The sequence below is a fragment of the Neofelis nebulosa genome, chromosome 7 (assembly GCF_028018385.1).
Source record: "Neofelis nebulosa isolate mNeoNeb1 chromosome 7, mNeoNeb1.pri, whole genome shotgun sequence".
Lineage (NCBI taxonomy): Eukaryota > Metazoa > Chordata > Mammalia > Carnivora > Felidae > Neofelis > Neofelis nebulosa.
Window position 1 is genome coordinate 81,044,362 of NC_080788.1, and position 144,179 is coordinate 81,188,540.

Here is a 144,179-nt window from a genome sequence, read left to right on the forward strand (position 1 = left end):
CCCTCCCCCACTCACATGCACATGCTCTCTCTCTCTCTCTCTCTCTCTCTCTCTCTCAAAAAATAAATAATTAATTAAAAATTCTAAAAATTGCAAAGGTGAAACTAAATTCTTAACATTTAGCATATCAAATTATATTCTCTGGGTATTTGTTTTCAGACATTTCATATTCATTAGATGCATTAAAGACTTGGTTTCAAAGTATAAGGATGCCTTGAGAAACAAGTACTCTGTGGGATATTATACAAATGAAAGATGTTAGTACATAAAGCTTTGGGTACTTAAGAAAAGTTAGATAACTTACCCACACGGCCATGATGGATGGATTACAGAGTCAAAATAGTTTGAGTGCTGTACTTGTACTCTTTGGTTTCCCAAGGAATCAATTTTTTTTTCTCAAGAGGGTTTGGATGTGGCTATCAACTTAACATTAAGAGCACATTTCATACGTAGATATATAATATTTGGATAATATATTTATATACATTTTCTTTTCACCCTAAATGAAGTGACAATTAATTGAATATTAGCATAGTAAGCTGCCACATGAAATACACAGAGCTGGTCCCTATTAATCCAGGTAAGAAATTAAGATAGGAAATACTCTCTTTTCTTGCAAGAGGGAAAGGCAGGATCAGCAGGTGCAAAGATTTAAGTAATTCAGTGGCAACAAGTTGCTCAAGAACTAGAATTAAGTTCCTAAGCAAAATGAATTGCTAAGGAGAAAGGAGAAATTAAATATAAGAAGCTATAATTATCATTACTTGTGTCCTCTAAGTAGAAGTTAGGGATCAAATCCCATAGCATCTTGGCATCTCCTTAAGAAAAGCCATTCCTTAAATCTTCTTGTTATTCTGTATACAAGTTCTGCATCTCCCTACAGTGAGGCTCCAATAAGGATAGAGCAAGATTTTGCCAAGCATATACCTTCAGCATAAATTGTGACTTTGTAGGTCTTCCTGAACTGAAAACTACATCTCTGAGGCTGCCTTGCAGCTAGGATTCCGGATACAAATTAAGTCTCTCCAATTAAATCACTTAGATGAGATCTGAAAGGTGGCAAGCATGGGGTTTCTCAGCTTTATGTCCAGTACCAGTTCCCAGCTTCCTGGATATCAAGAAGCAGCAGCATCAATGGTAGGAACAGTAATATTCTGAATATTCTGTGTTCCCTGTCCAATTAGCAGCTTCCTGTGTGTTGAGAGGGGGTGGTGGTGGCTTCCAGATCCCAGCTTTCTGATCCCTGGGTTACAACTACAGCAGTGTGTTCTGGAACTACAGAATTTCATTTGCAGCTTCCTGATTCCTTCCATTTCCAGTTGCAGGAGCATTAAGTGGAGGCTCAATTCCGTAGTGTTCTGCGAGTCATTGCTGGAAGTTTGTCCTCCAGTCCTCCAGCAATTCTGTAAGCACCTAATTCCCTGTTATCATATCCCTTTATGCTAAAAATAGCTAAAGCAGGCTCTGTTTTATGAACTAACCAGTGATGATGAAGGTTTTGACTCAGATGCCTACTTCAATTAGTTGGTAATAGCTGCCTAGAGCAATGTATTTAGAAGAATTTTGAGACTGAGGCCCAAGCTCCATGAAAAATATGTTTTATACCTAGAATGGGAGCATTACAGGTTTTTCCACCTTAATATACACTTACTTAACAAATTGCTGAGTGTGTGGGTGTGGGGGGAGGAGTGTAGGAGGGAGGTTGTGTCTACATGAATAAACATAAAATTTGAAAAGATAGGTAATATTACAAAATTTCATTTGTATTCAAATAGAGATATAGTGAAAATGAACTAGGCATACCAAATTAAACACAGATTACATAGAGGGAAATGTTGGATTTGTTCACAGGAACTCTAATTGTACCATACACAAGTTACAATTTATTATACTCGAAACAGCAAAAGTTACCTCAATACAATCCCTCTACTCTAAATCCAATCTTCAAGGACACAAAGGTCTGGCCATTTTGTTCTCTCAACTTGCTGAATTGCTCACTGCTGGAAATGATTTTAAAGGATTAATTTTAAAGAAACTTCAAATGGAAAATCAACGTATTAGAAAAGAACGTTAACAACAACAACAACAACCCCTCTGTTCTCGGGACTTCATAACTGTTTACCTTGGAAGATAGGTTAGTGAGGGGTTTTTCCCCCATTCTGAAAGGCAATCATTTTTTTTCCTGAGAGTGTTAATACTTCAGTCATTTAAGCTTCCTAATTTGATGCTTTTTGGTTAAGAAGGAAACCTTAAGTGAGGAAAGGAAATGCTGAGAGGAAATTACTTGAACAGAACTTAATAGTTTTGTGATATGAAGCTGTGATCACATTTTTTTCACAGTATGAGTCAGTCATATAAATGTTTGGTTTGCTTAGTTTCTTAATTTGATATGAGACTAAACTAGGCAAAACTTGACAGTAAAATGTTATTTTTCATGAGTTAAACTATATTCATTTCATTATTAATATACTATCTCATATTTGTAAGTGAAACTGGTATAAGTGGGTTTTGGTCAGCATAAAGCTCACTTTTAAAAGTATGTTTTTAAATGAATTACTGGCCTGTGCTATAATTTCAGTAACGCTGCCTCACACATAGGGATTCGAAGATCATGGTTATACTTACTATTAGTGTCAACACAATGTAAGTAGGGTTCATTAAGAAACTCTCTGGGGATTCCTAAAGTGATTACATTCTCTTTGTAATCTACAAAAAGGAAATCTTCAAAGGATAACAATTCGGTGAGATGAGATGAGAACCATCTGGTTCAATTGTAAATCCTATCCTTATTTTTTGTGGTATGTCATTGCTGTTCTGTCCTATTAGCACCAGAGAATGAAATTCAGAAAGGTTGGTTTTTATCATTTTTTTCCTTATAAAAATGGAAAAGGGATTGGACATCAGCTATTAGAGTAGCTCCCTGCCTAATCTCTGACAAAGGCCCCCATCAAACCCAATTCCCCAAACCACCTTTCTTCATACAATCATGTATGTTCCCTAATGGTTTCATGTTATGAACAAATATCCAGTACAATTTTTTAAAATTTTATACCAATCTTTTTTCATTTTTCTATTATCCACATACTATTCTCCTCAAGCATACTAATAGGTGATAACCAACTGGCACCTAGAAGACTCTCATGTGCTAAATATCTCTGACTCAAGTGCTATAGTAATAAAAAGTCTACTATTACCAAAACAAACTAATTTAGCTCATGATGACAAATGCCAACCTATATTGCCCTCATCAGCTTCTTTTCAATTCAAAAAACTAAGAAATTCAGTGGTTCTATGAATGCCTTTGGGTAATACCATCCTCTTTTTACATGCAAAATTCTTGGGAGGGGTAGCACACTGAGTCCCTACAATTTAGAAGGAAGTGGTTTAGTAAATCTCTTTCCAAGTGGGTAGAGGACAACATAGGATATGGGATTTCTAAGGTTCCTGAGGCCCTAGGAAAGAAGGTGGTGCTCCATCTAAGTCACAGACTTGAATTTCTGCCCCTAAACTAACTTTTCCCTCAGAGAGGTGAATTTATTCTTTTTCTCAAATGCAAATCTCTTTCTTCTTCTAAGGGAGCATTTCCAATGGAATTCAATTCCAATTCTCTGTCCAACCTCTTGTGAGAATTCTTCACGCTTCTATTCCACCTCCCACCTCACCATATCCTAAACCCAATCCCATCCAGCAGCACGCTATTTTACAGCTTGAGATGACATAGCATGGGCTTTGGAGACAGACTTAAGCTAGAGTCTTAACTCTGTCAGATACTGTATGATCTACAGCAAGTTATTTCACTTCTCTGAGACTCAGTTTCCTCATCTCTGTATTGGGGTTAATAATACCTACTGTATACTAGGTCTCCTGGGTGGCTCAGTCGGTTGACCACCCGACTTTGGCTCAGCTCATGATCTCACAGTTCATGAGTTTGAGCCCCACATCGATCGGGCTCTGTGCTGACAGCCTGGAGCCTAGAGCCTGGAGCCTGCTTGGAATTCTGTGTCTCCCTCTCTCTCTGCCCCTCCCCTGCATTCTCACACATTCTCTCTCTCTCTCTCTCTCTCTCTCTCTCAAATGAATAAAAATTAAAAAAAAAATTAAATAATATGTACTGTATAGAGGTTATGGTAGACCAAATAAGGGCACCAAAGAAGTCCACATGCTAAACCCCAGAATCTGTGAATGTTACTGTACAGGCAAAAGAGACTTCAGAGACACAACCCTGCTGACACCTTGATTTTAGCTCACTGAGAACTGTGTCAGACTTCCGACCTTTACAACTGTAAGATTAAAAATGTGTACTGTTTTAAGCTACTAAGTTTGTGGTAATTTGTTTCAGGGACAATAAGAAACCAATACAGAAGTGTTGTAAGAAAGTATATGCAGAAGGTTTACCTTAGTGCCTGGCACAGATTAAGCCCTAAACGAGTATTAGTTTCCTCCAACAATTTACCTAGGAAATTCTAACTCTTTTTTTTTATTTTTTCTTTTTTTAAGTTTATTTACTTTTGCAGAGAGAGAGAGATAAACAGAGCATGAGTTGGGGAGGGGCAGAGAGAGAGGGAGACACAGAATCTGAAACAGGCTCCAGGCTCTGAGCTGTCAGCACAGAGCCCAATGCAGGGCTCAAACTCACGGCCAGCGAGATCATGAACTGAGCCGAAGTTGGACACTAAACCGACTGAGCCACCCAGGAGCCCCCTGGGAATTCTAATTCTTTTATACACACATACACACACACACACACACACACACACACACGCACGCGCACACGCGCACTCAATACCACATTCTATGTGCCAGACACCATTCCAGAAACTCATGGAATTTACACCCTAATCAAAAAAACAAAATTGTTTTATATGCTGGGGTAATTTTTCACTTTCTACACACACCAGCCTTAATTAGACATTTGTTTTTCTCAACTATTATGCCACAGGCTCCCACATTCACACTCATACATTTCACCAAGACCCAAAAGAGGAAGCACTACAGAAGAGTCTGTTTAGACCAGCAGAACTGCCTGGCCTGGCCTTCCCCACTCCACCCTTCCTAGAGTACTTCCAAATTTATACAATAAATCCAGTGCCCAGAACCACAGTGGAGGTGACACAACTCTCTGACCAGTTCTTGGGACAAAATGCTTTTGAATGCAAGGGACTAAGAAGTCCTTCATTATCTTGCCCATGCTGGATGCTGTAGCTTCTGTCCCAGAATGACTCCTCCTGGTAAGACTAAGGCGATTCTGCTTCTAGAAGTCAAACTTAAAGTTCTCTTTCCAGAGGTAAGAATTCCACCCCATACATGAACAGCTGAGAGCTAGTACCCCCTGAAGAGCACTCAGAGAAACACATTCTCACTTTGTGATGACCTTTATAGCTTTACTCTGCTTCCAAGTATCCCTTTCTGCTCTATTTGAATCCCAGTGAATACAGGGAGACCTACTAGAGAGGTGCAGACTTTTATTAGAGCACGGTCCCTGGTTAGATAGGTTAGCATTTTCAGCAGGGGATTTGCCAGCCTCACAAAGTGATGTTTGCCCCATAATTGCAGCATCCCACTGTCCAGGAAAATCAAGTCTCACTGTCAGATAAGGAATCCAATCACTTCACTCTGGAATGATTCTGGGAGTCTGTTAGATTGGTGGAACTCTCCTGGTTATTTCTCTTTCTTCTCTGTGTGTAAATGTCTGTGTGATTTTTTTTTTAATGTTTTTATTGATGTCAAGAAGTTGGTACAAAAACAAGACTAACAGTGTACGATTCAGGCTCCTGATTTCCCACATCTCCCCATCTCCATGAGCAGATGGCATAGCTGGAGGACTGTTTACTCTATGGCTTATTTCCCCCTTATCTTTGATGTCCCAGGATGTCAAAGGTTGTAAATTTAATATTGATTTTATAAAGTAGTTTTACTCTAACATGTCAGTTATGATTAGCTTCAACCTGGAAGAAGCTCTAGCCACTGATCTGGATTTGCACGCAATGTGGCTCCCTGGCTTTCAGACTCTCTGAGTGAATGCTTTATTTATTAGAGTGGTAATCGTTTGTAAAGGCCAGGACAGCCTGCAGCCCCCAGCTCTCTCTGTGCTCTGAGCCTCCAGCACCTGGGCCCTTTCATTAAGCTTGAAAATCTAAGGAGATCAGAGAGCCATATCATTTGCTGGCATGTCAACAGACAGAAGCGTTTATAGATCACATTATACCCCAGTGACTATAACCAGAGAGAAAGGAATGAGAAGTCTTACTTGGATTTTCATCCCTCCCTTTCTTCAGTCCCCCAGTGCCCTCATGTTCCACCACCAGAGTGGGGGCTAGTGCTATAATAATAGTGATAAAAGCTGACATTTATTGAATATTTTTATGTGGTAATCACCTAATAAGCATCAGGCACTGTACTAAGGGTTTTCCATGCATCATCTCATTTAATCCTCACATCAGGCCTATGAAGTATTTATTATTACCATTATTGTTATTTAATACTATTATTACTTCCATTTTATAGATAAAAAAATCAAGGAACACCAAGGTTATCCACTGCTACAACTCTTGAGGCTGGAACTCAATCCCAGGCAGTCTGACCCCACTCTTCCAGCCCCACTAGAACCCACACGTTCAACTCCAATGCTATAAAAAGCACTTTATCAGAAAATAGGGAAGTGACATTTTTGTACCAACCATACTAACACATTTCGCTTAACATTCTCTGTTCTCATATTTTGATACAAACTGATCTTGAAGCAAAATAGTAGAATTCATCCCCAAACTCCATTTTCTTTCTTAAGAAGAGGTAGGCAGGTGCCTGCATGGCTCTGTCAGTTAAGCATCCAACTTCGGCTCAGGTCATGATGTCACAGTCCAAGAGTTCGAGCCCCGAATCAGGCTGTCTGCTGTCAGCAAAGAGCCCACTTTGGATCCCCTGTCCCTCTCTCTCTCTGCCCTTCCTCCACTTGTCCTCTCTCTCTCTCTCTCTCTCTCTCCCTCTCTCTTTCAAAAATGAACATTAAAAAAAATACATTCAAAAAAATAAGAAGAAGAGGAAGAGGTAGGCAACTGGTGTGTGTGTCCTGCTCTACTGATCCTCTCTCTCTCTCACCTTGGAACAATTCCTCTTTGGAAGATGAAGCCCAGGATGTTCATCGCTCTATGGTGGAAAGCTCTTCCTGAAGCTGTATGTCCATGTTCCTAGTCACTAGGTGCCACAAAGGGGCCACATGGCCTTCTAAGTTGAGGAAACAGACCACAGCCTTTGTACCTTGAGGAATCTCAATTCATTGTATCTAGCATTGCTGAGACTAATTTACCAGGAGGCTGACAGAGGACACTTGGGTACTTTATCTCCCAAGTTAAATATGCATCTGGAGCTCACCTGTGTGCTAAAGGCCTCCATTCCTCTCTCCAGGCTGAGACAGACCAGGTGAAGAATCTCTCTGGAACTCCTTTCCCTGATAATTTCCTTCTTCCCTCTTCCTAGATCTTGACAAGGGGGGAGGAGGGGGAGATGTATTAAGGCAAAATAAAGATCAGGCCAAATTCTTTGACATGCCTTCCATTAAGAGGCAAGATGTCTATCCCATCCCCTTGATTCTAGGTGGGCTCTGTGACTGCTCTGACCAACAGAATACAGTGGAAATAATGCTGAGCCCATTTGTGGGCCAAGTCCTTAAGCAACTGATAGCATCCAGCTCATAGAAGAAGTCCCAACTACTCTCATGGAGAAATCATATGGTGATACCCTGAGACCACAGGGAGAGGCACCCAGCTGAGTCAGCCAAGGGACCCAAACGTGTTAGTAAATCTGTCTTGAACCCTCCAGGTCATCCCAGAGACCAGCTGAATGTCACCAATGATGCCAATCAAAGCACAGGGAAAAGAAGTACCTGAATTCCTGATCCACAAAATTATGAGATATAATAATATAGTAGCTGTTTTGCAGTGGTGGTTTACACAGCAGAAGAGAACATATATAGGCATGTAGGTGCCTGAGATGGACCACTTCAGTTTTTAAGGCTCCTGGACTTTTGGCATGCACTCACAGATGGAAAGCTGTTCTATCTAGCCCAATTCAATGCATTCAAGCATAGGGAAGAACATGCTGCTTTCCCCAAATAGCTCTTAATTTGTGACTTGATACCATTTCTGTAAGACAAACACTGGTGTGCTGTCCTGTGGAGCAAGTCTTCTCAACTGATTACACACTGTTAACAAAGTATTAATCTTTTAGTATATTAGCATCTCATAATTCATGGGCCACTTGGAACCCAGGTGTAAGCCAAACACACTGAGCCTACGCTTTGTTTTTCCCTTTAATTTCCTGAGCTGCCACATTATTTTCAACAGTCAGAAGGTAAATCTCTTCACTTCGGAAGAAAACCCTGCTCCCAGGTAGATAAGGAAACACATTCTTTGTTGTAAGGCCTAAGAATTATGGCGAAAGACATAAAGGTAGGCACTTTTAGTTAATGGCTTCCAAATATAATTTCATTCTTCTATTTAATTATATGTATCTCAAAGTATACTCTAAATGACTGTGAGAAAGAAGACAGCATATTCTGGAAACATAATGCACTTTTTTGAGTATCCACAGTTTGTCAAACCATAATATACTTTCATGGAAATGAAATCAATAAGAAAAACAACCCAAGAGAGAGAAATAAGGGAGACTTGACAAGTAGTCAGTTTGGTTTTATGCACAAACTACACTTGGTCAAAGTATTTTTTGAAGTGAAGTAATTTACTATGGATGTGCTTATTTTCTATACTAAAGTTTTTGTTGTTGGTTTGTTTGGTTTATTGTTCAATTGACACAAAAACAAAAGCTGAAGAGAAAACTTCCTTCAAGAGAATCCCATCCCAGAATTCTATACAAAGATGTGCTAATCCTTGACCTTCCACACGCAGGTTAATATCTCTAGAAGCTTAAAGAAGAGACATTTATGAACCTTTTATTTCAGACTTACCCTGACAATCACAGAACACAGAACTCTTTGCTGGCATGGAGAGATCAGTCTCTTAATCTGTAAATTGAGATTGATAATATCCAACCCACAGGTCTTGTTTTGGGAATTATATTTTGGAAGAAGAGGAATTAGCCAAAACACAAGGAAGGGTGGGGAAGAATAACCAAAAGGCAATGTCATATAGAAGTTAAGGGAGAGGATAACAATCTTTTATCTGGGTGGTGGGATTTGGGTTGCTTTTTGTATTCTTTGTAATTTTATATGGCTTAATTTTTTTTTTGTCATTAACATGTGTCATATATTTTAAAAAATAACAAGCCAACTAGAAAATCAGGAAAAGAAAATATTTCAAGGAAGTGTAGTCAAGAGGTTTTAAAGAGGCTCAGAGATCCAAGAAGACAATGGCTTTTCAAAATACAAGTACCCCTTCATCCATCCTAAACTTTTTGGTGGTACCTTGCTAGGTGGAGGGGAATCCTACCAGGAACCAAATCAAAGAATGACTGGAAATACTGGTTTGTAAAAGTCCCTGTTTAATGATTAATTGCTGTACCTTATACCCATGGGGCTTCCCAATTTCTCCCATTTTATGTCCCATATCTCTGTATGGGGGAAGCTTGGCCATTGTTGTAATATTCTGGATTCAAAACAACCAAAGTAGTTTAGGATATGATGCTGATTCCTTTACAGGTAGCTGTAAAGTTTTCAAGATTTTCAAGACAAATTGGATAAAATCTACAAATAAAAACTTTATGGTCTGTGAATGCTATTCCATAACTAGTTAAAGCTCTTTTTATTATAACAGAACACAAACATGACCTAAGTATATTAAATGCAGCCTATCTTCATCTTATTTCAATTTTATGAAATGTTTAGTATTTTCCTATTAAATAATAAGCTTTCCAAAAATTTAGGATGAACAATTTTGCATGGCCTGCTTTAAAATGTGCAAGAAGTTCTGGGGTGCCTGTGTGGTTCAGTCAGTTAAGCATCCTCTCTTGATTCCAGCTCATGACCTCATAGTTCCTCAAATGGAGCTCCACCTCAGGCTCTGCACTGATAGCGTGGAGCCTGTTTGGGATTCTCTCCCTCTCTTGGGCTCTCTCTCTCAAAAAATAAATAAATAAATAAATAAATAAATAAATAAATAAACTTTTAAAGAATAAAAAAATAATAGGCTAAAAACATGAGGAAGCTAATAAAGAGGGTATTGGTGAAAAAATAAAAAATGAATAAATAAAAAGTGCAAGAAGTTTTACAAAATTCTTAGGCTATACTGGCTTAACAGAAGACGTCCAACAGGTTTTGGAGGTTAAAGTCCTGGGTTTCAATGCCGGATTTGCCACACCATGGGTGTGTAACTTAGCGAGCAAGTTACTTCAACAGCATTCTCTTCAAGTACAGACTGAATTTTCTTTAAGCAGCAGGCATTGTGCTAACAACTGAGAATACAAAGAGAACAGGGTACAAATGGTTCTCCCTCATAATTTCTCTGGGCCTCCCCTATGTAAAATACTTACCTGATATGACTGTTACAAGGACAGGAGTGTACTGTATAGGGTTCTGACACAAAGTTGTATAACAAGCCATATTACTATCATTGTGACTCTAAGGGCAAAGGGTAAGAGATCGTACCCTGCGTAAAGACCATCGACCCCCACGATGGGGAAAGCCAGAGGAAAGCAGGTGTGGCCTTCTGCCCCGGAATCCTCACCTCCTCTCAGACCACTTTCCACTAGAGCCATCGCTGTGGTGAGCAGCCAGCGCTGGAGGAGCAGGACCACGCCTGCGGCCCACGCTGGTTTCCCATCTGCCCTCTGGGCTCTACACCCGCGCATGCGCAGCCTGTGAAGGTCCGGCTGTTGGCCCTGAGGGGCGATTCCTGAGTCCCAGGGAGATGGGTTGGAGCTTAAACGCCCGGAGTTCTACGGCTCTGTCGGTAAGACCCCTCAGACGGAGAGAACCCACAGGCCCACAGTGGGCGCAAACTCAGCGAAGCACATTTGTATGGACTTTCCCGCCTTCTCTGTTTGTCTCCGGTCTCAGTCCTGACATCCGCCATCACTTCCCTAATGAATGACAGGCATGCAACCCCTTGTCTCAGGCTTTGCCTTAGAGGGAAAACCAGGGTAAAATACTATCTATAGAAGGAAAATATTAACAGAATTTTGTTATTGGAGGAATGTGTGAAAATTACTATACAGTGGGGTGCCTCAGTGGCTCATTCGGTTAAGCGTCGGACTCTTGATGTTAGCACAGGTCCTGATTTCACTGTTCGCTCGAGTTGCAGCCGGCCTCCGGCTGTGGGGAAATGGCACCCAGCCAACTTGGGATTCTCTCTCCTTCTCTCTGCCCTTCCCCTGCTTCAGTGCTCTCTCTCTTAAAATAAATAAACTAAAAAAAAAAAAAAGACAAGGGGAGCCTGGGTGTCTCCGTCGGTGAAGCGGCCGACTTTCGCTCAGGTTATGATCTCAAGGTTTGTGAGTTTGCGCCCCCTCCAATCCCCTCTTAGCCCCCTCCCTCAGTAGGGAGGGTTTGGGGGCGTTCGGAGGGCTCCGTGCTGATGACTCAGAGCCTGGAGCCTGCTTTGGATTCTGTGTCTCCCTCTTTCTCTGACACTCCCCTGCTCACGATCTCTCTCTCTCTCTTTCTTTCAAAAATAACCATTAAAAAAATGACTATACAATGAAATAATACATGGCCATTGAAAAGAGCGAGGTAAACCAATCCAGTTAATGTTAGAAACTTCTAAAACATACTGTTAAGAAAAGGAAGATGCAGATCAGTTTATGTAATATCTTATTTTGTAAAAAAACAAAAAAACCTCAAAAATTTCTATATCTGTTATGTAAATATACTTATTTATAAATGTATAAAAATGTAAACATTTATTTTTATTGTATTATATTAATATATTATGAATATATATATAAACTTTTAAAAGGATATGTGCTAGTTTGTTAAATGTGTTTGGGGGTTGGAAGTAGAGGAGAGGAGGCTTGTTAAACAAAAAGAGGTCTTTATTTAAAAACCGTATATGTGACATATTATTCCATTCAGGTAAAATCATACAAATATGAGTATGTGCTTATGACAGATGAAAGAGGGATAGTCACCAGTATGCTAATGATCATCATCTCTGGAATGTGGGATTTCAGGTAGACTTTTACTTTCTTCCTCACACTTTTCTTGTTTTAAGTTTTTCAATAATTGTAGATTTAAAACAAAATATAAAGAGGCAGTGTGGCATAGTGGTGAAGAGTACAGCATCTGGAGCCTGATAACTACATTCAAATCTTAGTTCTGTCACTTAGGGTTGTGTGATCTTGGACAGGTTATTTCATTTCTTTGGGCTTCAGTTTCCCCAACTGTAAAATGAAGATAATATAGTACCTACTTCATTAGGCTGTTAAAAAAATTAAAAGGGAAATAGAGGTAAAGCTTTCAGAATGGTGCCTGGAACATAGTAAATGCTACATACAGGTTAGCTAGTATTATTTCTTGATATTCATTGAAAAGAAAAATAGCTGATGGACTTAGATGCACCTCTGGTTATGCAGTGAGAAAAGATAGCCTTCACTGTCATCATGGCCTGGGGAGCCATTTACACACAGCCACTCTGCTCCTGTAGGTCAGCAGCTTCTGCTTCCAGAAAGAAGGGAAAACAAAAGGGAGAGGAAGAAAGAAAGGAGAGAGAGACAGAAAGGGAGGAGAGAAAAGAAGGAGAAAGAAAAAGAAGGAGGAGGACAGGGACAAGGAACGGAAGAAAGGAAAGAAACAGAATAGTTCCAAATGTTCCACTTGGATGTTGGTGGGACAAGGCAAACGTCCCCCTCCTCCCAGGTTTCTGGACTGGCTCTGAAGGATTCTCTTCCCAGGTTCCTGGTAATCCCAGTTCTTCAAGAAGTGTGCAAATTCATGTTGGTGGCCTATTTTCTTAATTGAGATGTAACTGTTAGTATTGTCCATATTGCTGACATTCTTATCATATTTCTAGATATTAGATAAAAAAGTTTTAATCAGTTATAAATGAGAATGTACATGCAATAATTCTAAAACTGTGTCTTCATCAAAGTTTGCTTGCAACTATGATACATGTGGCTTTAGTGCCAATTCTTATTAAGTGTGCAGTGCAATGTGCTGACACCCATGACACATTTCCCCTTATTCAGTCACAAAAATACTTCTAATTAGCCATAAATGAGAATGTACACACAACATTTCCAATAGCTACTCTGCTCCTATCAAAGTTCACATCAGAGAAAATTTAAACTGTTGCCACTGAGCTGCCTTGCCCCAATTCCAACAACTCTTATTTCAAAAATGCTTAGAAAATTGAATCTTTAGATCTCGCTGGGTAAACAGATCTGAGGTAGATTTATTTCAACCCAAGTCCTTTATTTGAGATATGTGTGCTCCTGAACCCAACTAAAATGCATACCATAGCCATTTCAAAGGCAGTGATAAAATTACTTGGTTAAATATTTTGGCTAGATTTCCTGTTTCCAGAGACCTGGGCTTTGTATTCTGTGGCTTCTGCATTGCCATGTGGTGATGTGGGTGGTATTAAATGGCACCACATCTGCCAACCTCCATAAGCACTATGCCCCACAGGGAAAGCCCTAGGCACCCATTACCACTGCGAGCCACAAGGACAAGACAACGCCAAATCCCAATAACCACCTTTAAATTCTCAGACCTTTGGCTTTCTTCAGGAATCCAGGCTGTAAGCTTCTTAGGATGACTACAGACCACAAAATACCGCCTCATTTCAGTGTGGAGTCTATAAAATCACTTTAGTTATAATTCAGATATTCTCCAAACTTGAGGCTGCGAAGCGTTCCGATCTGCTCTTAGATTTCTGTATAATCTCTCCTTCGTTTTATAACGTTCTTTGTCTTCTGTTGCTCTGTGCAAATACCAGTGCTTTACAAGTCATCAGGCCATGATTTGTGCATGGCCTGATACATGGAGGTGAAAGGGGAGCTTTATGTGAGGCAGGGAAACGGTTCTGTTAAACTTTGCTTGCTTTCACTACCTTTAAAACTCATTAAATACGATTCTGCCTTTTACTTTGCCAAAGTGTTTAAAACCCATTTTAATGAAAAATTCTAATCCTATATAATCACACCATAAGCACTTTCTTTCTGTTCAAAGAGGAAACAGTGTTAAATTTTAATGCATACCTCTGGCAGGCTATATTAAAAGTGTTTAGTCAGTTTTAAATCCGATTAGTGTAACTGTTACAGATTAGAGAAAAATCCCAAGTGATTGGAGCAAGTCCCCAGCTCAAGGGAACTAATTTAGGGCCCAGGCCTGATCACGCCAGAATTAAAAGGAACCTCAAGACTCTTGCATTCAAGTTGTCCAAATTTTGTTCATAAGCTAATAAAATAAGGTCCTGTGCTAGGTATTGCAGCAATATAAAGACAAGTTTTCAAGTAGGAAGCAGATGAGACATAAAGCAACGCTAAACAAAGTTGAATGAGGGCAAGAGCAGAAGTGAGAAGCCCCTAAGAGAATTCAGAAAGGACAAAAATTGCATCCCAGGGAGAGAAACACTGACACTTCTTAGAGGATGTAACTTCTAAAAGAGGCTTTCAAGGAGAGACAGATTCCATAGATGGGGAGACACTGCTAATATTGGAAAAGGTAGAAAGTTTTCCAAAAAATAGAAAAAGTCTGTTGACAACTTGAAGGGAAGGGGGATGCCTCTTTGTTGAGCAAAGTGTTGAGAAGACACTATACGAGTCATCTACATCTATTTTCTCATTTACCCGCCCCCACAACATTCCAAGGAGATGGTTATTATTATCCCTATTTTATAGATGAGAAAAATGAGCCTCAGAGAGATTGTCTAAGGTTAAACTTGCCTAAGGTTAAATAGCTAGCATGTAGTAGCACTCAGGAGAAAAATATGTTTGAGCTTTTCTCAGTATTTAGTCTCAGGAACTCCCTGCATCACACCTTCCTCTTAGCCATTATTAAGGCCCAATTTGTTGTAAAAGACTTTCCTGACCACATGAGTTAGAAATGAGATTTCCAGTCCCTGAATTCACAGCACTCTTATTGTCTTGTTACCCAAGTGGCATTTACTCTACCCTGGCTTCTATTTTTTTTTTCTTTCCTCATGCAAATGTTGACCTCAGTGCTTCTTAATTGGTTGGGTCAGTTGAGCAGGAATACCAAAAACATCTGAGAAAATATGCATATATATATTTAAATATTTATATTTTTGAGACTGCCCTCCCACCCACGTCACTTTGCTTTCCTCAGTAGTCTGTTCTAGAGGAGAGGGTAGTTATCCAGACCCTAAGAATGCATGCCAGCACTTGTGAAGGCACCAGCCATCAGCGTCTTTTAATATTCCCTTAGTAGTCCTCATTCCCACCCCATCCCAGGTAAGAATAATTAATTAAGCTAGCTGGACTGAAAATCAGGTGATTTGACTCCAGGCACCTGGGTGGCTCAGTCAATTGAGCAACTCTTTGTGTGTGTGTGTGTGTGTGTGTGTGTGTGTGTGTTTATTTTTTTGAGAGAGAGAGAACCGGAGAAGGGAGAGAGAGAATCCCAACCAGGCCCTGTCCTTGAACTCAGGAACTGTGAGATCATGACCCGAGCCAAAATCAAGACTTGGATGCTCAAGGCATCAGGATGGCTTAGTCAGTTAAGCATCCAACTCTTGATTTCAGCCCAGGTTATGATCCCAGGGTTGTGGAACCAAGCCCTGCATCGGGCTCTGTGCTGAGCATGGAATCTGCTTAAGATTCTCTCTCTCTACCCCTGTCCTCAACTCATGCTGTCTCGTTCTCTTTCTCTCAAAAAAAAAAAAAATCAGGTCTCAACTCTGCCACTTAGTAGTTGTGTGATCCTTTGAGACCCACTCTTATCATCTATAAGTTGAAAATCTATGTATCTGCTTTACCTACATTTTAGAATTAATGTAAGAATCAAATGACTAAGTCTGTAAAGTATTATGTAATGATATGGTATTAAACGTGTCTGGATCAGAAACACCTTGAAAGCAGGACCATGAATCTTGATTTTATATATATATATACTATATATAGTGTATATATAGTGTGTGTATATATATATATATATATATATATATATATATACACTAAGTGATTGCACATAGTGGATATTTAATAGTGGTTATTGACTTGCACATGTATGTCTTAGAACCTTACAGAAACAAAGCATATTCAACTAAAATGTCAGGAAAAGTACTGAAATGTCCTCCACCTGGAATACCATTTACCTCCCAACCGCCTCTCCCACCTGGATACATTTTAAAGACAATGCCTGTTTAAAAGTCACGGATGTCTCTGAACAGGCTCCAGATTGTCATTATCTATCATCTTTCTTTTTTCTCAGTCCTCATTCGGTGCCTCCAAACCAAGATGCTCACCTATATCTCAGACAAGATGGAACTCTGCCTTAATAAATTAATGATTACTCCAGAATAGAGGACATGTTTTACCTTTCAAAAAAAAATCTTCTAGTGAATGGTAAGAAAAAAAATTAATTTCCTCATTAAAAAAAAAAGGGCCAGGAAGGGGAAATGAAAGCCAAATACAAACCCCCTACAGTAAGAGAAAGGACGGCAAAAAAATAAAAACAAGGATTCATGAATGCAGGAAGAAATTAAAACAAACCTGCAGGCCCTCATAAATACAGCAATCAGGCAGCTCCATGCATGCATCCCATATTTGAATTTTTATTTTACATGAAGTATTTTTGTATCTGCTTTGCCTAAATTTGGCCTCTTACCAAAGCCTAATGACTCTACTTTATGTTAAGCTTTTCGAAGGATCTAAACTTAAAACTAGGGGGAGAAAAACCTGTTAATTTATCTTGCAGGAAAAGGTGTTATAATTTGAATGAAAAACAGCAAGCAGACAGATAAAAAGGAGCTGGCACAGAGCTCAGGCAATCAGTAACATTTTTTGTACCTGCAGGCTGAGAAATTGTCTCCAGTGTTGTATGATGTTATTACCATTGCCTATTTTCACTTGTACGTTAGGTTCAAGCATAATTGTGTGAAGATTTGAATGTTCTCCACAGATTTACTATTTTAATAAGCTCATAATGTTAAAACACTATATGTGTTGACAGTGGTACTTACACTGTATTAAGGAAACAAATCAAATCATTTCCTTTAAAATGCTAAACAGCCTAATTTGACCTTTCTACAGGCCCTGGTCATATCAGAAATAGTTCAGATAATAGTCTTCTTTCTGACTTTTCTGTCTTTTATCCCATCCATCAGCAAAGGTACTGTCCTCATAGACCATATGACCTTATCGCTCCAGAAACTGTCTTTGTCCTATTGAAGTTTATGGGGCAGAGTGGGGCCACTATGAGCCATATTCCTGAATATTCATAGTAACAAAAATAAGCTCAGGTACCAAAAAGCAAGTGTGTCATCTCGTTCATAAATCTAGTTTATGAAGTGAAATTTAGGACACGGTAGGACATGGATGTATTAAAATAGCAGGAAACATTAAATCCATGCAGCAAGCAGAAGGGAAAATCATCAGCATAAGTAAATTCAAGATCAGAGACAGCTGGATATTGACATTGAGTTCAGTATTGAAACAGAGTCCTGTCCCCATTATGAGCAGATGCTTTTGGTCTCTTCTTTAGTTGAAGAAATAATTTCATAATATTTGTTAAAATACAGATCTGTTTTTTAAAAAATTCAAAAATATACACAAGCATGGAGGAAAAAAAAAATCAATGATTCTATCTCTCAGAAATGATCCTTGTTACTGATGTTAGATCTTATTATTCCACGCTTCTTCTGTACATGTTTGAATCTAAAACAAACTGATTTTTAAGTTGGTATTTCTCTTTCCACTTAATGTTTTAACATTTTTCCATGTGATTAAATACTCTCCAACTACAGTAACACATTAATAGCCATATAGTATTCCATTAAGGAACACTGTGTTGCCTATTCTTGGATATTTAGGTTGCCTGGAGAACCCAATTAAGATGGTACTGAACTTATAGCAAGTTCTTTTTGAATACCAAAGCCTGTCCATCTGCACTCCTCGTGTGACATTTTGTAGCTCTTAAAGCCTCTGGCTTTTGTGAGTTTAGTGACTTGAACTTTTCTATTGACTTCCATTTAGTTTTAAAGATATATTACACAAAACATCGCTTTTGTCTCCAGACTTGTCAAAATAATTGTATCTGCTTCAATTAACATTTTACTTCTACAATTCAGTATTGTGTACTTTGTATATAGTTGTTTCTGCAACATCATCCTTAGAATAAGCGTATGAAATAATATGCACACTTAAGAAGCACTGCACCAATTACTTCCACCTAATCCAAAGACAACTCTCATCTATTTATTGATTCATTCACCAAGTACTTATTGAGCACCTACTGTATAACTTCTATGCCATGAGCCATGGAAGAAATATTTAAGCATCTACACTGGGTATGTCTTTACTTCAAAGTCAAAGCCACTAGGAAATGTTTGTTTTTCCTATATTTTCCTCAAATATCAGAAGCAATACTTAATTTATGTTATAAAAAGATGTCACCCTACTTTTGAGTAGCATGTAGACCTTTTTCAGCTTGTTGACCAGTTAATCATAAATTCTAACACATCTCTCTTGACAGAAATGTAATCTATACCAATTTTAGCCAAATCACCAGGATTTTCAGCAGTTCTATACTTCTGTGGCCCTTAGATAACGGCCAATAGATATGTTATGCAAGAGACTCATCTTGGTAAGTGTGATGGGCAGTTATAGTAACAAATTTTAAGGGTCCCATCACCTCCACATTAAGTTTTAGAACCTACCCATCAAGATCATCCAATATCTCTCTTGGCTATCCTCAAGCTAAACTATGTTCCTTTATCCCATCATTTCACTTTTTAAAATGTCTACCTTTATCTTATTATTTCTTCAGTGATTCAGCTCTAAACCTAAGACTTCACCTATTCTATCTCCCAGCCTTCGAACACCCTCCCAAACTCCCAACAAACTAAACAATGGCCCTTTTCTAGTGAATACTTCAAAGAACACTCAAAGCTGGCCTCTTTCTCAAAATCTTTCCTGACTGATTGGAAGATAAAGCAGCTTTCCAAAGAGTTCCATCTCAACAGCATGCCATTCCCCATGGAATGTGTATTTGGATATAGATAGCGTTGTTACATATGTATGAGAATATGTTTTACTTATTCACCTGCCTTTTTTCAGCCTGATTGCAAGCCCCTGAAGACTAAGAACATGTTTTCTCTCTATTCTGTAATGATCCCACCCCCACAGAGTTATACTGCTAAATGTTGGTGCCACCTTTCTTCAAAGCATTTATCAATAATCAAAACATTTTAACTAGCTAGATCTTAGAATACAGATTTTTAGAAGTAGGAGACAATGTTAGAGGTTACCAAGTCCATCACCTTCTTTTTCTTTTTAAAGCTCACATTTATTTAGGATCTATTACATGCCAGATACTATGCTAATCTCTTTATGCGAATTATCTCAGTCTTCACAAAAACTGATACGGTAGAAACGCTAAATATTTCCGTTTTTGTGTGCATACCAAAACCCTCCTTACACCTTTTCACAATAAAGTACACATAAATGAAGGAATAGTAATAGCTTAACATAGGCTGAGAACTAGAATAAGATAGGAGAGGCACCAGGGAAGCAAAATTTAAGGAGGCTTGCTCTTTCAGAGTTGTAAAGCACCTCCTTAAATTTGAACCTCTAGATACCTCTCTTGCCTCACCCTAGTCTCAGCCCTAGCCAAACCTTATTGTATGTCAGGTACTGCTCTAAGCATATTTATGTAGTTAATGTAACAGTCTTATGAGATAAGTAGTAGTATTCTCATTTACAAATGAGGAAATGGAGATGAAGTAATAATATGCCTAAGGTCTCACGGCTAGTAAGTAATAGGGATGGAATTCAAATCCAAGCATCCTGGTTGGAGATAGATAATTAAATGAATACTTGAAAGAAGGAATGGATGAATATTTTTTAATTTTTTTTTAATGTTTATATTTATTTTTGAGACAGAGAGAGCACGCGTGCATGAGCGGGGGAGGGGCAGAGAGAGAGGGAGAGAGAATCCGAAGCAGGCTGTCAGCACAGAGCCCCACGCTGGACTCGAACTCGTCAACCATGAGATCATACGTGAGCCAAAGTCAGACGTTCAACCGACTGAGCCACCCAGGCACCCCAGGAATGGATGACTATTAAGGCCACACTGAAAGTTTTAGGCAGAACTGAACACAGAATCCTGATTTTCTGACTCTCAATCTAGTACAGTTCCCCCATACCTCTAAATATTAAACTTTCTTTGATGGCTTATCAAATTAAATGTGAGCAATTGTTGATTTTTCTCCAATTGAACAATTTTTTTAAAGCAGGTGATAAAGATATTTGAATCAAGCACATGTAAAAGGTACCTGTCTATAATTTCTAACATTAATAGACATTTTTTTCTCCAAATTATTTAATCTCCATAGGTGGGTCAAAGTCAAATTTCCAAACTATTAGAAAAATTATGAACTATAACTATATGCTACCAGACTGCTCATTTTCTGCCAAAAATTATAGATTTGAGTATCTTCTCAGATGCTTCCCTGGACCACTTTCTAGGTTGTTTCTCTGGTTCTGGTAATACTTTAGTGGATTCCATAACCCAGAACAATGGAGATTATCTTCATAAAAAGATCTAATACTTCACAGAATATTAAGTTGTTGCTTTATCTTCCATAGAATATTTTTTCTCTGTCTTAAAGCTTTCTTCTCTTAGTAAGACCATCCCTTCCTTGATTTTATGTTACCTTGGTAACTCTCACATTGCAGGAAGTTCCCTGATGATGAAGTTTATAATACTTGCTTCTCAACAAAAATCAGTGAGTCAGGTAAATACTACCATTTTGGTTACCATTGATATTAGCTTAGTTTTTTAATTTCTTAATCTTCAACTCTTCTAAATGAATCTGATTGGCCCAGATCATCTTTCTAGGCGGGCCCAAATCACCTATGTCTAGCTGCCTATGGACTAATTCCCCTTAAATTAAAGATCCGTCTATAATCTAATCAGGCTACAGAGGTAAGGATCCATAGTAGGGGCAGAGACCCATAGAAGAGATATTGGCAGTTTAGGGAAGCTTCATATAAATGGAACAGATTGGAAAGTGAAATAAATAAGCAGAACAAGGAATTTTTTTTATACTTTGATATGTATTTCAGAAACAATTTGGAATAGGGTAGTCTCTGTGAATTAATTAGAAATAAATTGGTTTTTAAAAACTACTCAGTGAGTGTTATCCTCTAAATAAAGAGCTAGAACAGTGGGAAAACTTGGAAAAATCAGGAAAATGTCATTAGGAAAATGTTGAAGAAGACTTCAGTAGCAGCAACTGTCATGAATGAGTTAGAACATGTGACCTGCCAGTCACTATTAACACCTAGATATGAACATATAAGACTGACTTCAGTCCCTAAAAGTACATCCAAGAAGTTCTGGGCACACTTGATAATATTTCACAGTTGGAATGTCAACCATTTTATTTGAATGCATTTATGTCGGTTTCATGTCCTTTTAGAATAAAAGTTTCTGAAGACACTGCTTTGCTATTTAAGATTTGCCTATGCAGCATCTAACCCCACACATCAATCCAGGCAATAAATAAATAGAACACTATAAAATGTTGGGAAATAGAAATATTTTTATTTTTCATATTTATTTTTAAATTCATTTCTCCATTTCAGGGAAAAAATGATATAAGCCTGCATAGTAAAATGGAACCGGGTGCCTGGGTGGCTCAGTTGGTTAAGCATCCAACTTTGGCTGAGGTCATGATCTCCTGGTTTGTGAGTTTGAGCCCCACATCAGGTCCACACTGAAAATGCCTGAGATTCTCTCTCTCCCTCTCTCTGCCCTGCTTGTATGCACTCATTCTCTCTGTCTCAAAATAAATAAACTTAAAAAAAGAAATGGAACTGCTATAGATTTTGGAGCTAGACAGGACTGGGGTTTTTTTAATGTATTTTTGAGAGAGAGAGAAAGAGTGAGAGAGATAGAGTTCATGGGCAGGTTTGGGGCGGGGGGGGAGGGACAGAGAAAGGGGGACAGAGGATCCAAATTGGGCTCTGCACTAACAGCAGCAAGCCCGATGTGGGACTCAAACTCACTAACTGTGAGATCATGACCTGAGCCGAGGTTGGATGCTCAACCAACTGAGCCACCCAGGTGCCCCTAGACAGGACTGATTGTGAACAGTGCTTTAACCTGAATGATCTCATCTTATAAATTTTTATGAGGATTAACCATAGACTATGTAAAGAAAGTACAATGCCAGCACTTGTTAATACGTGTAAAGTAACTTTTAGTATTTCATCATGTATATTTATGGAGGAGAATCACAGTATAGAAACAACAACAGACTGATATATCTAAATGCAAATGTGGCCAACATAGACGAATCAAATATTGAGGAATTCTGTATCAATCAGGGTAAGCTAAATTAATGAATGAAAAACCTGGCAGTGTCTCAGCTTCATTTACTCAGGGACTAGGGCTGACAAAGATACTACCTTCTAACAGCTACCCCTTCTGCAACATGCAGACTCCTCAGTCACTAGCAGGGTAGGAAGGCACTAGAGGGTATCAACTGCTAAGCATATATCAGTATTAGAAATGATATGTATTAGTTTTACCCACAACCAATTGCAAAAGGTAGTCAACATGGCCCCATCTAATTGCAAGGTCTTAGAGCAATGTAATCCTTTCATATGCTTGGAAGAAAAGGAGAATCAGACATGGTGAACACTAGAAGACCCTACCAAAAGCATTTCCTTAGTTCAGAAGACTATCAAAAAGGAACCATATAATTGAGTTTATAATAAGGTTTTGTTTTTTAAGAAATGCATTTTATCTTCATGGTGACTTAGCATGCTATTTTGTCATTTTGGGTGTGGGGAAAAACCTTACAAATAATCATTGCTGGAGTTTCCCTGAGTATACCAAAATAAAAGAAGTTGCCACCCAGAAAGGAATTTTGTACAACAAAGTGTTAAATGAAATACTACCAGACAAAAAAGGTAATACTCTTTTGCTGTCTAGCACCACACAAGATGCTAACTAAAAGAGTAAATAAAAACATTCAACATGCATTTAGCTTTCATAATTTACCTTCTGCAAGGTTGATTTAGAGTATGCAGAATATGCCACATTATTTAAGCTGTAAAAAGGAGCTGCTTTACACTACCTGCCATGTACAATTATAATAATCTGTCAGACAAATATAATTACAGAGTGTGATGTCTGTTTGAGTGTGAAGGCTTTGATTGTGTGGTATTGTCTGCTCTACACTGTGGCACAGCATAAACAATTGTACTCTATGGTAACTCTCAGCCAGGACTGATGCTCGCATCAGGAACGCCCCATCAAACAGCACAGATGGTTGGGTTTGGGCTGGATGTTTGTTTGTTTTTTCCCCAAACACTTTTCCAAGGCAAACTTGACCACAGTAAGCCTTCTGCAGTACAATGTGATAGGTCTCCAAGAAATTGGTAATAAAAGTGAGCAGGAATTGGAGACCAAGGCAGGATATGGTCAATTAACAAGTACCAAACATTTTAATGATAAAAAGTAGGTTGTGAAAGGAATGCAAGGGTCACTTTAATAATTAAAAAACATAGGTGACACTCCATGGGTTTAAAAGATTAAGTTGATATTTTATAGAATAAATTGTTATTGTAATTTATTACTAGACTCTCACACCAGCTGACAAAATAGAAAAGTGTCTTTAATAATAGTATTAAAGAAATTGGAAGGGGGCGCCTGGGTGGCTCAGTCGGTTGAGCATCCGACTTTGGCTCAGGTCATGATCTCACAGGTTGGTGAGTTCCAGCTCCACATTGGGCTCTGTGCTGACAGCTTGGAGCCTGGAGCCTGCTTCAGATTCTGTGTCTCCCTCTCTCTGCCCCTTGAACTCTCTCTCTCTTTCTTTCTCTCTCTCTCTCTCTCTCTCTCTCTCTCTCTCTCTGTGAAAAGTAAATAAACATTAAAAAAAGAAGAAGAAGAAATTGGAGGTATGTTAGGCTTTAAATTAATTGTTTTCTTGCCATACCATGTATGCAGGTTGGATCAGGCTATTTTTTTCTTCCAAATTTTTATTTAAATTTTAATTGGTTATATAGTATAATTTTGATCTCAGTAGAATTTAGTGATTCATCACTTACATATAACAGCCAATGCTCATCATAACAAGTGGGATCAGGGTATTTTTAATTTATTTTTCAGTTGATGATCTCATCACTGTGTCTGTGACTTTCAAACCAGAGATTCTGCTGTGGGACTTCTCTCTCGACAAGGTATACCTTTTGCTCTTTAAAATGAGACTTGCCTGGAAGGGATTTAAGAGGTATTCACTTAGCAAATTCTGCTCTGTTATAATTCGTGTGGTAAAGAAATATTATATTATAATCCAAAACACTACACCTGAATAAATGGTCGGCCCAAAGTAATAATCTCGATTTGGCACCTTGTTTTCTTTTAAATTAAAAATATATAGTGTTCTGATTATATCTGAACCAGCTCAGAAAGATCAAACAGCTTTTCATTAACAACACAACTTTCTCTTATCTCTGAAAGAACACTGATATTCTGTCTCTTCCAACCATATCTCTCCCAACTAATCCAGAGAGTAGTTCTTATACAGCTGATACCTTTATGCTAGAGGTGTGAGTTTTCTGGATGAATTCACCATTGAGAAGAAATAGTATTTTTATGATGTTTCAATGTTTGCGTCTTCCATTGTAGGTCCCAAGGACAATAGCAAATCTATCATAATATAACCACGGAATCATGAAATCTTTGCATTGGAAAGACCTCTACCTAATAGAAATTATTACTTCATTCTTTGGACTTTAATGTAACCCGTGTAGCTTTCTTTTATGGTTATTGAAAGGATAATATGCCTACTTATATTGGTCTACAGATTCCTTAAGACCAGAAATTATTCTTTACTCCTCTTTGTCTCCCTAATGCTTAAAATAGGGCCTAGGGTAGCACGAATAGCTGAATTGATAGATGGATAGAAAAAAGAAAAAAATACTATATTGCAATAATGGATATTTGTTGGACCATCTCCAGTATCTACTCCCTCCCTTCCTTTCCATCAGTCCCAATTTCTGTTTGAAGATTCAAGTCATTTCAGAGAGGCTCTTATTATCTCCAACTCCAGGAGTAGAATATGTAATCTAGGTTAAACCAATTAGCACATTCCATCCATCTAACAAGTTTTTGGCTCTGCCTTGAGCACATGACCTAACTAAAGATTTTCATTCAGAGTGAATCTCAGAATTATTTCTGGGAAGGAAGAGACAAAGATGCCTTTTGCTGGATGCAAATGTGGAGGCATGCAGCCCTGGAGCTGATGGCAGCCACCTCAGGAGCATGAGGGCAAGTCTTAGAATAGAACCAACATTAAGAAAGGTATATGGAAGAGACAGAAAGAAACTGGAAGCCTCATTTGAACCTAATCTTATCTCTGGACTTTTCAGCTACAAAAAAAGAAACAAAGAGGAAAGAAAATTCCCTTATTTTTCATGTTAGCTTAGGTCAGATTTTCTGTTTCTTACAACACAAAGCATCCTGATTCAATTGTAAATAATGCCATTGAACAGATGTGAGCTGAACAAGCACTATGTACTTCAGAAATATTGGCAAGCCCTAATGCAAACCATTCCACAAACAAACCACAAACCAAAAGTGATGAACACTCCTAATTTCCATTTCCCACTGAAAGAAATCAAGACTTCCTGAAGAAATGGTTAATTCCAGGTCTTGTGTAGGAAAGGTACAAGTTGAGACTGGGATATCTAGTTATGTCAAAAGGCAAGAAAGTTCTCAGAAGCTACTATGCTAAGCCAATTTGAAAAGGTTCCTATTAGCCAAAAGTGGGACAGCTTGAGCATCAAATAATAATAATCAGTATTACCATTATTATCATATATAAAATGAAATATAATATATTAACAGTACAATAATTTATAGCTATTATATTATTATAGTTAATTATTATTAATTATTGTTGTAGATTGAAACTGATCACATATGTTAAAATCAATGCATTCATAGTGGTACTAAAGGAAATAAACCTCAATGATCAGAGAGAGTATTAGGAGACCACCTAAATAAAGAGAAACAAATATTTAATTTGACTTTCTTGTAAGAACTATGCCTCAGGGAAAAATAATAGTTGTTAAAGAAAAGTTTCTCACTATAGATATTTTCTAGCAAAGAAATGAAGAAAACTCCATGTTGCAAACCCTTAATGCAATAATAGATCTAGGCAATAAGCATCAGTTGATGCTTACATCCCAAAAAATAAAAACCACACATTATGTGTTTCTTGATGGAAATACACTATACCACTTATGAAGTATTCTTGTCAAATAATCAAACCTGAATCATATCAAGCCTCTTAGTCTAACTACTATTCCACAGGAAATAAAAAAGAGATGCAATCAACAAAATCCAAAATGTGGGAAGCTCTACAGAAAAAATGACCCAATTTTTATAAATAAATTGCAAGGAAAAATAGAGGTATAACTTACAGATTAAAAGATTCTTGGCACACCTGGGTGGCTCAGTCAGTTGATATCTGATTCTTGATTTCAGCTCAGGTCATGATCTCAGTCTGTGGGTTCGAGCCCTGCATCAGACTCTGCACTGACAGTGTGGAGCTTGCTTGGGATTCTCTCTCCCTCTATCTCTGTCTCTCCCTAACTTGCACACACACACTCTCTCTCAAAAATAAATAAAAAATTGTTTAAATAAAAAAATAAAAGATTCTTAAGAGACATAACAATCATTTGGTAATGTGCAGATCTTGCTGACATTCTGGTTTGAACAAACCAATCATAAAAAATAGGAGACAGATTATTTGTTTTTCAGGTGTGGAGTTTGGTGAATTCTTTATAGATTTTGGATATTAGCCCTTTGTCTGATATGTCATTTGCAAATATCTTTTCCCATTCAGTCGGTTGCCTTTTAGTTTTGTTGATTGTTTCCTTTGCAGTGCAGAAGCTTTTTATCTTCATGAGGCCCCAATAGTTCATTTTTGCTTTTAATTCCCTTGCCTTTGGAGATGTGTCAAATAAGAAATTGCTGTGGCTGAGGTCAGAGAGGTTTTTTCCTGCCTTCTCCTCTAGCGTTTTGATGGTTTCCTGTCAAATAATCCAGTGAAGAAATGGGCACATGACATGAATGAACACTTCTTTAAAGAAGATATCCAGATGGCCAACAGGCACATGAAAAGATGCTCAACGTCACTCCTCATCAGGGAAGTACAAATCAAAACCACACTGAGATATCACCTCACACCAGTCAGAGTGTCTAAAACGAACAAATCAGGAGACTATAGATGCTGGAGAGGATGTGGAGAAACGGGAACCCTCTTGCACTATTGGTGGGAATGCAAACTGGTGCAGCCACTCTGGAAAACAGTGTGGAGGTTCTTCAAAAAATTAAAAATAGATCTACCCTATGACCCAGCAATAGCACTGCTAGGAATTTACCCAAGGGATACAGGAGTGCTGATGCATAGGGGTCCTTGTACCCCAATGTTTATAGCAGCACTTTCAACAATAGCCAGATTATGGAAAGAGCCTAAATGTCCATCAACTGATGAATGGATAAAGAAGTTGTGGTTTATATACACAATGGAATACTACTTGGCAAGGAGAAAGAATGAAATATGGCCATTTGTAGCAACATGGGTGGAACTGGAAGGTATTATGCTAAGTGAAATAAGTCATACAGAGAAAGACAGATACCATATGTTTTCACTCTTATGTGGATCCTGAGAAACTTAACAGAAGACCATGGTGGAGGGGAAGGGGGGGAAAAAGTTAAAGAGAGGGAAGGAGGCAAACCGTAAGAGACTTTTAAAAACTGAGAATAAACTGAGGGTTGATGGGGCGTGGGAGGGAGGGGAAAGTGGGTGATGGGTATTGAGGAGGGCACCTGTTGGGATGAGCACTGGGTGTTGTATGGAAATCAATTTGACAATAAATTTCATATTAAAAAAAAATAGGAGACAGAGACATTGGGATGCGGACTGGATATTTGATGATAGTAAGAAATTATTATTTTTATTGGGATGATAATGTTATCATTTTTGTGATTTTTTTAAAATTTCTTATCTTTTATTCATACAGAAATAGTTATGGATGCAAAGACATGGTATCTTTAATACAACAGTAATAGGGGCGCCTGGGTGGCGCAGTCGGTTAAGCGTCCGACTTCAGCCAGGTCACGATCTCGCGGTCCGTGAGTTTGAGCCCCGCGTCAGGCTCTGGGCTGATGGCTCGGAGCCTGGAGCCTGTTTCCGATTCTGTGTCTCCCTCTCTCTCTGCCCCTCCCCCGTTCATGCTCTGTCTCTCTCTGTCCCAAAAATAAATAAAAAACGTTGGAAAAAAAAAAATTAAAAAAAAATACAACAGTAATAGAGGAGAGGGGAAGTAAAGGTAAAACAAGATTGACCATGAGTTCATTGTTGAAGTTGAGCAATAGGTATATGAGGGTTCATTATACTATTCCTTCTAATCTTGGGTAATATTTAAGATTTTCCACAATAAACTTTTAAAGTATATCATTCCATTATTATTCAAAATCATATACACATGCCATCCTTTCTTGCTTTCACATAAACAGACTGTCATTCTTCAATCATGTTTTAATTTCTCTACATCGTAATTTACCCACATACCTACCATAGTCTGTGATATCTGCATACCTTCTTCCCAGACAGTGGGCATTATCCCATACATGCACACTCATCCCCATGGAGGAATTATAAGAAACCCATCACTCTCCAAGCTCATGTACAAAGACTTCATTTTTATAGACATGATTTTCTTCCATTCATTTCCTTATACCTCTATTCTACTTTAATGGCACTGTTCATTCCAATTCCCATACCCCCCTTTAAAAATGAACCATACTCCCTAACTCATCCAGAAAGACCTATAGCCAGCACTAGGTTGAAAATTTCCAACATCTACATTTCTGTGGGCCTCTATACATAATCTGGCTCAGTGTAAACCTCTTAAGTGAAATGCTCTCCTGGAAATAAAACCTGCTCTCTATGTTCTTCTATTTTATTTCAAACTCAATACAAAGCAATGGTCCCCAAAGAAAAGTTATGCTGGAGTTAGGTTCACACTATTTCCCTGAAATGTAATATGAGATTTAAACACAGATGATATGACTGGTTAATAAATGTCACCATTGAGTGGCTTTGTTCACCTAATAATATCATTCAGATCATTATAAACAAATTGAAGGGGTTCTTATGTGAAACAAACACGGCAGGACTTATTACTGCGAAACACAAGACCAAGGCAGGGCAGCCAATCCTAATGGCCTTCAAGAAGGGGCAAAGCTGGCGTGCAGCTTTGTGGTATCCCGGGAGGATTTTATTTCCAAATATAAAATTCATGCCATGCTCACAGGCAGAACCTTAGAATAGTCATAATGATCTAATGGCAGCATTACTATGGAAGGCTGCTACTAATACTTTGAACCACTGCCGTTCTATACAGATCCAGGGATATGATTTCAAAGCTCATGTGGAATGAAGACTGCCCCAGCTGAAAGCAATCCACCTGAGTAAAAAAGAGAAGAAAGAAAAGAACAGGGCAGAATGCAACTGAAGCCCACAATTTGGGATTTCTAGGATGGGGAGGTCGGAGTTGGTTCTTTGATTATGGGGTTTCTTTTATTATTGTTGTAGTTTGAAGAAGGAGTGGCAAAGAAAGAGAAAATGTCTCTAAATTGGAAGGCATTGCCTGACTCTGACTTTCTGAATTACCTCTAACTTAAAGATTATAATGTGTTTATTTCCTCATCTAAGAAGAGAAGGATAGTAATTGCCTCCCTCACCCTCATGCTCTTTTCCCTCTGCTGTTGAGGGAATAAGAGCTTATTGATGACAACTCCCTTGTGCTCAATCTTGCTTCACCACTGACAGCAAAAATAAAAGAAATAGCATATTAACTGCAAAAGAATTGGGAACCCCTATAAGTCCGACCTAATAAACATCCAAGAACTGTTGGGTCTGTCGCTTGACTTTTGGACAAAAATAGCTGTTGTTGTATTTCTAGAAATCAAGGGAAACATCAGATCCTTTGCAAACAAGAAAACTGCAAAACAGTCAAGTGCCTGTATTTATAGGTGACATTCACTGTTTCAAAGCTAACCCTGAAATTCTCATGGAAAGAGGTTCTGACAGAGCTAACAAGCCTGGAAAAAAAAAATTATATATATATATATATATATATATATATATATATATATATATATATATAATGCTGCTAAAACTTCCTTTCATTCCTTCAATAATTTACAGTTAGAATTCATAATTTTAGCAGTATTTCTCACATATAATGCCAAATTTGGAAACACCTGTTTAAAGTATATTGTAGCGTGTTTAAGACACATTGAGTCTTTGGAGAAAGGTGCTGTAGAAATCCAATAAATGAAAGCTCATTTTTGAAACTTTATAAAAATACACGCATTTGAATTCATTTTTAGCTAGACAATCTCCTTGGCAGGTAATATGTAGAGATCCCATATGCCTCAGATTTTAAGGCTGTGGAGTATGGGAAGAAAAAGGTCATGGCCTAAAGAAGTTCATTCTGAGTGGAATAGTTCTCAACAAAAATCCAAGAGGAATGCCAATTTTGGCCTTGAAAATGCATTCACTTATGCTATTTGGAATGTGAAAGAAATTTCAAATATATAAAAAGTAGAGTTATAAAGGGCAGCTGGATTCAACCACATGGCCAAATTTGAATCAGCAAACTGACATTCTCTGAGATAACACACATTATGTCCTTTAAAATTAAAAAAGGAAAACAAGAGCCAAGTATCATTACTCATTTGTTATTTTGTGAGCTGGTTCAACTCAAGAATACATAATTTTCTGGTTATAATGCAAACTAAGGAAGGATGAGAGCCAGATATAAACAATCTCCTCCTTCTGGAGTAAAATATACAGCTATCCAGGGATTCGACATGATTATGAAGACAGACGCTTTGATTCTTGGATGCTCTAGGACCTGGCCTGGCAACCTATAAGTTTATAATCAGAGAGGTAAAGATGAGTCTAAGAGATATAAAAAATGTAAATAAAATGCTTTGTCGTGAGCTAAAGTGGGGTTGAGTTTATCATAACCAAAGTAGGGTGATGCAGAAGGTGCAGAAAAAGGTTTCACCAGAAAACCAGTGTAGTATCATCTTAGCTAAAATACGACATTTGAACTTTTACACAGAAGCATGAGTTTCTAGTGCATTAAGCTTTGGGATTATATATTGGACAAGTTCTTACCCTTATTTTTAATTTTTCTTTGATGATTTTGTTGACTATTATGTATTACCAATATATATATAGCATGTGATTAATATGTGTATTTTGCAGAGATGTTTTATTTAAGCCAACTAAATAATGTCATTCATACATAACTTCCAAATTTAGGACAAATATAGAAATATTTTTTATGCTACTGTCATTTATTATATTGAAATTGCCCTGATCATTTAATTTCCCTGTTTGCTAGAGTTGGAAACAGTTTACATACCACACCATAAATGACTTGGTCTTCCAGTATCTTATTTTCTTATTCTAAAAGTGTAATATGAGATTGAGGGCAAAGTTGGGAAAATGACAGTAAGAGGACCCTAAGCTCACCTTGTCCCATGGATACAACTAGATAACACATCAGCATAAATAACCCAGAAAATGACCCAAAGACTGGCAGAACAAACTCCACAACTAAAAATAGAGTGGGTAAGAAGGGCAGAGACTTGGGGCGGGGAGTGGGAGATCCAGGGGCATGGAGAAGGGAGAGAAATAGATTATAAAACTGGAGAATCCACATGGGGAAGATGAACCCCCTATAACATTTTGCTTTGAAAGTGAGAGGGGCTGAATTTCTTGAGTTCTTACAACCAACAGGACTTAAAGCCTGAGATTTTAGAAGTCAGTGGACTCAGATCTGGAAGAGCCCAGAGGGTGAGAGGAAGCAGAGTCCCCACCCTTAAAGAGACAACACAACAGTTTGAGGAGATAAAGCCTAGAAGCAGCAGTTTGAAAAATACCTGGGACATACGGAAGGGAGAGGAGTTGACTCATTTTGGAGCACATCATGGAGTGGCAGGAACTGCTGAGGAACTTATCCAGGAACAAAGGAACTTGCTGGCACCATCTCCCTTCCCCATCTCCTAGCATAAACACATGGCCAACTTGCAGGAGCCACCTCTACGCCAGCATTCACTATCTAACTTTCTACATCAAGCCTCACCCCCTCACACTTTGGTGGATCCACTCTTTCCAGTCACTTTTGCCTCAGTCCCAGTGCTGTGGGCCTCCTCCCCCAGAAGACCTGTGCAAACCTTGCCAACACCTTGTCTCCTGACCTGCATGCTTTGTGAAGCCTCAGTCCTCATGGTGGTGGGGGGGCAGCTGACACTGCTGAAGCCTGAGTCACACCTTGTTAAAATCGCATGCTCCACCCCATCTGGAGACCTAACACTTTGCCACAACAGGCAAAGAGAGCCTCTGCATGCAGCTGGACTGAACGAAAATTTGATCAGGACGATGACCTATGCATGCAACACACATAGGAGACACCCCTTGAATTACCAGCTTCTGAGGAACATGGTATACCACACTGCAGGGCACTACAGGACCTCTTCTTCATAAGGCCATTGCTTTTAAGAGCCGGAGACATAGCTGACTTTCTTAACACAGAGAAACAGACACAGAGAGACAAAATGAAAAGACAAAGGAATATGTCCCAAATGAAAGAACAGGACAAAACCACAGCAAGAGACTCAGCAAAAAGGATATAGTAATATGCCTAATGGAGAATTTAAAGTAATGATTATAAAACTACTCCCTGGACTTGAGAAAAGAGTGGAGGACATCAGTGAAATCCTTAACAAAAAGATAAAAAAGAACCAATCACAGATGAAGAACACAATAAATGAAATTTAAAAAATATACTATATGGAATATAGTGACCCCAAGACCAGTAATGGAAAGTAATCAAGCTGGGCAGGTGAAAAAAAATTATACAAGATATGAATAGACTTAGGGAAGTCAGTGACCATCAGCATTATAGGGATCCCAGAAGAAGAAGACAAGTAAAAGGAGGCAGAAGAAGAAATAATAGCTGAAAATTTCCCTAGTCTGCAGAAGGAAACAGATATCCAGATCTAGGAAGAATAGAGATCCCTAAACAAAATCAAGCCAACAAGATCCACACCAATACACATATTAATTGAAATGGCAAAAAGTAGTAATAAAGAATTTTAAAGCAGCATGAGAAAAGAAGACAGTTACATACAAGGGAAACCCCATAAGTCTATTAACAGATTTTCAGCAGAAACTTTGTAGGCCAAAAGGGACTGGAATGATCTATTCACAGTATAAAGAAAAATATCTACAGGTAATAATATTCTATTTAGCAAGGCTATCATTCAGAATAGAAGGAGAGATAAAAAGTTTCTCAGACAAATAAAAGCTAAAGGAGTTCATGACCACTAAACCAGCCTTCCAAGAAATGTTAAAGGGAACTCTGAGTGGAAATAAAAGACCATAAATACGAGTAAGCAAAGCAGTAAAAATAAATATATCTATAAAAATCAGTCAAGGGATTCACAAAGTAAAAGGATACAAAATATGACACAATATACCCTAAATATGGGGTTGAGGTGAGAGGAATAAAGAATGGGTTCAAACTTAAATGACTATCAATTTACTATAGACTGCTATGTGCATAAGATGTTATATCCAAACCTAATGGTAACCACAAATCAAAAACCAGTAATAGATATGCAAAAAATAAAGAAAAAGGAACCCAATATATCACTAAATAAAGCCAGCAAACTATGAGAGAGTAAAAGCATAAAGGCTCAGAGAAGAACTACAAAAATAACCACAATATGAGTAACAAAATGTCAATAAATACATACCTATCAGTAATTACTTTGAATGTAAATAGATTAGACATTTCAATCAAAAGACATAGGGCAACAGAATAGATTAAAAAACAAGACCCATCTGTATACTGCCTACAAAAGACTAATTTCAGACCTAGGAACGCAGGTAGATTGAAAGTAAGGGGATGGAGAAACATTTATAATGCAAATGGATGTTTAAAGAAAGCTGGGTAGCAATACTTATATTGGACAAAATAGACTTTAAAACAAAGACCATAACAAGAGACAAAGAAGGACACTATATAAAGGGGACAATCCAACAAGAAGATCTAACAATTGTAAATATTTATGCACCCAAGCTAAAAGTACCCAAATACATAAACCAGTTAATAACAAACATAAAGAAGCCAATTGATGGTAATGCAATAATAGTAGGGGCTTCAACACCCTACTTACATCAATGGACAGATCATCCAAACAGAAAATCAATAAGAAAACAGTGGTTTTTGAATGACACACTGGACAAGATGGATTCAACAGATATATTCAGAACATTCCATTCTAAAACAGTGAAATACACATTCTTTTCAAGTACACACAGAACATGCTTCAGAAAGTATCACATTATTAGACCACGAAAGAAGTCTCAACAAATTCAAAAGGATCAAAATCATATCATGCATCCTTTCTGACCACAACATTATGAAACTACAAATCAATGACAAGAAAAAATCTGGAAGAGCACAAATACATGGAGGCTAAATAATATGCTACTAAACAATGAATGCATCAACAAGAAATCAGAGAAGAAATCAAAAATTGCATGGAAACAAATGAAAATAAAAACACAATGGTCCAAAAATCTTTGGGATGCAGCAAAAGCAGTTCTAAGAGAGAAGTTTACAGCAATACAGGCTTACTTCAAGAAACAAGAAAAATCTCAAAAAAACTGACCTTTTTAATCTAAGAAGGCTAGAAAATAGGAATGAACAAAACCTAAAACCAGCAGAAGGAAGGAAATAATAATAAACATTAGAGCATAAATAAATGATATAGAAACTGAAAAACAATAGAACAGATCAATAAAACCAGAAGCTGGTTCTTTCAAAAGATAAACAAAATTGATAAAGCTCTAGCCAGGCTCATCAAAAAAAGAGAGAGAGAGGACTCAAAATCAGAAATGAAAGAGAAGAAATAGCAACTGTCACAACAGAAATACAAATGATAGTAAGAGAAAATTATGAAAAATTATATGCCAACAAATTGGACAAAGTCCTAGAAACATATACCCTACAAAAACTGAAACTGGTAGAAATAGAAAATTTGAACAAATTACCAGTAATGAAATTGAATCAGTAATCAAAAAACTCCCAATAAACCAAGATCCAGGACCAGACAGCATCACAGGGAAACTCTACCAAACATTTAAAGAAGGATTAATACTTATTCTTCTCAAACTTTTCCAAAAAATAGAAGAGGAAAGAAAACTTCCAAATTCATTCTATGAGGCCAGCATTACCCTGATACCAAAACCAGATAAAGACACCACAAAAAAAGAACTACAGGCCAATATCTCTGATGAACATAGATGCAAAAATCCTCAAAAAAATATTGGCAAACCAAATCCAACAATACATTGAAAAAATCATTCACTATCAAGTAGTATTTATTTCTGGGTTGCAAGGGTGATTCAGTACTTGCAAATCAACCAACATAATACAACACATCATTCAGAGAAAGAATAAAAACTATGTGATCATTTGCCAAAGCATTTGACAAAGCACAACATCCATTCATGATTAAAAAAAAAACAAAACACCTCAACAAAGTAGACTTAGAAGGAATATACCTCAACATAATAAAGGCCTTATATGAAAACCTACAGCTAATATCATAATAAATGAGGAAAAACTAAGAACTTTTCCCCTAAAGCCAGGAACAAGACAAGGATGTCCACTCTCATCACTGTTATTCAACATAGTACTGGAAGTCCTAGCCACAATAATTAGACAACAAAAAAGATTTAAAAGGCATCCATATTGGTAAGAAAGAAGTAAAGCTTTCACTATTTACAGATGTCATGATACTATAAACAGAAAATTTGAAAAACTCCACCAAAAAACTACTAGAACTGATAAATGAATTCAGTAAAGTCACAGAATACAAAATCAATGTACAGAAATCCATTGAATTTCTATACATTAATAATGAAGCAGCAGAAAGAGAAATGAAGAAAACAGTCCTGTTTACAGTTGTACCAAAAATAATAAAATACCCCAGAAAGTAAATCTCCCAGAAAATAAAATGACAAAGAAATGTGTAATAGGAAATAAATGAAAAAAAATTAGAGGCCTGATCCAAGAGGTCTGTATCTAAGTTCAAAAAGAAAGAACAGGGATGCCTGGGTGGCTCAGTTGGGTAAGCTTCTGACTTCGGCTTGGGTCATGATCTCACAGCTCGTGGGTTTGAGCCCTGTGTAGGGCTCTTGCTGACACCTCAAAGCCTGCCTACTTTGGATTCTGTGTGTCTCTCTCTCTGCCCCTCTCCCGCTTACACACTGTCTCTGTCTCTCAAAAATACATAAAACATTTTAAAAATTAAAAAAAAGAACAGAGAAAATAGTAGAGTAGAATTGCAAAAAACAAGAAATTTTTCCAAATTGAAGTAAGTCTAAAGGTGGAAAACAGCAAAATGAATAACAACAAAAAAACTCACATGAAAGCACATTATCCTGAAATTTCAGAACAATGTGAATATTAATGCTACAGAAAACAATAACTTTATTAGAAAAGAAACACAATCATGATTTTCTAGTTGACTAATTATGGCATCTGACTGGAAGAGACAACATAGATCTGCCAGAAAGTTTGCTTTGCATCAGCTCAGGGGTTAATACTGCCACAGGTGTCTATACATTGCAACTTCCTGTCCTCTCTTACTAGCTGGTAGTCAACTGTCCTGATTAACTAGACAACATAGTGAGTCAGCTGATGTTTGATATTCAGCATTTTAGGAGTATCAATGTATGATGTATGAAAGCATGAGTCATATGCTAGATGACTGTTGTATGGAAGTTGAAGATGGTCTGTAATAATAACACTAACATTTATTGAATTCTTACTATGTTCCAAGTGTTTTCCTTGCTTTATCACTGAAGGTGAACCTTATCTATCATCAACTCCACTTTACAGATAAAGAAATTGAACTTTAAAGAGACCAGGCAACTTTCCCAGGTTGCTAGGCCTCGGATTAGAATGCAGGCAGTGTAGTTTCAAAGTCTGTGCTCTTGACTGCTGTTCTCTTCTACCTAAATACATACTTAGAGAAATACTGAAAGGGATAGAAATTTGGGAGATCAGGGTGGAAAGAAATCTCCTCTGGTGGAGGTTGTAGTAGAATGAAGTGAACTAATGCCAGACTGCAGGAGTCAGGAGGGATAGGAGGCAGATTTGTCAAAATTGAGAACTGGTGTGATTTTGTTAATGATGCATTTAACTTATGGAGAGGTGCTGATAAGCTTCTTTACTGAAGAAGGCAAGAACACTGGCATCAAAATGGATCTTCTGAGACTCTGCCTTCATCCCTTCCGTGTCTTTTTACTACCATTTCTTTCACTTCTCATTCACTTTAATCATCAGGCTTCCCATTACAAGCAGAGAAATCCAAGCCTGGCTTCTCTTCTTTGAACTTTTCTTCGTTTCCATTTGCCCACAGCAGTCTTGGCAACTAGGCACAGTGATGGCAACCTGAAGGCAACGAGGACCTGGTTCCCCCTCCCACCCCCGGCCTCATTAAATATGGTGCAGTTCCTACCAAGAGGGCTGGGGGTGGAGGCTGTGTGGGCAAAAGACACAGCTTCCAAATGTTCCTGTAAATATTCATAAAAACATGTCAGTGTTGCTAAACCCACAGCAAATGATAATCATCCGTCCCCCTACACCCTGAATCCTTTTGCTGTTAATCCTTTTGTCTGCCTTGAAATCTTACCCACAATTGTTTCTTCCTCTATCTTTGTACATTTGAATTGCTGCTAGCGACCCCAGCCTTTGCAACCCTTGATGAAAGTCTGTGGTACCCTTTTAAAAACAGTAGTCCTCTGTTGCCAGCAAGAGATGTAAATGACATACGCCATCCTAGGGATGTTGCTTCGTCTCATCTCAATTCCTTGCTCTTGGGGAACACAGCAATTATTCTGCCCAGGAACTGATGGGGATTTCTGAACAACCTGGCACATCTAAAACATTTTTCTGACTCATTGAGCTGGCATATACTGCTAGATCAGCACTGGCCCTGCTCCACACAGCCTGTCACCAACAGTGGGTGTTGTTGTAAGCACTAGTTTTGATTGTGGCAAGATGGGCTCTGTGACTCTCCTCTTGTTCTGTTGAGTTCAGAAAAGGCATCTGGACTCCATTCACATTACATTTGACAAGAGTCCAAAACCTAAATGAATGTTGCTAATAAAGAACTGTAAGGAAAAAACATGTTGAGAACTACTGAGTGTATTCAACACATATCAAGCTTAGAGCAGGGGGATAGGGAGGAGAATAAATGCACTGGGTTAGGATCACCAACTGGAGGGCAAGCGCTCTGGGCTCTGTTCCTGGCTCCATCCAAGAATTGTGCCTCAGATTGCCTTCTTTAAATTGAGAGTGCTCAAAAGTGCTTTATGATGCCGAAGAGACTACATGTAACCTTGCATATGTTTAACTCTGCTGTTGGTCTACTAAGTTTCAAATGAGCTAGTATTAATTGAACAACCACTCTGTGCCTAAGTCAATGGCTGCCAAGGGGTGGCTTTAGCCTCTGCGTAATCTTTACTGGCTCCTTCTCTCCAAATTCTTTGATCTGGATAACTGGCATGTCCTCTGTCTTTTATATAGTACATTTAAACTTGGCCTATGCCCAGATCCCTTTTATCTTTCACTGGCATATTTCTTGTGTTTCAAACTCTATCTTGGTCCCAGAAGACTTAACCAGCACAGAAGAATTTATTTCTAAATTGGTCAGAGTAGGCTGAAAAATTTTAATACATGTAAACTTAAACTGTATGTCAATAAACCCCCCATTGAACAATGATTATTTTCTGTCTAAATATGAATTATCTGCAAACTATACATAACCAGAGTAAATGAGGAAACTTTTGAAAGAATATCTTAAGTTTTATGAGGGTTGCCTAGATGACTCAGTTGGTTGAGCATCGGACTCTTGTTTTCAGCTCAGTTCATGACCCAGGGTCTTGGGGTCAAGCCCGGTGGGATTCTCTCTCTCCTCTACCGCTCTGCCCTGCTCATGCCTGTGTGTGTGCGCTCGCTCTCTCTCTCTCTCTCTCTCAAAAAAAAAAAAAAAAGAATATCTTAAGTTTTAGGATAATTATTAAATTCCTCTTTCAGATAACATTTAGCTAAAATAAAATAAAATGATGGATTCTAGATAACCTTAGATAATCCTGATAAAAATTATATGATCTATATATGAAACATTGCTTGTCTTTATGTTATCTAATATAGAGGCAATATGCCTGGCTCATTAAAAAGTGCTTTCACATTCACTGTTATTCAACATAGTATTGGAAATCCTAGCCTCAGAAATCAGACAACATAAAGAAATAAAAGGCATCCAAATAAAGAAGAAGTCAAACTTTCACTTTCACAGATGACATGATACTCTATGCACAGACGACATGATACTCTACATGGAAAATCCAAAAGACTCCACCAAAAACCTGCTAGAACTGATCCATGAATTCAGCAAAGTTTCAGGATATAAAATCAATGCACAGAAATCTGTTGCATTTCTATACACCAATAATAAAGCAGCATAAAGAGAAATCAAGGAATTGATCCCATTTACAACTGCACCAAAACCCATAAAATACCTAAGAATAAACCTAACCAAAGAGGTGAAAAATCTATACACTGAAAACTATAGAAGGCTTATGAAAGAAATTGAAGAAGACACCAAAAAATGGAAAAACATTCCATGCTCATAGATTCAAAGAACAGTGTTAAAATGTCTATACTACCCAAAGCAATCTACATATTCAATGCAATCCCTATCAAAGTAACACAAGCATTCTTCACAGAACTAGAACAAATAATTCTAAAAATTGTATGGTACCAAAAAAACCCTGAATAGCCAAAGCAATCCTGAAAAAGAAAACCAAACCTGGAGGCATCACAATTCTGGACTTCAAGCTATATTACAAAGCTGTAATCATCAAGACAGTATGGTACTGGCACAAAAACAGACACTCAGATCAATGGAACAGAATAGAGAACCCAGAAATGGAACCACAAACATATGGCCAACTAACCTTTGACAAAGCAGGAAAGAATATGCAATGGAATAAAGACAATCTCTTCAGCAAATGGTGTTGGGAAAACTGGACAAATGACATGCTGAAGGATGAACCTGGACCACTTTCTTACACCATACACAAAAATAAACTCACATTGGATGAAAGACCTAAACATAAGACAGGAAACCATCAAAATCCTAGAGGAGAAAATAGGCAACAACCTCTTTAACCTCAGCCACAGAACTTCTTACTCAACATGTCTCCAGAGGCAAGAGAAACAAAAGCAAAAATAAACTTACCAAGATAAAAAGACCTCATCAAGATAAAAAGCTTCTGCACAGTGAAGGAAACAATCGGCAAAACTAAAAGGCAACTGGCAGAATGGGAGAAGATATTTGCAAATGGCATATCATATAAAGGGTTAGTATCCAAAATCTGTAAAGAACTCACCAAACTCCACACCCAAAAAACAAATAATCCAGTGAAGAAATGGGCAAAAGACATGAATAGACACTCTTCCAAAGAAGACATCCAGATGGCTAACAGACACATGAAAAAATGGTCAACATCACTCATCGTCAGGGAAATATAAATCAAAACCACAATGAGATATCACCTCACACCTGTCAAAATGGCTAACATTAACAACTCAGGCAACAACAGATTGTGGCAAGGATACAAAGAAAGAGGAACCCTTTTGCACTGCTGGTGGGAATGCAAACTGGTGCAGCCACTCTGGAAAACAGTATGGAGGTTCCTCAAAAACTTAAAAATAGAACTACCTACAACCCAGCAATTGTACTATTAGATATTTATCCAAAGGATACAAAAATGCTGATTCGAAGAGACACATGCACCCCAATGTTTATAGTAGCACTATCAACAATAGCCAAAGTATGGAAAGAGCCCAAAGGTCCATCGACAGATGAATGGATAAAGATGTGGTATATACAGATATACAATGGAATATTACTCGGAAATCAAAAAGAATGAAATCTTGCTATTTGCAACAATGTGGATGGAACTAGAGGATATTATGCTAAGTGAAATTAGTAAGAGAAAGACAAGTATCATATGGCTTCACTCATGTGTGGAATTTAACATTCAACACAGATGAACATAAGGGAAGGGAAGCAAAAATAATATAAAAACAGGGAGGGAGAAAAGACATAAGAGACTCTTAAAGAGAATAAACTGAGGGTTGCTGGAGGGGTTTTGGGTAAGGGGATGGGATAAATGGGCAAGGGGCATTAAAGAGGAGACTTGTTGGGATGAGCACTGGGTGTTATATGTAACTGATGAATCATTAAAATCTATTGCTGAAATCATTATTACACTATATGTTAACTAACTTGGATGTAAATTTTAAAAAACAATAATAATAAAAGTGGCATCACATGAATAAGAAGCAAATATTCCCAATGAATATTTTAACTGCTTTGTTCAGAGAAATTTTCTCTATCTAAATTTTTGCAGAAATATTATGATGCAGGCAAGGTATCTATATGTTAAGACTGTTTAGTTTTAGCCCATGACTCTAAGACTTTAACCAGTTCAGTTTAAAGACTAGGAAAAGTAAATAAAAGCTATAAATTATCTAATGTTGCTGTTGGTGGATTATTTCATAGTAGATAACCATGTCAACAGCTTGTCTACTCCACAGGTGAAACACTGGGCCAGGAATTTAGAGTTGTAATTTGTCAAGCAAACATCTAGTATACAGTGTTGATGGAACATTATTAATAATGCCCATATTATTTTGGGGTAGTAGAAGACTGCCCTTTTTGAGGATGGAATGTCTATACTTGGATCTAGCCATGTATAAGCACATCTGAACAAGTAAGGATTGGAACACAGCATTCATAGCATAACAACGTTCAAATATCTCTATAGGTAAAAAGTCTTCGTAAAATTGGAAAAATACATTGGCTGACTTAAAGGGGGGAATAGTAATGAGTACAGTTGCATATGTGGTAAGTTCCAGGCACTGGTGAAGCAGTCAAGCATCAAGGACCCTGAAGTAGCTAGAAAGGTAAAATTATAGGGTTGAGGGATAGATTTGGGATTCAGCTGCTGAAACCATATGAGTTGAGCTCCTAGAGAAGGAGCATACACAGGAGAGAACAGGGGTCCAAGGCCTGAAGCTTGTGGGACTCTTGTGACTACAAGTCAGGAAGGGAAGTTGACAGAAATGTGGAGACAAGTCAGAGAAGATGATAATTGAAGAATGAATCTCATATTTGGGTTAAAGCAAATCACTCATTTAGATAATCAGCTATTAAACCAATATTTAGAGTGCTTATTTGTACCTGCACCTGTGCCAGGAGCTGGAGATATAAAGATAGAAGTATGCATGTCTTGCTTTTTAGTGTTGGAATAGAAAACTAAGCAATATTATATAAGATGATAATTGTTTCTATTATGAGATACTCACAAATTACATGGAACTTTTCAGGGATGTCTTCTTCAACCCTCAATTCCCTCCCATTTAACCAAATTTCCTCTCTCCATCACAGCCAAATTTTGACATTTGCTGTTTCCATTTCTTTACTTCTTATTCCTCAACTCATTCTAGGGTAGCTCTTGCAGCCACCACTCCCCCAAAGTTGCTTTCAAGTGTCCCTGCTAAATTCCAAGGTAATCTTCAGTCCTTATATGCTAGACCTCTTGTCAGAATTTGATATCCTTAATCATTCTTTCTTTTTAAAATACTTTCTTTCTTTGGCTTTGCAAGGCAACACATTCTCTCTCACCTTATTGGCCAGTTCTTTGAAGAACTTCCTCTACACCATAAATATCAGGGATCCCTAGAGCTCTATCTTATTTTTTTTTTAAGTTTAGTTATTTATTTTTTAGGGAGGCGGGGAGGGGCAGAGAGACAGAAAGAGAGAGAATCCCAAGCAGGCTCTGTCATTGCAGAGCCCAGTGTGGGGCTCAAACCCACAAACCACAAGATCATGACCTAAGCAGAAATCAAAAGTCAGATGCTTAACCTACGGAGCCACCCAGGCGCCCCTCTCTTCTTATTATGTGTACCCAAATTAGTTCCTCACCATACTCATCATACTTCATGTTATTTCATTGTCTTTCCTACCACTGTAAACTTTGTGAGGCCAGGATTATGTCCCTGCTCTATTTCCAATATTAGCCCCATGTATGACATGAAGTTTGTGCTTAATAAATATTGACTAAATGAATAGTGACTAACTCTGAGAATCCTTTAAAAGTCATATTTGAATTGAGACTTAAAATAGTAGGAATATCAAGAAAGTAGATGGTAAATGATTAGAGACATTTGTGGAGTTTTGAACAGATGAGTGATATACCAAGATTTGAAAGTTGGATCACTCCAGTGGCAGTGTGGGAATAGATGGGAGAAGAGGATTCAGGACAACTGATATTGCAGTAGTTATAGTAAAGAGGCCAATGGCTATAGAGATAAAGGAAAGGGGAAATGAATGGTTCAAAACATAATTAGAAGGTTGAACCAATAAGCCTTAAAGATGAATTGGCTACAGGAAGTGACAGAGAGGAATCTTGGATGCCTTGGATTCCTTCACTAGCATAGGACACATAGGAGAAAAGAAATTGGGGAGAAAAGATTAGGAGCCAGTGAGATCTAGGTTTTTAAGTGTTCCATTATGGGTGCAGAAGTTAGAATACATTATAAAGTCTAGGAGTTCAAGAACCATGTCAGTTTAATCACATAGTTCATCCTAATGTTGGTGCTTGATAAATTCCTTTGATGGTATTGATGGAATACCACATTGCCAATACTGCATTGCAGTTCCATCTAGGGGATCCCCCTTATACAAAGACGTGTGTTTATTTACTCATCCCAGTGGGGCTTTATGACTAGGTTGCCCTTTAGATGAACATTATCTATTTTTGCAGATGCTGTTTCAAAATTGATTAGTTCTCCAACCCGCCCACTGAAATCATCCAACCTATTGAAGAAGCAGAATGGGATGTGGATTATAGGGTTTCAGATAACACCAAGTCCCTTGTGAAAGGTATGTTATTTCATTGCTTTGTTCTGCTTTTGGAAGAGTGTAGCTGTGTTTTCTTTTCTCCAACTGTATAGGTCACAGCAATTTTTTTTTCCACCGGGAATTACAAGCTATAAGGAAGATTTCCAGAGTAGAATCACAGTCTCACACAAATGCTAAATACAACTAATCAGGGCCTGGAAGGTACACAGAGGGTAATTAGTAGGTTATATTTGGGTCAGTACTAAGGTCATTTATGAGATACTACAAGAAAAAGACTCTTTGCCTTTCTGTAGAGAAAAATGGAAATACATTCATTTTGTGCACTGTAATATATGCATTAAAATGGGTTAAAGGCATTTTTGGTAATTTCACATGTATATGTATCTCCGTATGTAAGATGATTTTAAAGCACAAACTGAAACGTTGTACTCTATTCATAATGAGAGTATTAAAATTGGTAACAAGGAATTGCATAAGTTTGTCCACTATGCTATAACTAGTGTCAGAATTGACAAAAGGGGATGTTCATTCTTAACATAGTAGGCTTCTGCTACTAAAGAGATAGATACTTATTTGGTAGTCTTAAAGCCTTCACTGTACAACTATCACTAATGAATTCATAATAATAAACCATGTCATGTTTATAGTAGATCTTAGTTCCATGGCCTGTGTGGGCTTTTCAGGGCTTCCCTAACTACTGTGAACACTAAATGAGAGAAAATAATGTTAACTCAAAGTGCAAATGTAGGATACACATTTAGGAATCACTGAAGACAGTGTAGGATTATCAAATTGGTGAACTACAGGAATGAACTAAAAACAAAGACATAAAATCTCTTCTTCACATACTCATACAAGTTGATCTCATTTTCACCCATTGCTTTAACCACCACTCTCATGGAACACATTTCTCCTCACTTTCTCTCTCTGGGTCAGACCATCCCTCTTAAAGTACAGATCCACAGATCCAACTGCCTTCTATATCTACATCAATTTCTGTCTAAATCCACAACTTTATCAATATCTTTTTATTCCAGTGTTCAAAGTTAAGCTCATTATCTTCTCCCATAAACCTCTCCTTCCTGCTGAGGTTTCAAATAACCCAAATGTTTAGACCTGGGTATCACCCTCCTTTCCTCTCTCTCCTTCACTGCTTGAGTATAAACAGGCACTTCTTAGAATAACTTGGCCTAGGGGCGCCTGGGTGGCTCAGTTGGTTAAGCGGCCGACTTCAGCTCAGGTCATGATCTCGCTGTCCGTGAGCTTGAGCCCCGTGTTGGGCTCTGTGCTGACAGCTCAGAGCCTGGAGCCTGTTTCAGATTCTGTGTCTCCCTCTCTCTGACCCTCCCCTGTTCATGCTCTGTCTCTCCCTGTCTCAAAAATAAATAAAACGTTAAAAAAAATTTTTTTAATAAAAAAAAGAATAACTTGGCCTATAAATATCTATGGAGACCATTCCTTTTATTCCCTTTTGTCAGTCTTAATTCAGGTCTTCATGATTTTTCCCCCAAATGATTCTAATAATCTCTTAATGGATCTCTCAGCTTCAGTGTTTTCTGATCTTCTCTCTTTAATTCATTCTTTGAATGTCTACCAGAGTGTTTTAAAATACAAATCTGGCCATGTAACTCCCCTCCTTAAATCCTTGATCTGTCTCTCTTGCCCTCAAAAAAATGACCCTTAACTTCTACTTCTCACATAAAATAAAAGGCATCAACCATGAACACTCTTTTTTTTATGTTTATTTAGTTTTTTGAAAGACAGTGTGAGTAGGGGAGAGGCAGAGGGAGAGGGAGGCAGAGGATCTGAAGCAGACCCCATGCTGACAGCAGGGAGCCCGACACTGGGATCCAATGGGAGATCATGACCTTAGCCAAAGTCAGATGCTTAACTGACTGAGCCAACCAGGTGCCCCAAGCATGAACACTCTTAACTTTATTCACCTCTTCCTGTGTGCGTATGTATTTTCACTATTCCTATCTGGCAAAAGCAAAGTTCTGGGCCTGTGATCTGTGTCTCTTTTCTCCCTCCCCAGGGCTCTCAGACCATTATTTGTAGCCATTCTCCTCATTCTCTACTTCTCTGCTGCCTCATTCCTCTTAACATACAGACATGTCCAAGTTTCCTTGATCTTAAACAAATGAAAGTCATCCCTCAGATGAAACAAGGCCAAAACAGAACTCACCATTTCCCCATAGCACCTGTAGTTAACTGTTTTTTTGTCCTTCAAAACAGAGCTCAAGCTGTACTCCCCACTCCAGCTCTGTGCTATTATATCATCTTCAATATTTACCTATCAAACACTTCATATATCAGAGTTAACTATTTATTTGCTTGTCTTGCTTATTAGACTGTGAGCTTCTTAAGTGTGAAAACAGGTATTATATCATTATTATCAGAAATTAATTAAGTAATGAGTATATATGTCAAAACATAATCTCAGGTCTGGACACTATTATTTTTATAAAGTTTCTATTTTTAGCTCTCATTTTGTGAGAAACTAAAGTTAATCAATCAGGTTTTTTACCCATTCCCCTACTCCCTAAAGAGTTGTGTATAGATTCCAGGCAGGTTATAAAGTACTGATGCTGGTGGAGGTAGGGCATGGGACATGTCTGGTCCCAAGTTGCCCAGGCTGCATCTCTGTGATTCCCCATTCCTGCCTGGTCTCCATTTAGTGTACATTCAAATGTCTGCACCTTCCTGATCCAGACAACAAACCGACCTGATTTCTCTCAACTACTTTCTTCTCTCAGGAGACATGAGAGAAATTCTCAGGAATTTCTCTTGTTCCTTTTCCATCCTGAAATTAGGACAGGGGTTGAGCACTGAGTAGGACCTCATCCCAGGAAATACCAATTTCTTAGCTTTTTCTTTCTTTCTCTCTCTCTCTCTCTCTCTCTCTCTCTCTCTCTCTCTCTCTCTCAATCTGCCTCCCAGAAACAGCTGTTATCAAGCGGGCTTTGACCGTTGCTTCTAAATCTGTTAGCATAAACTTTATGCCCTGAGTATTTCAGGGGTTAGGTCTTTGAAACTCCAAATCCTAGTGTATTAGTCCTGATGCTTTCGACTGGAAAAGAAAAAGAAAGAAGGAAAGAAGGAAAGGAAGGAAGGAAGGAAGGAAGGAAGGAAGGAAGGAAGGAAGGAAGGAAGAAAGAAAGAAAGAAAGAAAGAAAGAAAGAAAGAAAGAAAGAAAGAAAGAAAGAAAGAAAGAAAGAAAACCCGAAACATAGCCTCCATAATGAAAAGCTTTAATGATCTCATATAAGAGGAGATTCGGGGGTAGGGGGCAATTCTTGGTTTGGTTCACAGACCAGCATTGTCAATGATTTTTCAGGTTTTTTCCTTCTCTGTTACTCCATCCTCTGTATGTTGGCTTTTTTCTCAAACTTGTTTGAGACCTCATGGTCTCAAGATGATTGTCTTTCTTATCATTAGGGAGGAATATTTATCATACTTTTTTTATTTAATTTTTTTAATTTAATTTTAATTCCAGTGTAGTTAACATACAGTGTTATATGTTAGCTTCAGGTGTACAATATAGTGATTCAACAGTTCCATATATTACTCAGTGCTCATCAAGATAAGTGTACTTTAATCCCATTCACCCATTTTACCATTCCGCTACCCAGGTCTCCTCTGCTAACCATCTGCTTGTTCTCTATAGTTAACAGTCTGGGTTTTTTTTATTTGTCTCTCTCTCTCTCTCTCTCTTTGTTGTTCTTCATTTGTTTTGTTTCTTAAATTCCACATATGGGTGGAATCATATGGCATTTGTCTTTCTCTGGCTGGCTTATTTCACATATCATTATACACTCCAGATCCATCCATGTTATTGCAAATGGCAAGATTTCATTCTTTTTATGGCTGAATAATATTCCATTGTATGTATAAATAGATATAGATGATACAGATATAGATATATAGATATAGATGATGTAGATACCACATATTCTTTATCCATTCATCAGTTGATGGACACTTGGTCTGCTTTCATGTGTTGGCTATTATAAATAATGCTGCTATAAACATAGGGGTACATGCATCCCTTTGAATTAGTGTTTTTGTATTCTTTAGGTAAATACCTACTACTGCAATTACTGGATCATAGGGTGGTTCTATTTTTAACTTTTTGAGGAACCTCCATGCTGTTTTCCAGAGTGGCTGTGCCAATTTGCATTCCAGCAGTAGTGCATGAGTGTTCCTTCTTTTCCACATCCTCACCAATACCTGTGTTGTTGATTTTAGCAATTCTGGCAGATGTGAGATGATATCTCATTGTAGTTTTGATTTGCATTTTCCTGATGGTAAGGGATGATGAGCATCTTTTCATGTGTCTGTTAGCCATCTGTACGTCTTCTTTGGAGAAATGTCTGTTTATGTACAGAAATCTGTTGCATTTCTATACACCAATAATGAAGCAGCAGAAAGAGAAACCAAGGAATTAATCCCATTTATATTTGCACCAAAACCATAAAAATACCTAGGAATAAACCTAACCAAAGAAGTGAAAGACCTGTACTTTGAAACTATAAAACACTGATGAAAGAAAATGAAGAGGACACAAAGAAATGGAAAGACATTCCATGCTCATGGATTAGAACAACAAATATTGTTAAAATGTCTATACTACTCAAAGCAATCTACACATTTAATGCAATCCCTATTAAACTACGAATAGCATTTTTTATAGAGCTAGAAGAAACAATCCTAAAATTTGTACAAAACCACAAAAGACCCTGAATAGCCAAAGCAACCTTGAAAAAGAAAAGCAAAGCTGGCGGCATCACAATTCTGGACTTCAAGTTATACCACAAAGCTGTAATGATGGTACTGGCACAAAAATAGGCACAGAGGCCTATGGAACAGAATAGAAAATCCAGAAATAAACCCACAACTATATGATGAGTTAATCTTTGACACAGCAGGAAATAATATCCAATGAGAAAAGGACAGTCTCTTCAAGTGTTGAGAAAACTGGACAGCAACATGTCTAGAGATATTTTAGAGTGAAACAATAAAAAGCTAACTCAGAGTGATTATTCAGAAATCCAGACTTTTCTTGAGGAGACCCCCAAATATCAATATTCATAGATCTTTTCTTAGGAACTGGTCTCTTATCTTCTGCCAGGCATATATACACCTGGCAGCCAATATTACTGGAGCTTAGCAACAGAAGAGGCTGAGTAGGTCTTCTCCCTTTCTATTATAAAAACTTTTATCCAGACTCTGTGCTTTCAGTGAGTATCTCACCCCAGCATTCCACTGTGCTTAGTGTGCCAAAGTCCAAACGCTCTCTGATTCAATTTCTCTAATAAATAAATAATGTAATATCATATATATATACAAATAACATACAGGTGGCGTTATACTATCCACATTACTCTGTCTTACTCCTTTGCTTTAAAGACTTGTCACAAATACTATTCTGTGTCAGTACACATAGCTCTAACCTCCACTAAGGGTATCTGTTGCCCAAAGGCATCATCCTTAAAATGAAAATTGAGTATGAAAATCAGGTTACCTCTTTAAGCAAAACTTCCCAATCAAGTGAAAACTCATTTGCCTAAAATTGGTATGTGATGTTCAATAGACCAGTCACATCTGACATTATCTTAAACAAACAATAAAATCAAGATGTGTCATAATTTATGTTATTTATGTTCTCATTAATATCATTTACATTTAAGTTCATCCATCCCTACCACCTCTCCACTACTCCTAAAATCACTGCACTTTGAGAACCCAAAATCTTTTCATGAAAAATCCAGTGAATACCCGACCCACATGCCTCTATTTTAATCCAAATATAGATTTCTATGTTAAGTAACAATGAAAAAAAATTAAGTAGGGGGAGGTACAGACTATATAAATGTCTTTAAGCCTGTTGATTAAATGTTTAGCTAAGTAAAGACTCCCTCTCTTCCCCCTCCCCCTCCCAAAAAAAAAGATTCCCTCTCTCCCTAAAACAAAAGAGTAAAAGCAAATTCCAATGTTTCTAAAAAAAAAAAAAAAAAGATGTCTCATTTTTGCAATTTTTTTTTTCTGAGGGGTTTTAATGGGGGTGTTTGGCTGCAGTTATTAGAATCCACTCTCACTATGTTAAGCCAGTAATTAATATATTAAAAGACATTAGGTTACTTACCAGGATAGACTAGAAAAACAGACTTGAGGCTAAATGGTCTAAAGTTAAAAAGATTGCCCTTGCACCATCACCCTGCCACTTCTTTGTCAGGAGTTTACCCTGACAACCACTGATGTCCCCTAAAGCAGGAAACCTTTGACACAAGCGAACAAAATGGAAGCTATTCTATTTTGTTGCTCGTTTCTAAATTAAAGTGCCTGAGGATTTTTTTTAATAATAAGAATGGTAAGCATGTGTATTAAATGCTTTTTAAGTTTGGCTGTTCCCAGTGCTTTACAAGTATGAAATCATGAATGCAAACATCATCTCAGCTCTCATCTTTAACAAAAAGTTGAATTATTCTTCTTTTAAAATTTCTTTATTTTTTCCTTTGGTTTTTGTAATTTTTTCAGCTTTAGTAAGTTGTAAATCGATAGTGCAGTAAACTGCATATAGTAGAGGTATATAATTTGATACATTTTGACATATGTATACACCTATAAAACCATTACCATAAAAAGATCATGAACGTATCTCTAGCCCCTAAAACTTTCTCTATACCCTGTGTAATTCATTCCGCCTCCCTCATATTTCCCTGTGCCAGGCAATCATGAATCTATTTTCTTTTGCTTTAGTTTTCATTTTCCAGAATTTTATACCAATGGAATTATAGTTATTCTTTTTTATCTGGATTCTTTCACTCAATATAGTAATTTTGAGATTGATCCATGGGATTTTATGTATCAATAGTTCATTCCTTTTTATTTCTCAATAGTATTCCATTGTATGGATATAGCATATTACATTTATCCAGTCATTGTTGTTGTATATTTGGGTTGTTTCCAATTTGGGCCTTTACAAATAAAGCTCCTATGGATATTCATGTGCAAGTCATTGTGCAGATGTACGCTTTCATTTCTTGTGGGTAAATACATAGAAGTAGAATGTCTGGGTAAGTAATATATGTATATCCTACTTTTTAATAAGTTGCCAAATTGTTTTCCATAATCACTACACAAGTTTACATTAGCATAAGCAGTCTATAAGAGTTCCAGTAACTCCAGATTCTCATTAACAGCTGACATGGTCAGTATTATTAATTTAAGCCATTTAACTGGGTGCTTATTATAGTTTTAATTTACATTTCCAAATTGATTAGTGATGTTGAGCATATATTTGTGTGTTTAACTGCCATTTCTATATCTTCTTTGATGAAGTGTCTGTTCAAATATTTTGCCATTTTTAATTGAGCTATTTGTCTTAATATAATTAAGTTGTAACTTTTCTTTGTATATTCTTAGTATAAGTTCTTCGGCAGATAAATGTTTTGCAAATATTTTCTCCCATTCTGTGGCTTGGATTTTCATTTTCCTAGCATAGTCATTCAAAGAGTAAAAGTTCTAGTTTTTCTTTTGTAGTTTATGGTTTTTGTGTAGTGTTTATGAAATCTTTGCCAAATCCAAGTTAACTAACATTTTTTCCAATGTTTTCATCTAGGAATTTTATAATTTTGGCTCTTATATCTTAGATCTATGACCCATTTTGAGTTAATTTGTGTATATAGAATGAGATCATGGTAGAGGTTCACTGTTTTGCATAAGCTATCCTGTTCTAGCACCATTTGTTGAGAATATCATCCTTTCTCCAGTGAATTTTCTTAGTATATTTGTCAAAAATTATTTGACCAAACCTATTTAGGTCTATCTATGAAATCTCTATTCTATTCCATTGAATTATATGTATATCTTTGTACCTATACCATCCTGTCTTGATTATTGTAGCTTTATAATAACAAATCTTGAAATCAGATGATGTTAGTAGTCAAACTTTCTTTTTCATGGTGTGTGTGCATGTGTGTGTATTTGTGATTAATTTAGGTTCTTTGCATTTCTATAAAATTTTAGAATCAGCTTGTCAAAAGAATGCTGGGATTTTAATTCTGATTCCGTTGAATATATGGATCAACTTGGGAATAGATGACATCTTAATAATGTTGAGCCTTATGATCCATGAATACAGTAAACCTATCTATTGATTTAGGCTTTCTTTAGTTTCTCTCAACAGTGTTTTGTAGTTTTCACTGTACATGTCTTATACAAATTTTGGCAAATTTATCCCTAAGCATTTAATATCTTTGATGCTATGATGAATGTTTTGGGGTTTTTTTAATGTTTTATTTTTTGAGAGTGACACTAGGACAGAGTGAGAGCAGGAGAGGGGCAGAGAGAGAGGGAGACACGGAAGCTGAAGCAGGCTCCAGGCTCCAAGCTGTCAGTACAGAGCCCAACTGGGGGCTCGAACTCACGAGCTGCAAGATCACGACTTGAGCCAAAGTTGGACACTTAACTGACTGAGGCATCCAGGCACCCTAATGGTACTATTTTAATTTCAATTTCAATTTAATTTAAATTATTTTAATTTAATTGTTTACTACTAGTATATAGAAATACAATTGGTTTTTGTATATTGACCTTGTATTCTGCAACTGTTCTAAACTTACTTATTAGTTCTAGTAACTTTTTTGTCAATTCCATAGTATTTTCAACATAGATCGTCAAGTCATCTGTGAATACAGATAGTTTTACTCTTCCTTTTCCAGTTTACATACCTTTTTTTTTCCTTGCCTGACTAGAATTTCTGGTTCAGGGTTAAAGGAAATTGGCAAGGGACCTAGGAATTCTAATTTAGGTGGGCAGAACTTATAAGTTAAGAATTTTCCCAAATACGAAATAAACTACCTAAAAGGAGATGGAGAATCATAAATATGACAATCACTTCAAGAGAGGAGAGATGGGCAGCGAACAATAAAAGGAGAGTCAAAGAAATAAATCAAAACAAACAAAAATAAAAAAATACCTTTGCCAGGGCACCTGGGTGGCTCAGTCAGTTGAGCATTTCACTTTTGCTTAGGTCATGATCTCCTGGTTCATGGGTTTGAGCCCAGTGTTGGGCTCTGTGCTGACAGCTCAGAGCCTGAAGCCTGCTTCAGGGATTCTGTCTCCTTCTCTCTCCACCCCTCCCCCACTTGTGCACGTGCTCTCTCCCTCTCTTTCTCTCTCAAAAATAAATAAACATAGGGACACCTGGGTGGCGCAATCAGTTAGGCTTCCAACTTCAGCTCAGGTCATGATCTCATGGTCCCTGAGTTCAAGTCCCACATCACGTGCTGTGCTGCCAACTCAGAGTCTGGAGCCTACTTCGGATTCTGTGTTTCCCTCTCTCTCTGCCCCTTCCCCGCTCATGCTCTCTCAAAAAAGAATAAATGTTAAAAAAAATTTAATAAATAAATAAACAAACAAACATTTAAAAAATGTTTAAAAATACCTTTCCCCTCCAACTTTTTTTTCCAGCTTGAGTCTTTCTACAATAGATTAAGAAAATGGGCCCAACTAGGAGGTTAAAAATACAATGCTAAAGGTGAAGTAAACTGAACGACACAGTAAAATTTATTTTTACAGGAACATTGAATTAATTTCTCTCATAAGCATCTATGACACTCAACAACTGTTAATTCACTTTACTGCTAATTACACTACAATGAACAGTTTTGATTTTGTGCATTGTTAGGCTGTTTAACATGTTTGAGAGTCTCTGGTTGAAGAGTGCCCCCTCAAAATTCGTGTCCATCCAGAATCTCAGAACATGATCTTATTTGGAAATAGTCTTTACAGATGTAATTAGTTAAAATGATCATACTAGATTAGGGTGGGTCCTAAATCCAAAGACTAGTGTCCTTATAAGAAGGCCATGTGAAGACACATAAGGAAGAAAGCCATATAATGACTAAAGCAGAGATTGAGTGATGTAGCTATAAGCAAGGAATGCCAGAGGTTGCCAGGGAACACCAAAAGCTAAGGAAGAGGCAAGGAAGGATTTCCTTCAGAGGGAGCACAGCCCTGCTGATACCTCGATTTTGGACGTCTAGCCTCCATTACTGTGACAGAATAAATTTCTGTTGTTTTAAGCTAGCCAGTTTATAGTACTTTGTTGCAGAACCCTCAGAAGCTAATGCACACATGGTACTAAGGAAGTGGGCGCTCCTATAATAAATACCTAAAAATGTAGAAGTGGCTTTGGGACTGGGTAATGGATAGAGGCTAGAAGAATTTTGAGATGCATGATAGAAAAAGCTTAGATCGCTGTGGGGAGAAATGGTTAGTAGAAAGATCGACATTGAAGGTGATTTGATGAAGTCATTAGAGGAAATGAGGAATATGTTTTTGGACACTTGAGAACTGACAACCCATGTTATAAAGTGTCGAAAACTTGGCTGATTTTTGTTCTAGTGTTGGGTAGAAAGTAGTACTTAAAAGCAACGAATTTGGATATTTAGCTAAGATTTCCAAGCAAAGTGTGAAAACTTCAGGCTAATTTCTCCTTACTGCTTGTTGTGAAATGCAAGAGGGAAAAGATATATTGAAGAAGGAAATTTTAAGCATAAGTTACCAGCACTTGATGATTTGGAATATTCTCAAACTACCCATAGAGCAAAAGATGAGAAAGGGTCTTCTGGAGAGAACACCAATGGTGTGGCTAAACAAACTTTTGGTAAAGAGATTAGACATACGACTAACTCATGGATCTAAGCAACCATCTCAACAGAAGTCCAGAATGAAGATGGGTTATCCAAGAAAGATTTGTAGAAGACCCTCTTGTGTGATATCTTGGATCCCTATGAAGTACACAAAAGACCAACAAGGTTTTTGAGAATGTTATATCAGCAGAAACACTACCAACTTGGATTAAACAGACATCACTGGAAGGAAATGAAGGAAGAATTAATCCAAGGGTAAAGCCATGGATTCAGGAGGCATCCTTGAACCCAGATGTGGAACATGAAGCTATAGATGAGTATTTTCAGGACTTAAAACCTAATGTAATTTGCTTTGCTATTGTTAAGCACTGGACCCTAGTGGCAGTTTTCCATGATGTATTCCTTACTAAATGTATTTTGTACATGTTTGTGATATATGGGCATTCTCAAGTATAGGCTCCAACATTGGTCTTTTTTGCAAGTGTTGAAGTCTAGTGTTCTTAAGTAAGTATTCAGGAAAGGCAAAATGGCAGTAATTTATATTATCTTATATCACATCATATATTTATGTTATATCATATCATATTATATCATATATACACATATATTATACACACACACACATATACATATATAACTGGGCTCATTCTTCATTGGGTTTATCCTTAACTCAATTAGCCAGTGTCCAAATTCAGTATATTAATTTTTATTAGAGGTCTCTATTTTGATCTATTTATAAAATTAAATGCTAAATTTTTACCTTTTTAATATGTTGATAACTAAGCAATTTTACATGGTTTTTGTGGAAGTCAGATGAGACATTTGATTTATTCTGATTTTGTGTGCATGTTTATCAGATAATACATAAGTTATGGCTATTAGTTACATGCTGTGTCTTTAAAAAAGTATTTTATTGGTTGAGCTAATTGATAAACACTATGTCAGCACATTTATTTAAGTTACTGATTAGAGTTAGATGAATGAATGATAAGGTCAGAACTAATACATGTGATAACATGAAAAAATGAAAAGGGAGGAAATCAGCATCTCTTTTATCTAATTTATTCCAAAACAATATTTTCAAAACGATGCCTGATTAAATAGAACTAAAACTTAGAAAGATGCATTCAAAGGGAGTTTGGAATCCAGGTTCCTGACACAAACAGGCCAAACCATTTGAGAAAATTAGTGTTTCTCCAAAGAGATAAGCCATGACAGGTTGATCGTGACTGAACTTCTCAATGCACCAAATGCACATACAATGTTTCAATGAATTTTAACATTCTGAATTGGAATCTGTGTTGTTAATGGCTTTGCTGCATAATATTCACAGAGAAGCCTCGATAGTGAGCAAATGATCAAAATTAACATCAATGTGCAAAATAATTTAAGTCAAAATACACATGACCCAAGCCTTTTAGCAAGTAATGAGTTATTTTAATCATTTCAAATTATACTTTAAAAAGTTATTCAAAATTCTAAGTGAATAAAATACCTTTTTTCTTTTAAAATCTTTTTTTCATATTAGCTTGTCAAGGCCAAAATGATATATCGTTACACACCTCAAATATGACTGCTTTTCAAACACAAAATGTCTACAATAAAAATCAGATTTACCTGATTAAATTAATACTAGGGCTTGTGAAGAACATTTTTTCAATAAAAGACATATTTTGAAATATACTCACTGCTTCATACCAGTTACTTTATATAAAATCAACACATTTCAAATAAAAGTATTCCAATAATATGTTCTTAAACTCAGCTGAAATGAATTTGAATGTTTTATCTTATAGTTGTTCTCCCAAATTATAGGGCATGAACATTTGACCAGTTTGAAGGGCGGCTCTAGACAAAACAAGCATTATAGTCACAGTAGTTCTAAAAATAGGAAAGCAGGAGCAGCTGGGTGGCTCAGTCACTAAAGCACAACCAACTCTTGATTTCAGCTCAGGTCATGATCTCTCGGTTCGTGAGATTGAGCCCTGCTCTGTGCTGACAGTGCAGAGCCTGCTTGGGATTCTCTCTCTCCCTCTTTCTCTGCCCTGCTCTTGCTCACACATGCTCTCTTTCTCAAAACAAATAAATAAACATTTTAAATAAATAATAGATAGATAGATAAAGGAAAGCAGTGGCCCACCAACATCGAATCTTTCTCTACCTCTAAAATAACCATGGACATTCTGAGAACTGTATTTCCCCAACTGTGGAGTTGACGAGGAAGTGACCTGCCTTTCTCCTACTTGACCTTGACCAAATCAAAGCTGTTAGTTCCGTGCTGCTATGACAGTACCGTGCTTTATGCAGTCATAGCTATTCATAAAGCAGACAGTCCTTGAGATTTTTTTGTTGTAAAAAGTTTACTTAATAAATACATAAATCATGTACGAAAAAGCAGAACAATATAGAAAATCAGAAAAGAGTAAGTTATGGGGAGGGAGAGAGATTAATTACTGAAGAATGTTATAACAAGTAATTTAGAAAAATATAAGCATATGCCTCTTAACACAAATTTTACATTTTAAATTGTTTTAACATGATAACTTGTGTAAGAAAACATAGTATGTAAACTGCATGCCTTTTGTTTCCAAACTCCTTCTGTGGGCAGTGGGTGTTCACCCCAGGGCGAGGAGTTTCATAAACTAGCAGATACAAAGAAAATAATAAACACCCACAATCCTCCAACTAGAGATAATATTTGTGCTGGTTAATTTCTGTTTGGACCTCTAGATCCACTCTCCATAATTTTCTGCCCTGCTCTGCTTCAGAAGGCTGATCTCTAAGGACAGCATTACCAGGTTTCACATATTCTGTGCCTAGTGGGATATCAGATCACAGGATAGGAAAAGGGGGAGGTTAGGATCTTCCCCAGCTTCAGCTCTGGTTACTGTTCCCTGCTTTTGCCTGCCTGGGACTAAGGCTGGTCACACCACCCTCTGTTGCTAAGTCCCTGGATGGTTTCTTAACCCTCCCACACCTCTATAAATCATCCCTTTAAACTTTCTTCAGCTAAACCCTATTGGGTGTGCCATCTGTGTCCTCCTGGGACTGTTACTTATGAATCACAGTTAATATTTTGTTTTATTTCCATTTAGTCTTTTAAGTGTATGCTTTTATTTTGCTTAATGTATTATAATAATTTTCCCATGTTATTGAAAACATTTTGCAAAAATCATGTGTGACCTAATTTACTTAACTTTTTGTTGGACTATCCAGATTTTCAGTAACATAAACAATGTTACAAAGAACATCTTTGGATATAAATCATTGGATTTCTGATTCTTTCCATGGGATGAATTCACAGGATATGATTACTGCATCAAGAGTAAGAACACATTTAAAAAAAAAATTTTTTTTAAGTTTATTTGAGAGAGAGAGAGCACATGCAAGTGGGAGAGGGGCAGAGAGAGACAGGGAGAGAAAGAGAATCCCAAGCAGCCTCTGCACTCTCAGTGCAGATCCTGATGTGGGCCTGAAACTCATGAACCGTGAGATCATGACCTGAGCTAAAATCAGATGCTTAACCAACTGAGCCACCCAGGCACCCCTGAAATTTTTTATATGTGCTTTCCACATTGTACAGATTGTCATAGTTATCAGCATAGTGCTCAATATGCTACATCCCTGACAGCATTGAATATTATCATTTTACATCTTTACTAATCTCATAAGTGAAAAGGCATCTTTTTTTCCATTTGCATTTTTGTATTACTTATAAGGGGAAATTTTTTAACATTGGTTAGTATTTTTCCTTTTATTTTTTTGAAATTATTTATTTTGAGAGAGAGAGAAACTGAGCACACAAGCAGAGGAGGGGTAGAAAGAGAGGGAGAGAGAGAATCCCTAGCAGGCTCCACACAGTCAGTGCAGAGCCCAATGCAGGGCTTGAACTCATGAACTGTGAGATCATGACCTAAGCCAAAGTCAAGAGACCAGTGCTTACCTGACTGAGCCACCCAGGCACCACTCCTTTATTTTTTTTGAATAGTCTTGTTTGTATATTTATTTTTTAATTGCTTAAAACAGGCTTTATTCTGAAAAACTTTAAATATATTTTTTAATTAGAAAAAAATGTTCTAATGAACCCTAATGGATGCATTATCCAGCTCTGACAATCATCAACACTTACACTGCCTTTGGAAAAATTCTTAAACAAAACCAGCACAGAACAGGGTTCTCTAAAAAGCCAGTGTTGCCCCATTTCTGATACCCAGGCCCCAGTGCTTCTCACTCTCCACTAGACTGGCTACTTTACATACTGCTCCCGCTTAACCCTCCCATAGTCCTTCATTCCCAGCAAGATGTTCATTTACAACTTACTCAGGGTCACTAGCTACCCATTCAGGAGCTTAAACCTCAGCTCAGAGATGAGGCTGAAGTTTCCTGCCTAATAAGAGCCAGTTTTGGTTTGGTTGGTTGGTTGGTTGGTTGGTTTTTATTTTATGAGAGAGAGAGAGAGAAGAGAGTGAATGGGGGAGAAGGGGCAGAGGGAGAGAGAGAATCTCAAGTAGGCTTAAGCTCAGTGAAGAGCCCGACATGGGGCTCAATCCCAGGATTCTGGGAATGTGACCTGAGCCAAAATCAAGAGTTGAACAATCAACCAACTGAGCCACCCAGCCTCCTCTATAAGAACCAGTTTTTGTTGTTATTGTTGTTTTAATGTTTGTTTATTTTTCAGAGGGAGCAGGGGGGGGGAGGGGCAGACAGAGAGGGGCACAGAAGATCTGAAGCGGGCTCTGCACTGACAGCAAAGATCCCCATGCAGGGCTTGAGCTCACGAGCTGTGAGATCATGACCTGAACTGAAGTCGGACACTTAACTGACTGAGCCACCCAGGCACCACTATAAGAACCAGTTTTAAAGCAATAGCTGGCTACTCTTCTTCCCTAAAGAAATGCAGTGCCTTTAAAAACAAGCAAAGCTACTCTTTCCCAAGAATGGCACTCCTATTTTAGTCTTTTTCCCCCTCTTTTCATCTGAGAATGAAAAAATTTTGAGACCCTGTGGCTACTCCATACCCCTCTAGCCACCCCTGCCTACCTTTTATGGTGCTGATGATAAAGCAAAGAGGAAAGAGGCAAGTCAGAGAGATAAAAAGCCACCCCAGTAGCTTCCTGGCCTTGCCTTGCCTTCCAGGTGGGACCTGACATCTTTCTAATTGATTGTGGAAAATGCTAGGCAGTAGAGATGGCAGGACCCAAGAGGAAAGAAAAAGCTCTGGTTGAAGTGCTTTTTCCCAGTACCCAGGAGAGGAGAGGAAGGAAGGCCAGTGTCCTAGGAGTGAAAGCACCAGGCCCATTAGTTTCCAGGCAGGACCAGGCTCAATGGAGACCTTTCTGATGCTAATTATTTTTAGCTCAGATTCTTCCTTCAGAGGGAAGAGGAGTGGCCACCAGGAGAGACGGGGTCCTCTAGCTTTATTTGCCATTTTATTTACAGCTTGTCAAGGATAATTGATGAAGGCCTCAGATCCCATGACCTAGAAGAGCCAGGATTCTGGGGAGATCCCAACTGGAAACAGGCAAGAATGCCCTCAAGTTCTGGCTCAGGTACCAGTTTCTCATCCTCACCCTTCTGTTAAAACTTGGGGCTTGGAAAGCCACACCTCACAGGATGGTAGAGAGGGCTCAAGAAGATAAGACAGCACATGTGAAGTGACTGGCATAGAATCTAGCATGTAGGAATAACTCCATAAATGGTAGCACTGCTGCAAGCTGTTTTCTTCCATGTTCTGCAAAGGATGTAAAAATAAATCCAACAAAAGGCTTCTCCACCCTCACCTGACTGCCCTGGCCAGACAGCTGGCCACTAGAGTGGCTCTACCTTCTTTCCCCACACTGTGACCTCAAATGCTGACCCTTTTGCTGGTGATTTCTCCCACAGAAAGGGAGACAAAGGGGAGTGTGTGATCCAAGGCATCTCCCAGAAGAGAACCAAGGTGGATGGATTTTGACAATCTGATTACAATCTGATGGAGAACCCAGGAAATGACTAGGAAGAGTGCAGCACCCTTTGAAAGGATGTTTTATTTCATGATGCAACACAGTGGGACTGAGCGCACATTCTGAAGCTGACCATCCTGGGTTCTACGGGGGCTCAGCCACTTACCAGCTATGTGCTCTGGGACAAATCTCTACTTCTCAGGCCTGTGCTTCCTCATCAGGTATTGCCCTGAACCAGGCCTGATGGGGCTACCAGCTGTAGGAAAAGCAGAGTGAGCACTTATGGCCTCCAGTGCTGACAGGTGTGAACATCATGGGTCCTGGATCCTTGTTGCAACCTTTGTAAACAGGAGGCAGGAGACCACCATGGTGTATGCTGCTTGGAGGTGGCAATCCAAGAATGGTCCAACAGGTAAATGGCCAGATAGATTGCCAGGTGTTAGCAGAGTCAAGATGTCCGCAGAGAAGCTCTTCAGGAGTGGAAAGTGGGCTCAGAAGGCAGGTAGTTTCAGCACCAGTGCAAGGGATATCTGAGGAAATGTGCCCTTCCCACCACAACTCCTCCATCATCACAAAAAGAGCACCATGATCTGAGGCTACTGGGTCTCAGGGCATATTATATCCCTTCCCATGCGTGCATCTATATTCTTTATTTATCTACTGCGATTTGTATCTTTAAATAGATTTATATCATTTCTATTGCAAATATTTCCCTAGCCTGTATCTTGTCATTTAATATTGCTGATTGTACAGCTTTTTTTTTAATGTGGTCAAATCCATCAATAATTTATTTTTTCTTCCCTGTATGAAGCTCACAAAGTTCCCCTTCACTTGGAAATGAAAAATATATTCACCTAAAAAATATATATGCATATCACCTATACATTTTTTTTATAACTTTTTGTTTCAAAATAACTTCAAATACACAGGAAAGTTGCAAGAATAACTTAAAGAGTTCTCATAGACACTTTATCAAAATTCATACATTTTTAACATTCTGCCACATTTGCTATTTTGCTTTATCATCTCTTGCATGCTCATTCACTCGCTGTCTCATGTATGTGCATGTGTGTGATGTATTTTTTCTAAATTATTTGAAAGTAGAATGTATACATCATGTTCACTTCCTACTGCCAGGAATATTCCTACAGCCACGGTACAATAATGGAGTTCAGGGAATTTAACATCAATACAAGATTTTTATCTAATCTGCGATCTATATTCCAATCTTTTCAAATGTTTCAGTAATGTCCCTTAAAGCATTTTCCTCCTCAAGCACAGGATAGAATCAAGAATCATGTACCACATTTAGCTGTCATGTATCTTTAGTCTCCTTTAACCTGAAGCAATTTTGCAATCTTTCTGTGTCTTTCATGACATTTTAATTTTTCAAAAACATAAGCTTGTTATTTTATAGACTATCCCCCAATTTGAGTTTTTCTAATGCTTCCTCATGAGTTGGAAGTTATACATCCCATGAGATGTGCCCTACTCATGTTATCACATCCAGAGGTACATATCATCAACACCAATTGGCGATTTTAATTTTGGTTCCCCAGTGATGGTATTGTATGATTTTCCTACTGTGTGATTAAGGATTTTCCTTTTTCAATGAATAACAATCATTATTATGTTATTGCATGAATAACATCATCTTTATCAAACTGTCTCCCTAGATTTAGCATCCACTGATGACTCTTGCTATAATCAGTCTTCACCATGTAGTTGCAAAATACTTATTTTCCAACTCTACTACTCCCTCTACACTAACTGGTGGACAGAAAAATCCTCTTCTCTCCTATTCATTTGCTCATTTATCTATTTTTATTAGTATGTCTTCATTTTTATTCAATGTTTATTCTAGTTGCTTGATTTTAAATCTTTTATCTGCTTTGTTAATTTTTAGTACAGCTTGTTTTATTATTTATTATGAAAAAGCTTTATTCTTAGAGAATTTGCAGAGGCATTACTGTAATTTCAAAATATTTTCATAATCATTATCCATTTTATCCCCATTTGAGTTCTCTGTTGCTGCATAACAAAGCATCTCAAGCACAACAATTTATCATTTCTTATAATCCTGTAGGTGAATGAGGCAGTTCTTCTGCTAATCTCTCTTGGGCTCCCTTATGTGGCTTCATTTAGCTGACAGGATGATACTGGATAGCCTCACTCATGTATGGGTCATCAGCTGGGGCTCTGTCACCACCAGGTTTAGCCTGGGCTTCTTCACATGGTGGCTTCAGGGTTCCATGAACACAGGAGTAGAAACCGCAAAGCTACTTATGGTCTTGCTTGAAAGTCACATGTCACTTTTCACCATATCTTATGTGTTGGAGCAAGTCATCAAGCCAGCCCCGATCCACCAGGTAAGGAGATAGACAGTTTCTCTTTATAGGAACACCTGCAAAGTGGTTTTAGCCATTTTTAATTCACCATAATCCCAGTAACAATTCTGAGAGATAAAGAAAGCCAGTTATTGCCATCCCTTTTTTACAGATCAGGAAACTGAGGTATGAAGAGGTTCATCGGTATAGTATAAAGCAGTTCTACTTTTAAAATGGCCCATAATGCAGCTCCATTAATATCACCTGGGTGGTTGTTAGAACCGCAGATTCTCAGATCTCACCCGAGGCCTACTAAATTACTATAGATAATAGAGCTATTACAGCAATAGATACCATCAGTACTATTCTATAGTATTACACATATCATACTTTGGAGTAGGTCCCAGGAATCTGTGTTCTAATAAAGTCTCCAGGGGCGCCTGGGTGGCGCAGTCAGTTAAGCGGCCGACTTCAGCCAGGTCACGATCTCGCGGTCCGTGAGTTCGAGCCCCGCGTCGGGCTCTGTGCTGACAGCTCGGAGCCTGGAGCCTGTTTCCGATTCTGTGTCTCCCTCTCTCTCTGCCCCTCCCCCGTTCATGCTCTGTCTCTCTCTGTCCCAAAAATAAATAAAAAACGTTGAAAAAAAAAATTAAAAAAAAAAAAGTCTCCAGATACTACTTATGCACGTAAAGTTGGAGAAGTAAATGGATTTGAAGTGAGTCGAACTGAATCACACTCATGTCCCAGTTTTGTCACCTGATAGCTGGATGACCCTAAGTAGATCACTTACCCTTTTGAAACTTCAATTTTTCTTATCAGAAAAAAATGGTAATATCTGCTTTACCTACTCCAGCAGCCTATTACAAATATCAAAAGAAAGAAGATGTTACATGCAAAAGCAGCCAGGAAAATAATGATGAATATGGTAATGTTGCCCAAGATCACAGAATTTATTAGAGATAGAATCAAGACTAAAACAGCTGTATTCCTGGTCTTAAACCTCTTCAGGGATAAATACTAATTGGGCCAGCAGCTTTTCAGTCTTTTCCAGATCTTCAGAGCTATGGCAAACTGCAATACTGATTGCAAAGAGCCAGCAAACAGTGAATGTGACCTGTTCTCATTGAAACAAAGAGCCCCTTCCCTCTCCTGTCTCCTTCTTCAGTAACACAGACCCCTCCACTCCCTAAACAAGCTCACACAAGGCCATCACAGCAGGGCATGGCTATCTTTTTTTTCTTTTCATGGGAAAAGATTACTGAGTGGGAAGTGTTCGGGATGAGTGAATGTTACTGGGGAGTGGGAGGTGGAGTGACAATCCTGGCCTAGATTCTGTTTTTCAAGTTTGATGCATGTCAGTGGAATGGCATCTACAGCCTGCTGAAGCTTTTGGAGAGTCAGAATTTGAGAGCTAGTGGGTGAGAAATTGCGATCTCTTACTGATTATTCACCTCCTCCAACCTATATTTTTAATTCACCCACTCTTAATTCTAATCTTCCCTCCCAGCAATTTTCTAAAACTCAGTCTTACCAGCTTTCTCAGTCTTCCTCAGGCTCAATCTACTTAGAAAGGAGGTAGTGAAGTCTAAATGATCCCCTCACCCTACTTAACTGAAAACCCAATTTTGCAACCAAGTTGACAGAAAAAAAGATGTAACTAGGCATTAAAAAAAAAAGTGCAACATAGAAAAGGAGGTAGCACAGACTCCCTGGGCTCAAAGCCCAGCTCCATTCCTTACCAGCCTTGCTCACACTTAACTCTATTCATTTCCTCTTCTGTGAAATACGGTTTTATGAGGGCTCCATGAGTTAATCCATGTAAAGCCCTTAAGAAAAGTGCCTGTCACATGCAACAACATGGAGCATTATAGATTTTGCCACATTGTACTACATTACCACAACTGCCTAGTCTCCTGCCTTTAATGCTTCCTTGCATCTAACTCATTCTCCCATGATTAATCTTTCTCAATTACCATTAAGTCCCCTTTCTCCCACCTTATAGAATATATTACCTATTGCACAAACTCTAAGCTTCTTGGCTTAGCATTTAAGACATTTCTCATCAGTTCCCTCCAACTCTGTCCAACCACATTACCCAGTATCTTTAGTGATATTTCACTAGTGATTTCACTTTTCACTCTGTTGACAGTGTCCTTTGATGCAAATTCAAAGAATCTTGATTTTTAGTGCCATAAAATCTTTGAAAGACATATCTCAAAATAAACATAAACCTGCAATATGTAATTTAGTACTGTGCACATAAAATGTGTATTAGTTTTCTATTGCTGCTGTAACAAATTACCATAAACTTAGTTGCTTAAATATTTAGCGAAAAGATTCCCTTGGCACTGCAGACATTTTGAGCTGGGTAATTCTTTGTTGTGGGAGGCTATCCTGTACATAGTAGGATGTTTATCAGCATCCCAGTCCTCTCCCCACTAGATGCTAGTTGCAACACTTCTGTTCTGAAGACCAAAAATGTCTCCAGATATTGTCAAATGTCCACTGGGGATAAAAATCTCCCCTAGTTGAGAACCAATGCTCTACAAAGACCCCTTCTCTTGCTATGTTTTTTTTTTTTTTTACCATTTCTCAAACATGCCTGGACTAATTTCATTTTGTATCTTTTACTCAAAGTATATTAATTTTTATTATGGTAAGATATATGTTAAATTGACGATTTTAAGTATATAGTCCAGTGGCTTTATGAATATTCACATTGCTGTGAATTCACCATCAGCCATCTCCATAACTTTTTCATCTTCCCGGACAGAAATTCTGTATTCATTAAACAATAACTTTCCATTCTTTCCTCCCCCCCCAACACCTGGCAATAACCATTCTACTTTCTGACTCTGAATTTGACTACTCTATCTCATAGAAGTTTTATCTATCTCATAGAAGTTTTTTCTATCTCATAGAAGTTTACTCTATCTCATAGAAGAATCATAGAATTTTTGTCTTTTTATGTCTGGCTTATTTCACTTAGCATAATGTCTTCAGGTTCAACCATGTTGCAGAATTTCCTTCCTTTTCAAGTCCAAATAACATTCCATTGTATGTATATGTCACATGTTGTTTATCCATTCATCTATCAATAGACAGTTTGACTATTGTGAATAATGCTTCTATGAACAGGTGTATAAATGTCTGTTCAAGTCATTGCTTTGAGTTATTTTGGGTATGTACTCAGAAATGGAATTTCTGGATCACATGGTAATTCTGTGTTTAATTTTTTGAGGAAGCATCATACAGTTTTCCATAGCAGCTATACCATTTTGTATTTCTACCAACAATATACAAGCATTCCAATTCTCCACATCCTTACCAACACTTGCTGTTTTCTGGGGGGTTTTTTGTTAATAGACATCTTGACTGTGTGAAGTGCTATCTCGTGATTTTTGACTTGCATTTCCTTAATCATAAACGGTGTTGAACATCTTTCTCTGTGCTCACTCGTAATGTGCATATCTTCTTTGGAGCAATGTCTGTTCAAGTCCTTTGCCCATTTTTTAATGGGGTTTGTTTGTTTTTGTTATTTTTGTTGAATTATAGGGATTCTTCATATATTCTGAATGTCAACCACTTATCAGATACTTTTGTCTCATTCTGTGGGGTGCCTTTTCACTCTGTTGATAGTGTCCTTTGATGCACTGAAATTCAAAGAATCTCGATTTTTAGTGCCATAAAATCTTTGAAAGATGTATCTCAAAATAAATATAAACCTGCAATATGTAATTTAGTACCGTGCACATAAAATGTTAGTTTTCTACTGCTGTTGTAACAAATTACTATTAACTTAGCTGCTTAAAACAATATAACTTTATTATCTTATAGTTCTATAGGTCAGAGTTCTGAAATGGATCTTACAAAGCTAAAATCAAGATGCCACAGGGCTCCTGAGTGGCTCAGTCAGTTAAGCCACTAACTCTTGATTTGGGCTCAGGTCATGATCTCATGGTTCATGGACTTGAGCCCCACATTGGGCTCTACACTGTTTGCTCAGAGCCTGCTTTGGGTTTTCTCTCTCTCTCTCTCTCTCTCTCTCTAACTGCCCCCTCCCCCCCCCCCCGCCTTTCTCTCTCTCTCAAAATAAATACACTTTAAAAATTAAATTAAATTAAATTAAATTAAATTAAATTAAGATGTCAGAAAGGCTGCATCCCTTCTAGAGGGTCTAGAGGAGAATACATTTCCTTGCTTTTTCTGGCTCCTAGAGTTCAGCCACATTCCTTGGATCATTTTCCCTTCTTCCATTTTCAAAGCTAGCAACACTGTATTGCCCTCTAACCATTCTTTCATAGCCATGTTTCCTTCTGACTCCCAACTCAGTCAGGAAAGGTTCTTTTAAGGATCCATTTAATTAGGTTGGGCCCACTTAGATAATCCAGGATAATCTCCCCAAATCAAAGTCCTTAACCTTAATCACATCTGCAAAATTCCTTTTGCCATGAAAGTTAACACATTCACAGGTTCCAGAGGTTAGAGATCTTTGGGGTCCCATTATTCTGCCTATCACAAAGAGGGGGGAAAATGTGAAACAGAAGTAAACCTGAAATTAGTATTGTTATATGACTTTCTGAGCACATTTTCTCCCTCTCATCTTAGCCAGGCAGCATAAGTCTTCATCCTCTGGACTTTTGGATGCTAACTGAATTTCTATAGATTCGTAAGACCATCTGCTTTACTGACCAAGATATTTCATGAATTCACACTCTCTTTTCTGGTTTAGAATAATCAATATTAGAAACAGATGGGGTGAAATTTTTCAAAGTTTTGTCATAACTTTAGTAAAAGAAGAAAAATCTAGCAAATTGAAATGCTACCTTCATACTATTAGTACATATATATATATGTATATTAAATATACATATTGGTAAGTGTGTTAATAACTTTTATACTTGTATAAGTAATAGGTATTCAGCCAAAAGTGGGCAATGGGATTTTTCTCTTAAGTGTTAGGGCCCCGAGGATACCTGGCACTAGGTAATGGAGGCAGGGTCATCATGTTAAATCATGTAGTCTGTTTTCAGCACAAGGTACTCCAAACCTAATTTGTATTCCATCCCAATCCATGCCCCTGAATTATGTTCATCTAGAAGAAGGGGCACTTTTTTCAAATATTACAAAGGTGCCATATGAGCTAGTGGTAGCTTCACCTGGAGAGTATTCATAAAGAGGGGAGTGCACCCTTGGCAACTTCTTTTTGGGTCACAGCTATACCTAGGACACTGAGAGAAGCTACACATACACTATGCAGAGTATTCTAGTTCACTGCAAGAAGAGCATAGAACAGCCAATAGAAATATATAGCACCTACCCTTAGACATATAGCTGAAATACTTTGAGAGAATGTGGCCAGGGCAGAGTCAAGCTCTGACTAGCTAGCAGGTCTGGAGACATAGGTTAATAAAAGGTCTTATTGATATTGTAATACATAATAAAATATAGTTAGTATGCTATCAGACATTATGGCCACCCTGCAGATAAATAGAGAAGTAAAGAGAGTAAGGAGAAGGAGGACAAAAAGAGGCAGAAAGAGAAAGATGCATTAGAAATCACCCAGCATAACCTTATATACAAAGATAAAATTCATCATCATCCAAAGGATTTTCTGAGATGCTCTTTGTTAAGAGCCCACAGTTTGCTTGTTCCCATGTAAAAATGCACTATTCAAACACTGACAAACAATATCTAAGAATCCCTAGTAGAGATAATACTACACCATTGGCTTGTCATTCATTTTAAGGATTTTTTATTGTGGAATAGGAAAGATCTGAAAGAAATGATTATGGTTCTGTAGAAATACATATTTCAGTAAAATCACACACATTTCTATAGATCCATACACTGAATGTTTCTTTTAGAAATCAGATACAAATAAATATTGGTGGAAAGAAACGTATTCAAATTCATTTTCAAAATCATAACTTTAGTAAAAGAAGGAAAATCTAGCAAATTGAAATGCTACCTTCATACTAAGTATTAGTACATATATATGTATATTAAATACATATATATTTTTTACATACATATTAGAAGAAAGGAAATGCAATCCTTTACAGGCGCAATGAAGTAAGAGCTTATCCTACAACTCTAGGATTTTGATGAGGAGCACATTCTTTTTTTAAATTTTTTTAATGTTTATTTATTTTTTATTATAAAGAGACAGAGCACAAACAGAGAAGGGGCAGAGAGAGAGGGAGACACAGAATCTGAAGCAGGCTCCAAGCTGTCAGCACAGAGCTTGACACGGGGCTCCAACTCACAAACCATGAGATCATGACCTGGGCCGAAGTCAGATGCTCAACTGACTGAGCCACCCAAGCATCCTGAATGAGGAGTACATTCTAACTCAATATTCAGTAGACAAATAAACATGCAATTCACAGCTTTGGTATTTCTAGACTCCTGTCCAGACTTTCCCCGTTCATGCCACTCTATCTGTAAGCACACTAAATTTCACACTGTTCCCTGAATTTTCTGACCTCCATCCCTTTGGACAGACACTTCCCATTACCTGGAAACTCCTCACCTCCTTATTTATCTGACAAACCTCTATTCATCGATAAGGCCCAGATGAGATGCCACTCTTATTAGTTTCCCTAGTGTTTCTTACTCCATTCCCCCTACTATAACTGCAAAATTATTAACATTTGTGTTTCCAAAGCACTTTATATGACATGTGTGTCTATTATAACACTACACAATGCATTATTATTTGTGTATGTGTACATATGCCACTCACCTCTGGACAGGTACTGGATTTGTTCATCATTTTTCTAGTACTCAGCAGGTAGCATATTACATGGCATAGACTGATGAATAGAATTGAAGAAACACATAAGAGATTAACTTTCTTTTCCCTGAGATGATATCCGTTCCAGAGAATATAGAAATATCTTTACAAGACCAATAATGAGCTTAATGGTACTTAATATCAATTATGTTCAATCTTCAATTTTAGAAATAGCTTCAGATGTAGGGTTTTTACCAATGGCAGTTAAACAAAGATATTAAATGAAATTTTATTGCAGCAATTGCTCAAGTTGAAACAGGTTTGAGAACAAATCCAATTTAAATACATGCTATTTCCTTCTATTTACCTATAAGATGTTTAAAATGGAACACTTTGGGGCAGAATTATAAAAGTCTCCATCTTCAATTGCAAATTGTGAGGAAGTCTTTTTTACAGCTTTTCAAACATTGTATTGTGGTTGGTTATTCAAAAGTTCAAATTATGTGAGATTATTCCACCACCATACATCACTATAATGTTCATTCAAATGAACCTATCCTCTCTGGAAATCTCTTTTCCAATGGACTGACTGTAGACTTCCCCAATATGGCACAAATTAGGCCAATTTCTCTAGATCATGCTCTGTAAAACTCCAGGCTCCCATGGTGGTGGGCAACAATTCAGAGCATAGGTTGATGAGGAAGACTATACCTCCTCCAACTGAGTTTTTGTTTAAAAGCCAGAAGCTGGCAAAGATCCTTAAACTGATTATTAGATCTTTAAACTGATTAGATCTTTAAACTAATTCCCAGTTAGTGACTTTGGGGGAGCTAGCATTCTCATAATATTTTGATGAGTTTGGGTAGTATAAAGTAATAAAACTAGTCTGGAGAGTCAATCCATGAATATATATCAAGAACTTTTTAAATCTTCAGACTTTTTCTAGTTTGCCCCTAAAACTCTCCCATAAAGATCTGAATGATATTTCTAGCTGATTTCTGAGTCCTTGCTGTGTGTAACACTTGGACTTCTTTGTGCTATTTGCTTTCCAAAGAGTAAGCTTATCTTCCATTTACCCAAAGGATCTGGAAGCAGGCCTGTTATTCATGCTGGCACTTCAGCTTTTCCTCTGGAGTCCATTTTTCTCTCACTTGAATGGTTTTGTGAGTATATTTTGTCATTATTTGGATATCTTGATTGTATTTTCTTTCACTTTTAGAATAATGTATTTTGCTTTATATCATTGTAGTCCTACTACTTTAATTTACCATAAAGTTAAAAAAAAAAAAAAAAAGTTCCAGAAAGATGTTGCAAATGAGTCCAATGTTTCTTCTACCCTTCGCATGCTACCTTATGCCCCAAAGTATTCATCTTTATGAACCTCAGTTTGGAGGCCAGTCTGGAAAGCCATGATACTCTCAGGGCCTATAAAGGTAGGTGGGTTTTCTGGCCCCACACTGAAAATCCCCAACTACTATACTTGTCATGTTTCCCCACTTATTATCAAGCCATAAGCTGTCTCTGTATTTCCTTTCCTATGCCTGATGTAACAGCCTTTGTCTCACTTTTACACTGCTTCTTACACACTGTCATGATTAGGACACGATTTTAACAAAGATTTTATATTGAATGTAAAAATTTGAATAAATATACCTGAGTGAGTGTCTGAAGAATTCTTCTCTGAATAAATGTATGAATGTTAGTGTGTGGACATTTTATCTACTTTGGCCACTCAGCGAACCTTTTTATCTCTTCTAGTTCTTGGCTGCCATTACAGATAAGTGAGATTTCTGGTAGCTAAATTCTGACTAGATAAACTGTTAACAAAACTTAGGTGATAGGGTAGACAATGAGTATCCCACTTAAATTAACAAATAGTACTTGATAGGAAAAGCTGTGCTGTTATCTATTGCTGCATTTTTTTTTATATCAGCCCCAAAGCTTATGCATGTAACAGTAAACATTTATTCTCCTGCTCATGAGTTCTCAAATCACCTAGGATTCAGATAATCTAAAATGGGCTCATCAGATGACTTCACTTCCAGATGTGGGTCTCCCTGGACTGAGCCCTGATGCAGGTTGGGCTAAATTCTGTTCCATAGTGTTCATTCTAGAATCCAGACTAAAAGGGCAGGAGCAACCTGGGCAAGCTCTTATGATGATGCACAAGAGGGCAAGACCATCTAACATGAGCACATTTCAAGCCTCTGCTTATGGAATGTCTGCTAACACTCCATTGGTCAAAAAAAGTCACATGACAAAGTCCCAACATCAGAGGGCAGGAAAATATCCTTAACCTACCATAAGGTCATGGCAAAGATGTGGATGCGTAATACCTCTACAGGAAAGTGAATAAATTGTGAGAAATTCAATCTACCAAAGGCTGGATGACCTCTGACTACAACCACTAATCACAGTGCACTTTCTAGAAAAAAGAAAAAAACTTTAAGGCAATTTCTGAAGGTGAAAGATAGGTACCTTGTGTAATAGAAAGTGAGAGGTTTTGGGGCACCTGGGTGGCTCAGTCGGTTAAGCATCCGACTTCAGCTCAGGTCATGATCTCACAATCTGTGAGTTCAAGCAGTGCATCGGGCTCTGTGCTGACAGCTCAGACCCTGGAGCCTGTTTCAGATTCTGTGTCTCCCTCTCTCTCTGCCCCTCCCCTGTTCATGCTCTGTCTCTCTCTGTCTCAAAAATAAATAAAAACATTTTTAAAAATTTTAAAAAAAAAAAGTGAGAGGTTTCAAATATGATTCATTGAATAAAGAACATTATGAAAGAAGTGGAAAGTAGTGCTTCCTAATGTGGCAATTGCATTAGGATGCATGTAAAACTGAGATTGCTATAGGCTGGCTTTATAAGTGATAATTGATTGCAAATTATATTGACAGTTATTGAACTTAATTATTCACCACAGGAACCATCCTTAATCAATTAATCAGGGCACAATTCAACTTCAATTCTTGCATGTGGCAACAACCAATCTTTTTTTTTTTTTTTGCTTTTTTTTTTTGCTTTTTTCTTTACCTACTTTGTTTGCTGTTGTTGAAACATTTTAACAAATTAATTAGATGTTAATTCTTAGCAATAAATGAAACCTTGAAGGTGCTTAACAGCAAGTAAGCTCCACAGCAAAATCTATTTATTTCCAAAGTTTTTCCTCAGACTCTGAATAAATACAATCTCCTCCAGAGATTACAACCAAAGAATGGTTCCAAGACTATCCTCACTGATATCAGCCAAAAGAGACATCTCCAAGGATATACTATAGGTCTAGCTTATTTTTTATTCAAATTTTAATCAAATGCCTATCCATTAAAAAAATAGATATCGTATGTTTTCACTCATATGTGGAACTTGAGAAAGTTAACAGAAGACCATGGGGGAAGGGAAGGGAAGGGGAAAAAATAGTTTCAAACAGAGGGAGGCAAACCATGAGAGACTCTTAAATACGGAGAACAAACTGCGGATTGATCGGGGGGTGGTGCAGGGCAGAAGAGGAAAATAGGTGATGGGCATTAAGGAGGGCACTTGTTGGGATGAGCACTGGGTGTTGTATGTAAGTGATGAATCATGGGAATCTACGCCCAAAACCAAGAGCACACTGTATACATTGTATGTTAGCCAACTTGACAATAAATTACATTAAAAAAATAAAATAATAAAATTATTTTAAAAAAATAAAAGACATAGAAACCCTGTTTTTTGACATTTCAGCTGACACAGTGATGGTAACTCAAACTTCTGAACAGGCTGAATGATGCACAGAAGCTTACAAGATAAAATGTAGTAGGAAGAAAAGTCATACCACATTCTCAATGGTGGTGTACAACCAAAGCCCCCAAATAGGATGGGGAATAGAAAGTAAAACCCACTCACATGAAAAGAATCTAGCTGTATTGATTAACATCAAATAATAGAAATCAACATTCAAATGTAACTTCAGAAACATTGGTGAATAGGTGGGCTGCATGCATATCCAACGAGTTCAAAATAAAAAAAGTAATAGTTCCCTTATTCTGTTTTGGTCACACTCCAGGAAAAGTATTGTATATATTACTGTGTTATAGTTTTCAGGAAATTGAAATACAGAAATGTATGTACAGAAGATTGTGATTAGGGTAGAACATCATTTCAATATCAGATCAAGTGAAGAATGATAGCAGGAAAAAAGATATATTGTCTGAGCAAAGGAGAAGGTAAGAGAACAGGAAAGTTGACTTTAAATATTATAGGATTGGCCTGAGGGAAAAGGATGAAGATGGATTCTGAAAGAAGATTAATTGACAAAAGCTTCAGGAAGCTTAGCTGTCAGCTCCATACAAATCTCAGATTTCCCCTGCCCAAACTCTCATCTCACAGAGGTGGTCCTCAGTCATAGCCAGTCTGTGACCGAAAGTGCATTCCAGCCCCACAGTTCTAAGATTCTGTACAGGGAACAGATGTGTCAAATTTGTTATTACACTGAATTTTTTAAGTTCTTTCTTCTATTGAAAAATCAAGTACATCTTTGCAAAATAAAAATAGAATTTTATTATAGCAGTACAAACATTTTATGCCATTCTTTATAGTTTCAAAACTATGAATATCCAATCAAACTTCATAATTGCTTTCATAAGTGCCTAATTAAACTATAAATATTATTAAATATATCCACGTACAGTAAGAAATGGAAACATCTGGATGAAAAATGAGAAATTTAGACAAGCAGCTGGATATTTTACCTACACAATGCTAGATACCAAGATATTCAAAAACATCAAATGGCTGATAGAATTTTGGCGCGTCATCTGGGTATTTGACTGTATCTTCTTTATTTCACATTACTTCTTAGTTTCTCAGTTTCTCTATTTTTTTAATGGGAATATTTTACGCATTTCTCCTACTAAATAGCATTATCCAGTCACAGAAAAAACACTGTTTCTCCTTTGCTGTCAGTTGACCCTCTACTCTGACCTCACTCCCTTTGTTTCACCATTTTACCGGGATATCGGCACTGCTGACACAAAAATGACACAGAATATTGGAAATTCAGGAAAAATCAAGTTAGGGGCTTTGGAATGCACCCCTCCCATCCTCTCCCTGACAGTCTGTGATGACTATTGGAAAGCCCATCTGGCCTCAGAACCCCCCACTATGAAATGTTCCCCAAACTATCCCCTGCCACCCCAACCCCCTACCATGCTTCTACCTTAGATGCCAGGGATCCATTTCCAATTCAATATCTTTCTCTGACTCTGGTTTCCAGGGCACATTGTCCCTTGATTTGCCTGATGGCCCTGGTCTTCATAGAGCTTAGAGTCAAAATAATAATGATGAAAATACTAATTCCAACTTATGAGCACCTACTATGTTCAAGCATTGCATTAAGTGGTTTATATGAATTAATTCATTAATATTCATAACAACCCTATTAAAGCAGTGCTATAATTATCCTCATTTTGCTGATGAGGAAACTGAGATGAGTGAATTTAACAATTTGCCAAAATTGTCATAGACATAGCACCCCAAACCCCAATACATATTCAGGTTTTCTCACTTTGGAGCCCCTCTCTTAACCACTATACTATGCTGCCTCTCTAGTAGTCTACTCTAATTTCCAAACATTTCACCAAATTTCAAGGGATCTCAAACTCAAAGATGGTTATCATAGATTTATTCCATGTTTCAAGCAGGATCTGACACCCTACTTCTTTCTAGAAACGTGTGTACTTGGTATCAGGAAGATGATGTTTTGTCCTAATTGAGCAATTCAAACTGCCTTCCAAGGATTTAAAAAAAAAAAAATGCACTTGTCCTTTGCGTGTTCTCATTGTTCTGAGAACAATATAGGCACATCAGGTAATCCTGCACCATTTAAATATTTTTTCATGTTTCATAAAGGTTAATCCACATAAATGAAATATTTTACTCATTCATTTAACAAATATTTATTCAACTGTTCTAGGCACTGATGATACAAAAATGACACAGACAAAAATCTCTGCACCCATGGAACTTACATTCTCTTAGAGGAGACACGGTAAGCAAGGTAAATATATAAATTATACAATATGTAAAATGTTGAAAAGTGCTAATGAGAATATAACGCAAAAAAGGGAGATATGCAATGTCAGGGAAGGCGTTGAAATTTAGATGCTGGTGTCCAGGGAAAGCATCATGAAGAACATAACTTCAACATAAAGACCTATAGGAGTGAGGGATCTCCCCATGAAGATAAATAGGAGAGGAAGCAGGGGCAGTCTAAATTGAGAGTATGCCTGGCATGTTCCAGAAACACCAGGAAGTCAGTGTGGCTGGAAGACAGAATATGAGGTGGTGGGAGTGGAGGATGGGGTGGGACAGAAACAAGAAATAAGGTCAAAAAGTAGAGGATGTTGGGAGTGGAGAGATGGCGGTATTCAGATCATGAAGAACCTTGTAGATCATTATAAAGGATCTGGCTTTTATCTGAATAAGCTGGGAAGCAATTGGAGGGTTTTGAGCAGAGGAGTGACAAGAACTGACTTTTGTTTGAATGGGATCCTCTGGTTGCATACTGAGAATAGACTGCATTGGGGCAGGGGTAAAAGTAAAGAGTCCAGGTAGGAGATTATCACAATTCATGTGATAGGTGTAGTTGGCTTGGTGCCAAGGTAGCAGTAGGAGAGATAAGAATTCATAGAATTCTGGATACGTTTTGGAGGTAGAGCTGATGGAATTTGCTGACAGACGTGGGGTATGAAAGAGAGAAGTCAAGAAAGACCATGAGGTGTTTTGGTCTGAACAAATAAGAGAGTTGATTAAAAACTCCTTGAAGAGAGAATGAGCCACACATATTCACTTAATAAATAATGAATATAAATTTTAAAATACTAAAATGAATTGAAATTCCTCTGAAAAGTGTTAAATATGTGTAAAGCAAAAATAGGATAATAGGAAGGTGTGTTATTAAAATATAGGATGCTTCTACATTTAAATGTGACATTGATAGTCCCAAGTACCTCCTAAATAAAAAGAAAGGCTTAATTCTTTCCACAGTGATATTCAGCTAGTAGATACTGAACACAGCATAAAAATATTTGCCAGAAAATCTGATAGTCAGATTTTGATATTTATTAAGGACTTTCCATATTGAGTTTAATTAAGGATTTGATTATGAATTCTACCTTGAAGGCATGATTACTACTTATCTCTTCACTCTTGGGCCAAAGAGAATTACAGATGCTGAACATCTCTCTACTGCATCTATGAAATAGTCATTAGTTTGAAAAGGCATCTCTTTTCTTAGTGCTGAAAATTGCCTGGAGAAATTTAACTCATTCAGCTTTTATAGTAATCCTATAAGGAATCCTGGGTGTATTTTTAATATTATAACCGAGAAGCTATATGAGTCATCACAACTAATTTCCTGATAAATATGCAATTGTCTTTTATTACCCTTTTATTATACACATTAGGCTTTTATTCCTGTTAATATGGTCAAATATGATAGAGAAATAATGTTACTTTCTCAGAGGGTATATATAAAGTTCACTACCCACTTTCATTATTTAACTAAGCATCTTCTTTTCTAGCTTTCCCATTTCTAACATGTCAATGGAAAAACATCACCATGGAAGACTCGCTCTTTAAGGAACCCTATTATTAACTAAATCCTTGGATATCATAAAGAGCTGAAAGGTTACTGCAATCCATTTTAGCTCTTAAAAACTTTTGAAACATGCTGTTAAATGTGTGAGGAATCATATGGCTATTCAACAAAAAGGAACTCCTGGGACATAGGTGGTGTCTCTTTCCTAAGGAATTGAGAGGCTAGAATATCATAAACTGGCAACATATGGCAGCCCCACAGTCCCTCCAAAAGTAATGTTGTTCTGCCTTGTTCTAACTGCACACTCCTATCTTGTCTCCTTTCTGCTTCTTTCCACCAACATCTGCTATGACCCATTCTTAGCCTCAGAAATATTTAGAAACTTTAGTTTCCTTTGAAGATGGTAAGAATGGTTAAAGAAGCAATAATCACATTGTACAATCAAGCAGTAGGAAGGGAAAACAAGCAAGAATAAATACCTCCCCTTGCTCTCCCTTTGCAAATAATCTGGAAAAACTAATCCAAATGCTAGTGAAGTTTAAGAGTATTATGTGAAATTAATGACCAAGAAAGCAATGATCAAAACTGATTTAATCCAATCACTTAAAACAGCTACAATTTTTCAACCCCTGTATTTGAATGTGTAAAAATTATAACTTTATTAATTTCTTCTGTAACACCTCACTTTGTGTTCAGACACACTCCTCCAATAATATGGTAGAATGGGTTTGTACAAACACAAAAGCTGGATTATTTTCATCTCTCAGGTTCATACTTTGTGACATCAGGTTGGTAGTTTGAAATTGGCTGTGGTTGGAGTACTTACTCCATGGAAATCATCAAATATTATAAATTTGAATTTTTTTGTGTTTCATTTTGTTGCAGGACAACCAGCTATTAAACATTTACCAGTATACTACTGCTCCCTCCATGACAGAAATGTAATCCTAGGCAGTTACAGATAAACTTTCCCTTCCTCCTCTTTCCCCTAGAGGAACGTCTACAATCTAAGGTGCTTCTGTATTATCCATGCATCTGGGGAAGAGCTCTAATCATCACCTAGCATCTGTCTACCATGACATCCTCTGGGATGTTCATATAATACATCTAGTCCTCAGTTATCATCTCCTTCCATGGTGACAACCATCAATGATACACCACTACTCCTGAATTGTGTGCTCCAATCTGCCTTCCACTATAGCATCTCTTTGTTACTATTGTGAAGTCTCTGGGTTTGCCTACTCTCCCTTGACTGACTTCTGCATACCTCCCTCAGGGACCAGGAAAATGTGCAATACCAGCAGGTTACTCTTGGTCTGGGAAATGCAAGTTTTGGTGGATTATCTCAGACTCTTTTCAGGCCTGACATAATCTTGTCATCATAGGCATTCTGTTGCTGCTATACCACACCAGGAGTATAAGGAATTCCAGGCTTTGTCATTTGCTGAGACACTTCCTAGAAGATAAGACATGCATCTTCATTGCTCAGGTTGCAAGGTATGTCAGAGGTTCGGTTCCTCTGCCCTGAGAGTCTGCCTAAGGAGATGGCAGGAGGCAGGGTCCCTGCTCAGTGACCTGTAGATCCCTGCTTTTCTGTCTAACACCCCACTTTCTCTTACTCCATCCAAAGAAAATTTTTATTTTCCCCCTTCGGTAAGGGAATGGCAGGGGAGCGAGTAGGGAAACTATCTTGATAAATACTTTTCTTTATCTGTCATTTATACCAAGATCTTGGCCTTGAGTTCTTTTGGCAGGTACATGGCCTCCTCAGCTATATGTAAAACCTCTTGCTTAATGTGGTAGAGAAGGATTACAGAGAAAGTAAATATCCAATTCCCATTTTTTTCTTCTGCTTTAAATCCCAAACATAAACATGACAATTTTCCAGGAAGGAGAAAAAGACAATATTATGTTCTCCATCACCAATGTGAAGATGCAACATGAGAGTTTACCTTTCTAGTTAAAATAAAGAAATATGAAGTGTACCTGGGTAGCTCAGTTGTTCAAGCATCTGACTTTTGATTTCAGCTCAGGTCATGATCCCAGGGTTGTGGGATCGAGCCCCACGTCGGGCTCTGCACCGAGCATTGAGCCTGCTTAAAATTCTCTCTCTCTCTCTCTCTCTCTCTCTCTCTCTCTCTCTCTCTCTCTCCCTCTCCCCTCCGCTGCCCTCTCCCCTGCTTGTGCACTCTCTTTCTCTAAAATAAAATTAATAAATTGATTAATGAAAAGAAATATGAAAGGGGGTGTGTTTTCTCTGATCCTTCTCTGATGTGATTCTTGATCACTTCAGGTTTTATTCTTTGCTCCTTTCTCTATATTTATCCATGGATTAAGTATCATTTATTAGTGACATCTCCCACCATTTTAGACAAAGTCAGACAAAATTAAAACCCTCCATAACCTGCTCCTCCAGGACTATGGCCTAGTTTTAATCTTCACTCCTTTCTCAGTATTCCTGCTGGAAGCCATCACATATTCAGATTGTTCTTCCAATTTCCACATTAATGGTTGATTTCTATAATATTCCTTTCAGAAAGGCAGCCTCATCATAACACTGGAAATAACTGTGTTTTCAGATGTTTCCCTAATTGTCTTTCATGCAATAATAAATATAATTAAAAGAATATTAATAAATTGCAGTAAATCCATTTTGAGTATTAAAATTTGTGGAATCAGTTTTCCTACCAATATTCTTTGAGAATCACATTCAGAACTTAAACTGCAAATGTTTATTTTTATTGAAGAAAGGTAGTTTGCTAAACATATTTAATATCAGGAATAAATACGAATTTGTGTGAGAGAGAATTGATTTAGTGCCAATCATGTGTCATTGTTTTAAAGGTAAATTACAGAGCTGTTCCCAAAACAAATTTAAATAAAAACCTCTCTCTCTCTCTCTCTCTCTCTCTCTCTCTCTCTCTCTCTCTCTCTCTGTCTCTCTCTCTCTCAGACAAACATTTAAACATAAATATGCAAGGCAAAAGATCCACTTTCATCTGGGTAAAAATGTATGCTGAAAAAATTGTTAAGAATAAGACAATGTAATCCTATGCTAAGTGCCAAATGTTTGGTAGCAACAACAGAAAGTACTGACTGCAAGAATTTAAAGGAAGGGAGCACCCCAAGCTAAGACTGTCAGTCAATGAAGATTCCAAAAAGGAGGCAGAATTTGAGGAGGGCTTTACAGGATACCAAGGATTGAGACAGTTATAGAGGAAATGAGAAATGTTTTGGAATAGGGAGAGTGGCATTATCATGGTAACCATACTTAGTTGTTTTCAAAAATAGAAAATGAGGGGCGCCTGGGTGGCGCAGTCGGTTAAGCGTCCGACTTCACCCAGGTCACGATCTCGCGGTCCGTGAGTTCGAGCCCCGCGTCAGGCTCTGGGCTGATGGATGGCTCGGAGCCTGGAGCCTGTTTCCGATTCTGTGTCTCCCTCTCTCTCTGCCCCTCCCCCGTTCATGCTCTGTCCCAAAAAAAATAAATAAATAAAAAACGTTGAAAAAAAAATTAAAAAAAAGAAAATGAATGCATCTCATTAGAATGGGTAGAATGAGAGCTCAAGAAAGGTAAAACTGGAAGAGCGATTGGGAGCAGATCTGGAGGTCTTTAGATGGCCCATCAATGGGAACTTCAAAGGATACTATCTAAAAAGTGAAAAGACAACCCACATAAAGGGAGAAAATATTTGTAAATCATTTATCCATTAAGCATCTAATATCAAGATATATAAAAAATTCTTACAACTCAAAAATAAAAAGACAAATAGTTGAGTTAAAAACTGGGGAAAGTACTTGAATAGACATCTCTCCAAGTAAGATATACAAGTGACCAATAAGCACATGAAAAGATGCTCAATAGCATTAATCATCACGGAAATGTAAATCAAAACCACAATGAGATTCTACTTCACACTCACTAATATGGCTTTAATCAAAAAGATAAATAATAACATGTTAACAAGGATGTGAAGAACTCAGAACCATCCTACACTGCTGGTGGAAATGTAAAATGGGACACCCACTGTGGAAAACAGTTTAATCATATGTTAATCATACGTTTATGTTGCCATATGACCCAGCAATACCACACCTTGGTATATGCCCAAGAGAAATAAAAACATGTTCACACAAAAACTTGCACACAAACGTTCACAACAGCATTATTTATAATTGCCAAAAGATAGGAACAACCTAAACACCCACCAAGCAAAGAAAAAATACATAAAATGTAGTGTATTCATGCATTGGAATATTATTTATCCATAAAAAAGAATGAAGTACTGATAAATACCACAACATGAGTAAACCTTGTAAACATTATGCTAAGTGCAAGAAGCAGACACAAAAAGCATACATTATAATATTCCATTTACATACAAAATATTCAGGATAGGCAAACCCATAGAGACAGAAGGTAGATTCATGGTTGTGAGGAGCTGGGAAGAGGGGTGAATGGGGAGTGACTGTTAACCGGGATGGAGTTTTGATGGAAGGTGATGAAAATATTCTGAATCAGTTAGTGGGATGGTTGTACAATTCTAAGAATATACTGAAAACTGAATTGTATATTTTAAAATTGAGACTTATGGTACATGAATTATATCTCAATAAGAAAGAAAATCTAGGGGCGCCTGGGTGGCGCAGTCGGTTAAGCGTCCGACTTCAACCAGGTCACGATCTCGCGGTCCGTGAGTTCGAGCCCTGCGTCAGGCTCTGGGCTGATGGCTCGGAGCCTGGAGCCTGTTTCCGATTCTGTGTCTCCCTCTCTCTCTGCCCCTCCCCCGTTCATGCTCTGTCTCTCTCTGTCCCAAAAATAAATTAAAAAAAAAACGTTGAAAAAGAAAGAAAATCTACATTAAGAAAAAATAAGGAACTGTATCTTTTAAACCTTAAGCAGCCATGGAATATTTTTGTGTAGGACAGCAACCTGTTCACATTTGCATTTTGATCTGTCTTGTCCCTTGACCTACAACAGTGTTTCTCACAGTGAAACGGTTTCTTTCTTTCCTTTTCCATGCAGCCTCCATTTCCTGACCCAGTCTTGCTCCCTGACCCTTGCCATCAGGCATCCAGTTTCATCACATTATTAAAATTCTTCTCTTAAAAATTACCAAAAAGTTTCTTGCTACTAATCTAGGAGGTAGATTCTTATTTGTGCTCAAGAAACTAAATCTTTTTGTTTTGTGGTAATGATAACCACATTTTCTTGTAATTCCCTGTTCCTCATCTCTCTGAACACCTTTTTCCCCCCTCCTGTCCCGTAAAGGAAAGATATCCCCCTCAAAGATGTATTTCTGATCCTTTTACCGTCTGGAGCTGTTGGTGATCTTATCCAACCCCTGATTTCTGTAGGACTTGAAACTCTCTGCCCCAGCATCTCTCCACAGCTCCGGTCCTTCATTCCTTACTGCTGGCTGCACCTGTCTACCTAAATAGACAGAAAAGTTTGCTCAGTCTCAATTTGACCTAAATGAAGCATACAAACTTTCTCCTATGTTTTCTCTATCTGTCACAATCTTAGTATCTTCACAATCACTCCAGCTCAAAAATCATAACATTTTTTCACTCTTTTTATCCAACCAGCTGCTAAGACCTATAGACTCTACATTCGTATCTCTCACTTCTATGCTTTATTCTTTGTTCCCACTGAAAACAACCTAATCCAAGTATTCATTTTACACCTTGACTGGAATATCCTACCTTATATCTATGTCATATTCATCCTTCAATACATGGTTCAAACACCACTATGTCCATAGTGCCTTCTCCAACTTCTCTATGGAGAAGTGACCTCTCCATCCTCTAAAGGCTTACCATGCTCTCTCTACATCCTCACAGCTACAGTAATTCGCATCAGATAAGGTAGAGAATATTAACTTCCCCACTACTGGAAGCTCCTGGAGTTAAGAAACATTGCCATTAGGATATACTTTGCCATTTAAAATATCTACTACATTGCTTTGTACCCAATTAGTTCTTAAAGGAATTTAAGATAGCCAGTGTTTTATACAAAATAAGCCTTCGATAACTTTTTGTTCACTGAACAAATGTTCACATAATCTTTTATTTTTTATAAGAATTTCTCTTAGGTATCACTGATCATTTGCAGCCAGAATTAAGAAGATAAAAAAAAATACTTATCACAGACAGGTCCCCAGCTTATTTATGTCCCACACATGCAAATAGGACCCCATCTAGACTAAAATAGGAATTCCCCTTCCCTCTGCTGTTACTGCTACCACAAAGTTCTTATCCCTTCAGAGGGAGAAAACCACTACCACTGCACCCCCCCCCCACTTTCTGCCATGCACAGGGGATTGGTGAAGATGAGGTCAGAACTTTAGGCCCCTGGGGGGTATCATTTCCCCCAGCCATTTCCTATCATCCCTATCACCCTGGGCATCTCAGCCCCCTGACTCCCGTTCCAGTCCCATACCCATGCTCATTCAACACCCTATCCTGCTAAAAATTCTTCTCTGGCCACAGGAACCACCACTGGTGCCTTCAGTCCCCAACACTCCAAGTCCTGTGGTTGCAGACTAAGAAGGGCTCTGACTTAGGATGGGGAGAATGACCTGCCCTGACATTTTAGGGCACTCTGAATACATTTTCTCATAGATATATTATTGAAGATAATAATTACCTTCACATGTCAACCAAGAAACTCCATAACCACTTTTTACAATGTTTTCATGGAAAAATGGCTTCTGAGTTTTAAATTCAGGAAACAGTGCCTTAGGCTCTTTTGGACAAAGCGAACAAATATTTTGGGTGAAACCCAAGTAGGTACTTGATTTTCCAACTAACTTAAATGTGTGAACTTTTAAAAGTGAAATCATTCAAGGTTTTAATATTTAACATGATGAGAACTTTTTAGGCACCCTTCAATCTGCTTTAGATTTCTCTACATCACCTTAGGAAGATGTTATACTGCTGACAACTAGGTGTGATTTTGTCACATCAAAATACATATACACCTGCGCTTAAGACAAAAAGGTGATTGTGAATAAGGCTCACAGTTCGAAGGTACAGCAGGATGGTATAGAGCAGACGGTTTGATAATGAGAAATTATAGTTTCCTGCAATTCTTGAGGACCGAAGGGAGGGAATTACTTGCTTTATGCTGGCAGCAATTTCCTTAAACCCTGTGAGATGGCATAGCTCAAGCTGTTGCAAATGTAGGCAGAGTAGCTACCAGCCACAGTTCTTGGTTGGAGCAAGATTCCCTGAGGCATGAAATACATTGAAAAGCCTTTCTAAATAGGATTGATCACTTAATTTGACTGTTTTAGAGAAAATCCTACATAGTCTTCAATTTCCAGCATTTGTTCACAGCTTCCTGGAAGCTTATTAATTATTTCTACCATATATGTGGGTATATACATTCATATATATTTTAATTAGGTACTCTAATCATAGAGATCATCATCAATATACTGTATTAAAAGTGTTAGACATTAGTTACAGAATATTCCTTTAGCTTGGCTTTCACAATATGGTACCATCAACACCAAGCTCTTCCTCTGAGAGAAAAAATTAAGTCTTTAGATGCATGTTGGTGTCTTTTTTTTGCAAGATGGGTGTGGTGACATCAACCATTGCCACTAGTCCTCAAAACAGAGCAACCAGCAGCACAAAGCGGATCATCATGTTTAAAAACAGAGAAGCTGGTATCTGTTTTGTTAACTGCACACTTCATTTCGAGGGGTTAACTTTTGCCTCTCACTTATACTTTCTCTTTCATGAATGAGCAATTAATTACTTAGCCGCTGTCGCTGTTTCAGAGCTTCAGTTTACAATAGCCTTTTGTTTTCTTGCACACTAAAGAGCTTTGAAGGATTTCAATCTTCAAAAACACAGAGCACTTTCTTTCTCTTTATTTCTGAACACAAAAAAAGTGTCTATTCTTATGTATATTTAATAACAGTCTTCAAAAAAGAGCCTTATTGTGCACCTTAACATGATCTGATTGATTCTTGCAGCTAAGTCAAAGGAACACATACAAATCTTAGCTCTGGGAAACATTTTCTATTTAAGAATTTTAAAGTGTAAACTTTATAATAAAGTAGGGGAGAACATGTAAATATGTTGTATTTCATTTTAAATACAGTTAAGCACAGTTTAAACACAGCCAACTCTTTCCAGATGATAATGTGACTTGGATAATGAAGTGCTTCGTCTTAAGTCACAGAAAGTTCAGTGCTGTTGCAGCTTACAATTACAGGGGGAGCTCTGTATGTCCTTATTTAAATATGTTTATCTCTTGACAACAAGGAGATGCATGTATTTATGTATACACATATATACAGTCTTCACAGGCAGAGGAAAATAAAAGACTGAGGCATTATCTGATAGAATTACTGTCTGTTGATAATACCTGAGACGTAAGTCCCTCATATCCCTCTTTTATTTTTTTTAATATATGAAATTTATTGTCAAATTGGTTTCCATACAACACCCAAGTCTCATCCCAAAATATGCCCTCTTCAATGCCCATCACCTACCCCCCCCACCCCCCATCAACCCTCAGTTTGTTCTCAGTTTTCCCTCTTTTATTTCTTAAAAACAGATGTGGGTAAGACAATGAATCTGGCTAGGATAATAAAACTTCCATCCATTTTGAATGTATTTTTGTGTATGGTGTAAGAAAGTGGTCCAGTTTCATTCTTCCGCATGTTGCTGTCCAGTTTTGACCACTGGGTGTTAACATGTAAGCGATGAATCACTAAATTCTACTCGTGAAGCCAATATTACACTATATGTTAACTAACTAGAATTTGAATACAAACTTGAAACAAAAATAAATAAAAATAAATAAAAGCTCAGATAACAGCATTTTTCTGCAATAAAGTATTTTTTAGTTGTTAAAAAAAAAAACCTTCCATTATCTAGAATGGTTATGGAATTGAAATGTTAATTTAATAGTCTGATTAATTCAGCATTAAGTAGTACATACTTTCTCCTTTAACCCATGAAATTAAAAATGCAAATAATTCAGTTAAATATATAAAACAATTTCTATCCCTGGTAAAGATGAGCTGAACTTGGAATATACCTTTGTCTTGATATTAAAAAAAAAAAAATTCTAGTCCTGACACAAGTTTACTGATTATCAATCACTTCTTTCTCATAATATTGCTGAGATCCCATGAGTGAACACACACATGCACATCGGTTAACAGAGGGCTCTAAGTAGTTAAATTCCAGCAAATTGAGAATATACCATAAGTATCTCAGCTTCTTACTTAATTGTATATTTTACAAATACAGTATTTTGCATTTAAAAATTTTTTTAAGTATTTGTTTTTTTTAATTTTTTAAGTTTGTTTGTTTGTTTTGAGAGAGAGAGAGAGCAGGGGAGGGGCAGTGAGAGAGGGAAAGAGAGAATCCCAAGCAGGCTCAGTACTGACAGCACGGAGCCTGATGTGGGGCTCAAACTCACAAACTGTGACATCATGACCTGAGCAGAAACCAAGAGTCAGACACTTAACTGACTGAGCCACCCAGGCACCTCTGAATTTTTAAATGTTAATATCTTCCTGGCCCACTAGAGAGCTTAATAAAGCATACTCCCAGCATTTATGTCAAAATCTTGTACAGAGTTAGACAGCAAGGCCAGGTATATACTGACCTGACAACCCATTATACGATCAGCTCTTGGCTCTGGTGGTCAGATACAATTTGCACTCTGGTAGTCGAGGTGACCACTGATGATGTCCTGGGCTTGGACATATCCTTTTTCATCATCCTTCATTCAGTCAAACAGGGTTCAGAGTCAGAGTCATTCTACTAAGCGAGGCCCTTGGAGAATATCAGGAATCCAGTTAGGTTAGATTGACAAGAACCCAATTCTTTATTTATAATTACCTCTCTGTACCACCATGGCATTTAGCGCCTCCATTGGAGACAGGTGGAATTCAGGTGATCAAGAATTCTCCACTGTGGGAGACCAGGATGATTTGGTTAATTCTGGCTACATTATCAGCTTTCCAATTTTGTAATTCTATCTTAATATGACTACATTGAAACATATATAACATATAATGAACTGTTTGAAAATATTTCATGTTTTGGCTTAAATTATCTCTAGGACACACTATCTCTAGTGCAATTTTGAATATCTGAATATGTTATCCTATTATGTGGCCATAGTATAATTTATTTAACCAATCCCCTGATGCTGAAAATTAAGATATTTTCATTTTAACATTAAAACACCACTCTGCCATAACTATCCATGCAGTTGTACTCATGAAAGGATAAAGCTCAGTGGTTAAGGGCATAAAGTTTGGTGCCCAGCAGAGGGAGATTTGGGTCCTGTCACTTTCTAATGGTGTAATTTTGGATAAATCTCTTAACATCTCAAAGCTTTAGTTCTTTCATCTGTAAAAGGCAGATAATTTGACCTAATTCCTAGGGATTTTAAGAGCATCCAATGAGGAAGTACATGTGAATTCATGGTAAATATATTAGTTTGGTCTTAATTAGCTACCTATACTTATTTCCTTAAGATGAATTTATAGCGGTACCTGAGTAGCTTGGTTAGTTAAGCATCTGACTCTTGGTTTCAACTCAGGTCATGATCTCACAGTTTGTGAGATGGAGCCCTGCATCAGGCTCTATGCTGACAGCACAGAACCTGCTTGGGATTCTCTCTCTCCCTCTCCTCTCTGCTTCTCTCTCTTTCAAAATAAATAAATAAACTTGAAAAAAGATGAATTTATAGACATGAAATTATATTGTTAATGTACATTTTTAAGGTCCTTGACCCATGTTGCCTAATTGCCCTCATAGTATACAACTCCCAATAGCAATATCACATTATGCTGTAATAAGGTATGTGTTGGTTTGTATCTAGAATTAACCTGTGAAGTCATCAATAGGAGTTCTAGGTCTCGTTTCATGTGGGTACCTATCACAGGGACATATACACAGCACATGCTCCAATCATTGTTTGTTTAGTGAATACCTATACCTTTCCTTCTGATATGAATAAGCACATCTGTTTTTTTTGTTTTTTTGTTTTTTTAAAAACAGCACCACCTTTTCAGAGACAAGGCCCTCCTTGTCATCAATTCTGGAGGTCACCACTGCAGGCAAATAGAACAAGTGGGCTTCACAGTCAATGGCAGTGGTTCTCATCTAGGGAATGTATTTTAAAATGCAGATTTCTGTGTTCCGTTTGCAGAGATTCTGATTCAGGAAGTTCCATTTGTGGCCCAGGAATCTAATCTTTATTTACCACCTTCCAACCAACACCATTCCTGACACAGGTAGTGTATGTGTTCTATCCTGATAACCACTGATCTCTATAGTCTTTGCCTCACAATGCCAGAGTTCTTTAGGTTCCTTCCAATCCTGTGACTCTATAATGTATTTTTTAAAGGCATCACCAATCAAAACAAGCTCAGAGGCCTTATAACTTATCCATAATATTTGATAATTATTAAAAGATGCATTGTTGCTAAACTAGCCAGGCTTTCTGCTGATTTGGGGGAAGAACAAGTGAAACAAAGACAAATAGTTTATCCTGGTACCTGCCCACACATGCCAAATTCCATCCTGGTATCTATTCCCCGCATGGCAGGAACCGAGTTGGTCTGCTCCATTTTGACCAAAAGTAAACATTATGTTATCACCCCATATCATTCTCCTTGATCCAAATGCCCACAGAGGGGCTGGAAGTGGCCTCCAAAGAGGGTACCAACATGAAAACCCATGAAGGCAGAGCTAAACAGCTTTCCTGTCTCTTGCTGTCCTTAGTGAGCAGCCCAAAACCAACAGGCCCAAGTGAAGGTTTGAAGAAGGTGGCCCTCAGAAAGTTCTTCAAGGAAAAGTCGAGGGTCACCAGGAAATTTAGCAACTGAGACCTAGAAGCCAATGCTCCTGAGAAAAGAGCATTCAAAGTGAAAAAGACAAATGATACTAGTAAAGAGCCTCTCTTAAGCTTGATTTCATGTAGTTTTGGCTTTGTGTAGTTCTTGGTACATCTATATCCAGCTTTTCTCAGAATGGTTCCCAATTACCCACCTACCCCAAGCCTCAGATAAGAAAACAAATGCTATCATACATCACTTTTCTCTTCTTATATAAAATAAAGATAGGGTTGTTAGGAGGATTACATTTGATGACTTAGCAGAATGCCTGTTACATAATACAGGTGGTCAGTCATTTTCCTTCTCTCTTCCTCTCTACCTTCACCCATCCTCACTCCCAAATCTGTCCTTCTGTATCTAAATAAGACTGCTAGTTCACATATCTCTATGTCCTAATTTTTAAGTAACCAACAAGAATTTGTTCAAAACATCATTAAATACCAGCATATTCATTATGGACTTTATAATAAAAATATAACTCATGATTTATAACCTCAATCAATTTATAATCTGATAGGAAAGAGAAAACGAACATGCATATAGCAACAGGAGGACAAATAAAATTTTATTAAATGTCATTTATTAAGTAATTTAATTTATTACTTAATTTATTAAAACTTAATTTATTAAAAAATATCTTCTGGATCATCAATAAGTATGGTAGCAATTCAAAGAAAGGAGAAAGCTATGGGTCTGAATTTCCAAAGAAAGCTTCAAGGAATAGTCAGGGTTTAATCTTGGCTCTGAAATAAAAACATCTATACGTTACTTACTATGTGTCAGTTACTATACTAAATAGAGATAGGTTTATCTTTTATCTCTATCATTACTCTCTTCCTTTTTATGAAAGAACAATTCTGTTTGCATAGAGGCAAGGACATTACAGATGTGAGGAGTGGGAAAAGAAGCAACTGAGACAAGAGAAGTGTAGGGATTTGTTTCATGCATTTTTCAAGCAACACCACTGTCCAAATAAGCCCTTTTGAACTCCAGCATACCAGGCTTTATCTGTACTTTCCCACACAAGTCAATTATAGCCTGGACCATACTTCCTACACAATTCAAGTTCTCATCATTTATTGATAAAATAGCCCATGGCATTGAAAAAAAAAAGTCTTCCATGCAAAATCATGGCAAATTACATGAGGAATAAGAATATTTTATTCTTGGGGCACCCGGGTGGATCAGTTGGTTAAATGTCTGACTCTTAATTTCTGCTCAGGTCATGATCTTATGGTTCATGGGCTCGAACCCTGCATCTGGCTCTGTACTGACAGAGTGAAACCTGCTTGGGATTCTCTCTCTCCCTCTTTTTCTGCCCCTCCCCAGCTCCCTCTGACTCTCTCTGAAAATAAATAAATAAACTTAATTATAAAACTTAAACTTAAAAAAAGAGTATTTTATTCTTTAAGTTGTAGTCATAGAATTAACCTGACTTTCCTTGAACAATGAAAATGTTGCCAGGAAGAAATGATGCAATCTGAGGTAGTGGAAAGTATAGGGACTTTGTGACAGGTCACCAGAATTAGAATTCCTCCATTCCCTCCACCCCTGCCATTTGCTGTGTGACCATGGATAAATAATTTAGTCTGAGTTTGTTTCCTTGTGTGTTAATTGAAGGTATAAAAATAATACCTGTAGTAGAAAATTTTTGTGAAGATTAAAGGAAATAATCTAGTCGAATGCCTTTTGGAAATCGAAAGGATTACAGAAATATTATTATTATTATTATTATTATTACTGCTTTTATTATCATTTGCTGAACTAGGTATTGTTACATCAGGTGAATAAATTTAAGTTTGCTTAGAAGTAAATGATTCCTATAAAATATATGCTTGGTCTCCCTTCTGGCATACTAAACTTCAGCTCTGTAATATAAGCATTTAACTGTCTTTTCCACATAAAACTTATTTGTGACTCACACAGATTCCTTTGCCTTATGAGGATGTTCAAAACACCTCTCTCTGTTCTAGAAAATAAAATTTCTGAAGTTGTTGCTTTTTTCTCCAAGCCTAAGTGCATTTTTCGTTTACCAAAGAAAGATGAGACAGCCAGAAGAATTGGTCTATTGCTGCCTCTTTAAAAGACTCTCTCTCTTCTTTCCATCGTTCCTGGCTTGTATTGAAACCAGATGGTAAAACCAAGACTGGAACATCCTTTGGTGTCCAGAAGGAGGCCAGTCTGGCCAAAGCATTGTCATTCTTGTCAGCAACCAGAGTCAAAAACATTTTTATAGTTAATCATCAGGAGTGCATACTGGCTCTAACAGCCATGTATGCAGTATTTGTCAGCATGAAGGTTCTATCCACACCACAGATGACGCCATGTCGGCAAGAAATGTGTTTCGATATCCTTTAGCAATGAGCTGAGCAAATTTTCATGGCTGACTCCCAAAGCAAACAATGATATAAAATTTAGTGCCGGACTTCTTTTTCACCAAATTGTGTGGATACTAGTATCTTTCATTTATAAAATCTAACTCCTTCACAGCAAGTCTGCCCTGGAATACTCTTTAAAATATGGAAAGTTAAAGAACTGCAGCAAATTACTACAAATATTTTTAAAGAAATTAACCCACCCTAAAATGAACTTTCATTTCCAAAGATGAAGAGCTGCAGTCTTAGACTCTGAGGAATCAGAGTAATTTCATGGATGAGGGCCCACCAATAAAATCCTGTCTCTACCTATATTCAGTAATTAATTATAGCAAGGAGGCAGGGAATATGAAAATAGCATAATTAGAGTAAATGCAGTATTCTCTGGAGCTCAAATAGAGAAGTTTTGGTGGCCACAGGAAAGGAATACTAACATTGTAAAACATGGCAAGGGCATAAGTTTATTAGGTCTTATATATAGCTAATGGAAGCTATTCATTTTTCAAGTATTATAGAAAAGGAAATCCAGATATCTGGAGAAGGACATTCAAAAACAGCTTCTCCACTTTACAGTTGAGGCTTGTCACCATATCAGAGGGACTCAGATGAATATTTCATGTGAAAGGTTCAAGTAGAAAAATTTGAAGGAGATGCCTAGAGCAGCAGAACTAAATTACGGTTACATATTACAGTATTGCAAGAGGATCTAACATAGGTCTGACTTTATTCTATAATGAAACTGTATATGTGTAATCAGCAAAACAGTGTTCAGGGCACAAACCATACAAGTTTCAGGTTGTAACTGATGAATGCTTGTAGAAACCAGAATCCTGTAATACTGACGTTACTCTCCCTACCATGATATATATATCCATAGTGTTTGTAATTCATAATTTTTGCACAAAACAAAATAAAAATTTGTTGTGCTAACCCTAATATTCCTCAGCTAGTGAAAGTTAAGATCCATAATGAAATGCATATTTATTTACTTTGGATTGATAACATTTGAAATATGATGACCAATGTCTTTTTCTTTAAAAGTGCTTCCAAAATTATCTAAGATATGTATGTGTAGGATGATTTGGTTTGGTTCGGTTTCTCTCCTTTTGAAATTAAGAGTGACTATCTTCCCATAGATAAACCCAGGTTTATCATCAGTAGTGCTCTGTTATTTTTGAATTAACACTGAGAATATTAATATGGTACAATAGCCATTAAAAGGGACAGAGGAAATTTTAAATAGACAGTAGTTAAAAATCATTAAGACTAAAAGATTAGCATGTGCTATTTTAAAAGAGTAACAATTAAAAAAAATATTTTAGAGAAAGAAAAAATCTGAGAAATTTAGTCAGAGTTTTTGGTTTATATACTGTTATGTTATCCCTTGTCATCCCATGGTAAAGCATAAGAAAAATAATGCATCACATCTTTAAAAAGATAGCAGTAATGTAGGAGACAGTACATGGATTTCTTTCCAAGAGCTCACTGACTAATTTAAATGTCTTTTGGTTGGCCAATCATTTTCATTCCCAAGCAGAAATGATTGGAAACAAGCTTTCTCCAACCCCCCACTTTAGTTGTTAACTGAGCCAATCATTAAAAAGACCAGTTTTGAACCTACAGAGTAAATAGGTTCATACATTTAAAGAAACGTGGCTTTCTAACTGCCTTTGTTAGATTAGAGATGCTTTATTTCATTCCTCAAGGAAAAGTTACTTGTTTTGCTTTCTTAAACATAAAGTGAGCTGCAAACAGCTTTACAATAAATTAAAATGTTCTGAAAAGAATCCTAATACTGAAAGATATCTCTACTCGTTAACCAAGGAGCTACTCATTCTGAATGATAAAAGTTGTATTAGGTTAAAAAGTATTCTTCAGAAAGGAGTTTCAGGATTCTGACCTTCTTTTACTTCGTTATTATATAAAAAGGGAGCTTGAAATCATCTAGAAATAATAAAAAAAAATTTAAGCAAGGCCCCTGATACCAATTTTCTCTTCACATTTATATTAAGAAGCTAATAAAATATAGATTAAATAAAGCCAGAGGATCCATATAAGCCCTCACTTGTTATGTAAGGGGCCAGACCTTATGTAATATGCATTTTCTTACTAATTCTTCAAATTCTGAATGCTTTGTGTGATACCAAGGAATACTGAATACAAGGGATGTTTAATGTTTTTATAATACATATGCATTTGCATATGCACGGAGCATATGAGCTACTTTTGTCAGTAGTTTGGTGACATCTAGTGGAAATAGTGATTTGTAACCTACAATAAAGTTCAAATCCCATAGCAAAAGGGAATGGTTTGGGGATCAAGAACATGGATAAACAATTGAAAACATTTCCCTACCTTCTGTCCTAAGTAACAAAAATGAGCACATTTAGGTAATCTTTCTGTGGAAAAGTAACTTAACATCCATGTCAATTACATTAAAAAAATTTTCTGATCAGAAAATACATGGTCTTGGCAAAAAATTTAGAATATAAACATACAAGAAAACAAAAATTATCTATAATCCTTCCACCCCCCCCAAAAAAAAAACTCTCATTGATATAGTGTGCCTTTTTCTCTAAGCTTATATATATTTGTTTTTTTACTAAATTTGGAGTTCCTGGATATACAATTTTATATTCTAATTTTTTCACATTGTGTGAGCCTTTTTATCACATAAAATGTTTATGAGCATGTTATCAGATAAAGAAATAATTTTAATTATGAGAAACAGAGAACATTAATATTTTTTATTTTCAGAGTAGGATACAAGCGTATAATTTTGTGAATTCTGTATGAGGATCCATACAAAAACATGATTTCAGTAAAGCTCTTTCATTAGCACTGTTTTTTAAAAGACCTATCCATAGAAATGCTAAATATGTATTTTACATCAATAAAAAACCTTATTAAGGGTATTACCAGATCCAAGGGTATTGAAAATGAATGAAACCCCATACCTTACCTGTGAAACACAAGTAGCCTAATAAGGAAGAATTAAATATTTTTCAAATAAATAATATTGTAACCAATATATAGAACTGTACAAAGGAGGAAGTTATGATCTTTAGGGGGAAAAGAAATGGAGAAACCCTCCAAGAAGAGATGACAGCTGTGCAGGACTTTGAAGAATGAAGAAGGATGAAGGGTATTAGCCGAGGCAAGAAGCATGGAATAGCTTGGTGTAAGTTGGCATCCCTAGAGAAAAGTAACGATAGAAGATGTGACTAGAGAGGTGATGGCAGATGGTGAAGGATCTTTATCATGGAGGTTATGGAAACCCACTAAAAGTTCTTTTTTACGGACAGTAACATGATTACATTAGCATTTTATAAAATCATGCTGACTGCAGTGTGGAAGATGAATAGGAGAGGAGGGGACCAGTCAGTAGACTGCCGCAGCAATTCAGAAGGGAAATGGGGAGGCTGGCACTGAGAAAGAGCAGTGAGTTTAGACAGAAAACAAACAGTGGAAGGTTCTTTAAGAGGGGGCAAGTCATGGAATTCAAATATGCTGGATGATAGACACCTAGGTACTAAGAATGACCCTGAATCCTGCTTTAGGTCACTAATACCTAGAACAGCATTCAAACAATTACTAGTTAAGGAGGAAATGTGTGATTTTTAGATTGCACACTGCAACATGTGTAAGCTTGGACAAATCTTAATTTATATTATGATCATATGATAGATAGCAGGGAAAGAGGTTTGTATGCACACCTTATCAGGCTGGTTCTGGTTATTGAATAGGTTTTCTTTGACAGAGGTCAAAGAAAAAGAAAATTTGGCATGTCCTCATTACCCCAATGATTAAATAAATAGGTAGGTACATAGATAGATGATAGATAGATAGATAGATAGACGCATGCCTCCACTGTGGGCGAGGAGTGGTTAACGTCTCTAATTGGCCTTAGCACCAAGCCAAGGCTCGGGGAAGGAGGAGTGCTAAAGAGGTTTGAGACATAATCAAGGAGATTCAAAGGAAAAAACCAATTTCAGCTGTCTCAGAAATTTGTCTACATGCAGTGTCATTAGAACGAGTAAATGACCTGCTGAACTCTTGGGTATCAAGAAGACATTTCTAAAATGTAGAGATCAAAATTATATTATTCAAAAGCTACATCTACGTGCCTCTGTGCATATGCCTCCATACATACAAAGTGGAGGGAGAGCTTTTAGAGCATGCAATGAAGACGTGGATTACCGGAGCAGCGGTCCACTAGCAATCAAATTTACTAAGTTAACAGGAGCCATGTGTCCTGCACTTACCATGTGCTCGAGTCACCTGCTGCCAAGCAGTAGATGTTTTTAGCTACCACTGATGGAGTGCTCACCTTGGGCTAAGTGCTTTACAAACATTCTCCAGTTTAATCCTTTCAACAACCTAGGAGTTTAACCCTATGATACTTAGGGGGAGGTTAAGCCATTTGCCCAAGGTCACTCAGCCAGTAAGTGGAGAAGCTAGGATTCAAACTCTTCTCCAACTCCAGATCTGTGCCCTTACCCATTACTCTGTCCTAGGTCAGCACTGTTCATTCATTTGTTCAAAAACTCAAGTTCTCTTAAGTTTTATTGTTATCGAATGCTTTTATGAACATAAGGAACCATCCATACCAGTAGCTAGATTCTGATATCAACAGAGTTTCCTTCCTTCCTCAGACGTGTAGCTACACAACTGACTGCAGTGTTCTCTTATTTTGTTTCAGAGCATACAGAGCTGGTGTGTGAGAGACAGGTGGCAGCCGGTTGCTATGGCAATTGCCTGTCATTAATGATAAAGGGTAATTACTGCAGCAAATATCTGTTTAACTTGAAAAATCTGACTTGCCCGCTCCCCATAGGGGGCACACCCTTTATACCATTCCCTCTGCTCACAGAAGCCTATCTTCTTGTATAAACTCTGCCTGGACAATGTTGCTTTGCTGCAAAGAGCTAAGTAAAGCCTGACTTCTTAAAGATTTAGGAGAAGGAAGAGGAGATGAGTCACAGAAAGAAAAAGGCTAAAAAAAAAAAATTAAAGATACACATTTCCCTCCTCTACAGACTGTCTAAACGTGTTTCCCTTTAATTAAAGTGTGAAGGAAATAATCCCAAAATATGGCACAATCATGGACAAAGTTCAATGGCTGTTTGAATAACCACATGTGGCTAATTACTAGAGGCTGACTATAAGATCAAATAGTGTTTTTAAACTGACTTAGAGAACTATGGAAAAGATGAAGATGTCCCAGAGGAAATGATTCTGAGAAATCCCTATACTCAGTATTATTTACCAATTTTTCCAAGTCAGCTAACAGCCCTTTTGATAGGAGAATTGTGCTTACTCTGTTGGGGGATAATGTAGAGTGAAAAACTTCATTAGTACCTTTTAGTTCAGTGTTCTAGACAAGTTATAAAAGGACAGTCTCTAACTGTAGTACATTACAGACTGTGCTAGGTAAATGTTATCATTAAAAAAGATGTCAAAGTAAAAAGCCCAGAAACTGGGACTCAACATAAAATCAAATGCCAATTTCATCTCTCTTTTCTTCCCACCCCAAACCTGGGGTTCAAACACTCTCCTCCCATTAATGTTTTTTGAAATGCTGGCCATTTTTGCTTGACACACCAGTGATGAATTTATAGGCATTATTCTCACAAACAGGAAGTCTAGTCTAAGGCCTGTTTCATAATTATCTTTTTCTTTTTTAATCCAGTTCTCATTACATTTAATACCCAACCTACAGACAAGTGGACAAGCTTTTGATCCAAGATAATGGACCATTCCCTACAAGAATATTCTTATTCCTTAGAGATTAATGTTCCAAGATGTCCAGAATCTTATCCCCAGAGTTTGGCCTGGTTCCTGAGGTCATGTTTTGCTCTGTCTTTTATTATTATTATTATTATTATTATTAAGCCATAGAATAGCTAGAGCAGAAGGAGTTTGGGTGGGAAACAACCCAAGGGCTGGCTCACCCATACAGACTGCATAACACAGGTGGGAGAGAGGAGGGTTCACCAGTATTTATAATCCTTGAAACCGTGATTCTGAGAATCACAGAGATTCAAGCACCCTGGAGCCTGTAGTGTAATGACCAGGCTCCTAACCCAGAAGCAAACATATTTTGATCAAGACAGGATGATTCTTTTCCATCTTGAGAGCCTACGACTGATGCAAAGAAGATTGGGAGTTACATACAGTCGTATTCAATTCACCTATTGCATTTCTTTTCCATGGTATGGAAATAAAAGCAGGAAGCCTGGAGGAGAAAGAAAATTGAGAGCAGAATGGAGGTGAAAGAAAAAAAGGGAATTAATTGGGTTTGAGGTATTTTGGCCAGTAGCACATCCTTGTTCATTGGGGCTATTACTGCCCTAAAAGGTGGGTGGAGAGTTTTGCCTGTTTTGATCCCTGATGTATCCCAAACCTCCTGAACAGTGCCTGGCACATGGTAAACTCTTGATAAATATTGTTGAATATATGAATAAAGCCATTTAATTCCATTTTATGCAATATTATTCTTTAAATCTTTACATCTTTGTTTAGAAAAAGCAGATAGCCTATTAGGCTATAAATTAGTACCTGGAATAAAGAAACATTAATAAGAGTAAGCAAATCCCTGGGGCGCCTGGGTGGTTCAGTCGGTAAGGTATCTAACTTCAGCTCAGCCCTGAATGAGGCTCTGTACTGTCAGTGCAGAGCCCACTTTGGATCCTCTGTTCCCCTCTCTCTCTGCCCCTCCCCACTCACACTCGCTCTCTCTCGCTCTCTCTCAAAAACAAGCTTTTTTTAAAAGTTAAAAAAAAAAAGAGTCAGGGAGCCTGGGTAGCTCAATCAGTTAAGCATCCTCCTCTTGATTTTGGTTCGGGTCATGATCTCATGGTTTGTGGGATAGAGCACCATGTCGAGCTCTGTGCTGACAGTGTGGAACCTGCTTGGGATTCTCTATCTCCTCTCTCTGCTCCTCCCCTATTCCCTCTCTCTCTCTCTCTCTCTCTATATATATATATATATATATATACATATATATATATATACATATATAAACATTTATTTTAAAAAATAAGATACCACCTCACACCTGTCAGAATGACTAACATTAACAACTCAGGCAAAAACAGATGTTGGCGACGATGTAGAGAAAGAGGATCTCTTTTGCACTGCTGGTGGGAATGCAAACTGGTGCAGCCACTCTGGAAAAGAGTATGGAGGTTCCTCAAAAAGTTAAAAAGAGAACTACCCTACGATCCAGCAATTGCACTATTAGGTATTTATCCAAGGGACACAGGTATGTTGTTTTGAAGAGACACATGCACCCCAATGTTTATAGCAGCACTATCAACAATAGCCAAAGTATGGAAAGAGCCCAAAAATGTCCATCAATGTATGAGTGGATAAAGAAGATGTGGTATATAACAATGGAGTATTACTCGGCAATCAAAAAGAATGAAATCTTGCCATTTGCAACTATGTGGATGAAACTAGAGGGTATTATGCTAAGCGAAATTAGTCAGTCAGAGAAAGACAAATATATGACTTCATTCATATGAGGAATTTAAGATACAAAACAAATGAACATAAGGGAAGGGAAGCAAAAATAATATAAAAACAAGGAGGGGGACAAAACATAAGAAACTCATATATAGAGAACAAACAGAGGGTTGCTGGAGGGGTTATGGGAGGGGGTATGGGCTAAATGGGTAAGGGGCTTAAGGAATCTACTCCTGAAATCATTGTTGCACCATATGCTAATTAACTTAGAAGTAAATTATAAAAAATAAATAAATTATAGAAAGTTAAAAAAATAAATAAAAAATTTTTAAAAAATAAGAGTTAGCAAATCCAAATGAAATTAGCCTGAAAATTTAAGATATGGCTTCAATTTCCTTACCTGCTTCCTGTAATTTGCTTTGTTGGAGGAGATAAAAGGCACAGGTTTATTCAGCAGGCCTTACCCTAGTGAGGGATGTTCTCTAGGACCAAGGGAAGGGTAATCAGGAGGCCCCCATCAATTACTAAGAAAGTTAGTGAGAGGAGCAGAGATATAAAACATCCTTACCTACCAACCTCTAGAGAGTCCCCAGGAACTTAGGACAAACTGGACACAATAAGTGCTTCCTTTGAGTTCACCCTTCCCTTTTCCTCTCTTATTGACAGCAGGCTGGCTTTGTCAAAGAGGAAAATCATATTTGGATATCCCTGTTTCTTAATACACTTCCTCTCCCTCAACCACAGGCAAATTCCCTCCTGCCCTCCAGGAGACAGGGCAATGTCTAGAGGTATTTTGGTTGTGACAATTAGCAGGGGATGCTACTAGCATCTAGTGAGTAGAGGCTAGGGATAATACTAAACAACCTATAGGCTCCTCAACAAAGAATTAACTGACCCAAAATGTCAATAGTACTGAGGGTGACAAACAATGCTCTACGTTATCTGGCACTTAGACTATGCCAGGTACTAATGTTAAATGCTTTTTATGCCTAATTTCATGTAATCTTCACAAGAATCTTTGAAGTGGACATTAGTATTATCTTCATTTTACACATGAAGACAATAGATGTTTACAGAGTTTAAGTAACTTGTCCCAGTGTCACACAGCCCATTAGTAGCTGAGCCTCTCTCCAAGCCCAGATCTACCTGCCCCTCCCAAGTCCCACCAAGATGAGTTCAAATGCCCAGCCTTCCCTTAACAGATCATTACACTTAGCCATAGACACTACTCACTCCCAAAAAGTAGCTCCAACTAGGGGTATGTTTGGATACTTTCATTAGTTCACATTTTAAAAGTCACAACCCATATAATAATAAGGGGCACATAGCCTGTGATTCGTGCCAGACACCATTACAAGGGCTTTGCATTGTATATATTGACACATTGAGTCCTCCAAACAATCACATGACATAGGTTGTAGTATTGTCCTCATACAGATGAGGAAAGTGAGATTCAGAGAGGTGAGGTCACACAGCCAACAAAATGCAGAGATGGGATATGGTGGCAAGATCTCCAATTCTAGTTTCTCTAATCCTCTATTCTATTGTGTCTAGTATACCTACAAAGCTGAAATGGCTGTTGAAGCCACTCAGTGGACTGTGACCCTTCATCCTTCACAGCCTGCCCCTCGAGTACCTCATCTCGATGCAAAGATGCAGGAACTCATCTTTGCTCCCTTTGCTGTTCTTTGTAGAGCTGCCAAAACCTCAGTAGGTTGTGATACTGAAAGTAGGAAGATCAGAAATGAACTCTTCTCCAGTTCACTAGGCTCTGAAGGCAAACCAGCATCACCCTCACTTACTGCTTTGAAATTCTCTTTCATTGTTTGCATATAATTTCCTTTTATTAAGTGTGGGATTCAAGAAGGTTTTCAAATAATTACTACAGTTAGTCTAAATGTAAAAAAAAAATTAAAAGGAAAACTGTTTGCAGTTAGGATTTGCATAATTTCTTTAATGCTGCCTAAGTTATCCACATTTGCAGTTAAAAGTAGGACAATATAGGGGCGCCTGGGTGGCTCAGTCGGTTAAGCGGCCAACTTCGGCCCAGGTCATGATCTTGTGGTCCGTGAGTTTGAGCCCCGCGTCGGGCTCTGTGCTAACAGCTCAGAGCCTGGAGCCTGTTTCAGATTCTGTGTCTCCCTCTCTCTGACCCTCCCCCGTTCATGCTTTGTCTCTCTCTGTCTCAAAAATAAATAAACGCTAAAAAAAATTTTTTTTTTAAATTAAAAAAAAAAAAAAGTAGGACAATATTTTGGATGAAACAAAATGAATCCATTTGCCAAGCTGACCTGATCTTTGACATTTCTCTTAAGCCTCTCAATTTGTTATGGGAACTCAAGTAATTAGATACTTGAGCACTTTTTCAGAGAATATTTGTTTTATATCCTTGCTTATTATGTCTTAAATGAACTTTATAAAAGCAAGAGGGTTAATTTATGGGCTTTCAAACATGAGTCAGTAGATACTGTGAATCATTTTTCCTCATCGATGGCCCTCGCGATCTCACAAATTCCATCAGAAAAACGTTCAACTCTTCTCCCTTAAAAAATGCATATTTTAATGGTACCTATATATAACTATAAATTAACATAAATATATACATCACCTACTGCCAATTAGTATGCACTTACAAGCAGTGCCCAATAACCCTGATGATAAGTGAAAGTACATCAACGATGAGATATCCCTGGGAAATGAATGGGAATCTCAGCAAGTATTTAACTTAAGAGTTGGTGAAAGAGACTCATTACTGGCCTGGCTTGTTGCCTTGTTCTGTTTGAAACTTTGATTAAAAGAAATAACAAACATGAAACACTAATTAAACTGTTTGACCAATTTCAGCAAACAAGCAGGTCTAATTTGGGGAGCAAAAAGGGGATAGAACACTGCAGCTCTGTTTTCCTACATCAATTCTTTAATTCCTGATACCAGAGTTCGTGACCCAAAGGCCTCCAGGTCTGCAGGGTAACTGACTCAAGGGTAAAGACAGAGGAAATCATATCAATTTGGTAAAGCTTGCTACAAACTATAGTTTGCATGCCTCCCTGAGATTACAGGCTATGACTGCAACCTGTCCTGATCCTGGACCTTAACCTAGCAGGGCATGTTGTAAGCTGTGAAGAAGTGTTTACATATAAATAGTCTTGCCTGGCTTGAGCAAGTAAAACTGTTCCTTTAGTTCTGTGCACACACAGCTTGGAGGCCAGTGTCCTGGGCATACCAGTTGTATCTCCACGTAAAATGAATGTCAGCAATACCCTAGTATATAATATTGTCTATTAGACAGTGCATAAAGGCCTACACTGTGTATACATACTGTAGCCACACAGAAAACATTACCAAATGAGCCTGCTTTTAGCCCACTGCCTCATACAGTGGTAATTAAGGAGAACCGCTTTTTGATTTGCAACTATTTGCTGTTCTACAGGAAAAACAGAGCTTAGACCATCTTGTTCCATTTGTTGTTTCCATGCTTAATCTTCTGATTCACGAGGAATTATTACACCCAACACCTATGGCGAATTTAATTGTTTGGCTCCTACTCCTCTGGCAAGTGTAATTATGGAGGAGGAGGATCTATAGATTAACATTTTTTAAAAGCTTTGTCCAAGAAAAAATAAATAAAAGGAGGTGGAGTTTTTTGTAAAACCTCATATTGAATAACACCCAGTGTTGGAAAAATGCCAGTACTGAGTTTAAGAGAAAACATCAATGCCTAAATGGGAGGTCAAACCAGGGCCATGGAACCCAGAAGTTTGATCCCATCACCATTAACTTGGAGATCAGCATACTCCATCTATCCCATAAATATTTATAGATAATTGGGATACATTTTGCAGGTGTGTATGAAAATAAAAAATGAAGTGGTTTTAAATGAATTGGGGACAGGAAAGTTTTAGGTCTATTTTCATTGCTTTTTAGGGATAAAGTTCTATTTTTCTGCAACCAGAGATGAATAAGGGAACTGTATTCCCCCTAATAGTTGGTAAGGCAAGAAAGATGTGATGTTTCATATTGTGGCAATACATTTTTGGGTGCTACTAGCAGTTGGTCTGCACACAAATGAATGAGGATTGTATCAGACACCACGAGGGTCCCACCCATATTCCTAAGACCCTCCCAGTTCATCAGAAGACTTCTAGCTGCCAGCAGCATCAGCACCTCTGTACCTGAAGTTTTTTCCTAGAACTGTAGAAAAACCATGTTGCCTAGAGTGGCAAGCCAATGACTCTTGAAAGTTGATGAATAATTAACCCAGCTACCTTACCCCTCAGATGGGGTAATTTGCAACATGTGTTTTAAACCCTTTTCCAGAGTTTCACTACAGGATTAGCTCCAGTTGCCCACAGAGGTAGCTAGCTTATTACCACATCCTTTATTGGCTGACTTTCCTTCCTTGAATCACTTCCCTATTTCTCTACAGGTATTTTCTGCAAGGTATCACTCCTTGTCTCACAATCTACTCTTGAGAAACCCAAATAAAGACAAGGTAGCTGCCTTAAAAGGGCACACCATCTGATTGGACAAATGAGATTAGTCGAGAACAGGAGAGGGATACCTGGGTGGTTCAGTCAATTAAGCGTCCAACTCTTGATTTTGGCTCAGTCATGATCTCACCATTTGTGAGATGGTGCCCCATGCTGGCAGCGCAGAGCCTGCTTGGGATTCTCTCTCTCCCCCTCTCTCCACTTCTCTCCCCTGCTTGAACTCTCTCTCTCTCAAAATAAATAAACATTTTAAAAAAACAAAACTTTTTTTAACTAAAAAAAAAAGAAGAAGAAGAGAATAGGAGAGAACCAGAGAGAAAATATGAGGAAAGGGAGAAAAGGATGGGGAAGGGAGGGGAGAGGAGAAGAGAAGATCAATTGTATGGTAAATGTAATCATGTTGATCAGATACCATGTGTTAACAAATGTGATGTTTTGTTTCTTTGCTTATGATCTCTTATCTCTAGACATTTGATTCATTCATCCAACAAATATTTGTTGCACACCTACTACATGCCAGGCAATGGCACAGTAACAAATCAAAAAGTCCCAGCTTACATTCTAATGTATATATGATCACTCACAGATCATGTGGTTATAAGTGTTGCAAGGAAAAATGAAGCAGAGTGTATTAGTCTGCTCAGGCTGCCATAAGATATATGGACTGGGTGGCTTAAACAACATAAATCTATTTTCTCACAGTTCTGGAGTCTAGAAGTCCAAGATCAGGTTGCTACCAGGGCTGGTTTCTGGTGAGACTTCTCTTCCTGGCCTGTAAATAGCCACCTTCTCTCTGTGTCCTCACATGGCCTCTTCTCTGTGGAAAGAAAGAGCTCTGGTGAGTTTTCCTCTTCTTGTAAGGACACCAGTCATATAGGATTATGGGTCCACTCTTGTGACCTCATTTAGCCTTTATTTACCTCCATCTAGGCCCTATCTTCAAATACAGTCATAGTGGGAGTTAAGGAATCATATGTGAATTTGGAGAGACACACAATTCAGTCCATAGTGCAGGGTAAAGGGATAGACAACTATAGAAATTGAGCTTATACTGTTCAAACCAGTAAGGAATTTAGCCCTAAAATTTATTCAGTATATGCTCAGAACAGGTATGGCTGTGCAATAGTTGACTACTAACATCACTGTGGATTTTAATATGATAAAATTTATGATGAAGACTCCAAAGTAGAATAGAATATATTTTACTCATATGGAGTAAAAATGCTTTCTCCCCCATTTTTATCTCTGTGATTTGTCTTAATCATGTTGCTGTGATCTCTAAAAAATAAAGTTATGGTATACAAAGTTTTCAGTTGATAGCAAAAGAAGACAATTTTCAGACTTGAAAGTCATGTTTCTAAACAGAAGGAATAAGTAAAACTGGGGTGTGAAAACCCTAAGCCAACCCATAAGAGAGATGGGAGCCTTCAGAACTGCCACACTATGTCTTGATGGGCTTCAGAAAACAGTGATCTCTTAGAAGAAGAAAAATTCCCATGTTAAGTGCTAAGCTGTTTTCAGGAGCGGCCTGCTATCCCCAGAATATGCTTGGCTCTCTTTCAAATGCTATTCAACCTGATCAAATCAGAGAGCTGTATATAGACCACACATACAAAAAAAAAAAAAAAAAAAAAAAGACAGTCCACGCCCTCCATATAATTATATGGTACAAATAATAGAGTGTTTGTTAACTACCAGCTCTTTTTGCAAAGCCTATCAAATATCATAGAGAGTAAAATGCTGTAATTGCATCTGTGAACCTGTGTAACATTTACACAATGAGTTCCAAAGGTCAAGGTATATAATGCATATCAAATATATTTCTCTGATGAGCCTAAGAAGCTTAATATGATGTAAATGAAACCGAGAACAGAATATATGTTTCTCTATAAGAGATATTAACTTCTTTGGCTTATTACCAAATGCTAAAATATTGTTTATTTTTAAAGAACCATGTATTAATTGCTCATTTAGAATTTTACTTATTGAGATTACAGAAGGATTTGATTCAACAAATGTTTGGTTTAACTTTTAGTCAATAGTAGGGGGTATATGGGCTCCTGGGTGGCCCATTTGGTTAAGCATTCGACTCTTGATTTCAACTCAGGTCGTGATCTCATGGTTTCTGGGATCGAGCCTCATATCAGGCTCCACTTGACAGCAAGGAGCCTGGTTGGGATTCTCTCTCTCCCTCTCTCTTTGCCCTTCTCCCATTTGCACTCTCTGTCTCTCTCTCAAAAAAATAAACTTTAAAAAAAATAGGTCATTTAAAAATCCCAACTATGTTTTTGCTATTGATACTGAGATCAAATCTAAGCTGATACCACCCAACACAAGTTGCTTAGTCCTTTCAAGAAAGGAACTCCTTCATGTTGGAGGGCCCCAGGGCTCAATCCTTCGGTCTCTACCTATAATTTTTCTTCCAATATCTTGGCTTTAAATCCTTTTTTGTCATCCAGTGACTCACAAGTTTACTTCTTCAACACAGCCCTTACCTCCAAACTTAGGATTCATATACCCAAATGCCTACTTAAGATCTCCACTTAGAAGTCTAATAGCCATCTCAAAGACAACAGCTCCCAAAACTGACCTCCTGATTTTATTCCACCAAACCTGTTCTACCCACAGCCTTCTCCATCCCACTTGATGACAACTCCATCCTTCCAGTGGCCCAAACCAAAAATCTGTCAATCATATTTTACTCCTTTCTTTCCCCCACCACGTCCAATCTGCCAGAAAACCATATTGGTAATATCTTCAAAAAAATATCCAAAATCCAACTTTTTCTTACCTTCTCTATTACCCCAATGGTCCAAGTAACCAAAATCTCTTTCCTGGATTATATCAGCAGCTTTTCAACTGGTTTCCCTGTGCCATTTTTGAATTCCCTTCTAAGTCTGTTTTCACGACTACAGCCAAAGGATCCTTTCAAATATGTCAGATCATGTTACTCATCTGCTCATTTCACTCTAGATAAAATACAATATTCTAACATGGACTGCAAGGCTTTAAGTGATATGGCCTCTGACCTCCTCTGACTAATTTCATTCTTATCACATTGGTCTTTTTGATGTTCCTCAAACAGGCCTGGCAAACACTCTTATTTCAACTTTGGTACTGCTGTGTCTTCTGCCAAAAATGCTCCTACCCCGGAATGGCTGATTCCCTTATCTCCTTCAAGCCTTTGCTCAAATGTCATCATCTTCTTAATGAAACCTACCCTAACCAATCTGTTTAAGATTGCAACTCACAACACTTCTCCTCACACCTCTGATGCCCTTTACCCTGCTCTGTTTTTATTTTAATCACCTCTTAAATACTATGCCTTTTAATTATTTATGTTTATTGCTATTTTCCATCTTACCCATATAAATAAGAAGGCCCATGAAGACAGAGAGCTTTCTCTGTCTTGTTCAATGTTGTGTCCAAAACCCAGAACAGTGCCCAACATAATAAATATTTGTTGAATTGAGGCAATATCTTTTTTAACTTGTTTATCCAGAAATATCACTAGGATTTCACTGTAAGAAAAAACAAATCCTCCAAGAGAAAGGACTACCCATGCTGACTACAAACAACAACAACAATAATAACAAAGGCAACCAAATGAATTTTTAACTTAAAAATTCCAACAATTTTATTTAATGATGTGTTTGTCAGGAAAAAAAAATGTATAAAACTTGGAAATAGCCTAAGGAGATGGGTATTCTTTAAGTGCAAAGCTAGGCTCGGCTTTATACTGTGGGTTATTTTCTACCTCTGTAGGGGCAGAGGTTAACATGTAGGTGTTTTGTTCCGTAAATATGCAAATAAACTTCTGTCCAGTGAAACAGATGACCTCAAGGTTTGTGATCCTACTGGACATTAACTAATTTTGTATCTAATCTGGCAATCAGTTAAATTTCCTATAGGTACCTAGCTTCTCAAAGCTCTTTGCACTAATGTAACATCTAACTGGTTCCCTTATTAACTTATGAGATAAAGTAAAAAACAAATTTTATTTTTTTTTAAGTAATCCCTGCACCCAGCATGGGGCTTGAACTCACAACCCCAAGATCAAGAGTCACATGCTGTACCAACTGAGCCAGCCAGGTACCCCAAGATGAATGAAATCTTTGACATGTTTTTTAATTTTTTTTTAATGTTTATTTATTTTTGAGAGAGAGGGGAAGAGAGAATGAGAGAGAGGGGGATACACAGAATCAGGAGTAGGATCTAGGTTCTGAGCTGTCAGCACAGAGCCCGACGCAGGGCTCAAACCCACAAATTGTGACATCATGACCTGAGCCGAAGACAGATGCTTAGCCAACTGAGCCACCCAAGTGCACCTCTTTGACCTGTTTTCATTCTACATATCCATAAGAGTCATGATTTAGCCTTTTTGAAAATTATATTTTAACATGTCAATGATCAGTTATCACTTTTAGTATTTGGGAACTACAATGAAATGTCTCAAGAGTTTGTAAAAGAGACAGATAAGATTATTGGCAAGAACATAAAAGAAAACTATATTATGTTCATTTACACAACCATTCAATGTGTTAAAGTTGTCATTCTTCGTAAGTTTTTCTTTTTCATAAGTTAATGTATAAATTTATCAGAATCTTAACAAAGTGCCATCAAGTTTTTTCTTGTTTTTGTTATTTGCAGTTTGTTTGATCTTTGAAATCTAAGTTCATTTGGAAAAAATAAATAAGAATAGTCAGGAAACCAATAAAAGGGAAGAGCTATGAGGATTAGTCTTACCAAATATTAAAACACATTATAAAGTCTCAATAATTTAAAAGAATAAATAGATATAACAATGTAACTAATAGAAAGAGACCCAGATACATAAGGGAATTTAGCATAATTTGAAATATAACAGGGTGACACCTTAAATCTTTGGATTAAAGATAGCTCATTAAATGAATTGGGATAAATCTGGAGAGAATACTATGCTGTATTCATACCGCACACTTTTAGACCAAATGGCTTTAAGATTTCAATGTAAAAAATGAAATCACATATGTATCAGATAAAAATCTGGGAGAATTCCTTTACATACTTGAAGTAGGGAAGGCCTTTCTAACTATTACTAAAAATCCTGAAGTCCCTCCCCAAAATAGATGCTAAATTTAGAACTCTTTAAATATGTATATACTATGTATATATGTATTTTCCTCCCACATGTAAAACATTATATACACAAAGTAGAAATATAACCAAGAAACTTGAAAAAGCATTCACATCTCATATCACAGATAATGGACTAATCATATATATATTTTTTAAGTCACATAAAGAAAAAGAATAAGAAAAATAAGAAAGACAGTAAGAAAAAGATAATTCAATAGAAAAACAAAGTATAAGAACAGCCAGATCACAGAAAAGGAAATACAAATGACTCTTAAATACCTATCTTCAAAACTATTCTTTATAAGATGACAAATGCAAAATAAAACTACACTGAGATTCAATTTTTCACTTATATTGGCAAAAATTCAGACATTTGAAAATACATTCAATTGGCAATGCTATGGAGAAACAGGAACTCTATACATCAGGAATATAAATAGGTATAACTCTATTTATGGGCTCTAGGCTCTATGGAGAACAATTTGACAACACCTGTCACAATTACTTATATATATCCTTGACCCAGCAGTTCCTTTCTAGAGTTTATCCTACATATAAATTTGCATTTTTGCATTTTTCATATTTGTATATGTGCATATATGTACATATATGTACATTTGCATACACAAATGTGCAAAATGATGTCTGTACAAGTTTATTCCCCCAACACTATTTAGAATGGAAACAACTTAAATATCCATCAGGGATGACTGGTTAAAATAAAAAATTAAAACCCATGGTACAGCCATACTGTAGAACATTTGGCAACTGTAAAAGAAGAATTAGGGTACTCTGAATGTACTGCTGTGGAAAGATCTCCAACATTTAAATGAAAAACCCAAGTGGAAAAATGCACAAAAGAGTTTAAAATCCTAACTTCTGTGTTAAAAAAAAATGGAAAAATAGAACTTTCCTTATATGTGCAAAAAAAAAAAAATACTTGGAAACCATTCACAAGAAACTAATAACAATGTGTAGCAGCCAATAAGTCCGTCACTCAGACCTGCTGCTGCAGGGAGCATACCTGACATATGGCCTTAGCGGCGGGCCCTCTGGCTCTACCACCGCGTTTGTGCCAAGGCCAACTTCCCAGACAATGTCCAAGCAAACCCATTCCAGCAAGTCAGAGGGTCCCTGGTACAAGAAACTCCCCACCAGCCTTGCTTGTCTTTCATGGAACTGCGTTACACTCTGAAATCCCAATTCTCTTTCCTTCTCTCTCCTTCCAGATATCAGACCTGCACATCTAATCCTATTTTGGTGTCTACTTCACGATGGACAAAGGTTACCCTTTGAGGGGTGGAAAATGACACAAATGTGGAGTTGGAATCATTATTTTTGAGCCATATAAATAGATTACGTATTCAAAAATTAAATATGAAAATACTCTTTAACAATGGTTTTTGAAGGGTTATTCTAGTATCTCTGTGACAGAGTCACCTGTCTTAGACCCTACCCCTGGCCCACTGAAAGATATCTCTTAGAGATCCAGAAATGGACATTTAAAGGTCCTCTGGTGATACTATAATTTTTAGTTACAGGATTAAAAGATTAAACTATAAAATGAGCATGAACTAACTGGGCCAAAAATTACACATGTAAAATGAACTGAAGGAATCAGAATGGTCAACCCTAAACATCTAAACAATGAACATTTGGATTGGTGGAGAGGGTAGCTAGAATGAAAGATCAAACATCCAAACGTGGCTTTTCTAAGCTTTTTTCCAGGACAGAGGAAACAGTACTCAAAGGACTTCAGGTATTCTGTTTTTCTTTGAAAAAACTAACCCTCCCCTAAGAAGGATGGTTGCTGATATCTTCCTGCAGCCATTAAATATTAAATAACCTCATTCCGTTTATTTGATACGCTGCCCACCAAACAACTTTGTAATGATAATTTGGGTTGCCACATGGTTCTGCCTAATTGGAAGAAATTGACGATTTCTAAAAAAATTAAAAAAAAAAAGAACTTTATTATATTCTGTAACAGTATGAAAAACACCACGTATGACATGTAATTTATTTCATTCAATTTATGCCATTCTTTTTACTCACTACCCACTTCTAGAAATGCTTGTTTTTATTTCATTTTCATTTTTTAATTACCAGACCTGTGATGTTCCAATAAAAAAATTAACTCTTGGGACCCTTATGTGGCTCAGTAGGTTAAGCTTCTGACTCTTGATTTTGCCTCAGGTCATGATCTCACAGTTGATGAGATTGAGCCCCCCATCAGCCTGTGCTCTGGGCATGGAGCCTGCTTAAGATTTTCTCTCTCTCGCTCTCCTTTTGCCCCTCCCTGACTTGCACACAAATACACACACACATGCGTTCTCTGGCTCTCTCTGTCCCTCTCTTTCTCTCAAAAAAAAAAAAAAAATCAACCCTAGAGGCACATGGCTGACTCCATGGGGCACACAATTCTTGATCTCAGGGTTGTGAGTTTGAGCCCCACAGTGGGTGTAGAGATTACTTTAAAAAATAATAATAAAGGGGTACCTAGGTGGCTTAGTTGAACATCCGACTTCAGCTCAGGTCAAGATCTCGCAGTTTGTGAGTTGGAGACCCATGTTGGGCTCTGTGCTGACAGCTCAGAGCCTGGAGCATGCTTCAGATTCTGTGTCCCCCCTCTCTCTCCGCCCACCCCTACTTGTGCTCTGTCTCTCTCTGTCTTTTGAAAATGAACAAACAGGGCGCCTGGGTGGCGCAGTCGGTTAAGCGTCCGACTTCAGCCAGGTCACGATCTCGCGGTCCGTGAGTTCGAGCCCCGCGTCAGGCTCTGGGCTGATGGCTCGGAGCCTGGAGCCTGTTTCCGATTCTGTGTCTCCCTCTCTCTCTGCCCCTCCCCCGTTCATGCTCTGTCTCTCTCTGTCCCAAAAATAAAATAAAAAACGTTGAAAAAAAAAATTTAAAAAAAAAAAAAAAAGAAAATGAACAAACATAAATTTTTTTAATAAATAAATAAAAATTAAAAAATAATAAAATCTTTAAAAAAGTCAACTCTTAAGGGGCGCCTAGGTCACTCAGTCGGTTGAGCGTCTGACTTCAGCTCAGGTCATGATCTTACAGCTTATGAGTTGGAGCCCCGCGTCAGGCTCTGTGCTGACAGCTTGGAGCCTGGAGCCTCCTTCTGATTCTGTGTCTACCTCTCTCTCTCTGCCCCTCCCCCGCTTGTGCTCTGTCTCTGTCTCTCAAAAATGAATAAATGTAAAAAAAAAATTTTTTTAAAGTCAACTCTCTAAAAGTCTCTGCTTATAGCTTTACTGCCAAACTTATTTTGCCAAAATAGGCAATATAAAACCAGGTCTTGTTAATTAGAAATGCCAGGAACTTCTATTTCTCTTTAAAAATGTAATCCCACATAGTTAAGGGGAATATTAATATTACTTTAAAGCATACATTATTTTTAATTATCTGGTTTCATCGCCATGAGGTCACAAAAAGAATGGCGGGCACTATTTTGAAGGATCTCTTCTCATGGGATATTCTGAATCAAACAAGTAGTGACATTTTACTATATGGTCTTCATTCTATGGCTAGCCTTAGTTAGCTATTGCATCTGCTTGCAAATACCAATTAATAGTCATTTTTCTACTTAACTTTCCGGAACGACTATCCAAGTCTAACCATTCATCTCTGATCTGCAATTGCAACTTTATTCTATAATTTAAAACATTGGCGTTGCAATATACTGCTTTTTGACGCAACAAAACCCATCATATTCAATGATTTCTTGGGCTATTACTCCAAATCTTCAGAGGTTTTATATAACCATGTATACTCTATAAGCAAGATAAAAATTATGTGCCATGTTGTATAATTGAAAATTATGTGCCATGTTGTATAATTGAATTTGGAAGGAGGGAAGGTAAGAGGAGGAAAAAGATCTCACTATACTTAAAGCGTGCCTTTCATTCTAAATGTTTGAAATGAAACCCATGATGTAGGATAGAATTCCTATGAAAGTACTGTTCTCATTATGTCTTCAGTTTGTATGCAAGCCTCAGCTGTGTTACTTTTATTGCCGTTTTCAGCAAGAATTCAGGAACGAATGAAAGGATGGAAACTCAAACAGAATGACTAAACTGTAATACAAAGATAATGAACTCCAATGTAACAGGACAGCAAATTAGAAGGCTGGGAAGTTGTTAGCCATAAAAAAGAAAAAGAAAAAGAGCTTTATTTCCACACTTTTGAAGCATTCTTTGGAAACCAGAAAAATCTAGCAATACAGTTAACCCAGTTACTGTCAGTTCAATTCTACTTTCAAAAGAAAGCCAGGCTAACATTTTAAACAGCAATTATGTTTTATGAAAAGGGAAGAAGAAGGAGTGAGAAGAACATCAAAACCCTCAAAAGCATGCCAATGAGAAACCAATCAGAAAGCAGGTTAGGATCTCCATTCACCCCAGCTTTTTGAAATAAGCATTTCCTGTCCTTAGCACCCTCCACTTTATCAGCCTCACAGAGACCTGGGGGATATCAGAAGTGGCTACCAAAGGGATTCATATGCTAAACTGAAACACCTGCCTTCCAAACCAAAGGAAATATGAGTAAAACATGGACCACCCACCCAGTCAGAAACAATGTACTTTGAGTTGGGTCGCTTTTATGCCTTTTTCTTCTTAAGTGATTCACCAGGAGTCTTAGAGAAGATAGGTCGCTTTGAGCATATCCCAGGAAAGCTACCCTACAATAAGTTGTAATCATCCGAGACACTAAATCAAGACCAAGATTCTTCTGCCTGGTGGACATGGTGATGCACCAGTGATTGATTACAAATGGAGATTACAAAACAATAACAAATTGACCAAACTCTGGAATGGCCTTTCAAAGTTGCAAAATCCCAATCAGAGTATCCCATTTGAATATTCCAAGTGAGTTTTTTGAGTTTCCAAAGAACTTTCTTTAAGGGGGAAAAAAAATTCTCAAAATCCATAAAATTATCTTAATACATAATTCAGTTAAGATTTTTAAATCTGATCAAATACCATTAATAAAGAAAATTACTTCTTATATATTTTTTCTTATTGTCAAAAACATGTTTTGAGATTATTTATGAAACCTCTTTCTTTTTTTGTTCTAACCCTGCGAGCTAAACATGTTCCATTTATTTTTAAATGAAGTGAAAATTAGCCAGGTGTGTTAAATAAGCTTTCTATACACAGGTCTAAATATTGACAAAGGGAGATGTGTCACTGGAAAAATCATCAGTCTGGCAATTATCACGTTAGCATGTTAAGTGGAAAAAGATGTGAAACTTCCAAATGTGTCAATACAGATTATTTCATTTCCACTAGCTATCAGCTATACTGTGAACATCAGTTCTTTAATGTACACTAAGCAAACAGTTCGGCTAAAAAAAATTTCTCTGTGCCTGGAAAAAAAAGAAAAAAGAATCACAAGGTCTGGTGCGAAATCACATATGTTTCTAACTACTTATTCAAATAACCTAAAAGAGGGAAAGGGAGTACAAATGGTGACGAAAGTACTTTCTGTATACATCTGTGTCTGCACTCCTTTTTCACTGAGTTACATGAGTGATCCCCACCATTCTCATTAGTCCCAAACCCAGAGTATTTTCAATAAAAATAGCAGTGGCATTTGCAAAGGGGCATCATATCACTACACTTACGGTACTAAGAAAATAAAATATTTCAGTTGCACACTTTAGACTCCTGTGAACTACACTTGAAGATGAGAGAAAGTGCTATTAATTTTTGGCCTGTGAAACTGAATAAAGAAAAACTCATTTAAAATGGAATCCAGAGCACAGCAGTGGAAGCTTGCACCACTATCACTCAAGGTCAATTGCAGACCCCCACAAGAAGAGGCTGACTTTACTACCCCCAGCAGGAGAAAGAAGACTTTCTCCTTGCCCAGCAATAAACATGGCCAGTAAGAAAATACCACAACTCAACCAACAGGAAACAGTTACCACCCTGAACTCTTGTTTATATCCTCCAATGAACTTCATTCAAAGTAGCCCTTCCCAACTTCCTCCTTTTCTCTATAAAGTAGACTTCCTCTCCGTTAACCTCCAGACTTGCCTCAGTTTGCCATACTTTGTGCATCCTGAATCACAATTCCTCTGCTATTCCCAAATAAACCCATTTTGGTGGTAAAAATAGCTGGTTATTTAAGTTTGGCAGGTGTGATTAAGAAAGAATCAGATGCAGGGGCACCTGGGGTGGCTCAGTCGGTTAAGCTTCCGACTTCGACTGAGGTCATGATCTCACGTCATGATCTCAATGTCCCTGGGTTCGAGCCCCATTCTGGGCTATATGCTAACAGCTAGGAGCCTGGAGCCTGCTTCGGATTCTGTGTCTCCCTCTCTCTTTGACCCTCCCCTGCTCTCTCTGTCTCTCAAAAATAATGTTAAAAAAATTTAAATTATAAAAAAAAGAATCAGATACATATATGAGTAAATTCTGGCAATATGAAAATTCCATCTTTTTTATTACCAGGTGATTAAGTAACCAGATAGGACAATAATGTCCCTGCTAAAATTTCCTTAAAAATTCACACCTTTCTGGGCACCTGGGTGGCTTAGTTGGTTTTATCGCAGGTCATGATCTCACCATTAGTGAGATGGAGCCCTGCGTTGGACTCTATACTGACAACACAGAGTCTGCTTGGGATTCTCTCTCTCTCTCTCTCTCTCTCTCTCTCTCTCTCTCTCTCTCTCTCTCCTTCTCTCTCTGCCCCTCCCCTGCTTGCACTCTTTCTCTCTCCCTCTCAAAATAAATAAATAAACTTAAAAATAAAATAAAATAAAATAAAATAAAATAAAATAAAATAAAATAAATACACACCCTTCAGTGACACATTTTGGTCCCTTTTCTTTCCCCATTTTTCTTTTTTTTCCTCCCACCTTTCTTACTTCTGTGCATGCAATGGAATTTGTATTTACTAAACCACTGCTCCATTTCTTCCTTACCATTTGTTGGCCCTCACCTTGCTGCTAATCACAAGTCTTCTCTGGCTTCACCAAACTTCCAAATATCAGCTTTTCAAACTCCCTAGAAGTATGGAGTTAGTTTTCATTGTCCAGGAGTGGCATGTTTGAAGTCCTATTGAGTTTTCAGGATTGCTTTTCTTGTTTTGTTTTGAATTCCCATTAGTTTCAACTTCATATTTGCTTATAAAGATCTAATGATCTTCACTTTTTTTTTTAATTTTTTTTTTTTAGTCTTTATTTATTTTTGAGAGAGAGAGAGACAGAGTGCAAGTAGGGGAGGAACAGAGAGAGAGGAAAACACAGGATCCAAAGCAGGCTCCAAGCTCTGAGCCGTCAGCACAGAGCCCAATGCAGGCCCAAACCCAGGGACCCCAAGTTCATGACCAGAGTCGAAGTTGGACGCTCAACCGACTAGCCACCCAAGGTGCCACTAATGATCTTCACTTTATAACCATCTACTCACTCCCTAAACTTTTATAACCTTGCCTTTGCCCTTCCACTTTGCTGAAATTTCTTCTTTAAAGGTCACGCATTATCTCCTCGTAACAGAATCTAATGACACTGGAAGACACGCCTCTTTTTCTGCAGAATTGGATCCTGGTGGCTTGTTGTTGACACTTTCTTCTTCCTTCCCACACTGTAACGCTGCGCTCTCCAGGCCACCCCTGTTTCCTATTTCTCCCACCTCCAGAAGATAAGAATCTCCACAATTCTGTTCTTGACTTGAGGGTTTGAGTCCCATGATAGCCTCAACCAATCCCTCAGCCTCAAGTTCACTTCTAATGTGAAAGCTTCAAGATTTCCATTTATGACCCCAATCTCTCACAGATAAGAAGCCATATTTCCAAATGTTTACTGAGACTCCACCTAAGTGTCTTTCTAGCATCTCAAATTCAGTTATGTCCAAAATAAGTTCATCATCAACCTACCTCTCCAAATTACCTTCTACAGCTACTTCCATTAAGAGAACCACCAAACATCCAAGTCTGAATTCCATCATCTTGAACTACCACCTTCATTCTCCGTATCCTATTAATTACTGGAGCATGCAGATTCTCCCATTCTGATATCTTTTGAGCCTATAACCAGCAGTCTAGTTCAAGCATTTATTTCCTTTGTCTGGACCAGTTGGGCCTCAAAGTGAACGGACAGCATCAGAATCACCTGAAACTTGTTAGAAATAAAAACTCTCAGGCCCCACCCAGATCTATTTAATCTGAAACTCTGGTAGTGAGGCCAGCAATTTGTTTTTAACAAGACCCCTAGGTCATTCTGATGTGTGCTAAAATTCAAGAACCATCTGACCTGGATTATTGCTGATAACTTTTAATTGGCCTTCTAATCTCCAACTTTCCTATTCTGTGCCCTCTCACACATTATTACTCTTAAGAATTACCTTTCCAGGTGCCTGGGTGGCTCAGTTGGTTAGCCTCCGACTTTGGCTCAGGTTGTGATCTCACAGTTCTTTAGTTCGAGCCCTGCATCATGCTCTGTGCTGACAGCTCAGAGCCTGGAGCATGCTTGGGATTCTGTGCCTCCTCCCTCTCTCTGACCCTCCCCCACTCACACACACACACTCTCTCTCTCTCTCTCTCTCTCTCTCTCTCTCTCTCAAGAATAAATAAACATAAAAAAAGAAGAATTAACTCTCTAAAGGATAACTCTTATCATGCCACTTCGTTGATAAAAACATTTGATTCTGTAGTGTCATCAAATAAAAGCCAAACTCCTCAACATAACCTCTGAAGAGTTCCAGGGTACTTAAGGAGGTATAATCAAATAGAATTGAAAAAAACTATAGTAAATTATATCAAAAACCCATCCTAGGTAGGTTCCAAAGTCAAATCTATGTTTCCCTAATCTTTATTTCCACATTAGCCACTGTTAGGATTCTACTAATTGCTATTTCTTATTTATTAAAAACAACAACTGTGTAAAACCAATAAGTAGGTTGAAGGGACCAAAAACCTACCAAAATGATATCAAAGTGAAAACTTTGGAACTATAGCTCATGAAAAAGGAAACATCTTATCTGATCTAAAAGAAAGAAAGAAAGAAAGAAAGAAAGAAAGAAAGAAAGAAAGAAAGAAAGAAAGAAAGAAAAGAGAAGAGAAGAAAAGAGAAAGCTTTGTAGAGTTTACAAGAGTCAACTACCACAGGCTGCCTCCCCATCTCTAGGAGGTCTCCAGGCAGAGAGAAACCTGACCTTGGGCACCAAGAAATTCCAAAAAAAAATTTGTGTAAATAAGCATCTTCAGAACCTTCCAGCATTTGAACCCCTACTTTCTTCACACACACACCCCTCCATTAAGCTGGCATATAAACATTTAATCCTAACTATTCAGCAAGCTACTCTCTTCTGCATGTTTAATAAACTTTTCTCTAGTTAATTTGTCTTTTGTCAGTTAATTCACAGGCCCTAAACACTAAGACCTAAAATCGTAGAGGAAAAGTGTTCCTCCCAACAAAGTATTCATCTCATCCATTGATTTTGGTCACAAGGAAAGGACACCTATTAACCCAAAGTCTAGCTAATCTTAGAGGCAAGATCTTGAAGTGATTTTTTTTAATCCTTGTGAAAATTTTTAGTGCTCATGAGAAGGGTTTTATATCTTAAGTTTCCAGGAATATGTTCAAGGACTAAGTTTTAAAATTGAAGCAACTGATAAAAAAAAAAAAAAAGAATGAGACATAAAAGCCCTCTTACCCAATGCAATAGAGACTTAAGAAGTTGCTTTGATTACATATTCCTCAATAACATTGTCAGAAAATCAGAGGCACTTGTCTCATTAACTCCTTATTACAGTCTCATATACACATATCCATCAGTTTTCAAAACATGGCAAACCCATCTAAAACGTGTAATGGAACTCCAGCTACAGAGTAGAGAAGAGGGCAATAAATCCTCTCCCCAAGAACAACTATTCAACTGGACAACATTATCAGAAACAATCATTTCAAGGCTCTGGAAATTGACCAAACAAAAGATTAGTACATAGTCAGAAAAAAGAAAATACTGAACTTTGTAAGAATCATGGAAGACTGGTGTTCTTACCTAAGGCTTCTTGTATCTTCTCCACCATTCCCAATTCTACCAGTGATGCAGTTCTACCAGGGCAGGGCTAGTGGTAAAAAAGGAGTTTCACTGACATCTAAAGAAAGAAACTACAGACTAATACCCCTCACGAACACTGATGCACAAATCATTACCAAGATATTAGCAAACCAAATCCAGCAACATATAAAAAAGATTACACACCAGGACCAAATGAGATTTGTCCCAGGAATGCAAGGTTGGTTTAATATCCAGAAATCAATTAATGGATATATAATAAAATAAAGGGCAAAAAACACATGATTGTCTCAATAGGTACCAGAAGAGTATCTGACAACCCAACAACCATTTACAATAAAAACTCTCAAGTTAGGAATAGAAAGGAACTGAATCATGTTGGCAAAATGTATCTATGAAAAACTTACAGCTAACATCATATTTTATGGTAAAAGACCATTGGGGTACCTGGGTGGCTCAGTCAGTTAAGTGTTGAACTTCAGCTCAGGTCATGATCTCACAGTCTGTGAGTTTGAGCCCCATGTCAGGCTATGTGCTGTCAGCTCAGAGCCTGGAGCCTGCTTCAGATTCTGCGTCTCCCTCTCTCTCTGTCCCTTGCCCACTCGTGCTCTCTCTCTCCCTCTCTCTCAAAATTAAATAAACATTAAAAAAAAAAAGACAATGCTTTTCCCCCAAGATCAAGAACTAGGCAAGATATTAACTCTTATCATCTCTATTCAACATTATACAATAGGTTGTATCCAGCACAATCAGGCAAGAAAAAGCTATTGAAGGACTATGGATAGAAAAGAATGAAGTAAAACCATCTTTGTTCACAGATAATATGATGTTAAGGTATAAGAAAGAAAGAAAGAAAGAAAGAAAGAAAGAAAGAAAGAAAGAAAGAAAGAAAGAAGAAAGAAAGGGAGGGAACAGGGAGAGAGAGAAGAGGAGAGGAGAGGACAGGAGAGGAAGATTATCAGAACTAATAATATATAAATTTAACAAGGTCACAAGATATAAGATCAATATACAAAAATTAACTACTTTACTTCTGATTGTTTTCTTAGAAAAAAAATCCAAAAAGGAAGTTAAGAAATAATTTCATTCTCAATAAAATCGATAAAAATAAACACTAAGGAATAAGTTTAACAAAAGAACTGGAAGGCTTATGCTCTGAAAATTATAAAACATTATGAGAGAAATTAAAGATCTAAATAAATGAAGTCATATTTCATGTTCGTGGGCTAAGGTGGTAATTTTTCGCAAATTGGTCTATAGATTCAATGAATTTCCAGTCAGAATCCCAAAGTCATTTTGAAGAAACAGCCTGATCCTAAAATTTATATGAAAATGCAAAGGACCTAGAATAGCCAAAACACCTTTTATTTTTTTCTTTATTTCTCTTTTAATTGTTTTTTTAACGTTTATTTATTTTTGAGACAGAGGACAGAGCATGAACAGGGGAGTGGCAGAGAGGGAGACACAGAATCGGAAGCAGGCTCCAGGCTCCAAGCCATCAGCCCAGAGCCCAACGTGGGGCTCGAACTCACGGAGCGCGAGATCGTGACCTGAGCTGAAGTCGGACGCTTAACCGACTGAGCCACCCAGGCGCCCCTAGCCAAAACACCTTTTTAAAAGAACAAATTTGGAGAACTTATACAAACCTAATTTTTAAACTTACCATAAAACAATAATGAAGGCAATGTGATTAGTGTAAAGATAGATATATAAATCAATGAAAAAGAATTCAGAGTCCAGAAATAAACTCTATTATTGGGTTTATCAACTATTATGGTCAAATGAGTCAGTGGGAACATTATGGGCTTTTGTGGGGGTTTTTTTGTTTTTTACAACACATGTTGCTGGGACAAATGGATACACATCTGCAACAAAATTAATTTAGATCCTCATTTTAGACCATGATCAAAAATTAACTTAAAACAAATCATAGAGGAATGCCTGGCTGACCCAGTCGGTAAAGCATGCAACTCCTGATCTTGGGTCATGAGTTTGAGTCCCATGCTGGGCATAAAGCTTACCAAAAAAAAGAGAGAGAAGAGAAGAGAAGAGAAGAGAAGAGAAGAGAAGAGAAGAGAAGAGAAAATAAAAACAGATCATAGACATAATTGTAAGAGCTAAAGTTATAAAACTTCCAGAAGAAACCAAAGAAGAAAACTTAAATTAGGGAAAGATTTCTTGATATGATATCAAAAGCCATGATATATAAGAGGAAAAAATGACAAATTGGACTTCATCAAAATTAAAAACTGGCTTTCAAAAGTTACCAGTAAGAAAAATGACAAGATTGGTGGAAGTATGTGTAGATTACATGTCTGAAAAGATATATAACAGATCTTTACAACTTAATAAGAAGTAAAATAACCCAATTAAAAGTACTCAAAATATTTGAATAAACACTTTACCAAAGAAAATATTACAAATGGTTAGTAAGCAAATAAAAATATTCTTAATGTTATTAGTCATTAGGGAAATACAAAATAAAACAATAGTAAAATACCACATCTACACATTAAAATGACTTTAAGCAAGGATGCCTGGGTGGCTGAGTTGGTTAAGCTTCTGACTTCATCTCAGGTCATGATCTCACAATTCATGAGTTCAAGCCCCAAGTCAGGTTCTCCATTTTCAGCACAGAGCCTGCTTCAGATCCTCTGTCCCCTTCTCTCTCTCTGCCCCTCCCTAACTCCTTGTTCTCTCTCTCTCTCTCTCTCTCTCCCCCTCTCTCAAAGATAAAAATAAAACTTAAAAAATTCTTTAAAAAATATAGGATGACTTTAAGCAAAAAAAAGTGACAATAGTAGATTTTGGCAAGGATATTGAAAAACTGGAACACTCATACATTAGTGGTAAGAATGTGAAATAGTATATAGCCGTTTGGAAAACAGTTTAGCAGTTTCTTAAAAGGGTAAGACTAGAATTCCCATATGGCCTAGCAATGCCGCTACTAGAATATACCCAAACAAATGAACACATGTCTACACAAACTCTTGTATACAAATGTTCATAGCAGCATTATTCAATAATAACCAAATAGTGGAAACAATACAAATGTTCATTAATTGGTAAATGGTAAAACCAAATGTGCTAGGTATATAATGAAATACTACTGAGCAATAAAGAAGGATGAACTCCTGACACATACTACAACTTGGATGAACACCCAATACACTATGCTAAGTGAAAGAAGCCAAACATATTATATGGTTTTATTCATATGAAATTTCCAGAAAAGGCAAATTTACAGAGAACAGATAAATGACTGCCTAAGGCTGGGAAGGAGGGGAGGGACTGACTGCAAATAACATTGAAGAATCTTTTAGTGGGTGAGAAAAATATTCTCAAACTGAGTCACAGTAAATTTTACTCTGAATTCTGTAAATTTGCTAAGAATTATTGAATTGTACATTTACAATAGGTGAATTTTATGCCATAAATTATACCTCAATGAAGTTATTTTTAGAAGAATTATTTTTAAAACTCTAAAAAATACACACACATATGAAATCAGCTACATAAATTATGTACCATAAGTTCTGTTCTATTTATTCTGCAACAGTGTAAAAATCACATATTTCATCAAGATTGAAAATAAACATGGAGAAAATTGAGAACATTTGGCTATAAATCAACCAAAGATGGCACTTTATTACCAAGTTTCTTTTCTATTTAACTGCTTATCCAAGCTAATTTATTCATGTCCATACCTAAACAGCTTTTTATCTTTGGTAGAAATTCTTCTTGCTTTAAAATTTTAGCCATGGTTGAGGAGCCAGGGTGGTTCAGTCCGTTAAGTGTCCGACATCAGCTCAGGTCATGATCTCATGGTTCGTGGATTTGAGCCCAGCATCAGGTTCTTCACTGACAGCTCAGAGCCTGCTTTAGATTCTCTGCCTCCTTCTCTCTCTCTGCCCCTCCCCTGCTCATGCTCTCTCTCTCTCTCTCTCTCTCTCTCTCTCTCCCTCTCTCAAAAATAAACATTTAAAAAAGTAAAATAAAATCTTAGACATGGTCGATTAAGCTTTCTTTCTTACTAATTATGATTATTTGGAAAGAATGTCTAAAATAAAGTCTTTTTTCTCTGTGATAATCTCCCTGGAGCAACGTCCTATAGCCTCTATACTTTGTGCCTGGTTCTTTGTTCTCTTTCTTCTATCCTACCACTTTCTTTCTCACCTGGTTCAGAATTTCTTATATATAGGAAGAGTCAATAATGTCCCCAAGTTAGAGGAAAAACTATGCTTTAGCAGTCAGTCTTCTTTCCACAACACCACACTACCAATATGATGACTAGAAACTAAATGCAATAAAACTTGTAATAAGTGAAACCTAATGCATTTTGCATTATTGTGAGATCATTGCAATGGCAAGGAGTGGCTACACCCTGTCTAGCCAATCAGAAGTTCATAGAAAACTGGCTGTGTCCTCTAAATCCACCCTGGTTGTACTTGTAGCCTGTCACCAACTCGCTGTCATTTTCTACTCCACTTGAAATTTCAGTAGAGACCATTTTGAACTCTATGGCCAGCTAGAATTGACAGCTGAGTGGCAGTAATTCCAGGAATACCCTGATTGTTTGGTACCCATTTCATCAGCCTGCTGTAAAGAGATCGAGTAGAAAGAATAATGAGAATGTAAGGACTCTTATCTCCATTTTCCAAAAATACCTGGGTATCTCCACTCAGTCTTGCCCTTCTCTATACTTTGCATCCCTCCTCCCTCCCCAGAAGATAAGAATTTAGCCCATTCAACTTGAGAGTGGGGGTTCTGGGGAGAACAGGAGCCAACTGCCAATGTGTTATACCTAAATCATATTATTATCAAGTATGTCATTGTAGAGTTTCACTAAACCTAGTAATCAAAAGAGAATTTTGAATTCAGTATAGAAAGGTTATAGGATTTCTAATTCAAAGCTAGAAAAAAAGCATGCTTCTCCTGGTAGTTCTACTGGTTGACTTAGCATGATTTTGTGTCCAAGTCAATCATGGTAATACATTTCTCATTTTGGTTATTAATTGGAATAGGCAAAAGATTCAATCCAACTGTTGAGATATGAAAGAAGTGGGATGGGAACTTCCAGAAGAACATTCCTCACACTTAAAAAAGACTGTCAAGAAAGAGACACTTGCTTAAGTTCCCCTGAAGGCTACCAGTTCTGGATAGGAATGTTGGAGTTGTTGAAGCCATCCTGTGAATATAAGGGGCACCAGTAACAAAGATTCCTTCCCTGACCAAACATTAGTCAGATTCTTCTGAGCCCTCTACTGGACCAGGCCCAACTTTGGCCTTCCATCTCCATACTTGCAGAGACCAGTTTCAGCAAGAATTCTACTAAATTGGTTTCACCTGAATCCCCCATACTCCATAACTCATCACCCTCGATAATCTGGCCAAATTTCTTATCTCCTAGGTAATATCTGATCACCTTACCCTACCTTCAGCAAGAAACCTGTTAGGCCAGTTAGCAAAGAATTATTCACACTTCTTAGTAATTTTTTACCAACTCCTGCCCACCAACACTGCTCCTTGGCTCACTTTTCCTTGTTATATTCAAAATTGAGCCCAGTTCTACACTGAGGTCTCTTTTCCCCTATTGCAATAGTTCCTGATTCAAATCTGCTTTAACTACTGTCTAGTGCTGCTTTTCTTTGACACCAGCCTCCTCAGGAAGCCAGCAGTGAGAACAGCAGAGCAGGGCAATAAAAGATACTTGGGTCCTCAGTGACATTGGTGAGCTACTGATCACACAATAACATGCTTGAGTCAGGGGTTTTTCTTTTTGTTTGTTTGTGGTTTGTTGTTGTTGTTGTCATTGTTTGGTTTTGGTTTCATTTGATTTAGTTTTTGTAACTTCCTACTAAAAGTATCTTAAGAAATACTTTGTGATTATTGAACCTGGGCATTCCATCCTAGTCAATGATCATTTTTATAGGTCTAATTATATGGAAGTAATAACATGTCAAAAGACGGTGGTAAAAGGGAAGAAACATACGAAGAGTTGGTTCAAGGTAAAGGATGACCTTCTACTTAATCATATGATATCCTTCCCCCCCCCATATTTTTCAAGAATAAGAATCATATCAGCAGATGCTCTGAAATCAAGAGAAAACAAAATAGAAGAAGTAAACTTGCCTATAGTCTTAGGGTCCCAGGCCCTGGTTTGAGGCATATGTTATTTTCTATTACCTGGCCAACTACACAGAGTGATGTGGGAGTCCGGGAAATTGCCACTGATCTGCACCCAGCAGGGTGCCCAAGGAGACCCTCCTCCCATCATCAAATTAGAACAGCACAGACTCTTGAAGAATGTGTTAAATGCCTTGCCTTTGTAGAACATTTTTAACTTACTACAGTACTTTCAAATCCATTAGCTAATTGCATTCTTCAAAACAGTGCACTAAGGTAGACATTACCCCCATTTGACAAATGACAAGTGCAGAGTGCATGGAGAAAGGTAAAACATTTGCTTAAAATAACTCAACTAACTACAGTATGAATAGTCCATAGCCTTAGATTTCTTGCTCAGAAAAGCAAATATTCTCTGGCCCTGTTGTAAATAGGATCTGCTCAGGATTTTCCAAGGACCAGAGGGCCACAGTGGCTCTGACTATACACTTATTCAGTGTATACTTACCTACCTTTAGCCTCTGCTGCACCCACTTTTTGTTTCAGCGTTATCACTTCTTATTTTTCTATCCATTATTGATTCACCTACACACCATTACCAAACAATGCTGAAAATCTACGTGAGAAAGGTTTGACAGAGAAGCCAGAAAGGTACCACCTGGGAAAATGAGGAAAAACAGCACACCAAAGAGATCAGCTACATTGGAAAAGATGCATCTTTTGCATTGATCAAACCAAGAAAAGGGGTAATGACTAACTTGATTCAATTTTTTTTAACAGTGCTTTAATTTTTGGTTTATTTATTTATTTATTACATTTTATTTATTTTTGAGAGGGAGAGAGACAGAGCACATGTGGGGGAGAGGCAGAGAGAAAGGAAGACACAGAATCCAAAGCAAGTTCCAGGCTCCAAGCTGTCAGCACAGAGCCCAACAGAGAGCTCAAACCCACAAACCGTTAGATCATGACCTGAGCCAAAGTCGGACACCTAACCAACTGAGCCACCCAGGCGCCCCATATTTTTGTTTTTTTTTTTTTTTTTAAATAAGCTCCAGGCCGGGGCACCTGTGTGGTTCAGTCGGTTGCGCATCCGACTTCGGCTCAGGTCATGATCTCGTGGTTCATGAGTTCAAGCCTCGCATCAGGCTCTGTGCTGACAGCTCAGAGCCTGGAGCCTGCTTGGGATTCTGTGTCTCCCTCTCTCTCTCTGCCCTTTCCCTGCTCAAGCTCTGTTTCTCTCTGTCTCCCAAAAATAAATAAATAGTAAAAAAAATTTTTTTTAAATTTTTTTTAACGTTTATTTATTTTTGAGACAGAGAGAGACACAGCATGAACGGGGGAGGGGCAGAGAGAGAGGGAGACACAGAATCAGAAGCAAGCTCCAGGCTCTGAGCCATCAGCCCAGAGCCCGAAGCGGGGCTCGAACTCGCGGACGCAAGATCGTGACCTGAGCTGAAGTCGGACGCTTAACCGACTGAGCCACCCAGGCGCCCCAAAAAAAAATTTTTTAACTAAGCTCCAGGCCCACATGAGGCTTGAACTCATGACCCCAAGGCCAAGACTCGCGTGCTCTACCAACTGAGCCAGCTAGGTACCCCTAACTTAATTCAGTTTTTAAATAGAGCTCAAAATAAAAGCAAACTTAAAAAATAAGACAAGAGGCCCAAAATGGAGTCTCTTATGCTAAGCCCTACATCACCAAACTGATACTTAACTTAATTATAGTGTTGGTTCTCCCCAAAATGGAATCTTAAACTAGTCAATCAGAAATTACCTGAGCAGCACAAGTTAGGTGATAGACCTCTGCCTCCTCTAAAAGAAAGTAACTTTGCAACAACCAACTCACTTTTTTGCTTAGTATATCTTCCTTCTTCCTGCTCCCTTCTGCCTATGACAAGTCTTTCATTTTGTACAGCTCCTCAGAGCTCCTTTCTATCTGTCAAACTGGGTGCTGCTCAACTCATGAATCATTGCATAAAGCCAATAAGATCTTTAAAATTTATTCAGTTGAATTTTGTTTTTTAACAGAACCCTTTATGAAAGGAAAATGCACTGTTTTCCACTACTACTGTACACACTTATGTGACACTCAGTTTGGTTTTTCACACCAAGCAATTCTCCATGTCTCTGCAGACACCAGCAAGGTGCCTTACAGTTCAATTCAGTTCTGACACTATCAGTCTGGAGTTAGCATCAGATCCCACAAGTTAAAGGCTCCATCCCACAAGACTGCCCACACTTCAGATGCTAATCACAAGACCCAGTTTATCACCTGTACTTCTTACTGGCCGTCCATAAATTTCAGTTTCACAACACTCTCCTTGGGTTTGATAATTTGCTAGAATAACTCACAGAACTTAGGAAAAACCATTTACTTACTAGGTATCAGTTTATCATAATAACACAACTCAAGAACAGCCAAATGGAAGAGATGCATAGGGCAAGGTATGGGGGAAGGGACACAGACAGAGCTTTCGTGCCTTTTCTTTCTTTTTTTTTTTTTTTTAATGTTTATTCACTTTTTGGAGAAAGAGACAGAGCATGAACAGGAGAGGGGCAGAGAGAGGGAGATACAGAATCAGAAGCAGGCTCCAGGCTTTGAGCTGTCAGCACAGAGTCCGACACGGGGCTGAAACCCGCGAGCGGTGAGATCATGACCTGAGCTGAAGTCAGACGCTCAACCAACTGAGCCACCCAGGCTCCCCTTTCACGCCTTCTTCATTAACTTGATTCAATTTTTTTAAATAGTGCTTTTATTTATTTTTTTTTAAGTAAGCTCCAGTCCCACGGGGGGCTTGAACTCATAGCCCCCTCATGAGAAGACATACCCTCTCAGCACCTCTGTTCATTCACCAACCCAGATATTTTCCAAATCCCATACTTTAGGAGCTTTGAAGAAGTCTTCATTATCTAGGCATCATCAATTGTTAACCCAGTGTCTAGCCCCTTTTCCCTCCCTGGAGCATGGGAGGTGGGACGGAAAGTTCCAGGCTTCTAATCATGGCTTGGTCTTTCTGGTGACCAGCTCTCATCCAGGAGCTATCCCAGGAGCCCACCAAGGATCACCTCATTAGAAAAGATTTCCTGTTATTGAAGGAATTCAAAGGGATTGAAGACTTCTGTATCAGGAACCAAAGTCAAAGAGTAAATTATAGAACAAAAGATGCTTCCAGTACCTTTACTGTTTAGAAAATTACAAAGGATTTAGGAGCCCTGGCCAGAAGCCAGAAATGAAAACCAAAATGTGTATTTCTTATTATACACAATATCACACCTTAATATCACATATTTACAAAGGATCCAATTGTAGTCCTACCAGAACAACAAATTAAACAAGAGGAAACTGGTCTCTATTTTCTAGAAAGTTTTAAAAAGAAGATCAACAAGGAGGAAGTCAAATTTTCACTATTTGCAGACAACATGGTACTCTAGATGGAAAACCCAAAAGATTCCACCAAAAACTGCTAGAACTGATCCATGAATTCAGCAAAACTGCAGGATATAAAATCTGTGCACAGATCAGTTGCATTTCTATACACCAATAATGAAGAAGCAGAAAGAGAAATCAAGGAATTGATCCCATTTATAATTGCCCCCAAAATCCATAAAAAACCTAACTAAAGAGGTGAAAAATCTATACACTGAAAACTATAGAAACTTATGAAAGAAATTGAAGAAGACACACACAAAAAAATGGAAAAACATTCCGTGCTCATGGGTTGGTAGAACAAATATTGTTAAATTGTCAATACTACCCAAAGCAATCTATATATTCAATGTAATCCCTATCCAAATAACACCAGAATTCTTCATAGAGCTAGAAAAAACAATCCCTAAATTTGTATGGGACCAGAAAAGACGCTAAATAGTCAAAACAGTACTGGAAAAAAAAAAAAAAAAAAAAACAAGCCTCGAGGCATCACAATTCTGGACTTCAAGATATATTACAAAGCTATAATCATCAAGACAGTATGGTACCGGCACAAAAACACATACATCAATGGAACAGAACAGAGAACCCAGAAATGGACCCACAAACGTATGACCAACTAATCTTTGACAAAGCAGGAAAGAATATCCAATGAAATTAAGACAGTCTCTTCAGCCAGTGGTGCTGGGAAAACTGGACAGCAACATATAGAAAAATGAACCTGGACCACTTTCTTACACCACACACAAAAATAAACTCAAATTGGATGAAAGACCTAAATGTAAGACAGGAAGCCTTCAAAATCCTAGAAGAGAAAGCAGGCAAAAATCACTTTGACCTCGGCTGCAGCAACTTCTTACTCAATATGTCTCCAGAGGCAAGGAAAACTAAAGCAAAAATGAGCTATTGGGACCTCGTCAAAATAAAACGCTTCTGCACAGTGAAGGAAACAATCAGCAAAACTAAAAGGCAACTGACGGAATGGGAGAAGATATTTGCAAATGACATGTCAGATAAAGGGTTAGTATCCAAAATCTGTAAAGAACTTATCTAACTCAGCACCCAAAAAACAAATAATCTAGTGAAGAAATGGGTAAAAGATATGAATAGCCACTTTTCCAAAGAAGATATCCAGATGGCTAACAGACACATGAAAAAATGCTCAACATCAATCATCATCAGGGAAATACAAATCAAAAGCACAATGAGATATCACTTTACACCTGTCTAATATTAACAATTCAGGCAACAATTGGTGAAGATGTGAAGAAAGAAACACTTTTGCACTGCTGGTGGGAATGCAAACTGGTGTAGCCACTCTGGAAAATAGTATAGAGGTTCCTCAAAAAATTAAAAATAGAACCACCCTATGATACAGCAATTACACTAGAAGGTATATATCCAAAGGATACAGGTGTGCTGTTTCGAACAGACACATGCACCTCAACGTTTATAGTAGCAGTATTGACAATATCTGAAGTATGGAAAGAAACCAAATGTCCATTGACAGATGAATGGATACAGAAGATGTGGTATATATATATACAATGGAATATTACTCGGCAACCAAAAAGAATGAAATCTTGCCATTTGAAACAACATGGATGGAACTAGAAGATATTATGGTAAGCGAAATTAGTCAGTAAGAGAAAGATAAGTATCATATGACTTCACTCATATGTGGAATTTAAAATATAAAACAGATGAACATAAGGGAAGGGAAGCAAAAATAATATAAAAACAGAGAGGGGGACAAAACATCAAAGACTCTTAAATACAGAGAACTGAGGGTTGCTAGAGGGGAAGTGGGTGGGGGGATGGGCTAAATGGACAAGGGGCATTAAGGAGGACACTTGCTGGGATGAGCACTAGGTGTTATATGTAGGGGATGAATCACTGGATTCTCCTCCTGAAATCATTATTGCACTATATGCTAACTTGTAAAAAAGTAAATAAATAAAATTTTAAAAATAAAAAAATAAAGGTACCACTTGAAATCTCAAAAAAATTTTTTAATTTAAAATTAAAAAAAAATAAAAATCATTGTTGCTACTGAATTTTGTTGTCTTCTTTAGGATCAACTAATTTGATCCTAAAGAAAACAATTGCTTTAATTTTATAGCCTTAGATTAAATTTAATAATGTGGGCGCCTAAATCTTGTCATTTTAAATATACTCTTATAAGTCTCTATTAATATTATTACTCTGTTAAAATCCTTAATAAAAAACTGATTTTCAATAAGTAAGTAAATAAATGGAAAGTAGGTGGTAAGCAGAGACTACTATTTGCAATTTACTAGAAAGTTGACTAAGCAATTTCTGACTCAATAGTTTTTCCATTTCTATGACTTCCACCAAACTGTCCACCAAAGTATAAAACACTTTAAAAGTTTTATTTATAATATGTTTTATATATACTGTATGTATACACATGTATACAATTTTTCCTACTGTATGTATTATAGGAAATTTAAAAAGTAAAATGCATAACCACTGATGTTTAGTAACTTTCTTTATAAAGAAGTTTCTTGAACATATTTCAGTAGGTAAGTATTTTTCTGTCATAATGTTAAATAAGATCAGGGTCACCTGGCTGCTCAGTCAGTAGAGCATGTGACTCTTGATCTCAGGGTTGTAAGTGTTTGTTTGTTTTCAGGGTTGTAAGTTTGAACCCCATGTTGGGTGTAGAGATCTCTTAAAAAAATAAAATCTTGGGGGTGCCTGGATGACTCAGTCAGCTAAGCCTCCGATTTCAGCTCAGGTAATAATCTTGTGGTTTGTGAGTTTGAGCCCCTCGTTGGGCTCTGTGCTGACAGCTCAGAGTCTGGAGCCTATTTCGGATTCTGTGTCTCCCTCTCTCTCTCTGCCTCTCCTCTACTTGTGCTCTGTCTCTCTTTCTCAAAAAATGAATAAACATTAAATATAAACTTTTTTATACAAAATCTTTTTTAAAATGTTAAGTAAGATCGTATATATGAATTCAAATCTCATAATTCTTTATTTTTTTTATTTTCAAAAGGTATATTTGGTTTTTTTCTTTTAAAGTTTATTTATTTATTTTAGGAGAGAGAAAAAAAGTGCATGTGAGTGGAGGAGGGGCAAAGAGAGAGGGAGAGAGAGAATCTCAAGCATGTTTCTTGCTGCCAGTGCAGAGGCTGACACAGGGCTCAAACTCATGAACCTCAAGATAATGATCTGAGCTGAAATCAAGAGCTGGACACTCAACCCACTAAGCCACCCAGATGCCCCCTCAGAAGGTATATTTGGGGTTTCTAATAACAACTTATGAATTTGAAATAAATAGAAGTGGGGCGCCTGGGTGGCTCAGTCAGTTAAGCCTCCGACTTCGGCTCAGGTCATGATCTCGCGCTCCGTGGGTTCGAGCCCCGCGTCGGGCTCCGGGGTGACAGCTCAGAGCCTGGAGCCTGTTTCGGATTCTGTGTCTCCCTCTCTCTGACCCTCCCCTATTCATGCTCTGTCTCTCTCTGTCTCAAAAATAAATAAACGTTAACAAAAAATTTAAAAAAAAAAGAAAGAAATAGAAGTAATGCATACAACAAAAGTAGAAAACACTTTAAAATAATCAATATTTTTAAAGAAATAAGAGAAGATTATATATATATATATCCATGAAATAAGAACAGGAAGCCATGAAAAGAAGAACATGAGAGAATTTCCTAGAAATTAAGCCAATTTTTTTTTTTTTAAGTAATCTCTATGTCCAACATGGGGCTCAAACTCACAACACCAAAATCAAGAGTTGCATATTCTACCAACTGAGCCAGCCAGATGCCCCTCAAATTTAAAAATTTTAATAGTAGGATAGGCAAATAAATCTGGGCAAATCTCCCAGAAGATATTCCAGAGGGAACAGAGAAAACCAAGGAGGAGAAAATTCTCAAAGATATAACACAAGAAACTTTCTCAGAACAGAGGCACATGAATCTCTAGGAGAAAAAAAGGTCTACATCATGTATGAAGAAAGACTCTTACCAAGGTTCATTGTGAAATTTTAAAACACCAGGATTAAAAAAAAAAAAAAAAATTATTCAGTAGTTACCCAGGAGTGTAGCAATGCCTTCAACATTGTCAAAGAAAATTATTTTCAACTAAAAATTGTATACCTATTCTATCAATTAAATGTAAGGTTAAATTAAAGTCAATTGAAACACGCAAGAATTTAAAATTTTTCCTCCTATAATCTGCTAGGAAGGTAGTAGATAATATTCAGCAACATGGGAGAAAGAGTAAGATATGGATTTCAGAAAGCAAAGATTCCAACACATGAGGACAATGAAGGGAAATCCAGGTTAACAGCTATGCAGCAGACTAGAAAGCAACTAGTCTAGATGGAAATGAGAGGAAAGATGGCTTTAGCAGGTATATCTCAGAGTGGGAGCTTGAACTAGTGTTTAGAATTTAGAATTGTGTTTCAATATATTGTTTTATAATTGATAAGTATGTGACCAAAAAAAATAGTAATGAATACATAGAAAATTAGAAATTTTTAAATGAAACATTAACCCCAAGGAAAATAAAAAGTTGAATGAAAAAGGAATCTACTTGTTTCTGTAGTCAACAATGACTTTATAAAATCATGATTTTCATAAATTTCATTACTGGATTAACAGTATTATATAATTATTTGGGGAGTATGAAGGGAAGAAAAGAGGCAGAGGAAAGTATAAAAGAATTAAAATCTCCATCCCATTATAAAAAATCAATAGATAGTATCAAAATATTAAAACTTGAGAATGGTAGGAGATGCGGGAGGGTCAGAAACTGGTAATTTTCTTATAAAAGCTTTGAGTTCACTTTGAGGGCATTGGTGCATGGGTTAATGCATTACCTTAATAAAAACATAATTTGATTTTCCAAAAAGTGACTAAACTGCGGAAATAGTCCGGTGTGGTGACACAATGGGAGGCAAGAAACTGAGGTCTAATCCCAGCTCTGCCAACTCCAAAAAACTGCGGCCAAGTCTCTTTACTTTAGTTTCCTTATTTAAAGCCAGGGCTTTAAATATTTCTCTCAATTTTACACTTACATGCTCAAATCTGCCCATCTTCAGTGAGGCTATTTCTTGTGTCTCCTTTACAATGATTCATCGGCTAATCACAAAAACTCCCAAGTGAACAGCTTCTTTTCCAGGATCCTAAACAGCCAGAAATAAATACATTCTTCTCTGACCCAGAGACTTTACATGCTAGAGAACTACAAGAAATACAGCATTACCAGGTAAGAAGAATGCAGTGTTCTGACAAGATCTTAATTGACTCACTAAGTTATGGAGATTTTAGGCAACAATTTACCCTGTTCTTAAATTTTAAAAGTAGTTGCCATAGCAACTCCTAGACACAGCATATGGTATGTCTGGTACCTCCAAGATAACAGAGCAGATTCTTGATGAATTTTCCTTACAATATGTTGTGAACTTCTTGTACTTTTTAGTGTTTCAGTGGGCAATGTTATAAGGTGCTAGTATTTGTTATTATCTATTTATTTGGGAGCCTATCTTAAAGCATTTTTCATTCGGAAAAACCAAACTTTCAATGCTTCTTATATCCGTTAATATCTTTTCTTCATTAAAAAAAAAAAAACTACAAACTAGTAGAAAAATAATCAAATGAATAGGTAATCATAAAAAAATGTAGAGAATAAATCATATAGAAAATGTCCTATTCACTTATAGGGAAAGGAAGAAAAATTGGAAAATTAAGCTAGATACTATTTTCCACTTATCAAATTGGAGGAATAGCACAAATTTAAATTGGTACTGCCATTTTGGTAGGTAATTTAGTATTATAAATCCAAAGCTTTTAAGATGTTCTTGACATTTGACCTTGGAATTTCCCCACTACTGGTCTATCCTAATGATTTTTTTTAATACCCAAGATCTCAGTGGAAGAATTATTTGTAATAGTTAAAAATTAGAAATAATCTTAATACACAGTAAGAGGAGATTTAAAATTAAAAATTATGTAAGCATTCTCCTCTTATCAGGCATTTAGATTTGATGTAATGTTTTCATAGTACACATTTTACTACTGTAAGCTACGATGTATTTTTATTGTAAGTTAGGGCACTATTATAAACTATAGCACATATAAGTACTATGTATACATATATTAAATAAAAAAACAGGTTCTTAAAGAATACTGACAAAACATAAATGTCAATTTATACTGTATATGTAATATACTGTATGCAGGCAACCATAGAAGAAAGCACAGAAAGATACACACCCCCCAAAATAAAGTGACTGTAGTGGACCCCCTAAAATGATCCCCAGTGAGTCCTGCCCTTGTATCATCCCCTATCCTTGAATGCAGACAGAACTGATCACTTGCTTCTAACCAATAGAATATGGCAAAGGCGATGGATGCAATGGCACTCTCATGATTATGTTACATTATATAAGACTCCATTTTAGCAGACTGAAAAAGAGAAAGATTATCCTGCTGGCTTTGAAAATTCAAGCTGCCATGTGGCAAGGAACTGTGGGCAGCCTTTAGGAACTACAAGCAGTTTCTAGAGCCTGAAGGGAACCTCCCGCCAAAAGTCAGTAAGAAGCCGGGGCCTTCAAGTCCTACAGCGGCAAAGAAGTGAATTCTGCCAACAATGTGAATGAGTCTGGAAGCAGATTCTGCTCTAGAAGGACTTCCAGATGAGAACACAACCCAGCCAGCACTTGGATTCCAGCCTGGTGAGACCCTGAAGTAGAGAACCCAGCTATGCTGTGCCAGCATTTCTAACCTACAGAAACTGTGAGGTAATAAATGTGCGTTGTTGTTCTAAGCTGCTTTGGTGGTAATTTATTATGCAGCATGGAAAACCAATAGAGTGGCTGTCTCTAGAAAGTAGCCTTTTTTTTAATAATAATTTTCCTTTCTTATTTGTACTTTGTTACATTTTCTAAAATGTTATAATAAAAATTTCATTGCTTTTAAAATCAAAAGATGTTATTTTCAACAAATCATCTGGAAACAAAAAGTTAAGTATGCTCTGCAAATTTTTAACTGGTTTTGAATTTGGCAAAAGAACATTTTTTAAAGTGTACAATGAAAATATAGCACCAAGATTACCCCAGATTTCTATTTTTTAAATGATCTTAACAGAATATTTTATTTAAATCATGTTAACATAGACTGTTTCTGAAATTTTAAGCTTTCTATATTTAATAATGCCTGCTGGGAGAAAAAAAAAAAGAAATCATACTTTTAAATTTTTCTTTCCAATTTTGACCATGATTTAAAATGGAAAAAGTTATGTTGATTGTGGCTAAATGTTCTCATTTTTATAGGCCATTATGCACTTTAAATTCACTGTTGGCATTTTAATTTCATTTTACAAAATAAATCCCAACTGACAACAGAATAAAGCAAATTCTAAGTCAACTAAGCGAAAAAGTGTCACTGCAAACAGAAAGAACTTTGCAAACTGAAGCAACATTTCATATGGCTCCTGAACCTAAATTTCCAAAGTTTCAACAGGAAAAAAAAGTGTGTATGTGTGTGTTGGGGGGTAAGTATTGACAAATGAGACTATCTCCACAACTTACTGTCTACAACATGACATTACTATTCAACTGTGTGCGTTAACATAAATTTACTATTGTAGGAAGTTTTTGCCCAAGGAGATGAAAATTGCAATAACTGTAGCTTGTTTCAGGAACTTGCCAAAATTCCATTTATCTGACCGCTAGACTGCCCAACTTACTATCATTAGAATAAAATATCTGCTTCTCAAGACAATGGGTAATGTGATTAAGCTCCTCATATGACTATTTACCTTAAAGATTTGCTTGCTGTATTTATTAACATGAAACTGTTATATCATGAGTTTTTCCCAGGCCTGATGGAACATTAAAATCTATCTTAAATCAAACCCATAAAACTTCATAAATAAACCACTGTTACTCTCTCCCTGAGACATATTTCTAAGTCTTTGTTAAGATAGTAATCTCCCATACTGCAGTAAACACAAACATGACTTTGCTTTATCAACAGGCTATTTTGATAGCATTTTATGGAGTCGATATTCAACAATCTTTGCAGTTCCATAAAAATACAGTAGAAATATGCTCACCATAGTGGCTTAGCCATCCACAAGGAAAGAGTGCTCCTCAAAGGCCCCTTAAGCCTCTTCTTTAAAAGTCTCCAAGATAATAGTGTGGACGTAAGTCCACTCTGGGTTTAAACCTCAATTCTTTTCTTTCTTTTTAATTTCCTTAAATGGTGAGTTTATTTTGACTCCTCTGATTATGAAACCCTTTTTAGGAATTCTATGATTATCAGATCAGATTTGCAAAATTTTGCCCTGGAAAACCTGACTAATTACTAACAATAATTACTATTTATCTTTGTTCTTTTTTTGTTGTGAGAGAAAAGTAATAGAGAAGAAAAAGGGCATAGGTCCATGATAAGACCATTCATTGAGCTGTCCTGGGAATGGAGAATTTCTGAAAATTTCTTCTCAGACTGGTGTCCTTTGGACAAACTCTACCCTTGGTCAACTATGAAAACATCATGGGAATTCCCTTTAGTCCTGAGAAGTCCCTGAGATTCTGGTTCTGAGTCAGATTTCCTCTTACCCTTTCCCCCTTTCCATCCATTAGGAACTAGAAGTTGAGTTTTTAGTTGGTGTTAAAAAAAAAAAAAAAAAAAGCTTTTTTCCACCTTTCTGTGTAGAGGGAAAAAAAACAAAAAACAGTTCTTCCCTACTGTTTTTCTTTCCTGTGTGTCTTCTTTACTAGTCTGACAGAATACTTCTGACACTTCTGGTCACCAAGCATCTGGAGGTTTTTCCCCCACACTAAACAATTCTCTGCAACACCAGCTAGGTGTTTTACAGTGTAACTGAATTCTGACATTGTCAACCCAGAGATAGCGTCAGGTTTCACAGGTCAACGGCTCAGAGCCATAAGACCGTCCCCCCATTCCTCCCCCAGCCCAACATACACATATACACAAGTGCGCGCGCGCGCGCGCGCACACACACACACACACACACACACACACACACACATCAGATGCCAATTGCAAGCTCTGGTTCACCCCTGTGCTTCTGACCTACCAGCTGTAGATCGGAGCTTCCACAAACCCCCTCCTTGGGTTCAATTAATTTGCTACAATGGTTCACAGAACTCAGAGAAACATTTACTTACTACAGGGGCCAAGAGCAGCCAGCCCCAAGCTGAACCACTTTGGCATGAAAATCACTGAGCCAAAGGCAATTGAGACCCTACAGACCCAAAAGAAATTTTGCTTCTCCCTTAACTATATAGAAGGATCTAAATTGGGGTCTTTTTCAGAATAAGAGTTACTAGCAGAGATAAATTTTATCTGAGTGACCCATCTGTATGGCAGGGCAAACATCTAATTACCAAACATCTGCTTTTCTTATTACCCTATTAATTACATTCCTTTCCTCTGAAGTCCCAGACCCTTTAGTTCAGAATGATGTATATACCTCATTTTGCTTATCTTTGGAATTTTCACACCTGTGTAGATTTCCCTTATGTACACTATTAAATTTGATTTTCTCCTGCTAATCTGTCTTATGCCAATTTGATTCTTGGTTCAGGGAGAAGAACCCTTGCAGAGGACAGAAATTCTTGACCCTGACTGTATGTTTACCAGTTTATTAAAGGATATGATAAAAGATACAGATGAAGAGCTCGATGAAGAGATACATAGGGCAATCTCTGGGAGGGTCCTAAGTCCAAGAGCTTTTGACCCTGTGGGCTTGGGGTGTATCCTCCTGCAGGAGTTGATGTGTTTACCAGCCTGGAAGTTCTTCAAACCCCATACTTTGGGGATTTTATGGATGCTTCATCATGTAGGCATTATCAGTCATGAACTCCATTTTCAGCCTTATTTCCTTCCCAAAGGAATGGGGGGAATGAGACTGAAAATTCCAAGCTTCTAATTACGGCTTGGTCTTTGTGATGACCATCCCTCATTCAGGAGCTATTCAGGAGTCCACCCAGTCACGTCATTAGAACAAAACACTTTCCTATCCCCAGGAAATTACAGACATTTTAGGAGCTCTGTGTCAGTGACAGAAGTCAGAGACTAATATTAAAACAAGAGATATTCCTAGTGTTCTTATCACTTAGGAAATCACAAAGGTCTCAGGAGCTCTGTGCCAGGAACTGGGGGCAGAGACCAATATATATTTTCTATTATATCACAGTTGGAGACAGCATGGCTATTGGACTAGGGATCTAATTCACAAAATACATGAGCAGCAATTTTGACTGTTCCCAGATGCTCATGGATTAGACTCAGCCTAAATCTATGTCATCTATTCTGGGCTGGACTCCTCAGGTGCATTTATGCTACATCTCAAATTCTTCTGCTTAAGTAATATAATTTCACCAATATAGAATTTATAGTGGCCACTTTGGTAAGCTTTAGAGATCAATAAAATTGCTCACTGAATAAACATCATAGAACAAAACAAGAACAAAATACTAAGTGCCCATGGTCTGCATGTTTTTAGTGGTCTGAGGAAGCATGCCAAAGAAATTCATATTCCAGAATTGCTTTATTAAGAGATTGCTTAGCCAAAGCAAAATAAAAATTTGAAGAACCTAAAACTAGCTCTCTTCAAGACACCTCAAATCTCACCTTGAAGTGAAAGATTTTTATCTATTCTTCATCACCGGTTCTATGCTCCTACATATCATTCTGTTTCTATCTCTCCTTCTGACCTACATCCCCTTTTTTCTGGCCAGACAGTATAATGCCCAAAGCTCAATTACCTCTTAAAATTAATCCTCCCACAGGAAAATCCCTCATAGTTGATTAGATGGCCTTATATCATTTTAACCTCATTAGCCCTATGGGGCACCAGTTTCAAAGCTACCAAGCTGTTAGGTAGTTGAATGTTGTCCCTCTCCCCCAATACCATCAAAATAGCCTATTAATAAAACACAGCTGACTTTATTGTAGTAAGGAAAATCATTTTAAGTGATGAGCCCTTGTCAAAGACTTCCCAAAGCCTAAACAAGATGGAAAAACATTTACAGAAGAATTTAGTAGTACAGTTTTAGGAACATAAACTTTAGAGTTCCCAGATCTATAACAATTGGTTTATATATTTGTGAGAACCTCTGATGCAAAACAAAAGGGCTAATGAGGTTAAAACTGTCACCAGCAAGACCCCTAGTCACTCCCCTTCTTCATAGCAATGTTAACCTCATCTTCTAGAGGCAAAAACAGGAAGAGATCCAGAGGCCTACACTAGTTTGAGCTCCACCACCACCAACTCACACCTGGGCAAACGGATAATGGAGTGTCCAACCATTACCTCTACCTCATTATAACGTTAAAATCTTCACCTAGGGGAGGCAACACAAAAATAACACAGGTTTTTTTAACATAACATAGGATGCATGTATAGGCATGTTTTCTAAGTATGCCTGTGCAACCTTATGCCTACCGTTACATGAAATGACAAAACTACACTTTCTGAATATTTATCCGAACCCTAAATAAAAGGAACCCACTCACTCCCCCTTGAGGAGTCCCAGCTTTGAAAGGTTTTCCCATGATCTATTTATTTGTTACAAATAAAGTTTCCTTTGTATGATGACACTTGGTGCAGTCTCTACCTGTAACTCACCAAGGCATGAACTCATGTTAGCTCAGTTACAGCATGTTTTAGCAAAATAGAAGCATATGATGACACAGCAGAAGACCCTGAGCCAAAGCTAGCCATTACATTTCTAATGTTCAGGCATCAGCAAGATAGACCTAACTTAAATCTGAAGATAGAATTAAAAAAAAATTTTTTTTAATTTTTTTTTCAACGTTTTTTATTTATTTTTGGGACAGAGAGAGACAGAGCATGAATGGGGGAGGGGCAGAGAGAGAGGGAGACACAGAATCGGAAACAGGCTCCAGGCTCCGAGCCATCAGCCCAGAGCCTGACGCGGGGCTCGAACTCACGGACCGCGAGATCGTGACCTGGCTGAAGTCGGACGCTTAACCGACTGCGCCACCCAGGCGCCCCTAGAATTAAAAAAATTTTTATTGAATAAGAGAACTCAGTATAATTGAATCAACATGTTTGCCTATATATGATATATATTCTAGGAGTAGGAATTTTAGATGCTGAGCAAAATTATCTGTACATGGGATGTAAAGGTTCTTCATAAGCCAGCTCATGTAATTATTATGGGAAAGTAAACGGATGAATACATAAATAGCCACAATGAGCTAAGCACTACAGGTGCACAAAGATGGTGCTTCAAGGTCCTAAATGAAAGAGTTTAGGAAAATAGGCATTTCCTTCTCTGGTGCCCATTTTCTTTAGAAGATGCTTATACAAAAGTTTTCTTGGAAGATTAAAAAAAGAAAGATGTTCCTTTTGTTGTTGTTGTTGTTTATTTATTTTGAGAGAGAGAGAGAATCCCAAGCAGGCTTAGCACAGAGCAAGACACAGAGCTCGATCTCACAACTGTGAGATCATGACCTGAGCTGAACTCAAGAGTGAGATGCTTAACAGAGACACTCAGATGCCCCCCAAAATTGTCTTTGATAATCGGAAAAAGAGCTTTCAGTTCTTCTAAAAAAGTGAACTAGTAACCAATCAACCCTGGGAAAATTAAAGAAGCAAAAATAGGAAAACTAATAAAAATAAGAGGTAGATGAGGAAACAAGAAGAAATGGTAGGGTAAAAGGTAGTTGTGAACTAGGTGGAGAAGTGTGATTGTAGCCTGGGGCAGAGAGCAGTGAGGAGGCCCAGAAAGGCAAGTTTAGGAAGATGTGTCAAACTCAGCCAGACAAAGGAATCCATGTCTTAGAAGAAACACACTATACTCCATTGGGGGGGGGGGGCGGGGGGGGGGGGGGAAGGCCAGCGGTTTTAAATGCTAGGAAGGGGAGAGGGAGGTTAAGCTAATTAAGAATTGAAAAGAAGAGCACCTGGGTGGCTCAGTCCGGCCTCCAACTTCAGCTCAGATCACGATCTCACGGTTCTTGAGTCCAAGACCTGCATCCAGCTGTCTGCTTGTCAGCTCAGAGCCTGCTTTGGATCCTGTCTCCCTCTCTCTCTGCCCCTCCCCTGCTCTTGCATGCTCTCTCTCTTTCAAAAATAAACATTAAAAAAAAAAAAAAACAAATTATATGTATATTTTTAAAAAGAATTGAAAAAATCTTTTAGTTTATAAACTGTGGGGAAGCAAAATAATAAAGGATAGAAGGAACTCTACCCTTCTGAGTTCTTGGCTGAGATCCCCCCCCCCCCCACCGCTGCCTTGTAAAAAAAAGATTAACAGAAGAAAAACAAACAAGTTGAATAGCATGTATGCCTCCTGTATTCATGGAAGAGACTTAGGAAAACTGAGTAACTCTCTGTAATGGCCCAAGCCATCACCTTTAATGCCTTCTTCATCTAAAGACTAAAGAAGATGTTGGGTGGAAGGGGAAGGCCAGTAATGGGAGGTTATCAGGAAAAGCACAGTAAACAAGTGTATGGTTGTTATATAGACTTTTAAGTCTCTGCCTTCTCATTGGTAAGAGTTTCTAAAGATTTAGTATCCTCCTCTTCCTGGTACTGAGAAGGAGACACCCTTACAAATAGAGATTTCCCTTATAAATGTAAATTTCCCTCACAAAAAGTCAACTTCTACTCTGTTTTCAGGAATATTCCTGTGTCTGCTGTTTCTTAAAAATAATCAGCTCAAAATAATCCTTATGTCAAAGAAGAGTATTTTGGAATGGCATATTCTGCTCCTCTTCAATATAATTGGTTAAAACAAGCTCCTTTGTTTATCAGTCAAGAGAGTCCTCAATCAGGTCTAGTTATTGCAAGCAGGAAGGGCGGGGCAGGGGTGGGGTGTGGTGGGGTGAGAGGGTGGTCTCTCAATCTGCACGTCTTTTATCAGCTTCAGATAGTTAGAACCAGTCAGAGATGAAACACTATAGTCAGTCAAGTTAATGGTAGAAAAGCCATTGTAATTATGTACAGGAGCCCCACAAAGATGTGAGACTCCAAAAAGACAGCCAGGCAGTTGAGCTGTATATACCATCCTGAGCTAAGGAAAAGGAGAGGGGGTAAGAAGGCAGATCACAGGAAGATGAGACAAGGAAATATTTGGTAAAGAAAATTTGCCCTGCGACACAGGTGAGTCTCTTGGTAGTTACCCGTGTTATCTCTGGTAACAGTGCTCCTCCTGATATAGGCTCTCTTTCTAACGTAAATTTCCCTTGCAAGAGAGTAACTTCTGCTCTGTTTTCAGAGACTCTTCTGTTGTCTGCAATGTTGTTAGCAAACGCAAACCTGTGTGTGCACCCGGTGTGCATTAAGCCCGTGTCTTGACACATTGGTTTTGAAGCTAAGAAAACTTTAGTGTTAGAAGGGCACCCCAATGAGAAGGTGGGGATCATTCCTAAAGCTGCCTTGCCCTGATGAGCCTAGGGATCACTTATATGTTTGGGGAAGGAGGTAAATACATAGGAAGAGGGTGAGGAATGTGTCTTGAAACCTTGTGGGCGGTGGGGTGCAGTCTGTGGTCTTTGAAACAATCTGGAGGTATGCATTCTTCCAGATTGTTAAATACCTCCAGGACCTGGTAGGTTAGATCATTTTAAGACCAATGTTATCATCTGTTTCCCATCAGATTCTTATAATCAATGTGCAACCAAGGGGTAGAGTCAAAGGGCAACGTTAACAGGGCTTAATTAACATAAAAAACATGATTAAGTCGGGAACAAAACAGAACTTGGAACTAAGTTAATAATGTAACTAATACACTATAGTGCTGCTTATGCTTTCAAAAGAGGTCCCAGTGGTGGGGTTTGGGGATGCTGGTGGGGGTTCAGAACCCACAGGCGGGAAAGAATTCTTGAAGACATCTTTGGTGCAAAAAAGGTGGGATTTTATTAAAGCACAGGGACACGACCCATGGGCAAAAAGAGCTGCACTGGGGTTGTGAAGAGCGACTGATTATATACCTTCAGGGTGGGAGGGTGGGAGGGACAGCGTAAGTCTCTAAGGAATTTTGGAAGCAAGGTTTCCAGGACCTTGAGGTGCTAGGTGTTGTTAGGAAAATGCCATTTATTACTATTCAATAAAACCTCAGTCTTGAGACCCTTCAGAGGTATATCAGAGGCCATATACTTGGAGTATATAATTGCCAACATATACTTGGGGGTTAAAGATGAAGGAGGTTTACAAAGGAATTTTTATGTGTTAAGGAGACTCACAGGATCCTGGGGAGGGTCAGGATAATGTTAAGGCAAGATTCCCTTTTGCCCCTGGCAAGGTGTTATCACTGAGGCAGCTGAACTCCTAGAGGAAGGTCACTCTGACCGTTTCAAGGATTTGTCAGTGGACTGTAGGCAGTATGGGAATTTAATTTTTCATTTGCCTTTGTTTCCCACATCACCATGGCAAGCACTTAAACTTCCTTACATCTATCTTGATGAGGGTGATATTAGGGCTCCAGGAAATGGAGTCTATAGATTTCTGTAGATTAGTCTATGGATAAGATTGCCTTTTTCTTGCAGTTTCCTAAGTTATCTGTAAACTGAAGGAGACTCCTGTCTTGGATGACTGTGATCTCCGTCAGTCAACAGTTTGTTTTCTTTCCTTTCCCCTGTTCTTGGGTAGCCAAGAGTGCCCGAGGAATATCACACATGTCCCACCTTGAAGGGGGAGGGGGCGGTTGCTGTTAGCCTGTGCTTTGCTCTCAGCTTGACCCATGCTCCTTCATCACCAGGAACCAAGCATACAGCCTCAGTTTC

General features: G+C 37.6%; 1 long non-coding RNA gene across 1 annotated transcript; it reads left to right on the plus strand.

The window, feature by feature from the left end:
- The first annotated feature begins 20,804 nt into the window (after positions 1–20,804).
- On the plus strand, positions 20,805–90,943 carry LOC131517051 (uncharacterized). Its single transcript, XR_009264360.1, has 6 exons — positions 20,805–20,864; positions 24,254–24,324; positions 44,160–44,278; positions 75,871–75,954; positions 88,691–88,775; positions 90,601–90,943. It is a non-coding gene; the product is annotated as an uncharacterized LOC131517051 (long non-coding RNA).
- The last annotated feature ends 53,236 nt before the right edge of the window (positions 90,944–144,179 follow it).